Source organism: Rattus rattus, chromosome 1 (assembly GCF_011064425.1).
Source record: "Rattus rattus isolate New Zealand chromosome 1, Rrattus_CSIRO_v1, whole genome shotgun sequence".
In the NCBI taxonomy this organism is placed as follows: Eukaryota; Metazoa; Chordata; class Mammalia; order Rodentia; family Muridae; genus Rattus; species Rattus rattus.
The window spans coordinates 151,962,331-152,106,509 of record NC_046154.1 but is presented as its reverse complement, the minus strand read 5'-3'; the positions used below and the strand labels follow the sequence as shown (position 1 = coordinate 152,106,509).

General features: G+C 37.7%; 1 protein-coding gene and 1 pseudogene across 1 annotated transcript; one reads left to right on the top strand and one right to left on the bottom strand.

The window, feature by feature from the left end:
- Positions 1-21,944, bottom strand: part of LOC116905791 — a 114,123-nt pseudogene extending 92,179 nt beyond the window's left edge.
- Positions 21,945-31,605: 9,661 nt separating this feature from the next.
- Positions 31,606-98,097, top strand: LOC116904129 (protein piccolo-like). The gene is given in 7 exon segments (XM_032907019.1): positions 31,606-32,632; positions 38,327-41,622; positions 41,624-43,392; positions 43,749-45,766; positions 84,912-87,099; positions 91,583-91,719; positions 96,416-98,097. Coding segments are annotated over 7 exon segments (10,242 nt in total). The 5' UTR covers positions 31,606-31,903; the 3' UTR covers positions 96,521-98,097.
- The last annotated feature ends 46,082 nt before the right edge of the window (positions 98,098-144,179 follow it).

The following is a 144,179-nucleotide window of genomic DNA, read 5'->3' as shown; positions in this document are numbered from 1 at the left end:
ACTCTGTATTTTTTCATTTTAATGTTGATGTTAGCATTTTAAACAGCTTGAGTCTCACCTCATGGTTTGGAGTTTTGTTTTGCTGATGAGCACCTTTTCCAGTATCTCTTTGTCACTTGTCTTAATCAGTTAGAATCTGATTTTAAAAAAAAAAGTATCATGAAACCTTTAACATGTGAATTGGAGTAATCATTTCTGCTGAAAGCAGGCCTGGTGAGAAAGAACAGATCATTCTGTGCATTTTAAAATATTTCTTCACCCACCCACCTTCTGATGTGTGGGAGCTGTGTGTTATGTTGCACTGTTTTGTTTCCCCTCAATATAAACTGTGAAAAGCTGATAGAAGTCTTCAGGTGCTTTGATCTCTGGTCTAGTGTGTCAATGATTTTAGAGTTGCCTCTTCAGAGGTTTCTAGAAGCAAATGTAGGCCATGAAAAAGCTCAGCAAGTGACATACACTATCTATACCCCTAAATAGTTTCATGATTCTTTTTTTTAAGAAATAAAAGAGGGTTGGTGGTGTTACTTTAACCAATAAAATAACTTAGGACCTGATTAAAAACCTCAAGTTCCTGCTTCATCTATGACTCCACAGGTTATAAAAATAGATTAACTTAGTATACATAAACTCACCATAGTAAGCCATCTGCTAATCAAAACAGTTCATTGATTTCCTACCATGTGTGTGGTCTGGCTTCAAGCCTCAGTACTCCAAAAAATGACAAACATCAAAAACTATTGTTTGTAAACCCTGGTATGGTGGCACATGCTTGTTAGAGCACCGTGTAGACAGAGCCAGGGTTGTCATGAGCTTGAGACTCCCCTTGTCTACAGAATAATAACTTGTCTCAACAAATAGATGAATAAGTAATAAAATGTGTTTGATATCAATGACGGCTCTTTTATTTTATGTGTGCTGCCCTGTGCTTGTACATGTTTCCTCACTTGAGACAAGGTCTCTCAGTCCTATGGACTAGCTAGACTGGCTTGGTCTGCCTGCCTGCCTGTGCTACAGTCATACATGTACATGTAATCACATCTCTTTCATGTTATTTGGAGCCCGAGCTCTGAACTGAGTCATCTTGACTTCACAGCAAAGCACTTCACCGAATACCCTACCTCCCTAGCACCTCTTTCGTTTTTCAAATATTCAGAGACTAAGTAACAGAGTATGTTCGATTCTAAATCTGCTAGAGAGATAAAAATATACTTTCCTTTTCATTTGGCGTGACTTTCACCTTGGCGCTAATATCAACGGTAATGAGCTGTGACTTTTATTGTGTGACTATTCACTGCAGAGCTGATACTGAGCATATATCCGGACTGCCAGATTGTGACTAGCCCCTAGATGTCTTTAATCCTTTCCATATTTCCCAAACATGCCAGATAACAAGCCAAATGATACATGTTTATTTTTGAAACAATTCTCGGTGCAGATACTCAATTTATAAAACTAGAAGTGGTACAAATATCATCATGTTTTATGAATGTATTAGAGTAAGTCATCGGGTTTTTTGATTTTACAGTGCAACCAGAAGCAGCAGTTCTATGTGACTTCAGCATGATGGACAGATAGGACAGTCTATTATTGTAAGAAAATATACTTGACTCATTTAACATTTGGCTGTTAGCTCATCAAATAATAACTGTTAGCTTGACATTAATTATAGAGAGCAGCAGGCACACAGAGAGCACCCATTTATCTTCTTTCTCCAGACTCACAGTTATGGACCCAGAATGAATTGGCTGGGGGCAGGGAAAAGCAGTTAGGATGACATCTACATCTCTGTAGCCTCTTACAGAACAAAGACTAGAGAGGTCAAGTTACAGTATGGGACTGAGCTAGGAGCTTACCATTCACTCAGGAAAAATAGAAACTGAAAGGGACTTCTTTTTCAGTCACTATTACCATTTGGTTATGTAAAGGAAACTGTGTGTGGATTTTATTAAGGTCAAAGTATGAAAGTGTCTTCCTCAAAATGTTCTCTATTGTAGAAAAAAGATGTGCAAGCACCTGAAAATGCAGTAATGAGTTTCTCTTCAGCTAGTAATAGGATTGATTGCTGTTATTGCTTTATTAAATAAAACAGAGTTTTCAAAATTGTGTGAGATTATCTATAAAGTAGTTGTATCTGACTTAGTTAGGGTCTCCGTAAATGTAAAGAGACACCACGACCACAGCAACTCTAATAAAGGACAACATATAATGGGGGCTGGCTTACAGGTTCTGAGGTGCAGTTGACTATCATCATGATGGGCAACATGGCAGTGTCCAGGTAGACATGGTGCTGGAGGAACTGAGAGTTGTACATCATGTCCCAAAGGCAAACATGAGAAAACTGGCTTCCAAGCAGCTAGGAAGAGGTTCTCAAGGTCCAGTCCCACAATGACACAGTTCCTCTCCAAAGGCTACACCTACTCCAAAAAAGCCATACCTCCTAATAGTGTCACTCCCTAAGCTAAACATATTCAAACAACCACATAACCCAACAATGGGCAGCTGTGAATGGGAAGTCCAAGAATCTAGCAGTTTCTCAGTCCCATAAGGCTAGGTGTCTCTGGTAACCTTCTGTATAAGCTGGAATACTGATAAAGTAGGTTCCAACAGATGTGCTGACAAATGAGTGCAAGCATCCAAAGAAAAGTGAGTCTTCCTTCTTGCATTATCCTTATGAAGGCCTCCAACAGAAGATATGGCCCAGATTAAGGTATGTACCACCATGCCTTAATTTGAAACTCGCTTTGTCCACAGGCTGGCCTGAAGCTCAGAGATCTGTTTGTCTGTCTGCTGGGGTCAAAGGCCCTTGCCTGGGCCTAAGCTTTTCATGACCACAATGCCTCAAGGCCTGGATCAAAAGTATGTGTCATCCCATGTCAAGATTCAAGTCAGAATCTTGTGTCTTCAAGCCTCAAGATCTGGATCAGAGGTGTGCTCTCTATTTCTAAATTGTAGTTCATTCTATGTAGTCAAGTCTATAACCAGGAATAACTTACAGTATCTATTCGAATATGTAGGAGGCCTGCAATCATTGCTCCATAGTATTGATTTAAGACAGTATTAGGAGTAAGAGCACTTCACATTTTCCTTATTGGGGGCAAACCCTGGCTTGTCTTCTTTCTTGTTTGGTTCTCCTTGAGGCAGTGGAGGAAAAAGAGCTTTGGCATGGGTAAGACTTGGTCTTACAATTTGCTTAGGGTTGTTGTATAATAATAAAATGTTTACCTGCCTTAAGTTTAAATCACTTTGTTTTAGTAGCTGACCTGCCTTCTGAGTTCCTCTCAGTTTAGCACCTCCTCCCAAAACAGCACCAAATTAAATAAAGCAGCCTTTGTTTTATCTCTGCAGGAATTGAGCAGTTCTAGTGTACAGCCTGCTAGTTTAAGTCATAGGGAAGAAAAAGGGACACATTGAAAAATGTTCAGTGTGTGATTTGTTGACATTTCATCCTCATAGTGAATTGTATCTGCTCTAATATAAGAATACAGTACAAAGACTTAAAGTAGTTTTATGACCCTATAATATTTGGAATGCATGCATATTTTGTAGTATATGTCTTTCAAATGTTTTTAAAAAATCCCAAAGAAATGTTTTATTTGAAAATATTATTTCAGAAGCATCTTATTGTGAGCATAGCATTTCAAGATCTCTCACTCGATGTGTAATATCTGTCTGTGGGTGTTTGTATTTGTTTTCATCTCATATGGGAGGAACGTCTCTGATGATGGCTGAATGAGGCATTTATTGGTGAGAAGAGCAGAATATCATTAGGAGTCATTTCATCATTGCTCTGCTTGTTCATTTGCATATATATCATTGCTTCCAGTTTAGTGATATTATGGGATTCCTGAGTGTGCGAACTCATGGGTCTCTGATTATTAGGCCTTCTCGTGACCTCTTTTCCTTTGATTGATTTGTCCTGTCCAACTTTAATATGACAGTTTTGGGGGGTTTTAGTATATTTTATTTTATTATATTTTGAATATATATTATTAATATGTTATATAATTGTAATATTACTAATATTAAATGTAATACTAAAATACATTAGACAGAATTCCTTTTTGTACATTTAATGACATTTGTTTAAGCCTATAACATAAAATGAATAGTCTACATGCCGATATTAAATTCTTCAGTTTTATAATAATGAACATACGTACATATATACACACATACATACACAAATGCACATACACACACATACACAATTACTCTATAGATGTTTGATTTATTGCTAGAACTTATGCCTTCCCTTGCTAGGTGTCTTTGACCAAGTTTAGAGCACCAAGAATGCAGGGAATGAATTTTTCTCTATGACTGGACATCAAATACCATCTTTGTGTTGTTGATTACCTCCATAACAACCATACCACTAATGCACCACTAGATACTTTTGACCAGTTAGCACACTATTGTAGCATATAGGTTCCATAGCTGAGAAAGATGATTTATGCCTTTATTTCCCAGCATCCTGCATAGCACTTTCCAGCATTATGAAACTAGCCAACATGGAAGAAGCTCTTAGCTTAATTCTAGCTTGATTTCATTACTATTAGTATAAATTATAAGATATTTTTAATGTCAGAGGCTTTACAAGCTATTTTTGTGATCAAAACAAGTGTAGTGCTCATTACCATTTTTTATGGACATGCTCTTTTCTGTAGGCTCACAAAAACTGGATAGGTTTCATTATTTCCATTTTAGAGTTGATATGAAACTCCATTATTCCACAGATCAAATAACCAATACTTACAAAAAGTAAATGCTTTTATTTATATTTTATTCACCTCAGAAGAGTAGCCATTTTGATATATAAATTTTATATTTATTTGATATATGTATTTTTAAGAGGATGGTAAAATATAAGTATTCTCTGATTTTGATCTATGGAAATGGATTGATGGTGTAAACTGAGCTCTATGTCACTGGCATTTAATATGCTCTGTGCCTATGGTGAATCATTGGGTACTATATAATAGATAGATAGATAGACAGACAGTCAAATATATAGAGGTAGAGAACTAGAGAGATAGATAGCAATAGTGGCACAAATAACATGGGAATAACCAATCACTTCCTGATTGAATTTAAGGCCAGCTTTATCAATTGAAATTCATACTTACCCTCATTCTTAGTGCCAAGAATCTGTGGCTAAATATGTCATAGTTCTTAAAGGAGAATTGACCATCTAAATCACATGCCATTTCCCTAAGGCTCAGGGGTTATTACCAAAGGGGGTCGGGCATATAAGATCCATAGGTAGTGAATGGTTACAGGTAAACAGTGTTTTCTGGATATAGCAGGGAAGCCGCTCTTCCTAATTAACAGTAGTTGAGATAGCATGCACAATGTCTGTGAAGGATCTGGGCAAACCAAATTTGAGCATGAAGAGTAGCTGTTCTACCCTCAGTTATAAAGCTTCGTTAGTTGATAGCAAACCAACTTTGTTAATAGAGGGAAAATCGATTTTTGCTAAGTGTACAACCCCTAGTGGGTTAAGTAGCCTCCACTGAAGAACACAAACCCAAAAGGATATGAATAGCACAAAGTATACTTGATGGGTTAAAAGAAGAAAGAAGGATACAAATTTTGGTGAGTAGGGAAAAGGAGATACAAATGGGAGGAGTAGGCAGAGGGGTAAATATGATGAGACATGTTGTATAAAAATTTCAAAGAATAAAAACATGAGAAAAATGTCAAAACAGAAACTGTGAACAGTTTACCTAAGAACATATGGGCAACAAAAATGAAAAATTATTGTAAGTTACCAGTACTATAAGTTAATTTTAATTCTTTAAAAAGTCAATTGGTATATTTTTTTCAAAGTTTGCCTAAATAATCAGTACTTGTAAACATGAAGGTTTGGATTTGTGTTAATGTATTGTCACACTTGCTGACAATGTTTTTTTAATTGTAATAATTTATACTTGCATACTCAGTTAACATACAATCAAACATATCACATCACATGTAAATATAACCCATGTACAGGATCATATCATATGTTCCACAGCACATTACACTGAACACTTGGAAACATTTTGATGTAGATTCAATTTTGTCTGTGTTTAGTTTTATTTGTAAAAAATTTCCAATTTACTGTAAGCCCAGTGTTCCTTTCTTTTTCTTTTTTTCTTTTTCCCCCCATCTTTATTAAATTGAGTATTTCTAATTTACATTTCAAATGTTATTCCCTTTCGAGGTTTCCAGGCCAACATCCACCTAAACCTTCCCACTCCCCTTCTATATGGGTGTTCCCCTCCCCATCCACCCCCATTACTGCCCTCCCCTCAACAATCATGTTCACTGGGGGTCCAGCCTTGGCAGGACCAAGGCTTTCCCCTTCCACTGATGCCCTTACTAGGCTATTCATTGTTACCTATGCAGTTGGAGCCCAGGGTCAGTCCATGTATAATCTTTGGGCAGTGGCTTAGTCCCTGGAAGCTCTGGTTGGTTGGCATTGTTGTTCATATGGCATCTCAAGCCCCTTCAAGCTCTTCAGTTCTTTCTCTGATTCCTTCAACGGGGGTCCCGTTCTCAGTTCAGTAGTTTGCTGCTGGCATTCACCTTTGTATTTGCCTTATTCTGGCTGTGTCTCTCAGGAGAGATCTACATCCGGTTCCTGTCAGCTTGCACTTCTTTGCTTCATCAATCTTATCTAGTTTGGTGGCTGTATATGTATGGGCCACATGTGGGGCAGCCTCTGAATGGGTGTTCCTTCAGTTTCTGATCCAAATTAAGCCTCCATATACCCTCCTCAGAAAATTTTCTCCAGTGCCCATGTGTTCAAGATTCTTCCCCAACTTTTCTTCTATCAGTTTGAGTGTATCTTGTTTGATATGGAGGTCCTTGATCCACTTGGACTTAGGCTTTGCTATTTGTTATTCCAGATGAATTTAGAAATTGTTCTATCTAACTCTATGAAGAATTGGATTGGAATTTTGATGGGGATTGCATCGAATCTGTAGATCGCTTTTGGTAAAATGGCCATTTTTACTATATTAATCCTGCCAATCCATGATCATGGGAGATCTTTCCATCTTCTGAGATCTTCTTCAATGTCTTTCTTCAGAGGCTTGAAGTTCTTGTCATACAGTTGTTTCATTTGCTTGGTTAAAGTTACACCGAGGTATTTTATATTACTTGAGACTATTATGAAGGGTGTCGTTTCCCTAAGTACTTTCTCGGCTTGTTTCTCTTTTGTGTAGAGGAAGGCTACTGATTTATTTGAGTTAATTTTGTACCCAGCCACTTTGTTGAAGGTGTTTATCAGGTTTAGTATAGTTCTCTGGTGGAACTTTTGGGATCACTTAAATATACTATGATATAATCTGCAAATAGTGATATATTGACTTCTTCCTTTCCAATCTGTATCACTTTGATCTCCTTTTGTTGTCTGATTGCTCTAGCTAGGACTACGAGAAATATATTGAATAAGTAGGGAGTGGGCAGCCTTGTCTAGTCACTGATTTTAGTGGGATTGCTACAATTTCTCTGCATTTAGTTTAATGTTAGCTACTGGTTTGCTGTATATGGCTTTTACTATGTTTAGGTATAGGTCTTGAATTCCTATTATTTCCAGGACTTTTATCAGGAAGGGGTATTGAATTTTGTCAAATGCTTTCTCAGTATCTAATGAAATGATCTTGTACTTTTTATCTTTCAGTTTGTTGAAATAGTGGATTACATTGATGGTTTTCCATATTAAACCACCCCTGCATACCTGGAATGAAGCCTACTTGATCATGATGGATGATTGTTTTTATGTGCAAGATGTTTGGTTTGCAAGAATTTTATTGAGTATTTTTGCATCGATATTCATAAGGGAAATTGGCCTGAAGTTCTCTTTCTTTGTTGGGCCTTTGTGTGGTTTAGGTATAAGCGTAACTGTGGATTCATAGAAGGAATTCGGTAGCGCTCCATCTGTTTCAATTTTGTGGAATAGCTTGGATAGTATTGGTATGAGGTCTTCTATGAAGGTCTGATAGAATTCTGTACTGAACCCATCTGGACCTGGCTCTTTTTGTTTGGGAGACTTTTAATGACTGCTTCTATTTCTTTAGTAGTTATGGGGTTGTTTAAATGGTTTATCTGTTCCTGATTTAACTTCAGTACCTGGTATCTGTCTAGGAAATTGTCCATTTCCTGCAGATTTTCAAGTTTTGTTGAATATAAGCTTTTGTAGTAAGATCTGATGATTTTTTGAATTTCCTCTGAATCTGTTGTTATGACTCCCTTTGCATTTCCGATTTTGTTAATTTGGACACACTCCTTGTGTCCACTGGGTAGTCTGACTAAGGGTTTATCTATCTTGTTGATTTTCTCAAAGAATCAGCTTTTGGTTCTGTTGATTCTTTGTATAGTCCTTTTTGTTTCTACTTGGTTGATTTCAGCTCTGAGTTTGATTATTTCCTGCCTTCTACTCCTCCTTGGTATATTTGCTTCTTTTTGTTTTAGAGCTTTTAGGTGTGCTATTAAGCTGCTAATATATGCTCTCTCTTGTTTCTTTCTGCAGGCACTCAGAGCTATGAGTTTTCCTCTTAGCATAGCTTTCATTGTGTCCCATAAGTTTGGGTATGTTGTACCTTCATTTTCATTAAATTCTAAGAAGTCTTTAATTTCTTTCTTTATTTCTTCCTTGACCATGTTATCACTAAGTAGAATATTGTTCAACTTCCATGTGTATGTGGGCATTCTTTCCTTATTGTTATGGAAGACCAGCTTTAACCCATGGTGGTCTGATAGGACGCATGGGATTATTTCTATCTTTCAGTGTGTGTTGAGGCCTGTTTTGTACCTGATTATATGGTCAATTTTGGAGAAAGTACCATGAGGTGGTGAGAAGAAGGTATATCCTTTTGTTTTAGGATAGAATGTACTATAAATATCTGTTAAGTTCATAACTTCTGTTAGTCTGTCTATGTCTCTGTTTAATTTCTGTTTCCATGATCTGTCCATTGGTGAGAATTGGGTGCTGAAATCTCCTACTATTATTGTGAGAGGTGCAATGTGTGCTTTGAGCTTTAGCAAAGTTTCTTTTATGTACCTAGGTACCCTTGTATTTGGGGAATAGATATTTAAGATTGAGAGTTCATCTTGGTGGATTTTTCCTTTGATGAATATGAAGTGTCCTTCCTTATCTTTTTTGGTGCCTTTTGGTAGAAAATCGACTTTATTCAATATTAGAATGGCTGCTCCAGCTTGCTGCTTTAGACCATTTGCTTGGAAAGTTGTTTTCCCGCCTTTTACTCTGAGGTAGTGTCTGTCTTTGTCTCTGAGGTGTGTTTCCTGTAGGCAACAAAATGCTGGATCCTCATTGCGTATCCAGTTTGTTAATCTGTGTCTTTTTATTGGGGAATTGAGTCCATTGATGTTGAGAGATATTAAGGAATAGTGATTGTTGCTTCCTGTTATCTTCATATTTGGAGGTGAGATTATGTTTGTGTGCTTGTCTTCTCTTTGTTTTGTTGCAAAACGATTAGTTTCTTGCTTTTTCTACACTGTAGCTTGCCTCCTTGTGTTAGGCTTTACCATTTATTATCTTTTGTTGGGCTGGATGTGTAGAAAGATATTATGTAAATTTGGTTTCATCGTGGAATATCTTGCTTTCTCCATCTATATTAATTGAGAGTTTTGCTGGATACAGCAACCTGGGCTGGCATTTGTATTCTCTTAGGGTCTGTATGACATCTGTCCAGGATCTTCTGGCTTTCACAGTCTCTTGTGAGAAGTCCGGTATGATTCTGATAGGTCTGCCTTTATGTGTTACTTGAAATTTTTTCCTTACTGTTTTTAATATTCTTTCTTTGTTTTGAGCATTTGGTGTTTTGACTATTATGTGACAGGAGTTTCTTTTCTGGTCCAATCTATTTGGAGTTCTTTAGGCTTCTTATATGTTTATGGGCATCTCTTTCTTTAGGTTAGGGAAGTTTACTTCTATGATTTCGCTGAGATATTTACTGGTCCTTTGAGTTGGGAGTCTTCATTCTCTTCTATACCAATTATCCTTAGGTTTGATCTTCTCATTGTGTCCTGGATTTCCTGTATGTTTTGGACCAGTAGTTTTTTCCGTTTTACATTATCTTTGACAGTTGTGTCAATAATTTCTATGGAATCTTCTGCTTCTGAGATTCTCTCTGCTATCTCTTGTATTCTGTTGGTGATGCTTGTATCTAAGGCTCCTTGTCTCTTCCTTTGGTTTTCTATATCCAGGGTTGTCTCCCTTTGTGCTTTCTTTATTGCTTCTATTTCCATTTTCAATTCCTTCACCTGTTTGATTGTGTTTTCCTGTAATGTGTTCCCTTTCTAAGAGCTTCTATTTGTTTACTTGTGTTTTCCTGCATTTCTCTAAGGGAGTTCTTTATGTCTTTCTTGAAGTCCTCCATCATCATGATCAAATGTGATTTTAAATCTAGATCTTGCTTTTCTGATGTGTTTGGATATTCAGTGTTCACTTTGGTGAGAGAATTGGGCTCTGATGATGCCATGTAGTCTTGGTTTCTGTTCCTTGGGTTCCTGCGCTTGCCTCTCGCCATCAGATTGTCTCTAGTGTTACTTTGTTCTGCTATTTCTGACAGTGGCTCGACTGTCCTATATGCCTGTGTGTCAGAAGTGCTGTAGACCTGTTTTCCTATTTTCTTTCAGCCAGTTATGGGAACAGAGTGTTCTGCTTTCAAGCGTGTAGTCGTTCCTGTCCACTGGCTTTCAGCTGTTCCTGTGGGCCTGATTCCTGAGTTCACCAGGCAGATCACTTGGCGCAGAAAAGTTGGTCTTACCTCTGGTCTCAGGCCTGAAGTCGCTCCTCGGGGCTCGGTTTCACTTCTCAGTGAGGGCAGCAACCAGAAGGGTCTGCCCCTACTTCTGGGTCCCTGTGCACAGGATACCCTGATGGCGCTTGGTGTTTTCCTCTAGAGTCAGAAATGTGGGCAGAGAGTAGTCTACTCTAGTTTCCCAGGCGTGTCTGCCCCTCTGAAGGTCTAGCTCTCTCTCCCATTGGATTTGGGTGCAGGGAGCTGTTTGACCAGATCCATTCAGATCTGGGCTATGCTGACAATTTTAATCAAGCATTGGCTTTAATTTTAATACCTTATGTATACATGTGAGATATCAGAGCAAACAAATAGAATAGCACTCATCTACTTCTCTTCAGCACAAGTCCTTATTCCACCAAGCATCTCTCTCAAGATGATATCAGGACATGATCCCCAACCCTAGTTTGCCTAAATAGTAAAGCATATGGCTTTTCATAATTGCCTGTGTGGAGTTAACTGTCTTCCAGGTGCTCATGCCAGAAAACATTCAGCAGCATTCTTGGATCAGGTTTCCCTAAACCTTGTCCAAATTAAGTACCCTGGCACTTTGCCTGATGAATGTTTACTCTTTTGAAAATATTGGACCTCTTAAATGACACAAAACACAAGGAGTATGGATATTTTTGTGTGCTCTACCTTTATATTGTTAAATTTGTTTGTTCTGATTTGAACTTTGGTTGTAGAGCACCATCTTTTTATTTTTATTATTTCGAAAAATATAGTTATATGGCATTGGTTTGTGCTATCTATTAGAACTTATTTCTCATCACATATCATATTAGTTGGAGCAGTTTCAGTAATTGTAGGGAGAGTGAAATGTGGAATAATATATGTACTATTCCTTCAACTTTATTCATAAAACATGATCAGCTTCATATTAGTTTTTCTAAAATACTTTAAGAATCTTTGTAACTTGTTTGAATTACAAAAGCGAAGATAATTATCTATTCCAAAAATTGTGTTCCTGGAACAGCCTTAGAAGCTACAAGAAGCAAGCACAGAGGAGAAGCCAGTGTTTCTTCCGTATTATCTCCAGTATAGAGAAAAATCGAGTTATATTTAGTTAAGACAGCACAAGCTTTAGCATCAAGCTGTGAAGAACGCTTAATAGAACAAGCAATTATAAGATCATAGGACAGTGGCCAGTAATTCAGTGTGCTCAGGCTGTTGACTTCACTGACATTATCGCTTCAGTTACATCATGATATCAGTGACCAATCCTTGACCGCAATGCTGAGTTCATACTTCTCTTTTAAAAGAAATTTAATCTGAACTTAGACTTAAATCCAGAACTTTGTACATGTTAAAGAAGTGCTCTGCTAGTGAACTAGACTTAGCTGTTCCTTTATGAGTACATATTCTGCCTTCCAGACAGTAAAAAACACACCCAACATTTGACATTAATTCAGAGGATAGGACAGCTTTGACATTAACATAATAGTTCAAGAATGATTTTTAATATGAGTTCAGAATTAAAAGATTTAAACAAATATGTTTCATCACATCTTAATGTTTGAGAAGGAACACTTCAAGGTTTAAGTAATCTTTATAAACAGAAGTAAAATTTTCACAGCAAAAAAGATCCTTTGAAATGTCCTGATACAGTATCAATATTGAGAATATTTTCCCCACTGAACTTTGTATAAGTTATATAACAATGGCCCTGTACATGTATTGTCGATATAATGAGATAATTGGTTGCAGTCCTGAATTTCAAGGTTAGGACATTATTGCTAAAGACATCAAATGCTTTGGATACCAGACATGTGGGAATCATTCTGGCCCTCACTAAAAGAATCTTTAGTTTGAGCCTGCAAACTACAATAATATCAAGAGGAAAAGATATATTCAAGGGTTTAATAGGGGTAACAGTAGCCACCTAGTTGTACTTAAGGCCCATTCAGTAGGTGGGCCTATAAACTATCTATAGTCATATAAACTAGCAATTGTGTCTGGTGTCTGGTAACTCATAGAACCCAGAGGAAAACTTATTCCTGACCCCTCTAATTCAAATTCATAGGTAAGTGTAGTCTCACTCATCATCAAAGAAGCTTCTTTTTCAACAAATTCTGGCTTATCCATAGTCGCAAGTAGCCAAAATGTGAAGAATAAATGATTGTGGAGACCCATTTGCAATTGGTATATCAACAGCACAATCTGTATTCCTAAAGCTCGTGGAACATCATTGGTAAGGGGTGGCAAGTTTGTAACAGCCAGAGAACTAGGGCACTTGCTGCAAGATAGTTTCTAATAAACATGACAAGGATGCTACACTCATGCAATCTCCACAGTCTGGCTGCCTAAATCAGACCCATATAATGACCACACCAGTTGACATGCCAAAAGGGATAAGGGGAATTTAACAAGACCCTACCCTTACTTGAAGAACTACCTATAATCACTGGCTACTGAGAGAGGGAGAATCAGATTTTTGCAGAGATAAGACTTTTGAATGAATGAACGAATGGCTTCATTCTCAGTACTCCAGTCTTTGACTTATCATTAAGTACTGTTTCAGGGATGATGACCCTGAATCATGTAGTGTGGTCTCCTGAGCTTATATCTCAATGGAAGCCTCTATGACTCAAAAATTCTTGCATTCTGTTTTGTATACTATATTGTATGCCCAATGGTAAGGTCATCCACTGGCAAGATCTATTTGTGTAGTCTCTTTGTGCCTTCTAACTTAAGTAGGAGAAAATGAGCAATTTATAGAATTAATTCTCAAATAAAGTCTTTGAGACAAATTTACACTTTTTTTATCTTGATACATGCAATGCTTAGAGTTTGACTGATTTCTGAGATGTAAGTCTTGCTTCTTTTTTATAGTATTGATACAGATAATTTGCCTTATTTTTATTGATGCTATTTACTACTTCCACCTTGATTTCATTTTTAAAAATGTTCCTTTTCTGGAGGTACTAAACAGTTTTCAAGTATTCTTACTCTGCTCTTCTTTGCTCTGGCCCCCATGTAACTTTGATGGTCACCAGCAACATCTAGGCTGGTGTCTACATTCTATGATTTCTTAAAATCTTCCTGCTAAACAAACAACTCCTTTCCTATTAACTTCATCCTGCAATCATGTACCAGGTCGTAGAGAAAATCCTTCCTGTGGTTTTGGAACAGCCATCTCTAATCCTCCTTCTGAAGCTCATTAACATAGCTTTTTCTGTCCACATTTCTCTTTGAATCCTTCTCTGAGCCCTCAGCAGAGTCCCTCATTAAGCTCTGCTTACATCAGAATTCTCAGTTTTTGTCTCATTCTTGTTTCATGTGCTCTTCCAAGCCTTCCCTGAATCTTTTCATAACTAGCTTCTAAAAGCTTTGTACATCTCCAAATATATTCCAGAAATGACCCACTTTTCAGTATCAATACTCTAAGTTGGATTTCCATTATTCTAACAAATATTTAAGATAATCAACAGCCTTCCCTACCCACTCCAAAATGACAATTTGTATAAATCTTTTGCCTCACCTTTGGAAATTCTAACCCACTAAGAGCTGACTTCAGAATTTGTAGTAGATGGCAAAGTATGGCAACTGCATGTGGTGAGCAAATCCCCTGCAGCATAGATAGGAAGTAACAGTGAGAAAGGAAGGAACTAAGATGTTAAAACATTCTGAATTTATTTGTGGGTTCCCTCTCCCACGTATTTCCATTAAGTCTTCCTATATATTCCTTAATTTCTACCATTCTTTTCTGTTCAACAAATACCCCAGTATTTCTTATACAAATGATCTGATTGAGATATATTCTCTAAGTTTTATCTGCAAATTTCTTCCTTTATCCTTTTATTACCAGCACTGGGGATTGTACTTAAGACCCTTACCATTAACAGAGAGAGAAGGGAGAGGGAGAGGAAAAGAGAGAGGAGGAGGGAAGAAAAAATGTGACATGTGGTACATAGATGATAATAGATTAGATAGATGAGAGAGAGAGAGAGAGAGAGAGAGAGAGAGAGAGAAGATAGAGAGAGAGAGGGGGAGCAGGGGAGAGAGAAAGAGGAGAGAATGTTTTCCAAGTTGTATTTACCAATTCTCAAGCCTCAGTCTACTGTGTAACTGGAATGTACAGGCCTAAGCCATCACACCAAGCTGCTTCATATTTTTAAAGAAGAAAGTTCCTAGGTACAGTATTCTTGGTTGGCAATAGATTTAATATTGTTTTCCTTCAGTACTTTTAACATGTTTATTCTCTTCTGGTTGATAAGGCTTCATTGAGAAGTGTTCCATCAATCCTGTGTGGACATGTGTGTGCATGCTTTGTCCCCCTACAGTGTCCTGTGAAAATTTTTCTTGAACTTTTAAAAGCATGGCACAGACTTAGTTAAGTTTGACTAGCTATTGTAACCTCATGTCCGCTGGATATGTGAACACTACATGCTTGGTCATGAAAATTTTGTCATTCACTCATTGAATACACTTTCCATTTAATAAGTTCAACTTTCTCTCAAGTCAAATAACCTGAATATGACTATCACTGCATAGGTCCCATAGCTTTCTCACTCTTTTCTTCTCCTCTTTTTCTTGCTACTGTGAACTTTCATACATCCTGAGTTTGAAGTCATTAACTGTTACTTCCGGTTTCATTTGCCCTGACAGTGATGCCTTTTGTTGCTTTTATAAACTTCCTTGAAGTTCTTTGCAGCTCACCATCATCTGGTCGGTATTGCTTCAGTTTCTCTGGTAATTGTCTTTGAGAGTATTGATTCTGATTTAACTTGAAGCTTGAAGCTCCTTGAGCTTCCTTGCTAGATGTTTTATATTCTTCATCTCAGAGTTCATTATTCTCTGGTGATTTTCTGTCACCTTAGTTTGAATATTGCAGCAATGTCGTGGTTTTGTAAAAACCATCAAAATGTTTTACTCCCTGAATTTAGGGTTGGTCAGGCTGAAGAGTGATAGGATGATTGACTGGCCCTCAATTATTGCATAACATGTCCCAATCTGGCCTTGAACTTGTTGAGTCCATCAGCACTTTGCCTGCCTTATGGCTTAGTAAAAACGGTGAGGAAGAGGTTGGCCATGTTGAAAATTTGCCATCTTTATTACATAGCCACAGCCCCTCTCCCTATCTGTCTGCTTACCAAGCAGTCTGCCTAACTCCTAGTCTCTCACAACTCTCAACAAATGAGATGGTTAAATGCCATGGTGGCTAAGGTGAGGTAGAGTTGCTGCAGGCAGCCCCATGGTTGTCAAGGCTCAGATTAAGTTTGAACAGAATTCAAACACAGTTTCAAGGATTTTCACATTTTTTTTTTGGATACTCCAAATCCCTTGCTGTTGATGCTGATGATAAAGACCAGAACACACACATGACCCACTGGCTTGCAGTTGGAGGTGTGACTGTGGTATTAAAACCAAGCACGCTGATCACTTCTGTGGATCTCTTATCCCTTGTGAAGGTAGTCTTGAGTATGAGTATTACAGTTAGATATGGCTATATAAAGATGGCTGATGAAGGTTTTATTCAGCTGTCAATTTGATCTACCGATGAACTTTTGTTTTCTAAACCAATACTTTTGATATCATAAAAAATAATCTTGGGGGCTGAAGAGATAGTTTGATTCCCAACCACACAGTCACTGACATGGTGACTCACAGAAACAAGGGAGATGATGCACTCTCTTGGCCTCTATGGGCACTGAGAGATTAAATGTCTATAAATAGAAAAGTATATTTTTACTTAAGATCATGATTTAAAAAATACTTCCAAAATGCCTTAAATTTGTAAATATCTTTATATATTAACAAGTGACTTTTAAATCACTTGTCTATATAATTTGATAGCTTGTTAGAGTGAGCATTAATATTATTATAATAATTTTACAGGTAAGAAAATTAATTGTGGATGAGTTAGCTATTAAAAACTCCATACATAATATAGCTGTACTTAAATTTTTATTACTTCATTAAAACTATTTAGCAGGTCATGTATACTACCATGAATATCAGTCAGAGAACATAAAAATTTATGGTGAGCCCTTAAATTGTAACAGTGAAATCAGTAAACATTCTGAATTCTGTAGATGGTGTCCGTAGCATATTACTTTGTTAAAAAAATGACCAAATTATTAAGCCTCTGAATTCCTTGATAGCTGTGTATTAAAAATTATATATAAGTATATATCGATTGTAATAATTTTCAACATATACTTAAAAATAGTATCAAACATATATATTGTTTTCCTTTCAAAAATCAATGATATTTTAATATTAAAATGTCTAACTATTTTAAGTTGATGTTCAGACTAAAAAGAATACTGTTGGATTTTAAGGAAAGCAAAGGACTACCTTACATTTTTAATTTCATTTTTATTTAATAGAGAAAGTAGAAGCTTTCCTTATGCATTTTAACTGTACTTAGCTTTGGTTAGTTTCCATCCCAGAAGCTCCTTTCCTCCCATATCCTAACTCCCTTGCCCCTTCTTGTACCTCCTCTACCTTCAATATCCTTCCCATCTTCACGCCAAATATATTCTAACATCCTCACTAGGCCCATTCTTTAGGCTCATGTTTCCCCTCTAATGTACCTCATTCTAGTTTCTACCACCAATACTTCCACATAAATACACAAATGTAGAAACCTAGTAGTTCATAAAATATTAATGTATTACATATATACATATAATATATAAGACATGCATATAATATATGTATAATGTATACATATATTAAAGAGAATTGAAGTAAAGTTGTCCTAATGGAGCAACAGTCTCCCTAATAGATAGCATAGGCTTAAAAAATGGACAGCTCAGGTCCAGGAATGGGTTAACTCTTAGCCATTAAGGTCACACCAAACATTACAAGCTTGACAGTGAAACTCTACTTCAGAAGACACCACGTACCTGAGTCATAGAATTCAGGTCATGTAGAAATTAATCAATATCGACCAGAGGTATTATATTGGTACCGGTTAGTTTTCTTAGTGGTAGAAAATCTATGTTTACAATGCAACCAGAGGAGAAAGTAATAATCATCAGTTAACCAAACAGAAATCCCGTGAGCTACAACACCAAATAGCCTGTCAAGAGATGCCCTTTGTGGCAATAATTAACACAAATGTCATGGAGTAGTCAATTTTTGACTGGCTTTAAGGCCCACAGTCACAATATGTAACCTATAAAACAGGACACTATGTTAGGTCGATATCAAATGTGTTAATTTGGAAGAAGTTGGGGAAGAAGTGTGAATATGATTAGAATACATTTTATACAATACTCAAAGAATTAAGATATACAAAGGAAAGAAGATGAGTTAAAAGCTAGAAGCTACAATCCACGTCCAAGAGAAAGTGTGCTTGCTGCCTGCATTTCTGAGTCTAGGTTACCTCATACCACACCATTTTCTAGTTCTGTGTGGTTTCTTATAAATTTCATAATTTCCTTTTCATAGCTTGATAAAATGCCATTATATAGATATACAGCCCTCTCATTATATAACTTACCTGTTGATATATATCTAGGCTGATTCTACTCCCTTGCCCATTGAAGAAGGCAAGAATAAACAAGTGTCTCTACTATGGGATGTGGAGACTTTGAGGGGTGCAGCTGGGTTATAGGGCATATCTAATTATAGTTTTGTGAGAAATGCCCACTGTGGTTTTTACAGTGATCATAGCATTTTACATTCCCACCAGCAGAGGAGAAGAATCCCTTTCCTCACATAATCACCAATGATCCTTGACATTTTTTATGTTTTTGATGGTTGTATGATGACAGGTAAGATAGACTTTAGAAGTAGTTTTGACTAGCATTTCCCAGGTTGCTAAGTATTTTGAATCCTTATCAAAATATTTATTATCATTTCTGTTATTTTCTTTTAAGAACCTTCTTTTTGGTTCATCAGTCCACTTACTGATTGACAGATATTCATGTTTATACTTAATTTTTGTAATTCTATATGTATTCTAGATAATAACCCAATATCTGAAATATAGCTAGCAAAGATTTTTCTCCCATTCTATGGACTTTCTGGGGTCTTTTCCTACTGATGATTTGTTTTCCTGTGCTGAGGCTTTGAATTTATGCAGTCCCTTATATCCTGGGACTATTTCGTAGTCTATTGTGGTTATTCAGAAAGATATTGCCCATGCCTTGTGCTGAACCATTTTTGTAAATCATATATTATCGTGTCTGGTTTTAAAACAAAGACTCATTCCATTTAGAGTGAGAAAAATACAGGTTGCGAGTCCAACTCCAGAAGAGTTGTCTGAGAGAAGAATCGTGCTTTTGAGAATCCTGGTTCAGCCACTGTTCCTCTTTCATGAGTACTTCATGCTAGACAGAAGTCATTCCTTTGTAATTGACCTTCCCACCTAGTCTTTTCCCTGCTGTCTCACTGTACCATCTTGATTGTTAAAGTCTTGGCAAAGTAAACCCTTCTTCTGATACAACTCCATTGTACTTTCTCAGTGTCCTCTACTATTCTTATAAACATTGCTTTAATTTTTCTACTAGACTATGGGGAACATTTACTGAGCAACTCTATCATTAATGTCTATGTTAATATAATTCCATACAGTGTCTGGTGAAGATACATGTAATAATAAGTTAATTCCTCCAATTGTTAAGTGTAGTATTTCAACACCTTCTCCAAGAATACAAATTTCTTTAGTTGTGCCTAGGTCTGCCTTGATATGTACAAAGTATAGAAAACAGTTTTATTTCTTCTTTACAACTTTCTTTGTTTTGCCATTTCGAAAACTAGAAGAAAAGCAAGATGGGGAAGTGTTTCAAGCACACATATTGAATCCCCAAAGTCTATATTACAAGCCCAATGTGATGGCACGTGGTTGTATTCTCAGGACTAATAATGAAGAGATGAGTGGACCGCAGGGGTTCATTGCTCGGCCAGCTTAACCTAGTTGGAGAGTTTCAATCCAATGAAATACTCTAGCTCCAATACCAAACTGGACAGTGTCATAAGAATGAGACCAATGATAGCTGAGCTTTATTCTTAGCATTAACATGCCTTCAAACTTTCATACATATACACACGCACACACACACACACACACACACACACACACACACACACACTCTCTCTCTCTCTCTCTCTCTCTCTCTCATGGAGGGGAAGAGGGAGAGAAAGGGGGGACCTAAGAGAGAGGGGAGGCGAGAGAGAGATTTAATCATGGAACTAGAATTCTGAGAGTGTGCTGGGTACTTCCATTATCATAATAAAGGTGGGGCAATGAATATACATCATAACTACACATTTAATCACAATGAAAACAGTTTTACAGACTGCTTGAGAAAACATAAACATAACTATTACAGGGATAAGGTAAGAAGGAAACTATTAACAAAATACTCAGTTCACACACACACACACACACACACACACACACATGTATGTATATGGCACCAGGACTAAGTTTGGTGGCACTTGACACCAAACTCCAGCCAGCCATCTGGAGGCTGAGACATGTGAATTTCTGAGTTTGAAGGAAGAAAAATCAAAAGAAAGAAGAAAAGGGAAGAAGATAGCTATCAATCCTTTGGAGATCCTCCTTAGCCTCCTGGCAAGCAATATGGCCTTTCCCATCTGTGACATCCACATTTTCCCACGCACACTTATGGTAAAACTGCTGACCCACTGGCTGGTTTTATTAGTGCTCTGCTGGTCTCTTCTGAGGAAAGGGTGGTATTAAGGGTCTGGTATTTACCAAGGAATTGTAGCGATTTCACCTGTAGTTCTCGTTAAAGAATCATCTCTATCCTTCAAAATCTGACTCGAGAGTTCTGCCTGTGTCTCTGCAGCCTGCCTGCTTCTGGATGCTTAACAGAATATTGTTTTTAGTTTAGACATTTCATTCTCTGCATTTGTATAATGAACATAATTATAGAAACTCTTAGGATCGGGTGAGAATTTAATGAGATAAAGGATCTTCACAGGGTCCTTTAACTGAACATATTCTACCCAATCTTCTCTCTCCTGAATCTGTTCCTCTTCTATTTTTAATTTCCCATTTTCCTTGCAAATTGGGACAGGATTTTTCTTCCCTTTTGTCTTAGCAATGTTTAAATCGACCATTCATTTTTGTTGCTGCGGCCCTGGTCATTTACACAAGCTTACAGCTCTACAAAGCAATGACATTCCTTCAGGGGAAACTCATTCTTTTCAGTGTATGCAGCCAAAGGAAGAAGTTACATACAAATGAACCAACTTTGTTCTAAAAGTTCTATTTTATTTCTGTTTTTTGAGCCCAGCCCAATGACTGCGCTCACAGGCACAAATAGCAATGGTGAATTTTTGGCATTCTTTTAAAATGACAACTATCATCATGACACTTTATAACTAACAACATCTACATTTGACTTAGCTGAGCATGGCAGGTAGGGAGAATTCAACTGACCCCCTCTATAAAACAGATTTGCCTCTGTGTAAAGAGACACCATGACCAAGGCAACTCTTATAAAGGACACTTAATTGGGGATGGCTTACAGTATAATTGGGGTTGGTTTACTAGCTCAAAGATTCAGTCCCTTAATATCGTGGCAGAAAACACAGCAGCGTCCAGGCATACATGGTACTGTCGAAAGAGACAAGGCTTTGGCATCTTGATCTGAAAGCAGTCATGAGAGGACTGTCCTAGGAGGAGGGGCCTCAAAGCCCACCCCTACAGTGACACACTTTCTCCAACAAGGCCACACCTCCTAAGAGTGCTATTCCTGGGGCCAAGCATATTCAAACCGCCATTTTCTACTCCCTGGACCTCATAGGCTTGCTCAACCACATGAGTCTATGAAGGCTATAACTAGCCATGGCTAATATATTTAGTGCTACTTCAAAGTTCCCATAGTCTTTAGCAGTCTCAATAATGTTAAAGATCCACAGTTCAAAATCTCTTCCAAGATTCATGCAATCTCTTAACTGTAATCCCCTAAGAAATCAAAGTAAAAAAGCAGATCACATAGGATACACATTACCATGCCAAAGCATCATGATGAGGAAATCCTGGACGAAAGCAAGACAGAAAAGGAGCTGGGCAAACTCCCAACTCTCCATCTCCATGTCTGTGTCAAAGCATTCTTCAGATCTCCAGCTTCTTTCATCGTTGTTGACTTTGTTGACAGTGTGCTGATTCCACTCTCTATTAGCAGCTTTCCGCAGCAGGTATCTCATGACTCTGGTATTGCTAACATCTTAGTGTATCCAAGGCAACTTTAACTTTCAACTTTTTTGTTCCAATGTCAGAGATGCACACATAATCTTCTGGGCTGCTTCAAAGAGCTAGCAGCTTCTCTAGCTCTATCCGTTGTAGCACTCTAGGCTCTGGATGACTCCACTCCTCTGCTGTTGGTGTTCTTGGTGATCATTCCATAGTACTGGCATCTCCAATTTGCTGTAGTTTTACACAGCAACTGGGCTTTACCAATTGCCTCTTGTAGGCTTTCTGCATGGTGACACGCCTCAACTCCCCTGCATAACCCCTTCATGCCTGGGCCTTCAACTGCAACTCAGGCTGAACCTCACCAATGGCCTTCCCTGGCTTCTTCCAGTACCAAGCCTCAGCTGCTCTCCATAACCCCTTCCTCCTGCCAATACCAGCACCACCTAAGTGACTCTTAAGCATTGCCAAGTCCAGCTGCAGCACAAGGTACAACCTTGGCTATCTCTGGAACACAACTTCTTTGTTCTGTCAGAAAACACATCCCAAAAGATTTCACCCCAGCAATGCTGGTCTCTTCTTAATCACTGCTCATTTCTTAGCTCCATTCAACCAATTGTCCCAGTAGTCCCTTCTATTCTTGACTCTAAAGCCAGAGCCACTTAACCGAAGCTGCAGAATTTGGCTACTTGCTGGAGCTTGAATATGGCCCACTTGTTCCATTACATTATCACTGGCTTTCTTTTTTCCAACTCCTTCACTGCCTAAGCTTAGCTGTCTTGAAACTTGCTCTGTAGATTAACCTTGAACCACATGTTCTGTGCAAAGCTGGTATTAAAGGCAACTACCCTGACCACCTGAACTTACTCTGTTCCAGGCTGATTTAACTCAGAGATCTGCTTGCCTCTCTCTCCTGGGATTAAAGGTGTGCATCAGCATGCCTGGACCTAAGCTTTTCATTGTAGGTCTCTTAATCACATTGGAAATCTAAATTAGCCATAACAATCCATCCCTTCTCAATTCCACAGGTAGCCATATCTCCTTATATCCATATAAAAACAATAACAGGTCAATTGGATATAACTTGAAATGTTTAGCTTTTTTGAATACTGAGATCACCACTGTTCCATTTAATATTTTTAAACTCTGGCTTTAGTTTTTCCAATCCTTCAACCATATATTTTATTTCCTTTCTAAGCTTGCATAAGCTTGATCAAACACTGAGCCAAAAAAAAAACTTAGTTCAAAGTCTATGCTCTTTGTCCAGAATTAATATAAAACTACATGGTTCTCAGGCCCACCCTTCAGACAAGGACAAAAAGCAGCAACATTCATCACTAAAACATTATAAGAATCATCTCCAGAGTTCAAATCACCCACACCACCAATGTCTTTGATATTTCTACTAGGATGGCCCATTAAGTCTTACTTAATGCATTCCATGACTTCTTAAATCCAAGTCGCCAAATCCACATTCTTCTAAACAAAACATGTTCAGACTTATTACAGCAATACCCCATTCCAGGTACCAATTTATGTCTTAGTTAGAATTTCCATTTCAGTGAAGAATCACAATAACAAAGGCAACCCCTGTAAAGGACAGCATTCAGTTGGAAATAGCTTACAGGTTCAGAGGTTTAGTCCATTATCATCATGGCAACAGCAGGCAGACATTGCTGCAGAAGGAGACAAGAGTTCTACTTCTTGATCTGAAAGCAGGCAGAAGACTGTTGCCCAGGTAGTTAGGAAGAGAGTCTCAAAGCCCACCCCAACAGTGACACACTTCCTCCAACAAGGCCACATCTTTTCTCAGACTTCAAGGAAACAAGTATTTCTGCCCAACCCTCTCCTGCAGTAGCCTTGACATTACTATGGACCAGTGAAATACAGTTCATGTATTTCTCAAATGCCCTGTTTATGTGTTTCTCCTCTTCCTCTAAACTTATCCAGTGCCTCAAAATGATTCAGTCATATCTTCACTTTCAAGGAAGTACTTATTGGGTCAGCGGCTCAGGGGTATTCATTATGAACATATTCTTTATCCCCAGTGTACATATTATAGATCATTGAAAAACCTATGTGGTGTTTATTGAAAAGTTGTGGAGGGCAGATGGAGTGCTATGCAACAGGTAGGAAGGAGAAGACCGAGCCCAGGATGAACAGGTTCCAGCCTGATTGGGTGTGAATGCTTAGTACCAGAGAGGCTGGAGAAGAGAAAACCTTCTTTGGGAGTCTTAGTCATAACCTCTTTTAAGTGAAGGCCTTCCCTGCAGCAATCTTTAATGAAGCAGCTCTTTGGGACCACCCTTACTTGTTCATATTACTTCATTTGGTGCTGAATATAAATACACACACTTTATTGGGGTGAACCAGGAATTCTATATCTTTTGGGGGAAGAAATACCAAGGAAGGGAAGGTCATTGGCTGAAGGCTTAGGGTATTAAAATGCCTCATTAGCATGTGGAAGCAGTCTAGGTGTTATGCTAGCTGACTGAGTGCCCATGTTCCTCTCAGTGGGGTGTTGTGATTACATGTTCCAGAGAGGCTCAACTTCTGCCATTCTTAGGACTCTGAGATTACTGGGGTCTAAGATCACTCAACCTTACCAGTTCTTATGCCTGTCTCATAGCACAGTCCCACATGCCCTACAGATAATGATTACTATACTGTTCAAATAAACAGAAGGAGAGTTGGTGCTGTATGTTAGGATATAGTATCCATCTTCTAATCCTACATTTTGAGGAGGGCTATGATGGATTCTCTGAGGCAATCTGGCTACTTAAGTTATCCAAATTGGCAAGTGTAATTCATCAAGTGAACAACTGAAGAAAATGCCTCTGACTTCTAGGCACATGCAGAGACAGATGCGTGTACACCCAGATACACATGTGGACACACACTTATATATACATTCCATACAATATGATTAGGTGGGCACACACATATATATATATACATTCCATATAATATGATTAGGTGGGCACACACTTATATATACATTCCATACAATATGATTAGGTGGGCACACACTTATATATACATTCCATACAATATGATTAGGTCACTAGGGTAGAACCTCAGGAATGTGATTAGTCCTCTTATGAAAGATGCTTTAGACGTTGCTTGACTTTTCATCTGCAGTCCATCCCAGCCTGAATACAGGAGAAACAGGAAATGTCTTCCTCTGGATTTCTGGACTTCTCCAGGACTAGGAGAAATTTATTTCTAAAACACACTAGTTTACAATGGCATTTTGTCAGAGCAGCCTCTGTGAACTAATACTCTATTTAATAGTTTATATCAGTTGTCAAATTGATAGAATCTGAGGTCACACTGGAGACAAGTCTCTGGGCTTGTCTGTAAGGCATTTGAGAGATTAGGTTAAATAAAGTGGGTAGACCTACCCTGTTGGCAGCTCCAATCTCTGAGTAGATGAAAGGACGAAAGTTGAGTAGGCACAAGCACCAATCACTCTGGTTCCAGACTGTGAACACAATACAAACAGCTGCCTCCTCAAGCTCCTAAGGCTGTGACTTCCACACCGTGATGGTCTGTATGCTCACACTCTAAGCAAACACAAATCCTCACTCTCATAAGTGTATGTCTTGATAGGGATTTTGTCACAGCGTGACAAATTAACTGCTACTGTGTGTATGTGCATGTGTGTGTGTGTTTGTGTGTGTGTGTGTGTGTGTGTGTGTGTGCATGCATGTCTGTGTGTCTGTGTGTGGTGTTAAAAGAACCTAAACGCATGGTTTTCTTTAGTGAGTTCAGTCAAAATTGTTCCAAGGCCACGATTTACAGATACTTTAATTCAGGCATGAAATTTATGTGCTATGTATATAACTCTTTAAATTACCACTCAGATTATTTTTGTAGTTCAGAAAAAATGTATATGTATTATAACAGGAAATAAAACAGAAAGAGATTCTGGTTTAGGTCATGAAAAAATGAATACCGAAATCAACAAAAAGTATGGAATTAAATTCTCAGTATATTTTAAGTCTCTGATTATAATATACATGTAATATGATTTTTATTTATTATATTATATATGTGATTTTAGTTAGCATGTGGCTATTTATGGAAATATTTTTAATATATTTTGCATATGCAGAAGCATATTTATACTTCTAAAGAAAGAAAGAGAGTGACTCTTTTGGGGTGTATAGGGCTGTGTGGCATTGCAGAAGTGATGAACATACCCATAGGCTCATTTTTATTGTTTTGCATTATATTCATGCCTATTTCATCTTAACTTCTTATGGAATTCATTTTGCACACATGAACAAATGAGAAAGAACACATTATCAAATATTATACTTTGTACTTGAGTCATTCTTCTTTTGGTAATCATAAAAAGACCAGAAGTATGAAAAAATTACATATTCTAATTTAAAAATATGTAGTAATATAATATGTAGCAATAAAAGGACTTCAACCATATAGTGTTATTCTTTTAGGAGAGACAGAGTAAGACTAAAAGTCACACAAATAAACTATTTAGCATATATTTGTTTTTGAAACAGTGTTTAATATAGCTCATTCCATTCTTGAATTCATCCTGTAGCACAAACAGATCTAGAATTCTGTTCCTCTTGCTGTCAGTTCTGGAGTGCTGATTTGACAGACTTTCTCCAGCATGCCTGGTTAATTTGCACACTTGTAAATGGTAATCCCATGATCAGATTTCTAACATCTTAATTTTTTATAGTCTAAAAAAAAACCTGACTGCTTAGTCTAGAAAGGTGTTCCCAACACTCGATTCTATTTCTCTTTTCTTTTACAAATACCAAAACACAACATAGTAGCAAGACATTTCTTGGATGCCATGTTACATTTAAGATCACAGGATCCTAAGATAAATAAATACAGCTAAAATAGTATAATTTACTGATGCACATGACAATGCTGCTCCCATACTTTTGGGTCTGTCAGTAAATGAAAGGTGATTTCAATGGCTATAGAGAATGCTCAGTGCTTAAGAACACTTGCTGCACTTCTACAGAACCCAAGTTTAAGACTTGAGCACCCACATCAAATCGCTTACACCTACTAGTAACTCTGACTCTGAGAATCCAATGTCCTTTTGACCTCTCTGGCCCCCTTAGGCAAATGCACTCACCTGTGCATATGGTGTACACACGAGCGAGCATGCGTACACACACACAAACACACACACACACACACATTTAAATACTTTAAAATCTTTTAAGATGTGACTTATAAATACATTACTATAATTAATTTTGCCTTATAACATTCTAAATATTACACACACCAACAAGCCATTGCAATGTTTCCTTCTCGCTTAAGTATTTTATTGTAAAACCAAAAGGGGCACAAGGCACAAAATTATATTTTGATTGCAATTCTCTCCATTTCAAGACAAGGCGATGGCCTCTGGCTCAACACCTCTGTTGAACGAAAGTGGTAAGTGCATTAGTTTCCCAGTCAGTTCAGTTGTTCCCTTTAATAAAAATTAATGTGGAATGCTATTTGCAAGACGCCTCAGATGCAAATATGAATGCATGTGTATTGTTTTTTTGACCATCATTTCCAAAGCATTTTTAAGTCCATTGGTACAGTTTAAACCTGCTGCAGTCCATATCTGCATGCTTCAAAAAAAGATACTTAGAAAAACAAACCAGCAGCCCTGAATTCTCTGATTTTACTTAATGGTATTGTTGCTATAGTTACAGCTGAAATCTTACATAAAGCAAATTACTTATTGATGGAGGGATGCTGGGTAGCACGGCACAGCTCCTTTGCTGTTTCTTTATTATCGCCTTCATTTCCTGCTCCCTCTTAAAATTAATGGATTCTTACAGTCTTGTTTTGTTTTGAACAAGCTTTGATGATTTAATGTTAGAATAAATGCATTTTACTAACAAGTACACCTGACAATTGAATATGTTGAATATGGTGTGTTCAGCATAGTTATTTTTGATATACTTCTTATTTGTTAGAATTTTCTCTACTTGGATATACATTTTTGTATTCTAATAACTCAGGATAAAGAAGTAAATGAGAGTGTGGATATTTTCATAATATGGAGGCTTCTGATTTTGATATATTTAATAATAACTGGATAAGATTTTTATTGCTTGTTCCACTAGCGCTAATAAGACTATCCTCAAAATAAAACATTATAGTCTATGGAATGCATAAAGGCAAATAAACATATAATTGAGAACCTCGAAATCTATGCCTGTAGTTTGCAAATGTCTCCATAAGCATCTGTACTTGTCAGAGGTGAGATTGATAGTAAAGTCATTATTAGAAATGTCTTTAGAAAATATATTGTCTGTGCTAAATATAAATTTCCTGCCATATGCCAACATTGTTACCCCTCAAATTTATGACTTCTTTAAATTAGTTGACATATATTATAATGCCTAAGACTTAGATATGATATATGTACATAATGCTTCAATGTATAAATAGAACCTATTCAGTTTGTTTAATGCTACCTATATGCATACAGTTTCAGAGCTGACCCCTTCATTTTGAATAATCAAATAGGAGGATCCTCCTTAGGGAGGATTGTTTCTCACACTTCAACAATTAGTGGCCTGTAGCTCTTCGTCTATGGGTGAGGTCCTGCAAGGTTTCCCACTTCCATTTTAGCATGTCTATTGGTATAGTACTTGTTCAAATCTTCTTGAAGTATCGAGGTGAAGCTTCCCTTTTGTTTCTAGGAGACACAATTTTACAGCGGATTCCCTGGTTTTCTTGATTGTAAAACACCATCGATATTATACAATATATTTGAATTTTATTCTTTTCCTTTCCCCAACTCCTTATAAATCCTTCTCAACCTCTCTATCCACCCAATTCCATGTACTTTGTCTCTTTTTAAAACAAGCAAATAATGCAATTTGTACTGACCAACTATTCCTGAAGAAGGGGAGACTGTCTGTCCTACAGTGTGGTTGATAAACCCAGTGTCACTCCACTGAAGAAAACAGAATTTCCTCATCCCAGCGTCTACACATCCTGAACAACTTCTTGGATAAGTGTAGGAACTTATGCCTACTTCCGTTCACCTGTGTTGGGATTTTGTCTGACTTCAGCTTGTGCGGGTCTTGTGAATGTTGATATATTCCATGTGAATCGATAGATGTATCTGCCATGGTGTGTCTGGAAAAAGTTTCCTTGGAATCATCCACCACTGTGGCTCTAACAATCTTTCCTCTCCCTCTTCTGCCTATGTCTCTGAGCCCTGACTTCAGAAGTATGATACAGATACTGTATATAGGGCTGGACATTTAGAAGTTTCATTCTCTGAACATTGCCCATCTGAAGCTTTCAGTGTTAATTACTGTAAAAAGAAGCTTCTCTGATGAGAGTTGAGAAGCGCACATATCTATGGGTATCTATTTGCTATGGTGACTTAATAGAAAAGTCATAGTAGACTCTACCCTGAGAGCTCATGACCTTCCTAGCCTCGGGTTCTTGGCCTCATCGATACTCAGATAGAGAACCTAATTGTGGAGTGTGACATAAATTGAACCAAAGAGTGATGGTTTCCTTACTGTAGCATGTGTTTCACTCTTGTGCCAGTGTATGTGGCGGTCAGGGAGCTGTTGTAGGTTTCAGGTTTCCATTGTCGTAGGTTTGTATCTTGCTGTTGTCTCGTAGAGATGCACAGCCATCTGTCTGTGTGGAACAACAGGCACCACCGCATTTTACCTTTACCCATGTACCTACTATAGATTGGGGGAAAGAATTATTTTATTTGACATAATGGATTAGATGCATTCACTATATGGTGTTAACCCTCTTACCTAAATTTTAAAGTTATGAAAATATTGAGTATGCTGTCTCCCAAATACTAATGTGCTTCATTTTCTCAAGATATTTCCTTTTAAGAAAAGTCATGTGCTCTGTGGTATTCACCATACACCCAGTATACGACAACTAAGTAAGAGTAATTTCTCAAAAAACAATTAGAATTTTACAACAGACGAAACTTCCCAATGGACTGGGAACTATATTATTGCTAGATTAAAAGTCCCCGGCTTATGTATATTGGGAAATGGCCTGATGAAAATGCCTAATGCACACCTGCATGGGATTTTTAGCATCCTTGTGACAACACAGCCCTGAGAAGTTGCTATTTTTGTCTGTTTTTTATTTGAAATGTCAAGCTCAAAATATGAATAATGAAAATATCTCAATCAAGTAATGGTTTTTGAAACCACAGTACAGATCAAGACTGCTGTTCAGTAGGTACTGTTGGTGACTTTGGTGACCATTCAGCATGGAACTGAAGACACTCACTATTGGGCAAGTGATCAAGGTAGTTTCTTTCCCATGTCTTGTGGACCTGGTTGTTATGTAAAACTATAGTTCACACCAGAGATGCTTTCACAAGAACTTAATAGAGATGGACATTAATGTATTGCTAGGACGTGGTGGCATATATCTCTAATCGCAGCACTCAGGAGGCAGATGAAGGTGGATCTCTGAGTCCAAGGTCAACCTAGTCTACATAGAGAGTTCTAGGTCAGCCAGAGCTACATTGAAAGAAACAATGAAGGAATCAAGGAAGGAAAACAAAGGGGAAAAAAGAAAAATTGATAATGAAGAATTATCATCACACACACACCAAAAGCAAAGGAACCCAAATATATCTTAATGCTTTACATACAGGCTTAATTGAACGTGACAGTTGGTGTTCATCTATGTACTTTAGGTAAGAAATAAAGGATCCGTAACCCTATACAGCTTACAAAAATAGTCAAATATATTAAACACCATTTTAAAAATCTCTAAAAGAAATAGAAAACAGGGGATGAATTAAAACTTTTCTCTAATAGTATTCTATAGCTGTGAGTGATTTTTCGGTAAGGTATTTAAACCACGGAGCTGCAGAGGAGAGCCAGTTGAAAAGCAATTTGAAATTGTTATGTGGAGACAATTCAACGTAAGAAAACAGGCAGTCTTATTTATAGGATCCTCCCACCTTCTTTCTTGCATAATAAATACACATTAAATGGTAATAATTAGAAAGAAGTGATATGTACAGCCTTTATCTCTTACATTAAGATAGATATGGAGGACAAAAGATAAACTTTAAAAAGGAGGTCTGCCACTAGCCTAGTACCTGCCTCCCGGGTGAACCGTTTTCATGTGTTCTTTTCCGAGAGTAGTTTTCAGGCCTGAGCTTGCAAAACCGTGAGCCGGCAGATTCTCAAAATGGTGGGTCCTCTTTTCTTCACTCAGGATTCTGCTAAAATCGTCCCGTGGGAAACCGTGTGGCTGAGTGCAGCCTAAAGTGATCTCTGAAGGCAGATACAACCTGTTCTGCTTTGAGCAGCAGCCACACAAGGAAAACTTTTCAATCTGAAAATCAGAATACATTTTGGAAAAACGTGCCTAGCAATTTGAGCTCTGACTCCACCCTACTGAACTGATGAATACAAGTGATTAGTATTAAAAATGGAATTGTTTATTAATTAGAAAGAAAACGAGAGAATCACATGCAAGTGACTCTCGGAAACTGTGCAACTCAGTGGAATTTTATTTGGTTAACACAAAGAAAGTTGGTAAACTGAATTCAAGTAAACTTTGTATAATTTTGCACAAAATACAATTATATTTGAGTAAATTCATGATGGAAATGCTAAGTCTGACGATACGAGGTGAAAATCAAATTTCTTCTAAGTTGCTTTCCACCACAAACCCCTAAATGAGTACTTCTTTGGGTCCTTCTTACGTCCATTATTTTCTCCCTCTCTCTTTTTCTTATCAGTGGCGAACAACGTGTGATTGGCTACCATTGTGCCCTGTTTATATTTTAAGTAGTTCCTTTATATATTTTTGAATGATGCTTTTTTTTTCCCTTAGAAGACAATGACTCACCCTCTCCCTATCAACAATCAGCAGAACCACTAGGCATTTTAAATTTTCATCTTGATTTATGCACTAAAAAAGAAAGTCTGCAGTGTTCTTAATCTATTCGCTGATGTTTGTCTTGCAGATTCAAGAGTGGCTTTGTTTAAACTGCCAGACACAGAGAGCAATTTCAGGACAACTTGGAGATATGGGCAAAATGCCACCTGCACCCTCAGGACCCAAAGCATCCCCTGTGCCTGCTCCTGCAGAACCTTCATCGCAGAAAACACCCACAGGGACCCAAGTGAAAGGTAAAAAGAAAGAAGCAGAAGGAAAAACGGAAGCTGAAAAACCGGTTCCAGAAAAAGAAACACCATCAATTGAGAAAACCCCTCCAACGGTCACCACAGATCAAAAACTAGAAGAAAGTGAAGGAAAGAAAAGCAAGGTTTCAGCCCAGCAGGAGAAGAAACCGTCTGAAGAAGAAAAGGCACTATCTGCAGATAAAAAGGAAAAGAAGCCACCTGCTGAAGAAAAGCCACCGCTTGAAGGAAAGAAGCCAATCCCCGTTGATAAGAAATTACCCGCAGAAGCAAAATCCCTGGCCTCAGAGGGGGAAGAGAAACATGAAATACTTAAAGCTCACGTACAAACTCCTGAAGAAGAAGAACCCACAGGCAAAGTGGCTGCAAAGGCAGGTGGGGAGGAGCAGCAGCCAGACTCCAGGCCGGAAGCTCTGCCAGGCGCCACACCTCTGACATTACCCAAGGCAGGAGAGAAAGAAAGCAGAGCGGTAGCACAGCCACAGGCAGAAGGCAGTTCAAAGGACGGCCAAGGCGAGCCGAGCAAAGAAAAGACAGTAAGTTGTGTTTGCCGCCATTGCAATCTCCCACGTGCTGTCTGCTAGGTTTTCATAGTACCTGAGCCGATCAAGGGTAGAGTGGACGTGAAAACCTATAAAATATGAACTGCGTTTCAGAGAACTCTAACCTCTTTTCACATACATAGTATTTTGATACCTTAATCAAGTTCCACAGAGAGAAAATTCTCTAAGCCATACAGAAAAATGAAAGGTTTCCTATAGTTCCATGTTTTTACTACTACTACTACTACTACTACTACTACTACTACTACTACTACTACTACTACTATTATTATTATTAGACTATAAATTAGTACTTCTCTTTACCTAAGAGTAATGTATCATTAAGCTATTTGACTTTCTCGGAGGACAGGAGTTTGTTTGCTGTTTTTGTCTTGCTTTGCTTTTCCTCTTGATAGACTTCTAAGCTGTGGACAGCACAAAATTATTGGTTAAAAAGAAAGAAGTGTGGTCAAAATCCAGAATGAAAGTAATTTCACATCTTCACAGTTAATTCTAGTTTTACTCATTATTTAATGTCATACACTGAATATGGGAGGATCACTTAGAATCTGCATATAGTCTAGAGTAATAAGTACTTTTCATTTAGTGAGGAGTTTCAAGAATACTCTGTCTTGAGTAATACTTGAATAAGGAATTCTGTCATTTTTAACAGAACTCTAGTATTACTTAAAATCTAGTTATATCACCTTCCCACTTTCTTTTTCCACTCTCCTATATCTACTCCCCCTAATCCTTCTCAGCTCCCCTTAAAACTCTTCCTCCCTCTCAAACTGATGGACTCTTTGTATTTGATTTTTATTGTTGGTGTGTGTGTGTGTGTGTGTGTGTGTGTGTGTGTGTGTGTGTGTGTGTAAGAATCTAAGCTGCTTAGAAATCTACAAAGTATCTTATATCTAATTAAACAACTTTAATTCACAAGACACATCGATCATTTTTCTCTCTACCTTTGTCCTCCATACCATATTGATCATAAGGATATCCTTCTTCTTACTGCTGAGATAAGAACTAATTATAAGAACTTAAATAATATTAATATTATCAATCTATTTCCAAAATCAAGACTAAATCTTTCTGCCTACATTTAAATGACAACATAAAAATATCAGGCCCAAGATATATTGAGTGCATATCTACACTCAGCTGAGGTGGATAGGCTTGCCTAAATAGTTTAGCTTGGATTTCCCCACTATGGTATCTGGCTGCTATATAAGAAGTGAGAAGTCAAAACCCCAAGCACCTCCATGCTATTCTTAGACATAGATTGTCTTCTCCCCTCTGTTCTGCTTTTATTCTTGTGTGCCTGTGCAGACCCTTCATTGTGGGCCCATCACAGAAGCCCCACCAGAGTTGCCGTTCTTCTGGTACCCTTTTCTCACCCCATGACTAGCAGTCAACATCTCCTGCTGTAGAACTCCCTATATTGATTGGTTTCTACATTGCCATTTTAAAATCCAAGTACTATCCCTCAGTTGCATCTTACTAGATCCTAGGCATTTTTTAAAAAATCCTTTTTCCCCTTATCTAACCTACACAACTATTGATGGTATAAATACTATGGTGGCTGTTTTAAAAATAGGGGAATCAGATTTTATATCCCCAAATAAATGTGTGTACTTGGAAGCAAACAGCGGAATGAGAATGTGAGGTCCTGATAACAAAGCCTCCACTCACACCCACTACCTATAATGATCTTCCTCCTGGGACACTTCTGAAGCATGGTCTGTCCTTATTCAACTCTTTTGAAACCTTTGCCACTATCTTTTGGGTAACTTTCACAGCCATGTATATTTTTATTGTCTTATATTCATTTATCAACTTTTTAGTTTTAATAGTGTGTTGTTTATATTTCTTGTTGCTATATCATTTTATTTTATATTAAAATTTCCAAAATGCATTAAGTAAATTTAAAATTATTGTATATTATATTAAAATGAATATATTTGAATATAATATATTTGAAGTATACCACTTTAACCCATTTAATTTCATGTTTTAAAATAATGTTACTATAAAATTCTGTTGTTTTACCTACTTACTCAAGCAGGAAACGTTTGAAATCTTTATTTTACAGATTATACTGAGAAAGTCCAGTCCTCTAAATGGAAACTAAAATTAACACATATTTTAGCGTGGACCTTGTTTTCTGTTTAAAATAACTGAAGGGTAAATGATATTCAAGTTATCTATAGACATTGAACACAATACCTGTATAATCTAAGTGAGGAATAATCCAGTGTTCTGGTGAACTATGTTATCTTTTTCTTGGGCTCAGTTTATGGACTCAATCTGGATTTGGGTGATTTAGATACTCTTATTTGCAGTCGATAAACTTTCTATAGATGATTAAAGATAGCCTCTGTCTTCATTTAGTTCACTTAAAATCAAGTCCAGAAAAATTAACCAAGCACTTACTGTTATCTGGGTTTGCAATTTTTTTATATACTCTAGATATCAGTTCTTAGCTCTACTAGTCATCAGAAACTTCTGTTTTCCTTCAATGTGGAAGGATACTGGATTCAACTCCTGTGGAAAGCACACTGACAAGTGTGACAGAGCATATGTGGTTTTGAGCATTTCCTCCCACTAGGTACCCCACAAAGTACACCACTGTCAGAAGTGTTTCAAATGGTGCCAACTCATCTCTCTCTCTCTCTCTCTCTCTCTCTCTCTCGCCAACTGTCCAATGAAAGGCGATGGGAAGCTCATGGGAAAGGGATTCTTTAATCCTTCCTGTGGATTAGTAATTTATTGACTCAGCTCCTGAAATTTTTAAATAATTGTTTAAATGTATAAAGTAGGAAAACCCAAGTAGCTAAAATTGTATGCATAGAAAACATGCAATATAATATAGGCTAGTGTGGCAGAAAGTAATGATAGGTTATTAAAAACAGAAAATGTTCTCTTTGGGGGGAAATGAAAGATAACACCTCTCTTTTAAAACTGCCTACAGCATCACTATTCTCTCTACCTGACTTCCTCAAAGATTCAAATTTGTAAATGAGAAGAATCCAACTGAAATTTTATTCTTATTTTAGAATTTTGAAGGTTGTTCTAAATGGTGTTGAATATAAAAAGTGAAGCAGATAATAAAAAAAATGTCAATTTCCTGATTATTCAAATGAAAAACTGAATACTTTTTTAAATCAGCAATATTTTTACATCTGCATGTATGCTCTATATATTATACAGTAGTATGTCTGTTACTTTTATACCCTTAAATATTATCTGAACAGATTAATACTTTTCCTTAAAAAAGTGCACTCATAAATTTTTTGAAGCACCTGAGAAAAATTTTCAATCTTTAAGTCTAGTGTAATTAGAAATTGGTCAGAAAAGAGTTCACATTATATGGCCTTCACGTGTACCTTTGACTCTACCCTAGTTTGTAGTACTTCAAATGGCCATTTTGAAGATCAATAATTAGAGAAAATAAGATCCAGCTTATGGACTGTAATTTACTTCCAATTTTCCCTTGTTAATAAGTGTCATTAATAAAGCCGTGTTAAGGACCAATTAGCCACAAGAAAGGTAAATGGGTGCCAAGTTCCAATATGCAGAAATCCTTTCAAAATGATTAATAATAGTAATAAAGATTAGTTTGTAGGTGCCTTAAGTCAGTGAAGCATACGACCTGATTAATGAGTGATCTGATGTTTCACAACTAAACCATGTAGTTAATTAGGCCACTTTACTCTGTGAAGGGATACATACCTAAGCCTAGTTAGTGGGAGAGAAATTAACATTACAAAGTTTTTCGGGGTGTCCTGTTAAATGAGCATGACTGTCTTTGAATCTGCCTGGGAGAGGCATTAAAATCAATTAATTGGTTGGTCATCAGCCACCCCTAAGATACTGTCAGACCACAGGCCTGTAGAATGAATATTCCATACCATTGCTGCCCTTGGATACAGAATAGAGACATCATCACTGCACTAGCACGACTGAAACCCGTGAACCATGCAAGAAAGAGTCAGGACCAGAAGGGATGGTCAGGTAGGGTGCAGCACAGAGGAGTGAAGGAAGCATGGCTGCAGAAAAAAGCCATACACAGGCAAGTGTAGGGAAAGTATTTTAATATTTTATGTTAGCATTTCATGATTCCTTTTTGCTTTTTCTTTGTTACAGCCTGCGTACCCTGTCATAACCTTTCCTGTAAAAATGTCAGGATAGACTTCAAATCCCATATTATGAAACTATAGTGTCTCTTTTAAGATCAGTAATTGTTCCAAACAATAATATTTACTTTACCTTCATCTGTGAGAAGTTTTATTGCATCTTTATGTTTTACTTTATATGTGGGTGCTAAAAAATACAGAAATATTGTTATCAAAATTAAATTATGAAAGATCATATTTTGATTGACTTTTTCCTCCAGTATCATGGTGTTCACTGTGAATGATGTGTAGGTGACATTAATTAAATTACAGACGTTGTATTGTGTTGTCAAAAGCTGCTCAGTGTCATTATGGGGGATGGGGTGACACACGGCTGTCCATTCAGGAAAGTTGTTTGTTGCTCAGTCTGCTTATTTTTTTTATTGGACATTTTTTATTTACATTTCAAGTGTTATTTCCTTTCCCAGCCTACTTTCCTGTACAACCCAGGACCATTCTCTCAAGGATGATACCAGACACCGTGGGCTCACACTCCCTCATCAACCACTAATCAGGGAAAATGCCTTACAGTCAGTTCTTACAGAGGCATTTCCTCAGTTGAGGCCCGCTGCTTTCCACTAACTCCGGTTCATGACGAGTTAACATGAGCACAGATGAGCTGGAGGAGGGAGAACCATAATCAGAATATATTATATGGAAAATAGTTTTTAAATTAAAGAAAAGGATGATATATATATATGTATATATGTGTGTATATATATACATATATGTATATATATATACATATGAAGAAGATAAAGAGAGAGGGGTAAAGGAAGAGATGGGGGTAGGTATCCGTACTCTATGTCCACGAGGACCAGACTTTAGACTCCAGCACCTATACATGACCATGTTCACCTGTAACACGAACCCTGAGGTAGGGAATGGGAACATGGGTACCAGAAACAGAAGATCTCATTGGCTCAGTGGTCACCTGGCCTAGCCAAAAGAAAAACAAACAAACAGATAAACAAAAGCCCCAGCAGGCTGCAGGTCTAACAAGTGGCCATGTGTCAAGGGAATTGGAGGAAGAATGAAGAACAGAATACCTGCTTGTCTCCGAAACATACACACACATATGCAGGAGAGAATGAGAGAAGGAGCGAGAGACAGAGGGAGGGAGAGACTGAGGGAGGGAGAGATTGACCTTTTTCTTTTCTTCTAACAACTTGAACTCCATCTCAAAGTAAATGTACAGATACAAGTAATATATTTGAAGGAAAGTAGAATTAAAATGTAAACAGGGCATCATAGAATTAATGGGGGAAAAGACCAAGGCATACTGACAATTAATGTGTAATTTAAATTGACATTAAAGGAAAAGTAACTTGTGTTAGTGAATATCAACTGTTCTTCATTTTGTTCTCATACTAACATTTTAAAAGCTGTCATCGTATACTTGAATTTCCCCATAATTGTCTCTCACTTATGATGGTTCCTTAATGACAATAAAGATAAACACATGACTCGTTTGACTCTAACACGTTTGTCTTTGTCTTCTCTACTCTGCTAGGAAAAGGAAGAGGACAAATCGGACACTTCCAGTTCTCAGCAACCCAAGAGCCCACAAGGCCTGAGTGACACAGGATATTCTTCTGATGGAATATCAGGTTCCCTCGGGGAAATCCCAAGCCTTATACCCAGTGATGAGAAAGATTTGCTGAAAGGACTCAAAAAAGATTCTTTCTCACAAGAAAGCAGCCCTTCCAGCCCCTCAGACTTAGCTAAGTTGGAAAGTACAGTACTATCCATTTTGGAAGCTCAGGCAAGTACACTTGTTGGCGAAAAAGCAGAAAAGAAAACACAGCCCCAGAAGGTTTCTCCTGAAAAGCCACAGGACCAGCAGAAAACTCAGCCTACATCCGAAACACTGGATATTACTATTTCAGAAGAGGAGATCAAAGAGAGTCAAGAAAAGAAAGTTAGTCCAAAAAAGGATAGCGAGCAAGGTTTTCCTTCCAGAAAGGAGCACAAAGAGAAGCCTGAGCTGGTTGATGACCTAAGTCCGCGAAGGGCATCCTATGATTCGGTTGAAGACAGCAGCGAAAGTGAAAACTCCCCTGTTGTCCGTAGGAAGCGGAGAACTAGTATTGGTTCATCAAGCAGCGATGAGTATAAGCAGGAAGACAGTCAAGGTTCGGGGGAAGAGGAGGACTTCATTCGAAAACAGATTATAGAAATGAGTGCTGATGAGGATGCTTCAGGCTCTGAGGATGAAGAGTTCATCAGGAGTCAGCTCAAAGAGATCAGTGGCGTTAGTGAGAGCCAGAAGAGGGAGGAAGCAAAGGGGAAAGGAAAAGGCGTGGCCGGGAAACACCGACGACTGACTCGAAAGAGCAGTACCAGCTTCGATGACGATGCAGGGAGACGTCATTCCTGGCATGACGAGGATGATGAAACTTTTGATGAAAGTCCTGAACTCAAATTCCGAGAAACTAAAAGCCAGGAGAGTGAAGAACTCGTAGTCGCTGGAGGAGGAGGGTTGCGGCGATTTAAGACAATAGAACTCAACAGTACAATAGCAGACAAGTACTCTTCAGAATCCTCTCAGAAAAAGACAATTTTGTATTTCGATGAAGAGCCAGAATTAGAAATGGAAAGTCTGACAGACTCACCCGAAGACAGATCTAGGGGAGAGGGATCCTCTAGTCTCCATGCATCCAGCTTCACTCCTGGCACATCCCCTACGTCAGTATCGTCCCTTGATGAGGACAGTGACAGTAGCCCAAGTCACAAAAAAGGAGAAAGCAAGCAGCAGCGCAAAGCTCGGCACAGGTCGCATGGCCCTCTGTTACCTACCATTGAAGATTCCTCCGAGGAAGAAGAGCTGAGGGAGGAAGAAGAATTACTAAAAGAACAAGAGAAGCAGCGAGAATTGGAACAGCAACAGAGGAAGAGTTCTAGTAAGAAATCGAAGAAAGACAAAGATGAACTTCGAGCCCAGAGAAGGCGAGAAAGACCAAAGACACCGCCCAGTAATCTCTCTCCCATCGAGGACGCGTCCCCCACAGAAGAACTGCGCCAGGCAGCAGAAATGGAGGAGCTACACAGATCCTCTTGCTCTGAATACTCACCTAGCATAGAATCGGATCCAGAAGGATTCGAAATAAGCCCCGAGAAAATAATAGAAGTTCAAAAAGTTTACAAATTGCCCGCAGCTGTGTCTTTATACTCACCAACAGATGAGCAATCTGTTATGCAGAAAGAAGGTGTTCAGAAGGCCTTAAAAAGTGCTGAGGAGATGTATGAAGAAATGATGCAGAAACCCCACAAGTACAAAGCTTTCCCAGCTGCAAATGAGAGAGACGAAGTGTTTGAGAAAGAGCCATTGTACGGTGGCATGTTAATAGAGGACTACATTTATGAGTCTTTAGTAGAGGACACGTACAATGGGTCAGTAGACGGCAGTCTGCTCACCAGGCAAGAGGAGCAAAACGGGTTTATGCAGCAGAGAGGGAGAGAACAAAAAGTAAGACTGCAGGAACAGATTTACGATGACCCCATGCAGAAAATCTCAGACCTCCAGAAGGAGTTTTATGAGTTAGAAAGCTTACACTCTATTGTGCCTCAAGAAGACATTGTTTCGAGCTCTTACATCATTCCAGAAAGCCATGAGATAGTGGATCTGGGTAGCATGGTGACGTCTACCAGCGAAGGAAAGAAATTGTTAGATGCCGACTCGGCGTATGAAGAACTCATGAGGCGGCAGCAGGTACAGGTAACAGATGGCTCCAGCCCCGTACAGACTACCATTGGGGATGACATGGCCGAGTCCACTTTGGACTTCGACAGGGTGCAAGATGCGTCTTTGACATCAAGTATCCTCTCTGGAGCATCTCTTACAGACTCAACCAGCAGTGCGACTCTCTCTATCCCAGATGTTAAGATAACCCAACATTTTTCAGCAGAAGAACTTGAGGATGAATATGTAACTGATTATACAAGAGAAATTCAAGAAATAATTGCCCACGAGTCACTTATATTGACTTACTCTGAGCCTTCCGAAAGTGCGACGTCTGTCCCGCCTTCTGACACACCTTCTCTCACGTCCTCTATTTCTTCGGTTTGCACCACAGACAGCTCCTCACCTGTCACTACCCTCGACAGCCTAACAACTGTTTATACAGAGCCAGCAGATGTAATGACTAAATTTAAAGACTCTGAGGAAATTTCTTCAACTTATTTTCCAGGCAGCATTATCGACTATCCAGAAGATATAAGTGTCTCTTTAGATCGGACCATCATGCCAGAAAGTCGAACTAATGAGGACCAGATTGTGCTTTCTTTCTCCGGTATGGCACCTTCTGTCACGGAATCTGTAGGAACTAAGCCTGAGAGGCCACAAGCTGACACTATTTCCACTGACTTATCTATATCTGAAAAGGATTTGATAAAAGGCAAGAAAGAGACTGGGGATGGGATTATTTTGGAGGTTTTGGATGCTTACAAAGATAAGAGGGAAGAATCAGAGGCTGAACTAACGAAAATCAGCTTACCCGAGCCTGGGTTAGCCCAAATGCCTTCTTCCGTAACAGCCCCTCAAATTAAGGAACAACCTGTGTCTCCACATTCTGTATCTGGAAAAATCTCTGGTCAGGAAAAGCCCACATACAGGTTACCATCTGGCAGTCTCCCTGTTTCTACCCATCCATCTAAATCTCGTCCGTTTTTCCGAAGTTCTTCTTTGGACATATCAGCCCAGCCACCTCCTCCCCCTCCACCACCTCCTCCTCCCCCTCCACCACCTCCTCCTCCACCACCCCCACCATTGCCACCAGCAACTTCTCCGAAGCCACCCACTTATCCCAAAAAAGTTGGCGGCTGCAGCTGCAATGACTCCAACTACTATTGTTACAACCCATGTTGATGCTATAACTACGGTAGAGGCCGCAGCTGCTCGCAGGAGCAATGGGCTGCCTGCCACCAAAATATGTGCTACTGCACCTCCTCCTGTGCCTCCTAAGCCTTCTCAAATTCCAACTGGACTTGTATTTACACATAGGCCAGAGGCAATCAAACCTCCAATTGCCCCCAAGCCAGCAGTTCCTCAGATTCCAGTTACTACACAGAAACCAACAGATACGTGCCCCAAGCCAACAGGTCTATCTTTAACTTCGACCATGTCCTTAAATTTAGTGACTTCAGCAGACTACAAACTTCCTTCCCCTACCTCTCCACTTTCCCCACACTCTAACAAATCCTCACCAAGATATTCTAAGTCTCTCATGGAGACTTACGTGGTTATTACATTGCCCTCTGAACCTGGGACTCCAACAGATTCTTCTGCTCAACCCATTACAAGTTGGCCCTTGGGATCACCCCCAAAAGATCTGGTTTCCCTCGAAACAGTATTTTCTGTAGTTCCTCCCATGACAGCTACAGAAATTCCAAGTGCTTCACAGCCAACCCTTTATGCATCTGGAGCTTTGGGGACATTTTCTGCTGGCCCTGCTGTAACGCCGTCTCTGTTTCAAACAGTACCAACTTCACTTACACAGTTTCTTCCAACGGAAGTTTCAAAACACGAAGTTTCTGCAGTGAGAAGCACCGTCCCAAGTGTTGCTCCCAGAAGTGTTTCCATACCAATTCCTCCAGAGCCTCTTGCTCTAGACAGGCATCAGTACAAGGAAAATGGAAAGTTGCCCCTTGTAGGCGATGCCATTGATTTGCGTACGATACCAAAAACAGAGGAAAAAACAACTGAAAAATGTATGGATCTTTCTGCTTCTGCAGTGGATGTGAAAAGGCAGACCGCAGCGAATGAAGTTTACAGGCGACAAATTAGTGCTGTCCAACCTTCTATCATAAACCTCAGTGCAGCTTCTTCCTTAGTAACTCCAATCACCATGGACTCTAAGACAGTGGCTGTGGTCACGTGCACAGACACTACAGTGTACACAACAGGCACAGAAAGCCAAGGAGGTATAGAGCATGCAGTAACATCACCACTCCAGCTCACTACATCAAAACATACTGAGTTACCATACAGGAAACCTAGTAGCCAGGCTTTTCCTACAATCCGAGATGAAGCACCCATCAACTTATCATTAGGCCCTTCAGCTCAGGCAGTGACGCTGGCTGTCACGAAGCCCGTCACTGTACCTCCTGTTGGCGTCACAAATGGATGGACTGACAGCACTGTGTCTCAGGGGGTCGCTGATGGAGAAGTAGTAGATCTCAGCACATCAAAATCTCACAGAACTGTCGTGACAATGGATGAATCTACGTCAAACGTGGTGACCAAAATAATAGAAGATGATGAAAAACCAGTTGATCTGACCGCAGGAAGACGAGCGGTGTGCTGTGATATGGTTTACACGTTGCCCTTTGGAAGGAGCTGCACGGCACAGCAGCCTGCAACTACCCTTCCCGAAGACCGTTTTGGTTACAGGGATGACCACTATCAATATGACAGATCAGGGCCGTATGGTTACAGGGGGATTGGCGGAATGAAACCTTCCATGTCAGACACCAATTTAGCAGAAGCTGGACACTTTTTCTATAAAAGTAAGAATGCCTTTGATTATTCTGGAGGAACTGGTACAGCAGTAGACCTGACTTCCGGGAGAGTGTCTACAGGTCAGTATGGTGTAGCCACAGACCCTGCCTTGAAATGTCATTATGGTGTTATGCATCTCGTTTCAGGATGAAAAATATCCCTGCTCCGGGTTTTGTTTACATTTTTGCTTCCGTTGGATGATTTGGCAATACATTTTAAAGTACATGTGCATTTTTGTTTCTCCATGGTTCTTGCTGTTGTCGTTGCCTGCATGTGCCTGCATGTTCAACATTGCTTTTCTTCCGCATCTAATTAGGTTAACCTGTGGATTTGCATGCAGTCCCATTCATTGTGCTCATCAGGATAAAAGGGCTCTCAGACCCAAACAGCATCATTCATTCTGAGAACTGGACTATAACTCTACCCTGTATTTCAGGTGAGGTAATGGATTATTCAAGCAAGACTACAGGTCCATACCCAGAAACACGCCAAGTCATTTCGGGAGTTGGTATTAGTACCCCACAGTATTCCACTGCAAGAATGACTCCACCTCCTGGACCCCAGTATGGTGTGGGAAGTGTTTTGAGGTCATCTAATGGTGTTGTCTATTCTTCAGTAGCAACTCCAATCCCCTCCACATTTGCTATCACCACTCAACCCGGCTCCATTTTCAGCACCACGGTCAGGGATTTATCTGGCATTCATACCACAGACGCAATGACTTCATTATCAGCCCTGCATCAAAGCCAGCCAATGCCTCGATCGTATTTCATAACAACAGGTGCATCAGAAACAGACATCGCAGTAACCGGTATTGACATCAATGCCAGCCTGCAAACTATTACCATGGAAACTCTTCCTGCTGAGACAATGGACTCTGTTCCTACCTTAACCACAGCGTCTGAGGTGTTTTCTGAGGTGGTCGGAGAGGAAAGCACCCTTCTAATTGTCCCTGATGAAGACAAACAACAACAGCAACTTGACTTGGAGCGAGAGCTCCTGGAACTGGAGAAAATAAAGCAACAGCGCTTTGCTGAAGAACTGGAGTGGGAGCGTCAGGAGATTCAGAGGTTCCGAGAACAAGAGAAGATCATGGTTCAAAAGAAGCTGGAGGAGCTGCAGTCTATGAAGCAGCACCTTCTCTATCAACAAGAGGAAGAGCGGCAGGCACAGTTCATGATGAGGCAGGAGACGCTAGCTCAGCAACAGTTACAGCTTGAGCAGATCCAACAGCTGCAACAACAGCTCCACCAGCAGCTCGAGGAACAAAAACTTCGCCAGATCTACCAGTATAATTATGACCCCTCTGGGACCTCTTCTCCTCAAACCACCACTGAACAAGCCATTTTAGAGGGTCAATATGCTGCTACAGAAGGCAGTCAGTTTTGGGCCACTGAAGATGCCACCACTACGGCGTCTACTGTGGTAGCCATTGAAATCCCACAGAGCCAAGGATGGTACACCGTTCAGTCTGATGGTGTGACTCAATACATTGCCCCACCTGGTATCCTGAGCACTGTTTCAGAGATACCTCTGACAGATGTTGTTGTGAAAGAGGAGAAGCAACCCAAAAAGAGAAGTTCTGGAGCTAAAGTTCGGGGGCAGTATGATGAGATGGGGGAAAGCGTGGCAGACGATCCACGAAATTTGAAAAAGATAGTGGACAGTGGCGTGCAAACTGACGACGAAGAAACTGCTGATCGGAGTTACGCAAGTAGGAGAAGAAGAACTAAAAAAAGCGTGGATACCAGTGTCCAAACTGATGACGAAGATCAGGATGAATGGGACATGCCTTCTAGGTCCAGGAGAAAAGCGCGAACAGGGAAATACGGAGATAGCACCGCAGAGGGTGACAAGACCAAGCCCCTTTCCAAAGTCTCCAGTGTAGCGGTTCAGACAGTTGCAGAGATATCTGTGCAAACTGAGCCACTGGGAACCATAAGAACACCTTCCATACGAGCACGGGTGGATGCCAAGGTAGAAATAATTAAACACATTTCAGCGCCTGAAAAGACTTACAAAGGGGGCAGTTTAGGATGCCAAACAGAAACAGATTCAGACACACAGAGCCCTCCATATCTGGGTGCCACATCTCCACCCAAAGACAAGAAACGCCCAACACCTTTAGAAATTGGTTATTCTTCTTCTCACCTTCGGGCAGACCCCACAGTCCAGCTGGCTCCTTCCCCACCCAAATCTCCAAAAGTCCTTTACTCACCCATCTCACCACTTTCCCCAGGCAACGCCTTAGAACCAGCCTTTGTACCTTATGAAAAACCCCTCCCTGATGACATAAGTCCACAGAAAGTACTCCATCCAGATATGGCTAAAGTTCCCCCGGCAAGCCCTAAGACAGCCAAGATGATGCAGCGTTCAATGTCTGACCCAAAGCCTCTGAGTCCAACAGCAGACGAAAGTTCCAGGGCTCCTTTTCAGTATTCCGAGGGCTTCACGGTAAGAGAGATTCTATTCAGTTAGAAGACAATGGATGAGTTGATGTTTATCATGTGTTTGCAGATTTAGAAGGTAACAAAATTAATATATAGAAAGTGAGATATTAAAATTGAGGGAGGACTGTGACGTTATTAATGTAGCAGGGGATGTGGGGGAGCGGTGGGAAGAGGAAAGGCCACATTCAAAAATTTGTTTTATGAAGTTTGAGTCTAAAGTTCCGCTTTAGTATCAAAATGTCTGAATTGTAGACTGTTCGCAATGTATTTTACTAACATTCCTTTTACTCACGTGATGGGATAAACATTGACTTATACAAGGAAAAGGATGAAGCAAGATCAGGGGTATGAAATCTCATTATTGGAATGTTGCTCAAATGCATGTGGCCAGACTCTTCTATCCAGGATATTCATTGCAAAAGCTTAGCATAAACTCATTAACCAAGACGGGGGCAGATGAAAGTACGATGCCTTAGGTCCAGTTCACCTATGCTTATTTTATTTGTGGAAATTTTCTTAAACTGACCTCAAATGAACCTCACTGCTAGGGTTTGTAGAAGTGTAACTAAATTTTGTTGGTTTAATAGTAGAGACTATTCTATGGGGCTTACTTTTGCCTCCAGGGAATAAATAAATATGTTAGGCATGTAAAGATTCTGTAAATGTGAATGAGAAATGTTAATTAATCATAACAGCAGGCATATTGTAATTAATAAAATCAATTATATATGGTTTAAATATGAGTTAAGTTTTGGAAAAGAAACTTTTCAAATTAATGTTTTCCCTAATGAAGTAGCTTTTTTTTTAACTATGAAACTTATAAATTCAAGCTGCTGTTTCCATTGATCTCTATGTGATAAACAGGGTCCATAGTCTAAATTATATAATATAATATAACATAATATAATATAATTTGTAGTTATATAGCTATGATGCTTATAATCATATAATTCAAATTTTATAACTAAATTCTCCATATTTGTGGTAGTTTATTATTTCTGTATTTCCTTCTTTCTTTTTCTGAATTATTTATTTATTCACTTTACAGCCTGGTTGAAGCCCCCCTACCTCCTTTCCTCCCAGTCTCACCCTTAAACCCCCACTCACCATTTCTCCCCCCACCCTCCTCAGAGAAAGGGAAGCCCACCATGGGTACAGCAAGTCAGAGAAGACTAAGCACATCCCCTTCCACTGAGGTCAGACAAGGCAGCATAGCTATGGGAAAGGGATCCAAAGGCTTAAGCCCTCCCCCAATTGTTAGGACATGCACATGAAGGCCAAGCTGCACATCTGCCACATATGGTCTAGTTCCAGCCCATGCCTGCTCTTTGGTTGGTGGTTCAGTTGAAATGAGCCCCCATGGTCCAAGGTTAGTTTACACTGTAGGGTTTTTTGTGGTATCCCTGACTACTCCAGCTCTCTCATTCCTCCCACTTTTCCACCAGTCTCCCCGAGCTCCTCCTATTATTTGTCTGTGGTTCTCTGCATCTGTTTCTATCAGCTGCTGGATGGATGAATCCTATCAGAAGACAGTTATGCTAGGTTCCTTATAATATTAACAATGTCAGGGGTTGGCTCCCTCCCATGGAATGGGTCTCAAGGTGGCCAGTCATTGTTTGGCCCTGACCTTAATCTCTTTTCCAACTTTATCCTTACATTTCTTGTAGGCATAACAAACTGGGTCAAAGGTTTTGTGGATGGGTTGGTGACCTTATCCCTCCACTCACAGTCCTACCTGGCTACAGGCAGTGGTCACTTTAGACTTCTTAACCCACCCCTAATGCTAAGAATCTCAGCTAAAGTTATCCACATAGACTCCCTGGAGCCTCCCCATCACTGCTCTCTGTCACATCCTAGAAATGCCCCCTCCAGTGATTTAGATTCAGTCACCTGGCACTCTCTCCCCAGCTCTCCCTAAACCTGATAGCCCCATTCCTTTCCCTATCCCTTCTCTCACCCAGCTCTCTTCCACCCCTTATGTCCCCTTCTGAATGAGATTTAAGCATCCTCCCTTGAGCACTCCTTGTTACTCAGCTTATTTTGGTCTATAGGGTATAGCATGTGTATCCTGTATTTGTATCCTATATTATGGTTAATATTCACTTACCCGTGAGTACATACCATGCATGTTCTTTGGGACTGGGTTATCTCACTCAGGATGACATTCTCTAGCTTGATTCATTTGCCTGCAAGTTTCATGATGTCTTTCTCTTTAATAGCTAAATAGTCCATTGTGTAAATGAACCACGTTTTCAAAATCCATTCTTCTATTGAGGGACATGTAGGTTGTTTCCATATTCTGGCTATTACGAATAAAGCTGCTATGGACACAGTTGTGCAAGCATCCTTGTGGTATGGTATGTGTCCAGGAATGGTATAACTGGGTCTTGGGATAGAACTATACCCATTTTTTGAGACATCACCAGATTGATGTCCAGAGTGGTTGTACAAATCTGTACTCCCACCAGTGAAGAAGTGTTACCCTTACCCCACATCCTTGTTAGCATGTGCTGTCACTTGAAGTTTTAGGTCTTAACCATTCTTATATGTGTAAATCTCCCAGATTTCTTATAGAATCTCAGAGTCATTTTGATTTGCATTTCCCTTATGATGAATGACAATGAAGATTTTTTTAAATGACTCTAAGCCATTAGAGATCCCTCTGTTGAGAATTCTCTGTTTAACTCTGTACCCAATTTTTAATTAGATTATTTGGTTTGTTGGTGTTTAATTTCTTGAGTTTTTTTTTAATGTTTTAGATATTAGCTCTCTGTCATATGTAGGATTGGTGAAGATCTTTTCCCATTCTTTAGGCTGCCATTCTGCCCCATTGATGTTGTCCTTTGATTTACAGAAGCTTTTCAGTTTCATGAGATCCCATTTATTATTAATTGTTGCCCTTAGTACATGAGCTGTTGGTGTTCTGTTCAGGAAGTTGCTTCCTGTGCCAGTGTGTTCAAGGCTATTTCCTACTTTCTTCTTTATTAGATTTAGTGCATCAAGTGTTATACTGTGGTCACTACCCACTTGAACTTGAGTTTTGTGCAGGGTGACTATTTGTATTCAATTACATGCAGACATATAGTTAGACCAGCACCATTTGTTGAAGATGCCTTCTTTTTTCCATTGTATGCTTTGCCTTCTTCATCAAGAATCAAGTGTCTGTGGGTACATAGGTCTATTTCTAGGTCTTCAATTCTATTCCATTGATAAATCTGTTTTTACACCAATACCATGCCATTTTTATAATTATTGCTCTGTAGTACAGCCTGAAATCAGGAGTGGTAACACCTCCAGAGGTTCTTTAATTATACAGAATTGTTTTTAGTTAGACTGGATTTTTTTTTTTTTCATATAAAGTTGAGAAATGCTCTTCCAAGGTCTGTAAAGAATTGTGTTTGAATTTTATGGGAATTATACTAAAGCTGTAGATTGGTTTTGATGAGGCCATGTTTACTATGTTAATCCTAGTGATCCAAGAACATGGCAAATCTTTCCATCTTCTGATATCTTTTTCAATTTCTTTCTTTAGAGACTTGGAGTTCTTGTCTTATAGGTCTTTCACTTGCTTGCTTAAAGTTACACCAGGATAGTCTATTATTACTTTTGGCTATTGCAAAGGGTGTCATTTCCCTAATTTTGTTCTCAGCCTGTTTATCATTTGCATAAAGGAGGGTTGCTGATTTCTTTGAGTCAATTTTGTATCCAGCCACTTTGCTGAAGGTGTTTATCAGATGTAGGAATTCTCTGGAAGAATATTGGGGATCACTTATGTATACTATGATATCATTTTTGAATAGTGATACTTTGACTTTTTTCTTTTCCAATTTATATCTACTTGTTCTTTTTCTTATTGTCTTATTGATCTAGCTAGAACTTCAAGTCCCACTATTGAAGAGATATGGAGAGGGGAAAGCCTTGTCTTATTCTTGATTTTAGTGGAATTGCTTTAAGTTTCTCTCTATTTAATTTGATATTGACTATTGGTTTGTTGTATATTGGTTTTATTGTTTTTATGTATGTGCCTTATATTCTTAACTACTCCAAGATTTTAACATGAAGGGGCTTTGTATTTTGTCAAAGAATTATTCAGCATATAATGAGAGGACCATGCTTTTTTTCTTTCAGTTTGTTTATATGTTGAATTACATTGATGTATTTTTGTATATTGAAACTTCTGCATCCATAGGATGAAACCTACTTGGTTTTGGTGGATGATGTTTTTTATGTGTTCTTGGAATGACTTTGTTAGTTTTCTATTGAGTATTTTTGCATCAGTGTTCATAAAGAAAATTGGCCTGAATTTTTTTTCTCTTGAGTCTTTGTGTGGTTTGGTTACCAGGGTGAATCTAGCCTCATAGAATGATTTTAATAATGTTCCTTAATACCTAGTTTACGGAATAGTTTGAAGAAGATTGGTATTAGCTCTTCTTTGAAAATCTGGTAGAATTTTAATGACTGCTTCTGTATCTTTAGAAGTTATAGAACCCTTTAAGTTGCTTACCTGATCTTGATTTAACTTTGGTAAGTGATATCTATCAAGAAAATCATCTATTTCTTCAAGTTTTTCCAGTTTTGTAGAGATCAGGCTTTTGAAATAAGGCCTAATGATTCTTTAAATGCACTTATAGTATGTTATTATACCTCTCTTTTCATTTCTGAGTTTGTTTATTTTGATACTGTCTCTCTGTCTTTTGGTTAGGTTGACTAAGGCTTTGTCTATCTTGTTAATTTTCTCAAAGAACTAGCTTTTGGTTTCCTTGACTCTCATATTGTTTTCTGTTTCTAATTGATTGATTTCAGCCCATATTTTGATTTTTTTCCCTCATTCCACTCCTCTTTGGTGTATTTGCTTCTACCTTAAAGTATGGTTTGTATACTCAATGATGCTCCATTGGAGAACACTAATTGTCCCTTTGCAAGTAGTTGTCAATTGGAGGTAGTTTCTTGGTTAGAGATTAGAGAGGCTCACTTCTACTCTCAGCATTGTGATCGCATCTGGTTTAGACTTCTGCAGTCGCAGTGTCTTTTGCCACAGTCTCTGCAAGTTCATATGTGCATCAATCCTGTTATGCTTTTTTATGTCTTTGCTTGGTGTCTTCCATCCCTTCTAGATCTTACAATATTTCTAGCCTCTTTTCTACAGAGGTTCCTGTCCCCTGAGAGAAGACATTTGTTAGACAAATCTCACATAGGGATAAGTTTCCCAAGGTCTCTCACTATCTACACATTGTCTCCATTCTCTAGTTTTGTGTCTCTGTATTAGTTCCTACGTATTGCAGGAGGAAATTTTTTCTGATTACTGATTGAGACACTGATCTAGATTTAGGAAAATGTTAGAGGATTTGCTGTATTGCTATGTTATTTTAGTAAAACAGTGGTATTTGGCTTGCCCCTAGGTCCATGGCCTATCTGGTCTTAGGTTCTTGGCCATCTGAGCAATGTTAGACATGAGTTCTGTCTCACGGAGTGGATCTTAAATTCAATATTTATGTATCATGCAGTGTATAATACAGGCATGTCAGCATTGTAGACCTCAGAGTTTGTAGTTACCTTTTTCATCTGGAAGTTGTTTAACATTGGACTTCAGAGTTTGTATTTTTTTTTCAAGTTTATGTGTGGGGTATACATAGCATCAGGTTGAGGAGGTTTTTGTAATTCAGAGCAAACAAACCATGTTCCCTGTATTCTTTCTCTTCTACAATGACAGATTTGCATCACTAACCCAGGTAGTCTATAACTGCAGGAAGGAATGTTAATTCAGCATATCAAGAGATGAAGTGACATTAGCCACTGCAAGAAAGCAATGTAAATTCTAATAATTTTCCTCTGGCTAGAAAGATCTGAGTTCATGCAAAGATTCATATGTCTTGAAGAATAGCAAATCTTTCATGATTTCTTCATTAAAAAGATAACATGATTTAGGAAAAAAACAACTAAACATTTCTTAATAATGCATAATACTTTTTGACCCCTCCCCCAGAAAAAGAAAGAATAGAAAAGAAAAGAAGAGAGGAGTTTTTCGAAAAAAGAAAAGAAAAAAAGGCTATTGTTGAACCTCTCTCCATGGCCATAGATCCACACAGTGTTAAAATTGTTCCTAACTCCAGTCATAACAGAAAAATCTTTGTTAATTTTTTTTTTTAGAAATTAAGCCAGGATCCTTTATAAAAGCATGTGCAATTCATGACCTGAATGTTACAAAAATACATTTTGCTTCACTGATTGCTGTTTTGCAGGTTTTTTTATTTTTTACTTGTAACCCTTCAGTGTTTATTCTAAGAGTAATTTCCACAGCCAAAAGTTGAGAAAGCTTTTTTATTAAAATTTTCTTTTTGCATTCTACCAATGTATAAAGATTAAGTAGTAATGGTTAAGTGGGACTTGAAAAAGAATTTTTAATAAGAATTACTCTCCAGTACCTTTTAAGAAAAGGCAAGACAAAAATGAGTCTATTAAAATTGATTTTGATGAAATCATATCTTACAGTGATATTATGTAAAAATATTTACTCACATTTAAACACATGATCTTAGAATACTAGAATCATCATCTTTTCTAGGTCTGATCTTTTATTCGTTCTTTTTTATTGGATATTTTTTATTTATATTTCAAATATTATTCCCTATTCCAATTTCCTGCCCATTAGCCCCTACTCCCTATACCCCTCACCCTTCTTCTTTAAGGGTATTCTCCCTCCAGAACCACCCCACCTTCAATCACCCCAACCTAACAATGCCCTACACTGGGGGTTACAGCCTTGGCAGGACCAAAGGCTGCTCCTCCCATTGGTGCCCCACAAGGCTATCCTTTGCTACATATGCAGCTGGAGCAATGGGTCAGTCCATGTGTACACTTTGGGTAGTGGTTTAGTCCCTGGGAGTTCTGGTTGGTTCTTATGGCGTTGTAAGCCCCTTCAGCTCCTTCAATTCTTACTAACTCCTCCAACAGAGATCCCGTTCTCAGTTCAATGGTTTGCTACTAGTATTCACCTCTCTCTTTATCACATTGTGGCTGAGTCTTTCAGAAGAGAGCGATATCAGGCTCCTGTCACCATGCAATTATTGGCTTCATCAATATTGTCTAGATTTGGTGGCTGTATATATATGGGCTGGAGCACCAGGTGAGGCAGGCTCTGAATGGCCACTCCTACAGTCTCTGCTCCAAATTTTGTCTCCATATCTCTTCCTATAAATATTTTTGTTCCCCCTATTAAGAAGGACTGAAGCATCAGCACTTTGGTCATCCTCCTTCTTTGAGCTTCATGTGGTCTATGGATTGTACCTTGAGTAATCCGAGCTTTTGGGCTAATATCCACTAATCAGTGAGTGTATACCATGTGAGTTCTTTTGTGATTGGGTTTCCTCACTCAGGATGATATTTTCTAGTTCTATCCATTTGCCTATGAATTTCATGAAGTCATTGTTTTTCATAGCTGAGTAGTATTCCATTGTATAGATATACCACATTTTCTGTATCCATTCCTCTGTTGAAGGGCACTGGAGTTCTTTCCAGCTTCTAACTATTATAAATAAGGCTGCTATGAACAGAGTGGATCATGTGTCTTTTTTTTATGTGGGAGCATCATTTGGGTATATGGTCAGGAGTGGTATAACTGGGTCCTCAGGTAGAACAATATCCATTTTCTGAGGAACCTCCAGACTGATTTCTAGAGTGGTTGTACCAGTTTGCAATCCCATGAACAATGGAGGAGAGTTCCTCTTTCTCCACATCCTTGCCAGCATCTGTTGTTACCTGAATTTTTTATATTAGCCATTCTGACTGGTGTGAGGTGGAATCTCACGGTTGTTTCAATTAGCATTTCCCCGGATGACTAAGGATGTTGAACATTTCTTTAGGTACTTCACAGCTATTCGATATTCCTCAGCTGAGAATTCTTTGTTTATCTCAGTACCCCATTGTTAACAGGGTTATTTGACTTTTTAGAGTCTAATTCTTGATTTCTTTGTATAAATTGGATATTAGCCCTCAAATGGATGAAGGATTGGTAAAGATCTTTTCCCAATCATTTGGTTGCTGTTTTTTCCTAAGGACAGTGTCCTTTGCCTTATGGAAGCTTTGCAGTTTTATGAGGTCCCATTTGTTGATTCTTCATCTTAGAGCATAAAACATTGGTGGTTTGTTCAGGAAATTTTACCAAGTGGCCATGTGTTTGAGGCTCTTCCTCACTATTTCTTCTACTAGCGTGAGTGTATCTGATTTGATGTGGAGGTTCTTGATCCACTTGGATTTAAGCTTTGTACAGGGTGATAAGAATGTATCAATTTGCATTCTTCTACATGCTGACCTCCAGTTGAAGCAGCACCATTTATTAAAAAGGCTGTCTTTTTTTCCACTGGATGGTTTTAGCTTCTTTGTCAAAGATCAAGTGACCATAGGTGTGTGGGTTCACTTTTGGGTCTTCAATTCTATTCCACTGATCTACTTCCTGTCTTTGTACCAATACCATACAGTTTTTTATCATTATTGCTCAGTAATACTGCTTGAGTTCAGGGATAGTGATTCCCCCAGAAGTTCTTTTATTGTTGAGAGTAGTTTTCTCTATCCCTGATTTTTTGTTATACCAATTTAATTTTCAAATTGCTCTTTCTGAATCTATGAAGATTTGAGTTGGAATTTTGATGGAAATTGCATTGAATCTGTAGATTGCTTTTGGCAAAATGGTCATTTTTACAATATTAATCCTGCCAATCCATGAGCATGAGAGAACTTTCCATCTTCTGAAATCTTCTTCAACTTCTTTCTTCAGAGTTATGTTCTCGGATTCGGTTTGTGAGAATTTTATTGAGTATTTTTGAGTTGATATTCATAAAGGAAATTGGTCTGAAGTTCTCTTTCTTTGTTGGGTCTTTGTATAGTTTAGGTATAAGCATATGTATACATATGTGGCTTCATAAAAGGAATTGGGTAGTACTCCTTCTGTTTCTATTTCGGGAATAGCTTATACAGTATTGGTATGAGGTCTTTTATGAAGCTCTGATAGAATTCTTCATTAAAACCATCTGGTCCTGGACTTTTTTTGGTTGGGAGACTTTTAATAACTGCTTTTATTTCTTTAGGGGTTAGGAGAGTGTTTAGATGGTTTAACTTTGGTACCTGGTATCTGTCTAGAAAACTGTCCATTTCATCCATATTTTCCTGTTTTGGTGATTATAGGCTTTTTTAGTAGGGTCTGGTGATTTTTTTTAATTTACTTATATTCTATTGTTATATCTCCCTTTTCATTTCTGATTTAGTTAGTTTGAATAGACTCTCTGCGCTCTGTGGTTAGTCTGGCTAAGGGTTTATCTATCTTGTTAATTTTCTCAAAGAACCATCTCCTTGTTTTGTTAATTCTTTGTATAGTTCTTTTTGTTTCTACTTGTTTGATTTCAGCCCTGACTTTGATTATTTCCTGCCATCTATTCCTCTTGAATGTATTTGCTTCTTTTTGTTCTACAGCATTTAGGTGTGCTGTCAAGCTGCTGATATATGTGCTATCCAGTTTCTTTTTGGAGGGATCCAGAGCTATGAGTTTTCCTCTTAGCACTGCTTTCATTGTTTTCCATAAGTTTGGGTATGGTGTGCCTTCATTTTCATTAAATTCTAAAAAGTCTTTAATTTCTTTATTTCTTCCTTGACTGAGTTATCATTGAGTAGAGCATTGTTCAGCTTCCATGTGTATGTGGGCTTCTGTTGTTTTTGTTGTTATTGAAGACCAGCCTTAGTCCGTGGTCATCTGATAGGATGCATGGGATTATTTCAATCTTCTTGTATCTGTTGAGGTCTGTTACTATGAGATGCTGAGAAGAAGGTAGATTCTTTTAGGATGAAATGTTCTATAAATTTCTGATAAATCCATTTGGTTCATAACTTTTGTTAGTTTCTCTGTGTCTCTGTTTAATTTCTGTTCCCATGATCTGTCCATTGCTGAGAGTGGGGTGTTAGAGTCTCCTATTATTATTGTGTGAGGTGCAATGTGTGCTTTGAGCTTTAGTAAGGTTTCTTTTATGAATGTAGGTGCCTTTGAATTTGGAGTATATAGATTCAGGATTGAGAGTTCTTCTTGGTGGATTTTTCCTTTGATGAATATGAAGTGTCCTTCTTTATCTTTTTTGATAACTTTTCATTTAAAATCAATTTTATTCAGTATTAGTATGGCTACTCCCACTTGTTTCTTGGGACCATTTTCTTGGAAAATTGTTATTCAGCCTTTTATTCTTAGGTACTGTCTGTCTTTGTCTCTGAGGTCTGTTTCCTGTATGCAGCAAAAAGTTGGGTCCTCTTTCCATATCCAGTCTGTTAGTCTATGTCTTTATATTGTTGTTAAGATATATTAAGGAATAGAGATGGTTGTTTCTTGTTATTTTTGTTGTTAGAGGCAAATTATGTTTGTATGTCTCTCTTCTTTTGGTTTTGTTGCAAGAAGATTACTTTCTTGCTTTGTCTAGGATGTACTTTCCCCCTTGTGTTGCAGTTTTCCATCTACTATGCTTTGTAGGGCTGGATTTGTGGAAATATATTGTGTAAATTTGGTTTTATCATGGAATATCTTGGTTTCTCCATTTATGTTAATTGAGAGTTTTGCCAGATACCATTTCCTGGGCTGGCATTTGTGTTGTCTTAGTATCTGTATGACATTTGCCCAGTTTCTTCTGGCTTTCTGGTGAGAAGTCTGGTGTAATTCTGATAGGTCTGCCTTCATATGTTACTTGGCCTTTTTCCCTTACTGCTCTTAATATTCTTTCTTTGTTTTGTGCATTTCGTATTTTGACTATTATGTGATGGGAGGAATTTTTTTCTGGCCTGATCTATTTGGAGTTTTGTAGGTTTCCTATATGTTTATGGGCTTTTCTTTCTTTAGGTTATGAAAATTTTCTTCTATAATTTTGTTGAAGGTAATTCCTGTCCCTTTAAGTTGAGAGTCTTCTCTCCTCTATACCTTTGATCCTTTCGTTTGATCTTCTCATTGTGTTATGGATTTTCTATATTTTTTGAGTTAGGAACTTTTTGCCTTTTATATTATCTTTGAAGGTTGTGTCAATGTTTTCTATGGTATCTTCTTCCTTGAGATGCTCTCTTCTATCTCTTGTATTCTGTTGGTGATGCTTACATCTATGACTCCTGATCTCTTTCCTAAGTTTTCTATCTCAAGGGTTATCTCCCTTTGTGCCTTCTTTATTGTTTCTATTTCCATTTTTAAATCCTGGATGATTTTGTTCAGTTCCTTCACCTGTTTGGTTGTGTCTTCCTGTAATACTTTAAGGGATTTTGTGTTTCCTCTTTAAGGGCTTTACTATTTTACCCGTGTTGTCCTGTACTTCTGTAAGCAAATTACTTATATCCTTCTTAAAGTCCTCTATCATCATCATGAGATGGATTTTAAATCCAAATCTTGCTTTTCTGATGTGTTTGGATATCCAGTATTTGCTTTGGTGTGAGAACTGGGCTCTGATGATGCCAAATAGTCTTGGTTTCTGTTGCTTAGGTTCCTGTGCTTGCCTCTGGCCATCAGGTTGTCTCTGGTGTTACCTTCTCTGGCTGTCTCTGACAGTGGCTTAACCATCCTGTAAGCCTGTGTGTCAGCATTTCTGTATCCCTGTTTTCTTTCAGCTGGATCTGGGAACAGAGAGCTGCTCCTGGGTTTGTGTGACCTGAAGCCTTCAGGTGGGTCACTTGGAGCAGAAGAGTTGGTCTTACCTCTGCTCTCAGATGTGTAGGTACTCCTGAAGACTGGCTTCAGCTCTGGGCTCAGGCAGAAACTGGAAGGTTCCTGCCCCTGACTGCTCCTAGGTTCCTCTGCCTAGAGAGCACAGAAGGCACAGAGGGCACAGAGGGCACAGAGGGCATTAGGCGGGTTCCTCTTGGGCCAGGAATATGAGCAGAAGTAGTTGTCTCCTCTGAGCTCTTAGGATTGTCTGTACTTCTGAGAGTCCAGCTCTCTCCTTCATGGGATTTGGATACAGAGAGCTGTGGGACCGGTTCAGTTCCGGGCTCAGACAGAAACTGGAAGCCTTTCATTATTTTTTATGTTGTTCACATAGTTGCCTGGATTGAATCTTATTTTATGAAATCTAACTATATTAAAATTAAAAATAGGCAATAATATATTAGTGTTTTTCAATATATAACAGTAAAATAATAGTCATTAATAATTGGCAAAGTATCAAGTCTTATGATAAAACTAAGAGAAATCAATACAACTCAGTTTTAGTGTCTACTCAAGAATAATGCAATTTATTATAATGAATATTTAAGAGTTAATTTAAAGTAAATCTCATAATACTGAAGGAAAGTCCATTTTTGATCTACTCCAGAAAACCATATTTCAAAATATAAATATTAGCATGATTCTAAGAACAGATGCAGACTCTTGTTAATCAGTGAAAGACCTCTGCCAAAATTTCAGTCAGTATTTGACATGCCAGTTTAACAACTATGAAGGACTCTATCTCAACTGAGATCTGAATCTGATTCATGTACAGCATTATTTGACATTAATTAGCTTCCTCAGTATTATGTAACATGATTTTCTTAACAACTCGTGATATTTTCTATTTAAATAGTTATGAGGCTGTAACCATCTACAATAAGGACACACACACACACACACACACACACACACACACACACACACATCCGAATATTTCCCCCAAAACTCACTCACACATACTCAAAACATTTGTGTATCAATGTTTCTAAAATTATTCCTTCTTATTAGGACTTAATGATATACAGTATTAGCTATTAAGAAAAGTGAAATAGCAACTAAAATATAAAACATAACTTTGGGGAAAACTGGGATTATATTTTAAGGAGTAAGTTATAGTTAAACAATGTTTCCCACTAATGATATTTTCTTGCCATAATCTATATCATATATATATACATATATACATACATATATATATAATATGCCATTGCACATTTATTATTTGTGGCCAGTCTTAAGACTGATAGTGGGACCTTATTTCTTATCCTTTACTCCCCTCCATTTTACCCCCTATAGATAGGAGCAAAGAAAGGATAGAGGGGAGAGAGAGAGAGGTCTGAATCTAATTTCTTTCTTTTTGTTTCTTCTTTAAGCAACCAGCCTCCACGCCCATACCTCAAACGACCACCAACCACCAACCACCAACCACCCACCACCCCTCTCAGGGTCCATGCATTAATATACCCTCTTGAAAAGTTCATAGAATTCCAAATGTCACTTGCTCACAAACCTATGTGCAGCTGGCCAAACCACGCCTCAGCAGAAGGCAAATCATAGTCCGCTGCTGAGCACAGTTCTGACGCATCCTCACATCCCCACACCTGGGAGGGAAACAAAATACACACTCTTCTAATATTTCTGGGTTTTTAATGAAACAAAAATTCTAGAATTCTTACCACAGCAGGTATATATTACTTTAGTATACATACATATAGAGAATATTTATACACAGACCTTATATGACTTCGTTTAATGATTTACCTGCTGTTATGTATTTCAAATATGCAAATCAGTTAATTCCTGTAGATGCTAAATCTGTTTTATTTAGTCCTTTCCAGGAGAATAATCTGAAATCTGGTGGATGTCCTTTGAATCCCATAATAAATCTTACTCGTGGATGATGTTGTTAAAGTTTCTGCGTGACAAGGATAGGTGTATCCCACTGTTAGTTTAGTTAGACACTTTGACTAGACTCAGTCCTAATTGTAGGGTTTATGTGCTCTGCAGGGAGGTTGCTTTGGTAGTTATTCACTCTTTGGAGCCTTGACCTGAAAACCCTGCTTAATGTGCTAGTTAAGAGGGTAGGGTTGTTAACATTTCCTAAATAACTCAGTGTGACAACTGACTTTTCCTTTGCATCTGAATAAGTATGCATAAACTCCTTCAGTGTGACATAGATATCAGGGCCCAATGTTCTTATAAAAATCATCCTTAGATTATACTCAGAAAAGTCATCTTTATTGAAAATTCTACCAGTTTTTCATTTATGGAAGGAATCATTTGTCTATAAATGCTCAGAAAAATGCACAATGGGGTTATATGTAATGCATTATCTATTAAAAAACCATTGGCATGCTCATTTCTACTTCTGTATAGAATTGGGTATTGAGAGCAAACTTAAGAAATTAAAATAACAGGAAGCAATATGTTTTTGCAAGCCTGTGCTCTTTATCTTCTAGAGAAATCTATAAAATGCTTTCATGACACTAACTGAATTAAATCCCTAATCAATTGCAAATTGTATTGTCTTATAAAGAACAAAACAATCAAGAACATATGAAATATGTTCTATCTACAAGAACTTTACAGCAGGGTTTAAATAGGCATTTAATATAATAGACATTATTTTAGAGGCATATTTCAAATTTATGAAAAAGAATTACTTCATTGATTACAAACTTATGTAGATAAAAACATCTCTTGGAGCTAGTGAGATGGCTCATGGAAAAAGGTGCAGACACACATAATAGAAGAAAAAGGTCAGTTCCCACTCATTGCCATTTGGCCCCCACATGTCCATGGTGGCATGCAAGTGTCCATACCAAAAAAACAATTAACAAGTGCACAAGCATACAAAAGAAATCCCATCTCACATTTATTTTAATGTGTTTCAAGGTTATGTTCTAGGAAAAGGAATAATCAGAGTAAGATAAAAACACTCAGTGATAGAGATCCCTGTGGCTTTCATGTTAGCTACAGTTACAATTTAAACACAGAATGTCTTTCTCACCCCTGTGTAATTCAGGGTCACTTTTAACATTCTCATCACAGTGCTCAAAGCTTTCGATATTCAGTGACTCCATAGATCTTCATATTGCTAATGATCTGATGCTTGAGGGATATTATACACCAGCCACACAGATCCGATACTTCATGTTCAGACAGAACATCGGCAAAGAATTGCAGTTTATTGTCTATAAAATAGAGGTGATTGTATTCAGAGGAAACTGACGGTGAGCACATAGCTCAGGAAAATATTAGATTCGCTGCAGCTGCTCTCTATGGAGAAATGATTTGTTCTCCAGCTCACTAAAAAACCAGTATGCTAGGCAGCAGCTAAACCCCCAACTGTAGACGAATACCCTCTGAAAAAGTAGGAGATGTTCTTCAACTTTAATTTTTAGAAGTTTTTAATAGTTTTATATTCTCTTCCAGTTTTCCACACTGATGATTTAGCCCATTTTCCAATAAATGAATGTAAGTCAGGAGGCACATAGTATCTTTTTACCGCAAAGAAAGTAATGCTATATACCAGTAAATCATACTCAGTATCTCTAGGTGTGTAGTGCCCTGTAAATGCTAAATTAGTTAGAAATGAGAAAAGAATAACTGTCTGCAAATTAAAGAGGGAAGGGTTTAATTTGACTCTCATTTCCAGCATATAGTCAGTCCATCTGCTTGGTCTGGACCTCATTATCTAGGCTACACTGATCTCACACTCCTGGTAGTCTTTCCACTCAGCCCCTCCATGTGCTGGGATCCCAGGCTAATTGTAATGTGGAAAGGAAATTAATCATTTCTCTATTGTTCCTTTATGTGCTGTCCAAAAGCTTTAAAACTCCATATTCTGAAAACAACCATATCCTGAATGTGAGCATCTAAGGAGAAAAAAATAATGAGCTTGGGTGGACTCCTCCATCGAGTAAGATCCTGTAGTCATGTGATTAAAATGGGAGAGAGTGCTTCCTCCTTTTTAAACTCATAGAACAAAGCCCTTTCATTCCAGTAAATTCCCATTCATACTGTGGTATTTTTCAATGAAAAATGCTGGACCATAAAACAAAAGTAAATTTTGAGTGACTTTGTTTCGTTACATGCAGATGAGACAATGTGGGCCCTAAATAGAACTGAACTAGAACCTGCTGGTGGCTATATTTGGAAAACTTACTTTAAAAAAATTGTGGGATTTGTACTCATTCGCCATTGATTATATAAAATATGCCATGAAATACTATGGCTAGACCTAGATTAACTTTCCTAAGGCATAGCAAGCATAGTCACTCATAGGAGAAACATTTATTACACGTAGCATTGTGAGTACCTTGAATAGTTAAGAGAGTGGATTCAACCTAGATATATGGTTTTATAATCTGTCTACAAATATTTAAGCACATTTTAAGTGCTGATAAAGATGATTATTTTTACACACAAAAATAGATTCATAGGTGGCATGCCTTTTTTAAATTTTAGTGCTGGGAATCAAGTCCAGAGCCTAGACAGATAATATACATATTGCAAATGACATTTTGTTTTTAGTTTTCTGATACAGAAATATGCAAATCAGTGTCTTTGACTGAGGACATAGTCCATGATACCTTAAACATGTAGTTACTGACTAGTATAATGCCAAAAAAAAAAGGCTTTATTGAGGATTGTTTCATAAAATTCTGACTAGCTCTTTTTTTTTTTCAGATTTTTTTAATTTACATTTTAAATTTTATCCCCTTTCTGGGTTTCCCCTTCAGAAACCCACTTCCCATCCCCTCTCCCCCTCTTTCTATGAGGGTGCTCCCTCACCCACCCACACACTCTCTCCCAGCCCTGACATTCTCCTACACTGGAACATCAAGCCTTGACAAGAGCAAGCACCTCTCCTCCCACTGATGCCCAACAAGACCATCCTCTGCTACATATGCGGCTGGAATCGTAGGTCCATCCCTGGATTTCATGGGATGATGGTTTAGTCACTAGGAGCTCTGGTGGGTTTAGTTGGTTGATATTGTGTTCTTCTTATGGTGTTGCAAAGCCCTTCAGCTCCTTCAGTTCTTTCTCTAGCTCCTCTATTGGGGACTCTGTTCTCAGTTCAATGGTTGCCTGCAAGTATCTGCCTCTGTATTTGTAAGGCTATGGCAGTACCTCTCAAGAGACAGCTATGTCAGGATCATGTAAGCATGCACTTCTTGGCATCCGCAATATTCTTTGGGTGTGGTGGCTGTATGTAGGATGCATCCCCAGGTGGGGCAGTCTCAGGATGGCCTTTCAGTCTCTGCTCCACACGCTGTTTCCATATTTCCTCCTATGAGTATTTTTTGTTCCCCCTTCTAAGAAGGTCTGAGGCATCCACACTCTTGTCTTCCTTCTTCTTGAGCTTCATGTGGTTTATGAGTTGTGGCTTGGGTATTCTGAGATTTGGGGGTAATATTCACTAATCAGTGAGTGCATACCATGTGTGTTCTTTCTGACTAGGTTACCTCACTCAGGATATTTTTTAGTTTCATCCATTTGCCTATGAATTTCATAAAGTTTCTAATAGCTGAGTAGTATTCCATTGTTAAATGTACCACATTTTCTGTATCCATTCCTCTGCTGAACGACATCTGGGTTCTTTCCAGCTTCTGGTTATTATAAATAAGGCTGCTATGAACATAGTGGAGAATGTGACCTTGTAATACATTGGAGCATCTTTTGGGTATATGCTCAGAAGTGGTATAACTGGGTCCTCAGATGGTACTATTTCAATTTTCTGAGGAACCTCCAGACTGATTTCCAGAGTGCTTGTACCAGCTTGTAATCCTAGCAACATTGGAGGGGTGTTCCTCTTTTTCCACATCCTTGCCAACATCTGTTGTCACCTGAGTTTTTTATCTAAGCCATTCTGACTAGTGTTAGGTGGAATCTCAGAGTTGTTTTGATTTGCATTCCCTGATGACTAACAATGTTAAACATTTGTTTTTTTTAATTAATTAGTTTATTTATTTTTACACTCCAGATTTTATTCCCCTCCCAGTCTATGCCCCCTGGGGTTCTACATCCCATACATCCTTCCCCCCAAAATCCCCCTCTGTCACCTGATGTTTTGATCTTAACCATTCTGACTGCTATAATGTAGAATCTCAAGGCTGTTTTCATTTGCATTTCTCTGATAACTACAGACTTGAACATTTCTTTAGGTGCTTCTCAGCCATATGAGATTACTCTATTATGACTTCTCCATTTAGTTGTATACCCTATTTTTTGATTGGGTTGTTTGGGTTTTTTAGTGGTAAGCTCCTTGAGTTTTTTTCCTTGAGTTCTTTATATATTTTTTGATATTAGACCTGTATCAGATGTGGAGTTAGTGAAGTGTTTTTTTTTTTTTTTTTTTTTTTTTTTGCCAATCTGATTTGTCTTATTGACTCTGTCCTTTGCCTTACAGAAGCTTTCCAGTTTCATGAGGTCTCATTTATCAATTCTTGATCTTAGAGCAATGAGCCATTGTAGTTCTGTTTAGGAAATTTCTGCCTGTGTCAATGAGTTCAAGGCTGTTTCCCACTTTCTCTTCTATTAGATTCAGAATATCTGGTTTTGTGTTGATGCTTCTTGGCCACTCACTATCCCTCAGTTGAAATTCTTTGTTTAGCCCTGTAGCCCATTTTTAATAGAGATATTTGATTGTCTGGAGTCTAACTTCTTGAGTTCTTTGTATATATTGGCTATTAACCCACTATTGGATGTAGGGTTGGTAAAGATTATTTCCCAATCTGTTGGTTGCCTTTTTGTCCTAATAACAGTGTACTTTGCCTAACAGAAGTTTTGCAGTTTTATGAGGGTCCAAAATGTTCCCTAGTGCCCATGTTTTTGAGAGTCTTCCCCAATTTTTCTTCTATTAGTTTGAGTGTATCTGGTTTTATGTTCCTTGTTCCACTTGGACTTGAGCTTTGTATGAGGTGATAAGAATAGATTAATTTGCATTATTCTGCTGACCTCCAGATAAACCAGCACCATTTGTTGAAAATGCTCTCTTTTTTCCACTGGATGGTTTTAGCTGCTTTGTCAGAGATCAAGCGACCATAGAGGGTTCCTTTCTGGGTCTTCAATTCTATTCCATTGATCTACCTGCTTGTCTCTGAACCAATATTTTACAATTTTTATCACTATTTCTCTGTAATACAGTTGAAGGTTAAGGACGGTGATTCTCCCAGAAGAATTACTTTTATTGGTGAGAATAGTTTTCACTACCCTGGGGTGGTGGTTGTTGTTGTTGTTGTTGTTGTTGTTTCAAATGAATTTGAATTTGTAAATTGCTCTTTCTAACTCTGAAAAATCGAGTTGGAATTTTGATGGGGATTGCATTGAATCTTTAGATTGCTTTTGGCAAGATGGCCATTTTTACTATATTAATCCTGCCAATCCATGAGCATGGGAGATCTTTCCATCTTCTGAGATCATCTTCGATTTCTTTCTTCAGAGACTTGAAATTTTTGTAATCTTTTACTTGCTTAGTTAGAATGACACAAAGGTATTTTATATTATTTGTGACTATTGTTAAGGGTGTCGTTTCCCTAGTTTTTCTCAACCTGTTTATCCTTTGAGTAGAGGAAGGCTACTGATTTTGGTTGAGTTAATTTTATATCCAGCCACTTTGCTGAAGTTGTTTATCAGCTGTAGGAGTTCTTTAGTATAATTTTTGGGGTCACTTAAATATCCTATCATATCATCTGCAAATCATGATATTTTGATTTCTTCTTTTCTAATTTATATTCCTTTGACCTCTTTTTCTCATCTAATTGATCTGGATAGGACTTAAAGTACTATATTGAATAGGTAGGGAGAAAGTGGGCAGCCTTGTCTAGTCCCTGATTTTAGTGGGATTGCTTTACGTTTCTCTTCATTTAATTTGATGTTGACTATTGGTTTGCTGTATATTGGTTTTATTGTGTTTAGGTTTGTGCCTTATATTCCTAATTGCTCCAAGACTTTTATTATGAATTCTGTCAAATGCTTTCTCAGCATCTAAGGAGATGACCATGTGGTTTTTTTTTCTTTGAGTTGTTTTATATAGTGGATTATGTTGATGGATTTCCATATACTGAACCATCCCTGCATACCTGGCATGAAGCCTACTTACTCATGATGGATTATCATTTTGAGGTGTTTTTGGATTCTGTAGACTAGTTCAATAAATAGAATAATAAATGTCCTTGTTAGGTGAATGTGACAATCATAAGAAATCTTGCTGATAGGAATCTTACATTAAAATGAACATTTGTGTTAATATCTATGAAACTATAAAACAATATGCAGTGTTGAAAAGGATATACACATAAATTTATAAACTACTGTAAAGGGAACAGCCATACAAGTACCAAAGGCCAAGACAGGGAACATGGCCTCACATACTTTATGACCTATTTAGATCAGTCTCTTCTTCAAGAATTATAGACATATTGATTGTTGTGACAATAATGTTTTTCTTTATATGTTTTCTAATGGATTTTTACATAAAAGAAAACACACGCCTTAAATACATAGCTTTCCAAAGTTTAATTACATGAATTTTAATGTTCATGATTTTGTATTGATATTTATCTTCAAATACTGTTTTCCTCTTTAACACAAGAACAGCTTTTTATAATGTGCAATTCATATCAAATTAACGAAGTAAAAGTAAAGAATTGGGTTGTTTTAGTATATTTATAATACTGCATAGTCACTAGCTCCTCTACAGAGTTCTAAAACATTTTGTCATATCAAAATAAATCCTGCATCTATTCAGATGTGACATTGTATTCCTGTCTCCCCTTCCCCATCTGTCAGCCACCAGTGTTTTATGTCTATAATGTTTCAGTTTCTCAAGATATATACATAAATGGGATCATATAAGATGTGACCTTATAGCTACTTTCACTTTGAGTAATATTTCCTACATTCATGCACATTTTTAAAATTTTTGGTAGTGTGTTCCTTTGTACTCTTGAAATCCATTATACCATACACTCTCCAATTTGTTATTTTCTCCATCTGTTAGATGACATATTTGCAGTTAAGAATCACATGGGTATGCAAATGAATTTGTATGTATTCATTAAAATCCTGGTTTTTATTTTTTGGATATGTACTTAGGAGCACAAGTGATAAACATTGTACTGATTCTACATTTAACTTTTTGAGAACTTATCAAACTCTCCCATAGCACTTAAAACTTCTGCATTCCTATCAGCAATGTGCAATCATTACCATATGTCTGCCTGCTCTCCAATACTTCTTCTCTTTAAATGAAAAAACATAGCCATCCTGCTGAGTGTAAACTAGTATACAATTGTGGTTTGACTTGATTTTCCCAGTAACTAATGTTGTTGAACGTTAGTTCAAATGATTCTTGACTTTTGTATTCTTAGTTTTATTTGGAGAAATTATTTGAGACTTTTGACCAGTCTTCAATTTGGATCATGTAATGATAATAGTTTATAAAAGCCATATTTTCATATTAATGGGTTAAGGCAACTAATGTAATAGATAGCTTGTAAAATTATCAGTTACTTGGGAGTTAAGGTGAATGTGTTTAGGTATTTTAAGTGGGTACTGGGACAAAACTCCCAAATAATGATTTTATTTCTTTATGTAGGATAAGCCGCCTCTACACAAAATGCATGCTACTAAAGTTCCTAAGTCTGAGACAGACCTGGTTCTCACGTTTATAAGATGAGTTCACTCATTTAAAAAAAAGAACATGGGCTGGAGAGATGGCTCAGCGGTTAAGAGCACTGACAGCTCCTCCAGAGGCCATGAGTTCAAATCCCAACAACCTCATGGTGGCTCACAACCATCTGTAACGAGATCCGATGAACTCTTCTGGTGTGTCTGAAGACAGTGACAGTGTACTCGTCATACATATATAAAATGAATAAATAAAATCTTTAAAAAAAAAGAGCATACAGAAATCAAAGACCATTTAACATCTAGCTCAATTTGACAAAAAATCCTGAAAAACATATGCATTTGACAGGCCCTTCTTGTACAAAACATTCTGTGTTTGTGCTTGTACATTTGTGGAAGCATTATGAAAAAATGTCAACTTTTAAAATATGCCAGGGTTTCGGGTCATGTAGGAGTGTTTACTTGTATATCAGGGCTATCATTAGAATTGGAGATAATGTTAGCGTTTACCAAAGGTCAGGAAGCTGCGAACACAGCCCTGCTCCCAAAGAGAGCTGCGATGAAGACAGGAACCTGGCTAAGAAATGAGAAAATGACCTAAGACTTGTCTTGTTCCCAGAGCAAGCTGTTTCTCTGATAACTCTAACTTTAAAAAAAGAATTCCAGGGCAATGTTAACAGAGAAACATTCTAAGGTTTCAACTAAAATCTTGACATACAGTAAGAATAACAATATGTGGGATGCAGGGACAAAACATGTGGTTTTAGGCATGTGTTTTTACCTGCTGATCCATTTCCTTAACCCCTAGAGAGTGGATATCACATCTAGTTTTTTTTTTTCAGAATATTCATTTACTAGTAATGGATAAGGTAGATTTAACATAATATCAGGCAACAGTAAAACAAATGAAGATGTACAGACAAATGCTACAGCACGGATGAACCTTAAAAATGGTGCTAGTACAAAAAAAAATGTCCACCTACAAATGACCATGTTACTTGACACCATTAGTGTTTTCAGACTAGACAAATCTACAGAGACAGCACATTAGCAGCTGCCTAGATACTCAGAAAGGAAAGCTGGGCAGTACAGAGTGATGACTGATCAGTATAGGGTTACTTCGGGGGGGGGGAGCAGGGACTACAAAATGTTCTACAATTGATTTGGTGACAGTTGAAAATTCTTGAGTTTGAAAAAAACTGATCATACACTTCCAATAGATGAGGTGTATCAGATATGAATTATATTTCAATAAGTTGGTTTTTTAATTAGTCAAGACAATCCACTGGCTCACTCTGTTATCAGGATTTAATCATTGATGTGATCTTGGTCACCCATACAGTATCAGGTATGGGTTCCATCTTACAGAGTAGTCCTTCAGTCAAAATCAGATATTGGTTGGTTACTTCCACAAAGCTTGTGCCAATATTGCCCTGGTATATCTTGCAGGCAGGACAACATTTGTAGTTGAGTTGGTGTTTCTCTTTGGAACTGTGCAGAGTACCTCCTGTTCATATTAAGGATGTGCTCACTGGCTTTTATTTACATGTTTTGCTATCATGTTTTCTTCTAAACTCAAACAACCTTCCTCAGATCAGGATTTCTTTGTTTCATTTGTATATAAAAGCACACCAAAAACAAAACAAAATTGCCTATGGCATTATACCTATGCTTTCAGGTCTTCAGATCTCAGGTCCAGCAGACAAGATCTGCGTTGACGCTAGAATGTAGGAAAGAAGGCTCTATGTAAGCAAGCACCAGCTAGATTTCTCTGTGTTCAATGAGTTGTATGCCTGCCTGTGCTCTTCAGCAATGGAACATGACTGTCAGTTTGTAGAGAGCAACTTATATTCTAGGCAACAAACTAATTTGATTGTGGAATTCCATGGGCCTCCTTTGGCCAAAAATCAATTAGATATAACTCAACCCGATAATCAGAGGCTTCATTTGGTGATAAGAGATGTCTGGTTGGGGCTTTGTCATCTTCATTATTTGGCAGTTTCATATAGATCACTTTCATATATGTATTTGAATGTATTTATTTATTGTATTTCATATATTTAGGGAGATTTGGGCTTCCATACTACTTCTCAAGTGGCCTTGAACTCTAATCACTCCTCATATTCCCCTCTTACCCTGCTCTTCTTTCCTTTTCCCCACTTGATCTTTATGTTTCAGTCCCAAATTCATCCATAATGTTCTGTTCTATTTCCCTTTCCTAATGAGATTTACCTGCCCAAACCCCATAGTACCTTACTCTATACCTTTCTTTTGTGATTCTAGAGGGTCTAGGTTGGTTTTCATTGACTTAACAGCAAATATCCACCTAAAAGCAAATTCATATCAAATTTGTCATTCTGAGTCTGGGATACTTTACTCAGGATGATTCCTTTTTTCTAGTTCCATACATCTACCCACAAATTTCATGATGTTATTTTTTAAAGCTGAATAATACTCTACTGTGTAAATTTGTCATATGCCCTCTATCACTTGTTCTGTTGAGGGACATCTAGGCTGGTTCCAATTTCTAGCTACTATAAATAGAGCATCAGTGAACGTGGTTGAGCAAGTGTCTCTCTATTAGGTTAAAATGAATTTTCAGTATATGCTGAAAAGTGATACAGCTAGATCTTGAGGTAAATCAATACTGATCTTTCTGAGGAAAAGGCAGACAGATTTCCATAGTGGCTATACAAGTTTCAAACTCCACGAGCAATGAATTAATGTTTCCCTTGCTCCACATCCTCACCAGTATGGAGCTCAGCCATTTTGATGATATAAGATGAAATTTCAAAATAGTTTTGGTTTGCATTTCCATTAAGAGTAAGAATGTTAACCATATCCTTAAATGTTTCTCAGCTATTTGAGAATTCTTTTTAGATTTGAATCCCATTTTTAATTGGGTTATTATTTTTGATATCTAGTTTTTAGAATTCTTTATATATTTTATATATTATCCCTCTATCCATGAAGATGGAAGATCTTTCCATCTTCTTCTCTCTTCTTCAATGTCTTTCTTCAAGGATGTAAATTTTTTTATAATATGTTTTTAACCTGCTTCATTACAGCTACCACAAGATAGTTTATGTTAGCTGAGACTATTGGGAAAAGGTGCTTTTTCCCTGATTTCATTTTCAGTTCATTTGTTGTTTATATTAGAGAAGGGTTACTGGCTTTTATAAGATAATTTTCTATCCAGCTACATTGCTGAAAATGTTTACCAGCTGTAGGAGTTTCCTGATGGAGGTTTTTGTTTGTTTGTTTATTTTGTTTTTGATAACTACTTTACACATCATATCATCTGAAAATAAAGATACTTTTTGATCTCTTCCTTTACAATTTGTATCCCCTTGGTCTCCTTCTATTGTCTAATTGTTCTACCTAAGACTCCAAGTACTATATTGAATAGGCTTGGAAGGGGTGGGTGATCTTGTCTTATTCCTGATTTTAGTGGAATTAAGTTGATGTTAGATATGTGCTTGCTGCAAACTGCTCTTATTATATGGAACTATGTCCACTGTATCCCTAATCACTCCAGAACTTTTATTATGAAGGCATATTAGATTTTATCAAAAGCCTTTTCTAAATATAATGAGACAGCCCTGTATTCTGCTTGAAATAGTTCTCAGCTTGAGATCATTATTAGTTATTTGCTTAAGATAAATAAAGGCCAGTCTTTTATTTTGGGTAAGGTACTTCCTTAGGAATTGCATATCAATTCAATCATTTACCTCAGGTTCCCTTTTGATTATCCCTTTTGATTATGGCTGGGCCTAAGCCTTACGCAGCCACTATTCCTCAAGATCCATATCAAAAGCCTGTGTCTTCCAGCCTTAAGATCTGAATCACAAATGTGCCCTCCATTTCTGTATTGTACTTCCTTCCAGATTAAAAATCCATACTATTCCTCGTTTGACTGCAAACACAAACACTAAGTTTAACTGGTGTTATCTTGCCCTGAGATTGCCATTCCCTAAATCTCTTTTTATCCTTCCTTAGTATCTTTCTGACAAAGCTGGCTCATTAACCCAGTTGTCTCTGTTATTTCAGGTCTGTGAAGCCCCTCAAGCAATTTATATTGCACACTTATATTTTGCATAGTTGAGAAATCCCATTAAGAAAAGTTCTCATACTGACTTCTGAATTCTTGAACTCATGTTTTCAGAGTTCTTACCCACAACCTTAAGGGCTCTCCTGAATGTCACAGCCACCATTTTGCTAAGAAACACCAGACATATTCTTGATTCCTGGAATCATGCTGTTTATGATTATCATGGAATCATTAACTTTGGCAGGGAGAACATTCCCCAAAGAAAGAATATAAAGTAAAATACATATATTATCATACAAACAAGCCTTATACCCACCACAACCTTCAGCACTCAAGAAAACGCACAAGGTGCTGGCTCTGCTTCAAGGACAGGAACCTTGTCATACCATCCCTTTTGCAGCCAGGTAGACATGGCAAAATTCTTAATATCACATATATGTGCTATATCTAACTACCTACTACCACCCTTTTAAAGGCATAACATTTTTGGTCCTTGGTTATTTGGTGATCATGGCATGTTTTCCTATCTTACCTACATTCCATCCCATCCATTCTGTACTTCAAGCAAAATACTTTCATGTGTAAATGATATCATTCCAGTCAGTCCTCCTCAGTACTTTCTACTGTGGTTATATTGAACTTATATTTAAGCAATATGAATAACTAACAGGACATTCCCTGACATTCCAGACCTATCACATACCATCACAATTTCTTGCTTTGTACCCTTCAACTGGAGTTATCCCTCTAAACCACATTCTCACCTGTCTCTAGTCCTGTATGTGTATAGCAGTAATAAATGTTAGTATAACCAAATGCTTGGTAATATAATGTATAGAAATGTCAGAAATATTGTGAAAAATAGAATCATTAAAAGTAACTAATATTTGAGGAAGTAAGAAAAAAGATTGCCCAAAGCCTGCAATCCAAAACTGTTGGATTGGGCTCATTTTATATATCATTTCAACAACTTAAGCAGTGCTATTTCTTGATTTTTTAAAATATAGAATGCTTTAAATTCCATCCCTTGGTTTTTTGTCAGATCTCATTTTATTCTTACTGTGTCATAACTAGAAGTTCCATATGGTTTTTGGTTTTGACATCTGTTCTACCATAAGAACCTAGTATAATGTCTGTCTTCTCAGAGAACACACTCTAAGTATTATGCAAGTGAAAGCATTTAAAAGACCATTATGTTGAAATTTCATCAATGGCATGGTAAAAGGAAACAAAATATTTGTGAAATATTCTTAAAATTTTAGGTGAGATAGTACATAATCTAACAACTAGTTTTAGGAAAGGTATTCTCTAGGACAAAGATCAACATCAGAAATTTTAGGTAAAACTATTTATCACCAAAGTCAAAGTATTTACAATAAACTTTGGTTATTTGAGCATTAGTTTCTACTTTTGTGGTAAATTGAATGCTTTGTTTTGTTGGTTTTGGTAGTGTTGTTGTTGTTGTTCGTGATGATGATGATGATGATGATGTTTCCATTATAACAGTATGTTGAAACTTCAGTTTCAATAAATATTTTTGTTGAATTTAATAGTTAGCATACTGTTTGCAATGACAATTTTCCAAAGATTTTCTCTGATAAGTATGTATTGCTATATGTGTACATAGAATCTTCAGTGACTCCACTTGCTTACATGATTCAATCTAAACTTTGACCTATTACCTTCTTATTTTCTATGCATGCTTGAATGTTCTGTGGTCAGTATTGTAGGTCCCAGGACACTTGTGTATCTAATGCTCATGCCTTTGTCTATGGATTTTGTTGCCAAGAACTCTTTTTTATAGACCTTGAATTTCTTCTGAGTGTTTGGGAATACAGCACAAATTGCATCTCAACTGCAATGTGTATATCAATCTTTCTGAAATATAAATTCCTTATTTTACACCCTGAGAACAAAACATGAGCTTTCTTTCGAAAATGGGTTGCATTAAATTATAGTCTATAGTGAAACATTTCTATTTTCTTAAGCTGCATAATCTTTAAGGAACAAGAGCTATTCATTTATATAACCATAGAAGAGGGAAAGAAGTAAATATTTAGCAAATACCAGCCAAGTGGACAGGCTGATAATTATAATTCCTCTATCCCAAGTATTTATTCACTTAGTAGACTCTTATGACTCCAGTTCATTCATTAAGAATTATTTCTTTGAACCTACCTTTTGAAATTTAGGAGATACTCATTATGTTCTCAGAATAAAATGGAAAGCAAAAATGATATAAGTCAGTGTACAAAGAAAATTGAGATTAAAAGACATTAATGATCACTCTCAGTAGTTTCCTCTCATAATCAGGATTGACTTCTTCTAAATATTGCCTTTGTTTTATGTTATTTTATATTATTGTATGTGAATATAGTCTTAATGCATGAATATTATTTTTCATATATCCTGGTGTTTACATTTGTGTTCTATATTACTTTTTTCTTTTAAAATGTGAACTTTACATAAATCACATTGTACTTGAACAACAGTGTTAAACAAACATGGACTGAGGGCCGTCTCTGTCATTTATTATTGTTATAATCTTGACAAAGTTGTATAATTCACTCAATTGACAAGAACCTGACACATACATTTGAAAGTACGTTTTCTCTAATAATGTTCCTTTGGATATTTAATTAGATATTATATATTGAGCTCTTAGAAACACTCGATACATAGTAAGTTTTTATATAGTTTGTATATTAATTTTTGGTTATTATTATTGAAACAATTCATTCTTCCTAGTTAACTAATATCATTATATAAAACTTATGTCAGCTTGCTCTTGTCAGTCTTATATCTTTGATAATTTCCTGTTCTCTGCTTTCAAAACACAGAATTTTATCTGCTGTGTGCATCTTTGAAGAGAACTCTTTCTCAAAACAATAACCTTCAAAACACAAGCCATGCTCGCTTAATTACAAGCTGACGTATCACTGTATTTTTGGGTTTTTTTCTCCCTTTTGATTATGAATCTAGCATAACTGCCCTGGGAAAAGAGAACTTTCTGAGAATATTGGTGCCTCTAAATCTGCCTCCTTCTGATACTGACACAATATGTAGCATGCATAATGGGTGTCACTGGCTTCTCCTATTGTGCTTCTGAAGGCCTCTGATTGCTGTACTCCAGAACTGTGTCATGTTATATTCAATTGTTTAATCTATAAAAATTATCTCTGTTTGGTATGGCAATTAATTCTGTTGTATCATTTTAACTATTTTAATTTATACATTTGATTTTTCTTTTTTTAAAACAGTCTCTTTAGTGATTTACATAATTTTCTAATTTTCCATTAAGACTTTACAAATTAGCCTAGCTCACACTCGACTTGGTAATGTGTGTACTTGGGAGAAAGAATAAGGGCAACCTAGAGTTCCAACCTATCCCTGGTTAAATAGAAAATTGGAAGGTAGCTTGTGCTACATACGGCATTATCTAAATAAAACAAAACAAAAGCAAGCAAGCAAAGAAACAAAACATGGACACACACAAAGCTTAAGTCACTAACAAAAATATAATAAATTTTACTGATTGAATTAACATTTACAAACATGTTTTCTCATTGGCAGTAACTTAATTCTCAAAGATATTATTTTTATCAGATATTTAGAGTCAATATAATTAGTATACTGAGCTTGTAGTTTTTATTGATAATACTGTAATTTAACATCATTTAAATGAGAAATAAAGCATGTATATATTATACAATATAATATTCTTGATTATAAATTTTTAACTGAAATCAACATACATTTATCCTGCCCATCTTTAAAGTCATGATCGAATATTGGTTAAAATAAATAGCCTTTTCACATGAGGTCTGTTTTTACAAATATAACAAACAAATTTTAGTTAAAAAGACTCAACATTAATTAACTTTTTTAAAAAGCTTGAAATGAAAATGTAAATTGGCCTCAATTTTCTTAAATATTCATATCACATAAATTAAGATTTTGTATTTTCGTATAGACATTATCCTTACTTTTTAAACCTGAGCCAGAATGAAAGTACTCATTACAAATATGGTATCTTACTCAATTTTCTCTGCACTCCTATTCATGACAAAAATCCATGAGAGTTTATTTTATGAAAAAAGTTGTTCGTGGAGATTCAACGGCATGGCATTGACCTCAGGCAATTTGGTGAGGAACACATGCATAAGATAAAGACTATAAGGATAGAGAAGAAGTCAAACTAAAGTTCCATAGTTACTTCTAGTAAAATGTCCCCAATTGACCTAAGGGCTTCCCACTGACCCCACATCATTAAGTTCCACACTGTTTCTTCATTGTCACACTAAGAAGCAAGCCTCTCAGTGGGAACTATCATGACACAAGTCATAGTATATGGTATGCACTTTAACATAGAAATAAGATGTTTAAATCCCAAAATGATAGATGCATGTAGGAAAGTGACAGTATAAGTTCTAGTCATTGATATCTATAAACAGGACATTGCAAACCAGGTAGTAAAATGGAAAGTGTTTTTACTAAGTACGATTTGAGGGACTATGTTGAGGAGAAAATTATAAAAGAAGGTGACTGTGATAGTTAATGTTAATTATCAGCTTGACAGTCGGTCTAGAATCACTCGAAGACACCCTCAAAGCAAGCTTATAGGGATGCTTCAAGTACCTGCTGGTTTGATTGCTACATAATACTAGAATATACCCTTGACCTGTGAGCCATTAGAGACCATTTCTCCCTTAGCTTGCTTTTGCCCAAATATTTTACCACAGTAAATAGAAAGACACTAAAACAGTGAGTACGTGTCAGATCCTTGAGTTCCATGCAGAATAATTTTGTTGCCATGGAATACCAGTAGAGAAATTGGGAGAAATAGGAAAAGTGTGCTCTCACAGATGGCCTGACACAAGGAAGCCTTCTAGAAAGCCAGCCTTGTCTAGTTATGAAATTATAAGACACTAAATGAGCAAACTTTGCTTCAATTTAAAGGTCAGGAGCTTATGTAAAGATTGCTCTAGAAAGTGTAGATGATCTTATCAGTGAACAGGTAATCAATATGCTGAGGCAAGACAATTAGTTATTTTATGTAAAGACTTGGTCTTGAGGATTGTGTATGAGATTACAACTTTATATCATCCCATTGCTTTTAGTTCAGTGATAGTTTAAAAACAGGTAGCATGTACTATGCCCTTTTCTTAAAGGTGTTGTTGTTGACCATTCTGGTTTCAGAAGGATTTTTGCCTTTTTCTGAAACATTCTAAATACCTGTTAACAATCTAATACCTGTTATGAAATATCAGAGTTTTTATTGAACCCTGCTTTAGGGGGCGATAAGAGAATACAGCAGTCAAAAGGAAAAGAAAAAAAGAAACTTAATGTGGCCATCGAACTTCACAAAAAGCCTTAGAAACCATATGTATTGTTTACATCAATGTAATAAAACTATCTGAATCAAAAGAAAGGAACTGAGGGAGGGAGACAGGGAAGGGAGATAGAAATATAAACAAACATAAATATATCACCTTAACAAAACTTCTAAGCTCTTTCCAGAATACATTATACCGATTTGGAAAAAGAAGAAATTAATCTCTTTTGGACTTTCCCATAAAATATAAGGCAATAAATGTCACGCAGACTGGCATCTCTAATACTCTGTGCAGTGAGGTAGAAACTCGTTTTCTCCTTCACTGCTCAGCCTAAGAGCACTGACTTTCAGCAAGAAAACAAAGCAAACTGGGACACTAGGTACATTAAGGGAAAGCACAAAGATGCTGAGTGAAATACTGAGTGCATTATAAGTTTATTAAAAACATAAAGGGCTCATAATGAGACTTTTAAGTATGCTTTGTTACTTTGTTTTTAATCTTTTATTACCCGGATGTTGGAATTTAGCTTTTACACGTTATTATATTATTATTATTATTATTATTATTATTATTATTATTATATTTTTTAACATCATCATTATTAATTTTATTTTTATTCTTGCTGAATAATTGCTTAACTATCCTATGGACAATTCCAATTCTGTCCACAAAGGATAAATTCTTCCTGACCGTAATTTTCTTACTTATTTATTTTGATGATGGAAGCAGTTACTCATATGGTCTTTAGCACTGTAGTCCAAAAGATTTGCTTCATCCTTGCTTCATATGTACAAGACACTGTACTCTGTTCTAATGTATAATAGTGCAACAGTATTTAAAGCAATTACCTATGAGTAGAATCATCATTTCTTTTCCATTAAACTTGTGGGGATGGAGAATAGAGAGGAGGCTGAACACTTACCTAATGGTGTACTAGGGAGGACATGCTCTGGACTGTTTCTATACTCCACTGCTACTTTGTCTCAAAACCCTAGGGTTGGTCTGGAGGGACTTGCTACAGATGGTGTGGAAACAGAATCTGTTTTCATTGGCTTTCAGAGTTAATTCTACTTGCACTGACTTTAACTGGAAAGAAGTAGGGTATGAATTTCTTTCTGTATATTCCCTTATGCTTACCTATAACTCCATCATCATTCCGTAATTTACCTTCTCAAAATGAAATGACCACGATGAGGCATATTTGTGTTTTCTAAAATTTTCTTATTTGGAGGATGTAAAATCCCTACACATTTCCATTTACTTTCTGACACGATTGAAGTCATAAGGGTTTATATACTTTGGGGGGGCTGTTTTTTGTTTTGTTCTGTTGTTTTTGTTTTTTATATAGACCTGAATAAAAAGTAATCAAGAGAGGTGAACTTATTTTAGTATCATGGGGCAAGCTTATAATGAGGCAAAACAATCTAGTACACTCTTATTTTTATTTACTTTGTCAGACCATTACTGTCCTATCAGAACATAAATGCTACTTGTTGTTATGTAGTTTATCCAAGTCATCATTCTCTGAATAATTTTGGTTTGTTTTGTTTTACAAAATATGTGTTTTTCTACTCAGAGTAAATCACTGTGAGAGATACAAAGAGTAGACTTCTTCACAGCAGGAGACAGATTTAATCATAAGAGAACAATAATCTCTCCAGGTAAACATTTACTAACTTCTGTATCAGCTAAAGACCTCTTAGACTTCAAGAGATGGTTGGCAATACATGACAACATTACTTTCACATAATATGTGGTAGATGAAGGCCCTAAGTGTAGATACACATCTTCCATAGCACAAAACGGTCACTCAGTGCTGACAAAAATCTGACTCTAAAAGATTAGGAACAAGGGTAAAAGTTATATTGACTAAATAAATATATAAGTGTATGTGGTATGTGTGTGTGAGTGTGTGTGTGTGTGAGAGAGAGAGAAAGAGAGAGAGAGTGTGTGTGTGTGTGTGTCCATGTGGTGTGGGGGGGGGGTGTTTGTGGGGTGTGTGCATGTGGTGTGTGTGTATGTGGTGTGTGTGTGTGTGTGTGTGGTGTGTTTGTGAGTGTATGTGTGTGTGTGTGTCATGCACGTGCATGCGCACACGTGCACGTGGTCACGTGCCTGACCATGAATAGCCATAAGCTGTGTATGTGCCCAATAGATCATACTGCTCTTCTCCATTCCAACATCCAAAACTATTTTGGTGACCATTGCAGGAAGACATTAAATGTCTTGCTGATGCACTGCTAGATGATATTTATTCCCTCTGGATTATCGGCTCTGAAAGCTGCATTATCGCAGGAGGAAATTAAATTGAGCTGTCACAATTTTCCCTTAGACAAAGCCACACTGATTACTAACCAGTGAACTGTATTACCAGCAGAGTCAGTGACTGAATACTGACACTTAGATGGTTTGCCCTGTATTTCACGCACTTCTGGATAATTTGACCCTGACATAATAACCAGGGTTGCCTTCACTATCTGGAAGAGAATGGCATGGATGGATTGAAATTTTAATATAGACACAGTTTGGACATTTTGTTTTACAGGTTCCCATACATTCATTTATTTTTTCCAGAGTTTCTCTCCGTGCTTACATCAGGAATCACTGAATCAGATTCTACTCCTGGATGCTAATACATTAAACCTGATAATGAAGCCAGATGATCTCTGTTATGTCCCTGAAAACTTAGATTTGATTCATGTCCCTCCATGGGAAATATTTACCTGCTTAAAGTCACCCATTTGTTCAGATCCCACATTTATTATACTTATTGTCTTTTCCTTTCCCAAACTGAAAATAAAACTTCATTTTGGGTTCAATATGCCATATGGTCTTCTAACTCATGCCCTGTCAAACTGCATGGTCTAACATAAAAGAGACAGCTTTTCTATAGGAAATTCTACCTTTATGCTATCAAAATGTCTTATTTATTAGCAATTTTGGCTGACTTGTACTATTTAGTTTGAAACTGCTCTGTCTTGAAAAAGCACTTCATATAAACCTTTCCTCTTTAACAGAAAAAAAAATCTTCAAAGGCAAGATACAATATAAGTACACAAGTAGTATTTATTTCTATCTTTATAAAATGAGAGACACATTACCATGTCTTTCAAGCGATATTATAGTTTATTACTATCTGTCAGATCTTGACATTAAGAGCTAGCTATAAAATTGGTAGTGTAATAGTTTCGTGTCTGTGTGTGCATGAGTTCAAGTCTCTCTCGGTCTCTGTCTCTCTGTCTCTGTCTCCGTCTCTCTCTGTCTGACTCTGTCTCTGTCTCTGCCGCTCTCTGCCTCTCTCCCTCTCTCTCTCTCTCTCTCTCTCTCTCTCTCTCTCTCTCTCTGTGTGTGTGTGTGTGTGTGTGTGTGTGTGTGTGTGTGTGTGTGTGTGTGTGTGTGTAGAGGTCAATGCTTAGTATAGTCCCTAGTTGCTATTGACTTTATTTTTTAAGACACACTCCCTTGCAGAATCTGGAGCTCTCTGACCCAGCTAACAGTGGTTTGCCAAAAGGCCCAGGGGCCACTGCTTTCACAGCACTGAAGGTTACAAGCACTTGTAATTATGCCTGACTTTTTTATGTGGTTTCTTGGAGATCAGATTCAGATGTTCATGCCTCCATGGCAAGTACTTCACACAGCAGTCCTTCTCCTCTACCGTGTAGTTTTTCCTGAGTATATTTGTAACTGGAGCAGAACCATGAAAACTGCACATGTAACTATCTTCTGTCATGTATAGTGATCCAGTCATGCTAAGCATCTGAAGTGTTTTCTTCACACAATTTTCTAAAAGCATTCCAATGTTTGATATTTATTTTTATACATAGAGGATTTTTTCTTTTTGTTGATGTCAGTTAGGATTGTGTTATCCCAAACACTAGACTTTTTGTGTTTCAGCCTCCAAGATGCTGGGGCTACAGGCAAATGTGCTTTGAGCAAGATGAAACATTTCTATCTTATCTCTTTTAGTATAACAACCTTCATTATTCAAATTAAAAAATTAACAACTCTTTGAAGAATTTTTTTTCAAAAACCAAAACAATTTGGAGGTAGGCAACATTTAAGAAAAACAATCACACCGTTTTTATCTAGAAATCAAAAACAGATGGATATAAATACAATCTCCAAATCTTGTCTCTTTCTTTTAATTGGGTATTTCTTTTATTTACATTTCAAAGGTTATCCCCTTTCTCAGTTTCTAGTCCAGAAACCTCCTATCCTATCCCCTCTTACCCTGCTTCTATGAGGGAGCTCCCCAACCCACTCACCCACTCCTGCCTCTTCACCCTGGCATTCCCCTACAGTGGGGTATCCAGCCTTCACAGGACCAAGGGTGTCTTCTCCCATTGATGCCCAACAAGGCCATCCTCTGCTACATATGCAGCTGGAGCCATGGTTGTTCCATGTGTACTCTTTGGTTGGTGGTTTAGTCCCAGAGAGCTCTTTTAAAGTGATTTTTTTCATGTGTATAATTACTGAGTAATTTTTGTCTGGCAGCTATGACATTAAACAATAGTTGCTGCATACACTTAGTTTTTCAACTTTTTGGGGAAAAAGAGATGTTTATTTCTTCTCTCATAAAATACCTGTCAGTGCCAAAATAAACTCGCATTCAACCATGCACACTTAAATTTAAATCTACATATTTAGTGATTTTTACAGTTTAGATGCACCACACATAAATGTATCTACCAGAAATCGGTGAACCGATGAGTAATTTAAATAATCTATCTCATCAAATTGACAAAAATGCAAGGGGAGATTGTGCAATGTACAGGGAAAAAAATCTCAAAAGATCATATTTCAGAGTTAACCAATAAAGAGGAAGAAAACTAGAAAATCCAAGAAAGATGTGGAGCTTATCATGAAGGCCATTTTATTCTCTTGCGTGCCTTCCTTTGTTTATTTTTAAAAATGTATGACCTTCTGGTCCCTTTACAATCAGTCATTGTTATGTTTTCCCTAGAACTGTGTCCCAGTGGGTGTCTCTTAAAAGCTAGATCAGTCCTCTTTAGAACCATGACTTAGAACTGGCATGCACCCCCAAACCTTGGTTTCTCAGATATTGACAATGTTTTGAACCCATTTTAAAATAAAGGTTTTTTTTTTTAAAGTGCTAAAAAACAAAACAGAGGTCTTAACACTCAGCCTCAATAAGTTATGAAAGAAACTTAAAGACAGCTTAGCACATAGGACCTACCCACTTAGCACAATGCTAATTTCCCCCACATACTAAGCTGACCCGCCCACGCGAATATGTCACCCTGAGTGTTTTGACATTATTAACTTTGTTTCCCTTTTCTCTTTGTTTCTTTCTTTCTTCCTTTCTTTTGTTTTACTTTTCTCTCACATTAGACCCCTATCTTAATTTCTCCTCCCTCCTACCTTCCCAGTACTTAGCCCCATCCACTTCAATGTTTTCTGTCAAAAAAGTACAATTAGGGATGGATACCAACCAAGATCAAGTTGCAATAAGACTAGGCACCGCCCCTTGTTACAGTTAGACAAGGTGACCCGGTAAAAGAGAAAGGGTCCCAAAAGGAGAAAAAAGAGTCAGAGACAGCGCACTCTTAGGAGTCGCACAAGAAGATCAAGCTACACAACCATGACGTATTTGTGGAGGGCCCAGATGAGACCCAGGCAGCTTCCTAATCTCTATGAGTTTAGTTTCTGTGAGCCCCTGTAAGCCAGATTCGTTGATTCTGTGGATTTTTTGTGGTGTCCTCGACCCTCCTGGATCCTACAATCCTTCCTCCCCTCTCCTTTAACACTCCCTGAGCTCCCTCTATCTAATGTTTTAATAAGCGTTTCTACATCTGCTTCCATCAGTTTCTGGATGATGCCTCTCTGATGATGATTATGCTAGGCTCCTGTTTACAAGTATAGCAGAATGTCATTAGGAATCGTTACATTGGCTTTTATTTTTTTAAGTTTCTGTTTGGTTCTATCCTAGATCTCTGGGCTATTCAGTCTCTGGTGTTCAGCAATGGGCTCCCTCTTGAGGCAGTTCTTAAGCAAAACCAGATACTGGTTTGCAATCCTACCATTCCTGTGTCACCTTTACCCCAGTTTATCTTGAAGACAGGACAAATTCTAGGTCTAAAGACTTATGGCTGGATTGGTATCCCAGTCCCTCCACTGGAAGTCTTGCCTAGTTACAGGAGATGACCATTTCAGGCTCTGTATCCCCCATTACTAGGAGTCTTAGCTAGGACTATCCTCAAAGATTCCTGGGAGCTTCCATTGCACTACGTTTCTAGATTATCCCTAGGATGCTCCCCCATGCCAGTTGTCTTACTCTCCCACCTCTTCCTCCATCTTCCTGTGACCTGCTGCCTCCTGTGCCAGGCTCCACTCACCCACAGTTCACCTGCTATATCTGTTCTATTTCCCCCTCCCAGAGAGATATGTGTACACATCCCACTGAGCACGTTTGTTACATAATCTCTCTGGGTCTGCGGATTGTAGCATAACTATCTTTTACTTCACAGCTAATATCCATTTATCAGTGAGCACATACCAGGGTTTATCTTTCTGGGTCTGGGTTATCTCACTCAGGATGGTTTTCATTTTTATAGCTCCATCCATTTGTCTGTAAATTTCATGATTTTCTTTTTGACACCTGAGCAATACTCCATTGTGTAAATTTACCATATTTCTTTATACAAGTGTTCTTAGGTTGAGGGATAGCTCGGTTGTTTCTAGCTATTATGAGTAAAGCTGCTATCTTAGGGTTTCATTTGCTTCTTACCCTTTTACCTTTTTTTAAACCCATAGTTGATGGGTACCTACAGAATTAAAACATATTCAATATATACTTTCAAGTATAGTTTGTTTCATTGTCTTCATTGTCAGTATGATTTTATCACAGAATGTTTTGAGTACCTAACTGGAAGATCATGACTAAATCCTGTCCTGTAAAAGTACACACTTAAGGAAATAGCTTATCATTTAGTAAAGGATTAGAATATCTTTACAATTGACAAAACTTAACCATTTCTAGGAACTCTGGAAATTATTTCTGTCCCCTATGGTTACTAGGCATACACATCCTATACACAAATACACATGCATGCGCACACGTATATTCATGCACTCAAACATACATAAAATGAACTACATCTTTCCAAAAATTTCCTAACTTACTATCATACTTAGTCATGAGAGACTACATTTTCACTCATTGCCCTCTGCTGCACTCTGGGTAACACCTTATCAAGTCTCCACATTTAAAACCAGTTGTGTAATAAAAGTTAATGACAGTGAAATGGAAGCATTCATTAATGACTTAAAAGTAATGCATATTGAATATAAATTTATCTGGAAGTTACATAGTCCTGCAGAAATAATATTCTTGAAGAAATAGTTGATGAGTACCTATAGTATTAAAAGAGCTGTCTCATTTGACCTTCATAACAACTCCTTGACATACTTGTGCATAGTATATAAAGTAGACTTAATGGTAAGAATTAGGAATGTGTGTAACAATGCTTAGGAAATGTGCAAGTCCATACTTCATAAAGTCTATAAGAAAGCAGATTAGAACATGAAGGAATGGGTTAGGAAATGATGTTTGAGAACAACAGAAGGACAGGGACTCTACGAATGTGACCTAATTAATAGCTACCCATTTAAAATTATTATAATAACATAATCATAAATAATAAGGAAATAAAATTTTATTTCCAAAACTCATAGAGGCATGTATCATTCATTTTTGATCATAAATGTGTGATGGTTGAAGGGTAGGGAGGAATTGCCCCTTCGAATTGCTAAAGAGAGAGGGAGAAAAGGAGCGTCTTCTGTACAACATGGCTGAGAATGGGGGAGACTAAGCTCCAACTTGAGCATGCCTCGTGCACAGCGGCTTTGAGAACATCAATGTGTTATAACTGTACAGTGATTGCACATCTTTATGGCTTTATGGATCTCTAGACTTGTGCCCCTTAAAAGGCAAGTTTATGACAAATAGTAAAGTAAACAAAAAATATCTCATGAGCTCCCAGCTGTTACTTTACCTGATTGAAATCAGCTCCAATAAACTTTTATTCCAGTAAATTATTTTGGCTCTTATGATGTTGTCGAAACAATCAGAAGAACATAAAGTTATTAAGGAATACCAAAATCCAAATGATCATGTAAATACTGGAAACGGCAAGATATGTGCAATGTGAAATCAGGTTTAGACATAAATCTTCAAAATAGGACTATTGCATTTCAAATGAAAAACAGTTGCAAACCATAACTAAGTAAATAATCTTATGTTCATTAACTTGGATTGAAAATGGGCAGTTTTTTTATTTTATTGTGCTAAACTCTGTTAATCAAGTGTAAATTATGTGGGGTTATTTTTTCTTTTTAGTTTCCGTTTTCTTATTTGATAACAAAGCACTATATTTTGTTTACTTGATTGTAGACTAAAGGTTCCCAAACCATGACAGCCTCTGGTACTCAGAAAAAAGTGAAGAGAACACTTCCAAATCCCCCTCCTGAGGAGGCGTCCACGGGAACACAGTCAACTTACAGCACCATGGGCACTGCTTCTAGGAGACGAATGTGCAGAACCAATACCATGGCTCGAGCCAAGATTCTCCAAGACATAGACCGAGAGCTCGACCTCGTGGAAAGGGAGTCTGCCAAGCTTAGAAAGAAGCAAGCAGAACTTGATGAAGAAGAAAAGGAGATTGATGCCAAGCTGCGGTATCTGGAAATGGGAATTAACAGGAGAAAAGAAGCGTTATTGAAGGAGAGAGAAAAGAGAGAGCGTGCCTACCTGCAGGGGGTAGCTGAGGACCGAGATTACATGTCTGACAGTGAGGTCAGCAGTACCAGACCGAGCCGAGTAGAAAGTCAGCATGGCGTTGAGCGGCCAAGAACAGCTCCTCAAACTGAATTCAGTCAGTTCATACCACCACAGACCCAAACAGAAGCTCAACTAGTTCCTCCTACAAGTCCTTACACACAATACCAGTACTCATCACCGGCTCTTCCCACCCAAGCCCCGACCCCATACACACAGCAATCTCATTTTCAACAACAGACACTATACCATCAGCAAGTTTCACCTTATCAGACTCAGCCAACCTTCCAAGCTGTGGCCACAATGTCCTTCACACCCCAGGCTCAACCCACTCCAACTCCACAGCCATCCTATCAACTACCATCACAGATGATGGTGATACAACAGAAGCCTCGACAAACCACATTGTATTTGGAGCCTAAGATAACTTCTAACTATGAAGTGATTCGCAACCAACCCCTGATGATCGCCCCGGTTTCTACTGATAATACATACGCTGTTTCCCATCTTGGGAGTAAGTACAATAGTTTAGACTTGAGAATCGGTTTGGAGGAAAGAAGCAGCATGGCAAGCAGTCCAATATCAAGCATATCTGCAGACTCCTTCTATGCAGACATTGACCACCACACTTCAAGGAATTATGTCCTAATAGATGACATTGGAGACATTACCAAAGGGACAGCAGCACTGAGCACTGCATTTAGTCTTCATGAAAAGGATCTGTCCAAAACAGATCGTCTCCTTAGAACCACTGAGACACGGAGGTCTCAGGAAGTGACAGACTTCCTAGCGCCTTTGCAGACTTCCTCCAGATTGCATAGCTATGTGAAAGCAGAGGAGGATCCGATGGAGGATCCTTATGAGTTAAAGCTTCTGAAACATCAGATTAAGCAAGAATTCCGTAGAGGCACAGAGAGCTTGGATCACCTTGCTGGTCTATCTCATTATTACCATGCTGATACTAGCTATAGGCACTTTCCCAAGTCTGAAAAGTATAGCATCAGTAGACTTACCCTTGAGAAGCAAGCTGCCAAACAGTTACCTGCAGCCATACTTTACCAAAAGCAATCAAAGCATAAGAAATCATTAATTGACCCTAAAATGTCAAAGTTTTCACCTATTCAAGAAAGTAGAGACCTTGAACCTGACTATCCCACTTACATGAGTTCTGGCACTTCATCCATTGGTGGCATTTCTTCTAGGGCAAGGCTTCTTCAAGATGATATCACATTTGGCCTCAGAAAAAATATTACAGATCAACAAAAATTTATGGGCTCATCGCTTGGGTCAGGACTGGGCACACTAGGAAATACTATCCGGTCAGCTCTACAGGATGAAGCAGATAAACCATACAGCAGTGGGAGCAGGTCCAGGCCTTCCTCCAGGCCTTCTTCTGTCTATGGCCTTGATTTATCAATTAAGAGGGATTCTTCTAGCTCATCACTAAGATTGAAAGCTCAAGAGGCTGAAGCTCTGGATGTCTCCTTTGGCCATTCTTCATCTTCTGCCAGAACTAAGCCCACCAGCTTACCAATCAGCCAGAGCAGAGGAAGAATACCAATTGTGGCCCAGAACTCAGAAGAAGAAAGTCCGCTAAGTCCTGTTGGCCAACCAATGGGAATGGCCAGGGCTGCGGCTGGACCTTTGCCGCCCATATCTGCAGACACAAGGGATCAGTTTGGATCAAGCCACTCATTGCCTGAAGTTCAGCAACACATGAGAGAAGAGTCACGGACAAGGGGTTATGACCGTGACATAGCATTCATCATGGATGACTTCCAACATGCTATGTCAGACAGTGAAGGTAAATGGGGCCTCACACTATCCTGTTACTCTCAAAACTCAAACTCTTACCTTTCTGCATGCTTGATTTTCTTTGTCCAAAGGTATATTCCATCTTTCTTGGTACAATTTATGCATGTTTATTTCAGTTTTATTTCTTGTTGTGTACTTCTCGTGTGTAGACATGGCAGCATGGTTTTCTTTGATTGTTTTCATTTTATTATTTCACACAGTTTCTGGATTGTTGACCTGATTTGTTTTGTGTCTGATTCTTTTAAACAACTATTACACAATTCTATCAATAAAATATGGTCATCCGTAAAATGCATAACTGGGAAGAATTTTACTGTATGGCTCCTTGCACTTTAAAATATATTTTAATATATTTAACTAATTTTAATGAAATCATTAAGAGTTAGAACTATTGAGTAATATTTTGTAATAGATATGGAGGTTTCCTAGATCAGAGGTTATACTTTTTATAGGACCTTTTGCAATAGCTTAATATTAATTTAAGAGAATTTTATCATTGTTGCTGAATGAACATCTTTGTTTCATCTCCCTTTATTATGAAGATCATTACTGACAAATTTGTACATTTAGTGTTATGTATTAGAAATATTAATTCTAATCATGGTGTGGAAAATAATTTTTCAGTATATATAAAATATTGTTTCCACTTAAAAATGAAAAAAAAGAGACTACTTTTGTGAGTACAGCTGTCCTGCTGTGCCTCTCGGACATTTCAACGCCTTTCCTTTTGTCATACTGTCTATTTTTTGCCCAAAAGCGTTTTGCTTCTTTTTTAGTTGAGCAAACACATACTACACTAAAATTGCTTTAAATTGAAAATTCTTAGACAAATATAAAGGTCTTAAGAGTTATTTTGTACAAGTCTATATGATACACACATGATATATATGTGTGTGTATATATATATATATGTATATATATATACATATACATATAAAATTTACTTCATTAAATTTTTGAAGTAGAGCCTATTCTGTAGTCCATGAAGCCTATAGTTCATGCTAGTTTCATATTTATGGTGATCCTACTACATTAAGCACATAAATGCTTGTATAAAAACATGAGCTTCCATACCCAGCCTGTTTATTGGTTTGTGTTTGGTATGTGTGGGGTTAAAGTTCTGGAAATAAAACATTTCTAAATGAATAAAAAGTTATTATTTCCTTCATTTGTATATTCAAAAATGCTACTGAAGTGTGACTGTCCTCCCATCTTAATCTAACTTTTTCAGTAAAAACTCACATGAAAATGATTTTATGAAGAGCATTTTCAGTATTATTCTATCTGTACACACAGATATGATTTAATTAGATAAGATATTGGATGTTTGCCAAACTGACTAGGTCTGTAAGCAAACCAATTCCGTTGCTTATGAAGTTCTAACAAAGTTTCTTTTTAACCTGTTTTTTTTCTTGTTGCAAGCTGATTGGTTGACCATTTTTATTGATAGTTTGTTATTTAAGTAACACTTTCAGTTGTGTATATTTGTACTAGGTCATGTGTGAATGAATCCATTTGTTTATCAGGAATTATTACATGTAAAAAGTTGCTCTTTTAGTCTAGCTTATATTTTGCCCTCATTTCAGATATATAGAATTGCTGTGAAAAAGAATAAGCCACTATTCAGTGGCCATATCTATAAAAATAAAACAAAAACTCTTGTGATTTTTGGAACAACTCAATTTCTAAAGGATTTGTGCACATAGATAATAAATACCTGGAAAGAATTTGACAATCAGTCTTTAGCTTCGTATTAAACACGTAATGTTTGTAACTAGCCCAAATGTGGCATTTATATTATTCCATGCCTATAAAACTAACTGAGTGTTTTTTATTTTTAAGATTGGTATTTAGCAGTAGTCATAAATGGCTGAAGTTTTGTTTTGAATGTATATGTGTATGTGTCTATGATAAGGTAACCTATACCCTACATAGTATTAAGGCAAATAGAAAGAGCCCAAAGCATGAAACAATTGAAGTGGAAGTGGAGAACCTAAATGTTTTTTTAAAATAAAGCAGACAAAAAGTAATTCATAAAAATTATCAATGCAATTAGATAAAATGCTATAACAAACTGGATTACATTAGCAACTTTGTAATTGAATTGTAATGGACGTCTTTATAACATGTGCACAGTTAGAATGTTATATATTTTCAATGTTAGTATGTCATATAAATATGTAAAGCTTTTATAGTCTAGTTTATAGTTTATAAACAAAGAAAATATCAACCAGCATGGAACATAAGTGTTGCATTTACTAAAAAGTGTGTGTAATATCGTTCCACTACTACAGATCAAATATGAGCTGTTAGGCATAGCTAACCAAAATGTGTGGCAACCCCGAGGAAGACAGAGTGTGATACAGGAACAATCGCTCACTCTGGTTGCTTTAAGTCGATTCTGTATCCCCATAAAAGATGGCGAATATCTTTTTCATTCAGTTACATATGGGAAAACGGGTTCTCAGAATTGGAAATAAGCTGATTAAAGTTGGATTGGGTTAAGGTTCTATCATAATTATAACATCCAGAGCCCCCTAAACTACATTTTAAGCAGCTGTATTTAAAATTCAATTAGAAAAGTTATATATTCCAATGAAATAAACTATATTATTCAGCATAGCAACATATTGAAAACATAATAATTCATTACTTTCTTTTAATTTTTTAAAAAGATGTAATACTATGTGAAATTATTTCTCCTAATGGGAGGTTAAGTATAGTCTAGAAAATTTACAGATATGACTATGTTTACTATTTTATTTATAAAGTATTTGTTCTAGTGAATAATTTTATCAATTCATTCACTCAGCTTCAAATTAGCACTGTATTTTATCACAATAATTATCAACTAAATCATGAAAAGAATATTGTATATCTAAAAATCAGGTGTAAGGACAAGGTATTTTTTTAAACTATAATAATTATATTTACCTTTTTTCTTTAGATGATGACAGTAACTCCATCTTTAATTCATTCCACAAAAATTTATTAAACACTGTGCTTCATATAAGAGAGAGGAGAAAGTTGAAGAGGAGAAAGTAATAAAAGACATAAATTTCCTCTTCAAATAGCTGCTAGTCTAATAGGCAAATCAATTAATGTGACTGTATGTACAGCCACAATCCGGGCATTGAAGCTAAAGTTGATGAATCTATGTTATACCTTTTGTTCCATGTTTAGTTGGAACAGGTAAGTGTGATTCATGAGCAGTAGTGTACAAGGCTACAGGTATGCAGCTGAGTCATGCGGCATACACTGATTGTCTAACCCTGCCAGCCAATATTTGACAGAAATAGCAGTCTCTGGGAAATTTGAACAAGATAAGGTAGACACAAAAATGTAACCTTAACAAGATAGAGAGGAGAGCTCAGCTGATGACAGTCTAGGAGCTGTCATTTCGAGAAAATAATATTAAAAGCATCATGTATCAGGATAAGCAAGAGGACAAGTCCTTCCTTCTGACAAATGAAAAACAGCAATATATTAATTCTAAAGCCTGTTAATTGGGGACCAACAATATAAGCAAGGAATACCAAGAATAAGCAATGAATGTATACTAAGTCAGTTTTAGCAATTCAGTAAAATAAAAGTTTTAGTTCCTTTGAAATATTCTTTAAAACCTGAAATGCACGGATGGAGTTATGTGAAAATTTTAAATTAGTGTTCGAATGCGTGATTAAAATTTCAAAATACTATCGAGTTGTAGCATACAGGCATGTTATAAAAAGAAATTTCAAATTTCTAACTCAATGCTAAAGTTCAGATAATAATTTTATTTATATTAAAATATCCTCATATATCTATTATATATATATATATATTATTAAGCTATAAAGTACTTGTAGTACATGCATTTCTAGCAGTGACACATAGGGTATCTTAGAAATAAATGCTCCTGTTCACTTATAATTGCCAAATAAATATCACATTTTCAAAACATATCTTCACTGTGTTAAAACCAGCAGCCATATGCTGCTGCTTGACATGTGAAAAAGTTGAAAATTAGCCATATACTGCTGTTTGTTTTATGCAAAAGTGGAAAGTTAAGAGAAACTTGCATATGGGCATAGAGCAATTACTGTTGCCTTTTGACCATACGTGGTAGATTATAGGGTAAGGTTTCTATATGGGAACCAAGGGACTTAAGTTGCACAAAATTATTCTTAATGTACTTTTGTTAATTGATTTATTGTCAAAATTTCATTTATATTGATTTAAAATGTTAAGTTCATGTTGTCTTACTTTACTATGCGATGTTGTGCATTTGTGTGCCTCTTCTCTAGATTATTCTGCTGTATGAAAATTTGTACATACTATTAGAAATGTTTCTAGTTCTGGTGGAACTTATGTCTGAAATGCATGCTATGGTTAAGAAGCCCAGTGCATGCTAATCCTGCAGACTATTTGCTTCCCTCTATCACCTGTATTAGTTGCGGTTGCAATGTATGATGTTTCCTTGGTCCCCAAAGCCTATCACTTGCGTCGGGAGGAAACGGATTGGTTTGATAAACCCAGGGAGTCTCGGTTGGAAAATGGCCATGGTCTGGATCGGAAACTGCCAGAAAGACTGGTTCATTCTAGACCCCTCAGTCAACACCAGGAGCAAGTAAGTATGAAATTTTATGGATGCTTGGATTTGTTAGAAACAAGAGTCAGTTCTAACGTAGACTAGTTTGTAACCCAAAATGTTGGCCAGGCAAGTTCCAGACTGTTTACTTTCAGTCATTTAATGAACAAAGTGCTTTATTCAGTTTGGTGGGCACTGTGATGCTTCTACCAAACAATTCACATGATTCATTCAAAAAAGTAGATGGTTATTAAATGAATAGAGCATCTCCAGTACTGAATTTACAAGGAAAAGACATCAAGCTCGTGAGGAGGTTGCAAGGCCATTGAGTAATATAAATGTTTGCTGTTTTCTGTGCTTTCCTATTAAAGTATTTTAGAGACAAAAAAGGCAAATTAGGTAGAAGAGAAGGGAAATTTCACATGAAGGAAAGGGAGAAACCAATACGCTAAAGGTCTACTTTATAGAAATATTAACTGCTTTATAGTCACTTTTTTAGATTTTATTTTTTTAACAATTCATAAAATAGCTCTTTTCATAACGTAATTGAACTTAGAAGTAGATTTTCCAATCAGATGAAGATGTTACCAACATTCATACCGCTAATTTGTTCGCTCATCCTGGAGGAGATGAAGTGATGTTGAACCTTGAAAAGAGTGTAGTTTGGAAAAAGGGAAGATACTGTGAGTGGATTTAAATCGATATTCCCAGTATATCCGATGCTTCCAGGAAGAGTGCACATTATGATCACTCCAGTAGACACAGAAAACACAGCTGACACATTCCACTTGCATTTGCTCCTCAACTGTTCTCGGAGACATCTCGATTTAAATGACAACCATATTTTAAACAGCTAAGATGATCTGCTTGGGCTTAGCAAAATTTAGCTCACTACGTTTTAGTTTAGAAAGTATTTATTATATTGAGGAGTAAAGCAAAACGCTTTCATATGTGTAACTACTGTCAGTACAGAAATTTCATTTCTTCTGAAGCAACTTTAGTTTGTATGGTTAATTTATCAAATATAATTCTACAAATAGATCATGTGTTCCATTTTTTTATATACTGTTTTCTTCAGAGAAAATATTGATATTTTTCTCCATGTATTCTCTTTTCATGTCTTTAGGGAATTCTTACTTAGGGTTGTATTGGCTAAATGTTTGCATACTATTGTTTCTTCCTATTGCAGTCATCAGATTATATTGAATTTTGCTGTCTTGTTATTCATAAAATTATGTTTATAATTATATTTCAACTCTCTTCATAAAGATCTGGCTAGGAATGTCTACACTAATGAAACCAATATAATTATTACTTATTACTTTTCTGGACCTCTGTGGTTTAGTGCTTTCCGCAAGCCTAGACAAAGTCCTAGGAACCAGAATATGTTAACAAAATCATAGTAGCAGCTGCTATGGAAACCACAAGTCTAATTCCTCTCACTATCAGACAATGCTCCATCGAGACTCAAGAGTTCTTCAATTAAATTTTACATAATGTTATTTGAAAATACGTTGAAGTAATTTGTATCTATTCCAATACATTTCTAAAATTCTGTTCTGTTCTATTTAGATAGATAACATATATATTGCAGATCATATTTTGTTTTTAGTTTTCTGGTCATAAAATATTCAGATGTCTTTGACTGAGAACATAACCCATATCTTAAATATGTAGTTACAGTTTAGTATTAATGCCAAGGTAAGGCAGGTAGGGTTTATTGAGGACTGTTTCATAAGATTCCGTCTAGTTCAATAAACAGAATGAAGAGCCTTGTTAGGTGAATGTAACACTCATAAGGTCTTGTCTTGCCAATAGAAATCTTACATTAAAATGAGCATTTGCATTAATATCCACTAAACTATAAAACAATATGCAGCGATCAAAAGGACACATGCATAAAATTATAAACTACTGTAAAGGGAATAGCCATATAAGTACTGAAGAGCCAAGACAGGGAACATGGCCTGCCCCAGAAACCTGTGTACCCCTTTCAGATCGCAGCCTCCTCTTCCACCAGTAACAGACATATTGATGGTTATGACAATAATCTGTTTTTCTTTGTATGTTTTCTAAATGGATTTTATATAGAAGATGCCTTAAATACATAGCTTCCCAAAGTTTAATTACATGAATTTTAATGTTCATGCATTTCTGCATTGACATTTATCTTCAAGTACTGTTTTCCTCTTCAACTCAAGAACTTTATTTAGGTCTAGAGGAGAACAAAATGACATTTTCATTTTATTCACTTCTTTGTGCATCTGGGGATCAAAGATAATACTGAGCTCTTGGTGACAATAAACAAGGATGCTGTTACTTGAATACATGAACATGAATGCCTTCTCATGAATTATCCTAGGGGAAAGGAGTATAAAATTGAATTGAGTAATTCGTACTTGAGTTTATCTTCTCTATAAATATTGAACACAAAACACCATTTGGATACAGGATTATTTCTGAAAAATTATTAGATTTACAATCGTATTAACTTCAAACTTACCAAATCTGTATTTATTTCTTTTCAAATATGTACGTTGTAATGTTTGCACTCTTCAAGAGAAATCTAAATGCTCATCATTAAATATATAGACCCTCTAACCTATTTATTTTTAAGTTTTTATTCATGAAGAGGATTGATGTCTTTTACATGGGTGTTGTAAAAGTCTACCATGTTAGCTATAATGATATTTTCCCATTCACAGTAAAGCCTCTGTTATCTGAAAACCCTATGGATCTCCTGCCTTGGGGTATATTAGTTTCCTCTGGAGAGGCCATGCTTTTCTTACGATTGCATCTGAACACTTTGTTTTCTTTCTCTAGACTGGTCACTTTGCTAAGCACACTGGCCACTCAGGTTGTCATGAATACATTATGCACTAAGACATCTTTGATATTAGCAATTGCACCTTGCTACAAAATGGACAAAAGTCTCCTTTAGGCTTTGGGATAATCCATGTCCTATGTTCTTGACATAATCATACATAATATAGCAGTTCTCTTTCCTTCACACACAGACATGTAAGTGTGTGGTGTCTAACACAGTCTTGGGAGACAGTGGGGTGTCTGTTCCCTACAGCAAGCATTTCTGCTAATGAAAGTGGATGAATGTGTAAAAAAATATATGCTAAGGAAAATTTAATTACATCATAAACATGTCCAGTCAACTTAGGAAAATACTTATGGTTAGGAAAGAAGAATGATGCCTTTCGTGGGATACAAGTAGGTGAAAAATCTTGATGTCAAAAGACCATGCCAACAAAGACTAGCACCTTGCATATCATTTAACCTCCCTGTGTCTCTTGCTAATACTGGTAAAAAGAGCTGCCCCGTAAGCCCATTTTCTAGAAGACCCTGTCAGTATTTACCTGCAATTGGAGTTCTGCTTTATAATGGCCCATCCATATCACTCATAACTATGGAAGCTTAATGTTTTAGTAAGTGAACTTAGGTTGTAAAGTCTCAAAAACTGGGAATTGTATGGAGATACTCTAAGCAAACAACCAAGAAAATATACTAAGTATCCAAACATTAGAGATACTGATTAAAATGTATTATCCAGTTATAAAAGTCTTAAAATGTTTTATAAGTGACAATGATTCACTTATTAAATACTAAAAAAACCCTACCTACTCTTGCAAACTGCAGTCTATGCACTGAAACTACATCTATCGTAACAAATCTGTAAAATGGAAGGAAGTTCCAAATGCAAAATAGTGTTGCCTTAGTTTATTTTTGACCAATTGGGTAAGAGACTTTAAAATTATCACTAAACCTCAGTGAGATTTTGAAATAATTGAAATAAGAGTGAAGTAGTATACAATAACTTTAAGGAATAATCTATAGTGTTAAATCAGAGTTAGGTAATAGGGTGGGAACCACAAACACGACAGTAGCATTAGTGTTTCTCCTTCTGCTTTGGGAATTCCTGTAGGAAAAAGAAATAGCTCAGTCAGTATCATAAACTTTGAATATAAAGCCAGAATTGAGAAAGACTTGTGAACCAAGTCTTTATTATCCAGACAGAATTAGTATCTGAATCTAGTTTAATTATCATTAAGTATCTGCTCACTGTTTGCAGTATGTTTGCCTTACTTTAACATTTTTTCCATTGCTGTGCTAAGTGTGGGCACACTTAATTAAATTTCCCTATGTATACACGATTATATTTTTCTTTTGTGACTTAGGGATTTAAAAAAAAATCTGAATCTAGTAGATGTCCTCAGGAAAATTTCACAATAAGATTCAAGTACCTTAAATATATTGCAGACCAAGTTAGGGTGAAGAGATGTGACAAGTCAGCCTCTTCCCTTGGTTTTCTCTGCGAGTTTCACTTAATTATTGAACGTTAAGAATGCCTTTTCACTTCCTGGATTTTTCAAGAAGTGCAAAATCAGGAACGGGTTTTGACACTATAAATTATTCGTGGCCATCAAGTGAACACATACCACTGCAGTCAGAAACATCCTTGAAAAACAGATGCTCATTGATTCTCTCAGCAAAACAAGCTAATCTGCAAGAGTGATTGATTATATATCAAATACCAATGAACTCAGAAAGGAATCATTATGCAGGGTGTTTGTAAATTCTTCCGCTGACATCATCCAAGAACCTCCTGGTATATTTTCATTGGCTTATTTGGCGTGTTTTGAACTGAACGAGTGTAAGTCTGCACTGTGTATGTCAAGGGTTTTTATTACTGGTATTTGTTTATCTAATCCCTTGTATGTCCTAGATTCTGCAGATGAATGGGAAGACAATACACTACATCTTTCCTCATGCAAGGATAAAAATCACCAGAGACTCCAAGGATCACACTGTTTCTGGTAAGGCAAACTGAACTATATGCTAATTTCTAATTCTAATGTCATATTGACATTCGTGTTTGTATTTCAGTTTAAATGACTCCTTAAATTCTAGAAAGCAACCCTTTATATCTTTTTTAGAGCATGTCCAGAAAGAGCAGGCTATTTGTTTCAACATGCACACACACAAACATTAATGGCATGACTTTTGCATGAGGAGTCACTAAGTGGCACAGAATCTCTCTTCCTTAGCTGTGTCTCTAAGAGTGCATGAGTTGGCAGTGTTCACAATTACTGCTTCAGGAAGCATCATGGTCACGGCATTAGTGTGTATTTTGCACCGCTAAATAATATGGTGACTGAGTTTAGTGAAAGCAGAAGCCTGGAGATCTTAGGATCAGATTCCTCTCTTTTTATCCACACTGAACACTGTCAATCACGCTGAGCTTTCAGATTACTTGTGTTTATTTATAGATCAAAGCTGATAATAGTCTTTCTAAGCTTCTTACTTTGGAATGATTTTGGACTTACAATAAATAATGCAGATTGCCTGTTCCTTGCCCAAGTTCTCCTATGTTTGCACAAACCTAACCTGAATTGATCAACCAAAGGAAATCAATATAGATATGATATTAGAAGAGGCCTAAGTCCTATTCAGATTTTGACTCTCTCTACTAACTGATTATTTTATTTACTGCCTCGAGACACAACCTAGGATCTCACATTGTATTTCATTGTCATGGTTCCTGAATCTCTGCCAGCATAACCATCTCTATTTCTTTGTATTTCCTGAGCCTGAAATTCTTGGGAAATTATGAAACTTTCACATTACTACCAGGATTTTCATTATTTTGAAGTGTAAGATGAAGTAAAATTTTCAAATTGATAAAATATATCCTGGATAATTTTCTCAATTACAGTGCATTATCTGTTTTTTATGTCCAATCGGTAAAAATGGAAAAGTTTGTTAAATTTCAAAGACATTGTTGTGCTCTCTATACTAGAGGTGGATGTCACATGATGCATATACTTCATTTGTTTGTTTTCATGATAACTTGGAAACCATTTATCTTCTTAGATGCAATTGCAATTTGATTTCCATAGAAAACTAGTCATTTAGAAATCTAACGTTGTTTCTCTGTTAAAATGCATATTTTTTCTTTTACCACAGAAAGATAATTCAACTATATACAAAGGAAAACATTTAACACCCTAGTGCTCTTTTCTTTCGTCATTTCAATGTTATAAAATCCCTTCTAAAGCTTTAGTATCCATTTAGATTTGGTTTTTATTTTTTAGTCTATTTTTACATATTGAGTCCAATTAGTGCTTTTAGAAGTCATTTTTTAGAGGGTATTATTTGCTGAAAATAATTTCAGTTCTTCCAGAACATAAACCAAAATAGCATAATATTTTCTGGTAATGCCAAAATTACTTTTGCAGGATATATAACAAAAATCTTAAACCATTTCATCTAAATCAACAGGCCCAATGTCAATATATCTATCTACCTATGTCATTATTTTTGCCTTTATATTAAAAGATTTGTCTCTGTCTTACCTTCCGTAACTCATTATTCTTTTACTTGAACTAGGAAGTCTGAACTACAAAAATAATTATAATAAATGCTCCTAATTTCATGTTATAAATGTTCTACTCTCAAAACTAAATTAATTTCCCTTCACTTTTCACAATGAAGACAAATACTATTTTGAAAACCAATTTTTATAGCAAATTCACGTATCTCTCCAAGTTTCCTTTTCTTTTATTATCTTCCTAAAATAATAAAATATTTTCCACTTTTGTGTACACTTCAATGGTTACTACTAAATTTATAGATAGCTTCCAGTTTCCACCTGTGCCCAGAGCTAACATGGTGCCACAGTTTTCTGTACCCAAAACCCCCACTGGAGAGAGAGCTAGACTCTAAGAAGTGCAAACAATTCTGAGAGCTCAGGAGAGACCACCACTTCTGCTCACATTCCTGGCCTAAGAGGAACCTGCCTGTAGCTCTCTGGACACAGGATCCTAGGAGCAGTCACGGACAGGATTCTTCCGGTGCCCTCTGCACATAGGAACCTAGGAGCAGTCAGGGACAGGATCCTTCTGGTATCTGCACCCAGAGATGAAAGTCAGTCTCCAGGAACTCTGACATACTTGAGACCAGAGGTAAGACCACTTCATCTGCTCCGAGGGACCTAACTGGAGCCCTCAGGACACAGGATCCTTCATGATTCTACCTACACCCAGAACTGACTATGACACAGCTCTCTGTACTCAGATACCACTGAAATAAAGCTGGTCTCCAGAAGTGCTGGCACAGGAGCTTATAGGAGGGTCAAGCCACAGAAAAACCAGGTAACACGAGAGACAACCAGAGGGTGAGAGGCAAGCACAGAAAACTAAGCAACAAAAACCAAGACTGCTTGGCAACATCAGAGCCCAGTTCTCCCACCAAAGCAAATACTGGATATCCCAACCTACTGGGAAAAAAGCAAGATTTAGATTTAAAATTACATCTCATGATGATGATAGAGGAATTTAAGAAGGACATAAATAACTCCCTTAAATAAATACAGGACAACACGGGTAAAGAAGTAGAAGCCCTTAAGGAGGATACACAAAAATCCCTGAAAGAATTACAGGAAAATACAACCAAACACGTTTAGGAATTCAACAAAACCATCCAGGATTTAAAAACAGAAATAGAAACAATTAAAAAAGCACAAAGGGAGACAATTCTAGAGATGGAAAACCTAGGAAAGAGATCATGAATCATAGACATAAGCATCACAAACAGAATGCAAGAGATGGAAGAGAGAATCTAAGGAGCAGAAGGTACCATAGAAAACATTGACATAATCATCAAAGAAATTATAAAACGCAAAAAGATCCTAACCCAAAGTATCCAGGATATCCAGAACACAATGAGAAGAGTAAATCTAAGGATAATAGGTATAGAAGAGAGCAAAGATTCCCAACTAAAAGGGCCAGAAAACATCTTCAACAAAATTATAGAAGAAAACTTCCCTAACCTAAAGAAACAAGAAAGATGTCCATAAACATACAAGAAACCTACAGAACTCTAAATAGATTGGACCAGAAAAGAAACTCTTCCTGTCACATAATAGTCAAAACAACAAATGAACAAAACAGAGAAAGAATATTAAAAGCAGTAAGGGCAAAAGGTCAAGTAACATATAAAGGCAGACCTATAAGTATTACATCAGACTTCTCATAAGAGAATATGAAAACCAGAAGATCCTGGACAGTTCCTAAGAGAACACAAATGCCAGCCCAGGTTACTGTATCCAACAAAGCTCTCAATTAACATAGATGGAGATACCAAGATATTCCATGACAAAACCAAATTTAGACAGTATCATTCTACAAATACAGCCCTACAAAGGATAATAAATGTTAAAGCCCAACAAAAGAAGGCAAGCTACACCCTAGAAAAAGCAAGAAAATAATCATTTTGTGAAAAAAAAAAAACAAAACAAAGAGAAGACAAGCACACAAACATACTCTCACCTCCACATACGAAGATAACAGGAAGCAACAATCAAATTCCTTAATATCTCTAAATATCAGCGGACTCAATTCCCCAATAAAAAGACAGAGATTAACACACTAGATATGTAATGAGGACCCTGGACCTTGCTGCCTAAAGGAAACACACTTCAAAGACAAAGACAGACACTACCTCAGAGTAAAAGACTGGAAAACAATTTTCCAAGCAAATGGTCTGAAGAAGCAAGCTGGACTAGCCATTCTAATATCAAACAAAATTGATTTTCAACCAAAAGTCATCAAAAATGATAGGGAACGACACTTCATATTGATCAAAGGAAAAATCCACCAAGATGAACTCTCAATCCTAAATATCTATGCTCCAAATACAAGGGTACCTACATACATGAAAGAAACCTTACTAAAGCACACATTGCATCTCACACAATAATAGTAGGAGATTTCAACACCCCACTCTCATCAATGGACATATCATAGAAACAGAAATTAAACAGAGACATAAACAGACTAACCGAAATTATGAACCAAAGTGACTTAACAGATATTTAGAGAAAATTATATACTAAAACAAAAAGATATACCTTATTTTCACCACCTCATGATACTCTATCCAAAATTGACCATATAATCAGGCACAAAACAGGCCTCAACAGATACAGAAAGATAAAAATAATCCCATGCATCCTATCAGATCACCACGGGCTAAAGCTGGCCTTCAATAACAATAAGGAAAGAATGCCCACATGTACATGGAAGTTGAACAATGCTCTACTCAGTGATAACCTGGTCAAGGAAGAAATAAAGAAAGAAATTAAAGACTTCTTAGAATTTAATGAAAATGAAGGTACAACATACCCAAACTTATGGGACACAATGAAAGCTGTGCTAAGAGGAAAACTCATAGCGCTGAGTGCCTGCAGAAAGAAACAGGAAAGGGCATATGTCAGCAGCTTGACAGCACACCTAAAAAGCTCTAGAACAAAAAAAGAAGCAAATACACCCAGGAGGAAGTAGAAGGCAGGGGAAATAATCAAACTCAGGCTGAAATCAACCAAGTACAAACAAAAAGGACCATACAAAGAATCAACAGAACCAAAGACTGGTTCTTTGAGAAAATCAACAAGATAGATAAACCCTTAGCCAGACTAATGAGAGGACACAGAGAGTGTGCCCAAATTAACAAAACCAGAATTGAAAAGGGAGACGTGACAACAGAATGAGAGGAAATTCAAAAAATCACCAGATCCTACTACAAAAGCTTATATTCAACAAAACCTGAAAATCTGGAAGAAATGGAAAATTTCCTAGATAGATACCAGATACCAAAGTTAAATCAGGAACAGATAAACCATTTAAACAACCCCATGACTCCTAAAGAAATAGAAGCAGTCATTCAAAGTCTCACAACCAAAAAGAGCCCAGGTCCAGATGAGTTCAGTGCAGAGTTCTATCAGACCTTCATAGAAGACCTCATATCAATACGATCCAAACTATTCCACAAAATTGAAACAGAGGGAGCTCTATTGTATTCCTTCTATGAAGCCACAATTACACTTATACCTAAACCAAGCAGAGACCTAACAAAGAAAGAGAACTTTAGACCACTTTCCCTTATGAATATAGATGCAAAGATCCTCAATAAAATTCTGGCAAACCGAATCCAAGAGCACATCAAAACAATCATCCATCATGATCAAATAGGATTCATCCCAGGTATGCAGCGATGGTTTGTTATACAGAAAATCGCAACAGAATCCACTATATAAACAAACTGAAAGATAAAAAGCACTTGATCATTTTGTTAGATACTGAGAAAGCATTTGACAAAATTCAATACCTCTTCATAATAATAGTCCTGGAAAAACAGGAATTCAAGGACCATACCTAAATATAGTAAACCATAAACAGCAAACCAGTAGCTAATATTAAACTAAATGGAGAGAAACTCGAAACAATCCCATTAAAATCAGGGACTGGACAAGTCTGCCCACTCTCTCCCTATTTATTCAATATAGTTCTCGAAGTCCTAGCCAGAGAAATCGGACAATAAAAAGAGATCAAAGGATACAGATTGGAAAGGAAGAAGTCAAAATATCTCTATTTGCAGATGATATGATAGTATATTTTAGTGATTCCAAAAGTTCCACCAGAGAACTAATAAACCTGATAAACACCTATAGCAAAGTGGCTGGGTATAAAATTAACTCAAATAAATATGTAGCCTTCCTCTATACAAAAGAGAAACAAGCTGAGAAAGAAATTAGGGAAGCGACACCCTTCATTATATTCACAAATAATATAAAATACCTCAGTGTGACTTTAACCAAGCTAGTGAAAGATATGTATGATAAGAATTTCAAGCCTCTGAAGAAAGAAATTGAAGAAAATCTCAGAAGATGGAAAGATCTCCCATGCTCATGGATTGGCAGGATTAATATTGTAAAAATGGCCATTTTACCAAAAGCGATCTACAGATTCCATGCAATCCCCATTAAAATTCCAATCCAATTCTTCAGAGAGTTAGACAGATCAATTTGCAAATTCATCTGGAATAACAAAAAACCCTGGATAGCTAAAAATATCCTCAACAATAAAAGGACTTCCGGTAGAAATTTCTATCGCTGAACTCAAGTAGTGTTACAGAGCAATAGTGATAAAAACTGTATGGTATTGGTACAGTGACAGGCAGATTGAACGGTGGAATAGAATTGAAGACCCAGAAATTGACCCACACACCTATGATTTTTGAAAAACGAGCCAAAACCATCCAATGGAAAAAAGATAGCATTTTCAGCAAATGGTGCTGGTTCAACTGGAGGTTAGCATAGAGAAGATTGCAGATCGATCCATGCTTATCACCCTGTACAAAGCTTAAGTCCAAGTGGATCAAGAACCTCAAATCAGATACACCCCAACTAATAGAAGAGAAAATGGGGAAGAATTTCAAACACATGGGCAATGGAGAAAATTTCCTGAACAAAACACTAATAGTTTATGCTCTAAGATCAAGAATCGACCAATGTGATCTCATAAAGCTCCAAAGCTTCTGTAAGGCAAAGGACACTGTTGTTAGGACACAATTTCAACCAGCAGATTGGGAAAAGATCTTTACCAATCCTTCAACTGATACAGGGCTTATGTCAAAAGTATACAAAGAACTCATGAAGTTAGACTGCAGGGAGACAAATAACCTTATTAAAAATGGGGTTCAGAGCTAAACAAAGAACTCAGAGCTTAGGAATATCGAATGGCTGAGCAGCACCTAAAGAAATGTTCAACATCTTTAGTCATAAGGAAAATGCAAATCAAAACAACTGTGTGATTCCACCTCACGCCAGACAGAAGGGCAAAAACCAAAAACTCTGGTGACAGCAGATGCTGACGAGCATTTGGAGAAAGAGGAACACTCCTCCATTGTTGGTGGGATGGCAGACTGGTACAACCATTCTGGAAATCATTCTGGATGTTCGTCAGAAAATTGGACATTGCCCTACCTGAGGACCGAGCTACACCTCTCTTTGGCATATTCCCAAAAGATCCTCCAACATATAACAAAGTCACATGCTCCACTATGTTCATAGTAGCCTTATTTATAGTATCCAGAAGCTGGAAAGAACCCAGATGCCCTTCAACAGAGAAATAGTTGCGGTAAATGTGGTACATCTACACAATGGAATACTTCTCAGCTATCAAAAATAATGACTTTATGAAATTCATAGGCAAATGGATTAAACTGGAAAATATCCTCCTGAGTGAGGTAACCCAATCACAGAAAAACACACATGGTATGCACTCATTGATAAGTGACTATTAGCCCAAATGCTCAAAGTACCCAACATGCACAGACCGCATGAAACTCAAGAGGGATGATGAAAATGTGGATGCTTCACTCCTTTTTTAAAGGGAAACAAGAATATGCTTAGGAGGGGACAGGGAGGCAAAGTTTAGAACAGAGGCTGAAGGAACGCCCATTCAGAGCCTGCCCCACATATGGCCCCATACATATACAGCCACCAAACTAGATAAGGTGAATGAAGCAAAGAAGTGCAAGCTGACAGGAACCGGATGTAGATTTCTCCTGAGAGACACAGCTGGAATATGGCAAATACATAGGCGAATGCCAGCAGCAAACCACTGAACTGAGAATGGGACCTCCGTTGAAGGAATCAGAGAAAGGACCGAAAGAGCTTGAAGGGGCTTGAGACCTCACATGAACAACAATGCCAACTAACCAGAGCTTCCAGGGACTAAGCCACTACCCAAAGGCTATACATGGATTGACCCTGGGCTCCAATTCATTGTTAGCAATGAATAGCCTAGTAGGGTCACCAGTGGAAGGGGAAGTCCTTGGCCCTGGGAAGGCTGGACCTCCAGTGAATGGGATTGTTGGGGGAGAGTGGAAATGGGGAGAGGATGGAGAGGGGAACACCCACATAGAAGTGGAGGGGGAGTTGTTAGGGGGATGTTGGCCTGGAAACCAGGAAAAGGAACAACATTTGAAATGTAAATAAATATCCAATTTAATAAAGATGGGAGAAAAAAAAGAACACAGATCTAAGTGGAATTCATTTAGCTCCATTTAAACATGCTTTTGTTTTCCCCTCACAGACAGTCTTCCAAATTGGAAGCAAGAGAGCAAAAAATTTTACCAAATTTCAAGCTTCTGAGCACAGTCTACTTAACTTAAATGTTATCCTTTCTTTGAACCAAGAACTTCAACTTTATTTAATTCTTTTATTGTTTAAGAATTTCATATACATATATGATGTGATTTGATCAAATCCAACCCCTCTATCTTAGTTAGGTTTTTCCATTGCTAGGAAGAATCACCATGACCAAAGCATCTTTTATAAAGAAAATTATTTAACTGGTGCTACCTCATAGTTTCAGTCTTTTATCATCATGGCAGGAAGAATAGCAGCATGCAAACAGGTGTCCTGGAGAAATTCTATATCTTGATTCGAAGGCGTCAGAAAGAAATTCTTATTCTACATTGGATGGAGCCTCAAAGTCCACCACCTCAGTGACACACTTCCTTGAGCAAGACGATACCTACTCCAACAATGCCACAGGCTCCTACCCAATTCTTCCCATACCCCGCCACTACTTTTTCCTCATAACTTCATGGAATTCCTCTTTTTTGCTTGTTTGTTGTAATGTACTGAATCTATTTAGTGTTCCTGTACATGAATTGGTATAGGACAGTCTACTGAAGTACAGGTAACCTCTCTGAAAATGCATTGTGTGCCAGCAACTTGTTAAAGGTACCCTGATTCCTGACAAAGGCAGGTCAAATCCCCAGGGACCCTAAAAGTGATGGCAGATGCATTCCCAGCCTCCCAGATCAGAGTGTCACTAGCTGCAGCCTGCCACAAACCCCTATAGAGAGGTTTGAGACAGACCAAGGCAAGTAGAGCCATGTCCCAAGCCCCTCCTCCACAGGTGAGGAAGTAACCACAGGTTACATAGGCTTAAAACAGATCAGTCACAGAAGACAATGCCCCAAACCCCTCATCCACAGGTGAGGACATGACCACTGGTCACATAGGCTCAAGGCAGATCAGTCATGGAGACAGGACCACAACCCCAAATATGTAGATGAGGTCTGACCCACCTAAAAAACTGTATTTAAGGAGCGTGTTCAGAATTAAAGGTGTGCAAGAATCACTCCATCATCTGAGAGCTTCTGACATAAGAGCTATAACATTACCACTTGGGGGAGATATCTGCTTTCCCAAAATCGTCACCTTCCTGCACCCCTCTCTGGCTAGTCCATCTCCTGCTGGCTAAGCCTGAACTCAAACCAATTCTGCCCGAGTTCTCCTCCTTTCTTCTAGCCAGACCAAAGATCTTCGTGGAAAAGCTCCAGGCACAGAGGCCCACAATGCCTCACTGAAGAAAAATGATTTTCCCTTCCACAACAGCCATCAGTTGCTAATAACTCACCAACTAGGTGTGGGACTTCATGAGTCTTCCCTGATCCTGGGTGAGATTTTGGCTGACCTAATCTTGTGTAGATCTTGTCCGTTTAGTTATTGCTCCCCTGAGTTCATGTGTTATAGGGTCCTGTCATACTCTCAAATATTGTTTTCATGCAAACATCCATTACCTCTCATTCTTACAGTATTTCTCTCTCCTCATCCTGGATGATCCTGAGTCTCGCGGCACTGGGTGTAATATAGATATACACGTTAGAGCTAAACATTCCATAACATCTTATTTTCTGCACACTGATCAGTTTTGGGTCTCTGTGCTAATACAGCTTCTGTAAAAAGAAGCATCCTTGATAAATGTTGTGGGATGTCTTAATCTATATGTTTAAGTATGAGAATTAAGGAGCTATCTACTACTATGTTCATAGTAGAAGTATTATGCTCTTCACTGGTGCCTCTGACCTTACCATCCATGAGTTTTAAGTCTAGTTACTGGTCCCAGAGTTCCTTGTTTCACAGAAGGCTTTGAATCCAACCAAGAAGCAGTTAGTCTTGTAACATCCATACTACTATTACAAAGGGGAAATATAGGATCAACAACTTCAAAAGAAGTAATCCATACCTATCACTCACCTTTTTTTTTTTTTTCTCGATAGCTTATGATATTGGGTACAAACAGTTCCCTCCCACTAGTATAACTTCATTTAAACTATTTTATATTCTGTCTGCATATCTTTATGTACATATGTATATATGTATTTATGTGTGCTTAATAAGTTAATATAGTAAATTTCCATATGACTTTTTCAAAGTTCTACAGTGTTAGTTAGTATTCCCCACATTTCCTTCTCTACCTTGCCCTGCCATCCCACTCCATTTAATCTTTTCTATTCCATCATTCCCCTTTCCTGTTTTTGCACTGCTCACATACTAACATTTTCTTAAGCCCAGACTAGTGTCCAGCTTTTTATGTGTACTGCAATTTAGGCCAAAATATCTAAAGATTCAAAGATAATTTTCAAATATCAGAAACAATATGCTCCATTTTTATCTCTGAATCTTGGTTACTTTTCTCACAATAATTATTTCCAGCTCTATCCATGTACCTTCCAATTTATAATTCCATATTTCTTTATAGTTGAAGAGTAATCTACTTTTATAAACACCATATGTTCATTGTTCATTGTTTGTTGGATATTTTGAAAAAAATAAGAATGCATATGAATGAACAATTTTTTTGTGTGTTAGGATAGAGAAACATGTTTGGAAACATGTCCAGGAGTGTTGTACTATTTCTGTCTTTTTGAGGAAGCTCCACACTGTTTTACATAGTGGCTATTTCAATTTCTACTTTACCAATGGTGAATAATTGCTCTCCACTTTCCCAGCACGCATGTCAGTATTTGTTACCATTTGTTTTTATATTAACAACCTAAACGTAGTTTTAGTTTGCATTTCCCAAAAGCTAAGACTATTGAACACTGTCTTAAAAAATATTTCCCAGCCATCTGTATATACCCTTTTGAGAACTCTCTGTTTATTTCCATGCCTCAGGTTTTTAAATGTGTGTATCTTTGTTATTTGTGCTGTTATTTTCTTTGTTGTTAAATGTTTTGGAGTCCCTTGTGTATTCTAGACACATAACCTTGGCCACAGAATCTGGCCAATTATCCTTTGTGCCAACTTCTTTATTCTGATTCTACTATCATTCGATTAACTAAAGACAAAACAGAAGTCAAGGAAACAACCTAAGGAATTAAGCAATCTGTTATTATGTTAAGAACGAGGAGATTGTCAATACAAGAGAATTTGTATCTGATGTGATAACAATTATGTCTGATAATAGTGATGTGTCTGATGCTGTCACAGTTGCTGTTTAAATTTGCTGTTCTGTTTTGCCTTGTTTTAAACCAAAATAATTTTACTTCTACTGAAGTTATTAGTTAAAAATGTCAAAGAATCCAGCATCGAAAGAGCTTCTATACAGCTAAGGAGACTTTGATTGAGGGAAGAAGATACCCACAAAATACAAGACTATCTTTGTCAGCTGTACATTTGACAGTAGCTTAATATCCAAAATATACAAAGAATTTTAAAAAAACAGTAAAGAAAACAACTTAATTTTTAAAATGGGATAAGGATCTAAACAGAGTTCTTCATAAAAGAATAAAATGGTCAAAAATACTTCAAAATCTTCATCTGTATCAAATAAAAATGCAAACATTCTCTCTGTCTTTCTGCCTCTCTCTGTCTCTCTCTCTCTTTGAGTGTGTGTGTGTGTGTGTGTGTGTGTGTGTGTGTGTGTGTGCATGCGTTTGTATGCTTTAGTAGTTACTATTATGATTTCCACCAGTTTTCTCCTAGGACTTTAATTTTTTTATTTTCCTAACACATCACCTCTAACCAGAGTTTGAAATAAAAACTAGGCTTTTAAAAAATGATCCTGAGTGAGGTAACTCAATCACAGAAAAACACATTTGGTATGCATTCACTGATAGCTGGACATTAGCCAAAAAGCTCAAATTACCAAGATGCAATCCACAGACCACAGAAAGTTGAAGAAGAAGAATGACCAAAATGTGGATGCTCACACTCCTTCTTAAAAGGGGGAAAATATCCATATGAAGGGATATGGAAGCAAAGTTTAGAGCAGTGACTCAAGGAATGGCCATTCAGAGCCTGCCCCACATGTGGCCCATATATATACAGCCACTAAAACTAGATAAGATTGATGAAGCTAAAAAGTGCATGCTGAAAGGGACCAGATATAGAGCTCTCCTGAGAGACACATGCAGAGCATGTCCAATATAGGGGTCAATGCTAGCAACAAACCACACAACTGAGAACAGGACCCCCTTGGGAGGAATTAGAGGAAGTATTGAAAGAGTTGAAGGAGATTGCAACCCTGTGGAAACAACAATGCCAACTCACCAGAGCTTCCAGGGACTAAACCAGTGCTGAAAGACTATACAGGGACTGACCAAGGGCTCCAACTGCATATGTAGCAGAGAATAGCCTTGTTGGGACACCAGTGGAAGGGGAAGCCCTTGGTCCTGCCAAGGTTGAGCCCCCAGTGCAGGGGAATATGGGAGGCAATAAGGGAGATGTATGGGGGAATACCTGTATGGGGGAGGGTGAAGGGAGGGAATGGGGGCTTAAGGACAGGAAACCAGGAAGGGAATTAACATTTGAATTGTAAGTAAAGAAATATATCTAATAAAAATTTTTTTTAAAAAAAGGAAAACTAAAATTGGCTAGGTTTAGCTTCCACTCCCCAATATGCAAATTAAAGAGATAAGTCATAGTGAAAAGCAGAGAGAAGAGATTTATCCTATTTGGTCATACTGGGCAGAATAAATAAAGTATTCAATAACCTTCTGTCTATCCTCAGCTTGCTGGCATGAGCTTTACGTTTAAAATGGAGAAGAACTGGGGCAAAGAGAATGAAATAAACATAATTAAAATGGTCAAGATGTGGTCTCAGTAATTACTGTCTCAGATCTGGTTCTGTAAGGTCATTTAAAAAACTCTCCTTGTGGCTATCATCTCTTGTCATTTCTATGATAAACCTATTTCCTACAAGAGGATCATTTCTACTCCAGAGTAAAACCTCACCCTCATGGGTAATCTTTGTCACTGGGAATAGAAGTGGTGTCTGTGCAGGAGAGTAGGCTTTTGGGGGTAATTCCAGTTGACTACAGATTTAGATCAGTGACTTATCTGTTTTCTTCAGCCAAAATGAAGGAGAGTGATAGGTATAAAATGAAGGCAACAATGTCAAGCTTTCATCCTGCTTTTAGTTGACTTGTGAGTCAAAATGAGGAGTCAACACTTTAGCAAAGCATTTTTTTCGAAGAGCCTTTTTCAAATTTCTTTTGGAGTGATTTGCTTGTGTAAAGGTTTATTCCAGTGAAGTATATATGTCTTGAAATCTAGGATAGGACTACATGTCATTCTACATCTCTTGTCTAGGGTCATGTGTTTTTGATAGACCCAAACTAACTGAATGAAACTTATTTCATGTTTGGAAGATGTGTCAAGTTGACAACTAAGATTAGCCATCATACTTTTTATCCATTTATGTCTACTCTCTTTTTAAGAGATAGATAATGATGTTCATGTATGAGCAAATGTCAGGGCAGCCAGTCTTCCTCATTGTGCTTTTGATTCACCTAACTGAAGGAAGCCTTTCCCCCAATCCTTACAATGATAATGAAATGTTTTATTTTCTGCATCACCTAATTCTGCATTTCTATTTTAACATTTCATTTTTAGTACATAAAGGCTGTTATAGAGCTTTATGGAAAAACACATTACTGTCGACTCACTGGACCTAATATTCAAATGCCTTTTGTGTCTGTAAATCAAGAGGCATATATGTGATGATGAAATAAAATGGATGCAGAGCACTGTCAGGAAGCATGACTTTAATGATGCCACATTTGGCATACCAATGCTTATATGAAATGTGTCATGAAAGCACAATCTTCAGTATAACAACAGTTTCTTCTTTCCATCTCTAGGTTTGTTTTTATACAATAGTCAAATTATTGGACTTTCATGAAGAAAGCATTTCCCACATTTTAAATTTCCAAAATATTTCTATCAGAGCCAGATAGCAACCTACAGTCCTCTTTCTCAGTTCATTTTTGCTTGTTTGAACATTTTCTAATTTTCATTTCATTCCCTGACTAGATTGCTTTGCTTTCCTGGTGAAGTAAGATTTTCATTATAGTATTTGGGCACATGCTCTCAACATAAAACAAAATTCAGAAGGTTCATCATATATGCAAACAAATGTTTTGTTTTTCAACTTTCACTCATCTTCTTCATAAGAGTAAGCTTTAGTGCCCACAATTGCAAACATTCAGTAGACATTGGCTGTGATTGAAACATTAGTGCATGTGGACTATCCAAAATATGTATGGCTTTATTGTTCAAAGTTATTTATTTAAAAATGTTCATCATATGATTCCAGAGTGAGCTCTGTTTTGAGTTCAATGGCCTCAGTTTACCTATTTATTCATCTACTGAGTTGCATCCATAACATCAGTTTATCTGTTTACCGTATCTACTGACTGTCATGACGATCTTCTCATAAAGTTTGTAACTTATTAGTGTGGGCTTGGTTTCATCTTGGTTTTTAAAATCCTATTGGACTCCAAAATGCCCTAGGTTATGAAATGAAAGTTGGGCCATGCCTTAACTGAGTATCTAAGAGATTTCAGTGATTTTTGGACTGAATTTTAAGGTTGTTTTCTCAGATCATGTTGCCTATACCACCCATGTAGTACAAATTTAGACCCTACACCAACAAATGATTCAGCTCTAATGTTCTAATTTTCAGAAAGATTGCTTTTCCCATCACTAGTCTCAGATAAAAAATAACTTGCTGTTGTTTGGGTTTTTTTAATGTAGGAGGCTTTGAAGTCCTTAGGGATTGATTTATCCAAGACTTAAGATTTTGTTCCTATTATTTCTCAGTGTAAGAACAACTAACTTGTTATGGCTCTTTATGGGTTCTAATTTCATCTAAAAGGAAAAATGTATAACACTGCATTTTAGGTGGGATACAATATACATTTAGATGAGAACAGCATTGTTTGACAACTCTTAGGTGAAATATTACAGAAACACCACTAACATACAAACTTGTTTTCTTTTCATTTATCTATTAAGAAAATATGATTTCTAACTAAAAAGATATTTGCATTTTTAACAAAACAATAACTATGACACAAGAGGACCTTGAGCCACAGTACTGAAGCTATTCTTTTGTGCTCCTGTGGAGAGGAGGCTAGAAAAGGAAGTGCTTTTGAATTATGCATTCTGCATTATTGGACCTTCTGCATTTGCAGTTCATTTCTTTAAAATTCATTTGTAAGCTTCAAATCCATGTTCATTCATAGATAAGCACAGGGAATGTATAATTCCCTCAATTACTTTCCTATTGAGTACATTGCTGACCAAAGTGTGCCTTCTTGCTTGAATGCTAAGAGAAAATGCACTTTGGGGAATATATTTCACCCTCCTTTTTTCCTTTCTTTTTGTTTTTGAATCTGAGTATCTTGTTGGTGATTTCACTGTTAGAAATGGCTCTAAATTTGCATTAAGTGGTTAGCATTTCAAGAGTTTCTAAGGGCAGAGGCTCTGATAAATCTTGATAAAATGGATGCAGCTATTAAGGCAGACAGACAGGACCCAAATTAAGAAAGTCAGAAATGAAATGAGAGACATAACAGACAATGAAGAAATTCAAAGAATCATTAGGCTGCAGTCCACAAAATTGGAACAGCTAAATGAAGTGAATGTTTTTCTATACAGATATCATTTACCAAAGTTAAATCAAGATCAGGTAAACTAAGTCATCTTATATAAGCCCTAAGGAAATACAAGCAATCTATAAAAGTCTAAAAACCAAGAAGAAAAAAAAAGTCCAGGGCCAGGTGGTCTTAGTGCAAAATTCTACCACTTCTTCAAAGAAGAGATAATGCCAATACTCCTTAAACTATTCCACAAAATAGAAACAAAAGGAACATTGTCAAACTCATTCTATTAGGCCACAGTCACCCTAACACCTAAACCACATAAGACTCAACAAAGAAAGAGAATTTCAGACCAATTTCCCTATGACCATTGATGAAAATAAGATACTTAGAAATCAAATCTAAGAACACATCAAATACATTATCCACCATAATCAAGTAGGCTTCATCCCGGTAGTACAGGAGTGGTTCAATATACAAAAGTTCATCGACATAATCCACCATGTGAACAAACTAAAAGAAAAAGTGAGAAAAGAAAGGAGAAAAGAGGTAAGTATGTGGGTAGGTGAATAGGTGGGTGGCTGGGTAGGTAGGTATGTAGGTGTGTAGGTAGGTAGGTAGGTGTGTAGGTGGGTGACTGGGTAGGTAGGTGGGTGAATAGGTAGGTGGGTGGGTGGGTAGATGGGTATGTGTGTAGGTGGGTAGGTGGGTAGATAGGTAGGTAGGTTCATAGGTGAGTAGTTGGGTAGGTGGGTGGATAGGTAGGTAGGTAGGTAGGTAGGTAGCTGAGTAGATGAGTGGGCAGGTAGGTGGGTAGATGGGTAAGTATGTGGATAGGTAGGAAGGTGGGTGGGTAGGTAGATAATAAAGGAAATAGAAATAAAGAAAAATAAGAAAAAAATTGAAGAATTGTAAAAGGACTACCAATAAGTAGGTAGTATTGTCAAGCAAAAAGCTGAAAGAATTAACAGAAATATTTTCTGAGGTAAGGAAACTGAACGTTTTAGCGAGTGCTGCTGGGAATGCATTTTCAGTGGGGGATAACACATGAAAAATATTTAAAACACGAGGTTGGTAGGTTGTACAGACCAGGCAGCTACAGAGGAATGTACAAAATACGTGTTATTTTATAGAAGGTTCACTTGGAAAAGCTGATTTTTAATACTGTAAAACTGATATGCATTGTAAAAATGTTGGCAAGCAAGTCTATTTATAATGCAAATAGATTCAGATGCCTCTGGCGTTAAATCACTCACAGACTTTGAAATTAATTGTTAATTAGATATGTATTTTTTAATTGGTACCCACAAATGCACAATAAGCAAGTCTATGTTTCACCAGCTAACCAGTCTGTAATCAATAGCTTACTGAACCCTATTTCTACTAGGTACATAGACCCCTTATATGATGGTTCAATGTTTTCAGATTCTTTCTGAAATAAAACTGAGAATGCTAGTACATATCTATAACCTGAATTGTAATAACTGTGAAATATAAGACACATTCTTCCCTTCTAAATATAAATACATATAATATATTTGAATGTAAAAATCAAACCTCAAATTTAGGAAGGTGGCACCAACAACTACCAAAAATCTGGAGACAACACCACCCATTAGCTAGAATGAGTATTTTCTGAAAGTAACTAGTCATCTCTAGCATATGGTATCTAGTACCACGTTTCCTAGTGAATCTTAGTCATACATTATTATTTATTTCATGAACAACAGAAGCAATTACATATTAGTGCTTTATTCAGTTGGCAATCACAGCAACTGCATCATTCATCATATGTCCATCTGCTTTTCATACCTTCTGAAAAGAGGAGGACCCATGGGCGCCATTTCAGTATCATTGAGACCCAAGGTAGTATGCAGTACATAGTGAATGCTTTTTTGTGTAAAAAAAAAAAGTCTGTTAAGCAAAATAAAGTACAAAAATAAAATTCATAATCACAGAAATTTTAACAATAGATTTTTTTCAAAGACAGTCATAGCTACATTCAATTAAATTTTCCAGAAGTATGATTTAGTATTAAGCTTCTATTACTCTTTTTCAGAATGTTATTACTGAAGGTGTTTGCAATCCCATAGGAAGAACAACAATATCAACCAACCAGACCCCACCAAAGCTCCCAGGGACTAAATCACCAACCAATGAGTACACATGAAGGGACCCATGACTCCAACCACATATGTAGCAGAGGATGGCATTGTCCAGCATCGATAGGAGGAAAAGCCTTTGGTCCTGTGAAGGCTTCTTTCCCCAATGTAGGTAATATGTTTGGGAGGAAAGTTTGTCAGAATAATAATTGGATGCACACTTTTCCTGGTCATATAATTCTAACAGGGTGTCGGGGTTGGAGTGGGTAAGTAGGAGTGGGAGAGTCCTCATAGAAACAGGAAATGGGGGAGGGGTATGGGAGGGAAAGGGGATAACATTTGAAATGTAAATACTTAAAATATCCAAGAAGAATAAAACTTAAAAAAGAATGTTATGACTGTATAAATAAATACTGAATACTTAATTATAGGAACAAAAGTACTAAATGTTAGAATTATATGACCAGGAAAAGTGTGCATCCAATTACTACCCTGACAAACTCTCCTCCCAAATACATTTTTATGAATTGACAACAAAGATAAATATAGCTACTAGAGCAGCATACCAGCAACATTCATGCACACATACAAACACACAGTTTGTTTTGCTCTTTTGGTATTCATGACTTGACCCAAATACTAATTCAGGAATCATTGGATATCCAGTGATAAGGATATTTGTTTTGAACCACATCCCCCATCCCCACCCCTACAAGTAATCCATGAATGTATTCCTCTTAGGCTGTTCACCTTTCAACCTAAAATGTGTTTGATATTAAGTTTTTCCAATCAGTGAGGCCATTGTTGTGACTATATTTACATGACCTTTGCATTTCTTCATTTCCTGTGAAAGGCCTGGAGGACTTCATGAGCCTGCCATCTCAGTGCACTCAAAAATATTTGCTCCAAAGAAAAGATAATTTTATAGTTCAAGAAATCTCCAAATTGAAATAAAAGGTAGAAACATATCACAGTTCAGAAGCATTCAGTTGTGGCAGAGTGCATCTAGCGGTTAAAAAGGCTTAGGAGGTCCTGAGGTTTACATGTCAAGAACTCTACATCCTAGTAGGCTGAATGCAGCAGCTTATAGTTCATTTCACAACTTGTATGCCAACCAGTGAAAAGACCATTTATCAAAAGATTGATGTCAATGAAAGATGTCACTGTAGTCTTAATAAAATTATATATACACACACACACACACACACACACACACACACACACACACACACACACACACATACAAATAAAACTTAGAAACAAGAAAACTACTCATTGTATATTACCAGTTGTTTACTCTTAAGAGCATCACAAACACACCAGGCTTTCTGTTTAAGGACTGGGTTAAGAAAGGATGTCCCCTTTATTCACAGACCCCTTCCTTCAAACAATGCTGAAAATCTGTAAGCTCAACATTTTTCTGTTACACTCACTATAAAGGAGGAAAGTGAAAAATGCACAAGTAGGTCAGTTGGCATCACTCATTCTTTCCTTCAAGATCAAAACAGTTTCATCTTGTGGTGGACAATATTTTCTTATATACTTTAAGCTTAATGCATGCAAGTCACAACACAATATTCTTTATCTAAGGTGCTCCCACTATCTACATTCATTCAGTAACCCCATATCCTGTGAGCCTACAGTAGGGATTATCTTGGAAGTTGGTGATTTGGGGGAATAGTCACTATTTTCATGACAGTAATTTATTCATATAGACATCAAAGTTTTAAAACTATTACTTTCATAAACACAACTTATTGAATGTCACCTGTGCTATGAATTTTAGTACACATAAATGTCATAAACATGAGGACAGTACAGACTGTTCTCTCTACCAAAAGGGCTTCCAACATGAAGCAGCTTATGGATTTGGTGGTTTACCTGAATTCGGTAATAACTACCACTGAGCAACGAGGACACAGATAGTGCAGGGATTGTATCTTCAGGGTGCCTGTATTAAAAAGAAGAGACTACATTTCTCCTTCAATCAATATGAAGAATTTGGTTTACGGAGAACAGATGTCAATTGGACATTGAGTACCAAGTAAGCATGAAAATCATTAGGTAGATAGGTAGCTTTGAGGTGGCTAGATGGCAGATAGGGAATGAAAAGGCTCACTTTGCCATTTATTCTTCATGAACAATAAAGTGTCTCACATATTTAGAAGATTATCTCTGTGAAAATAGATATGTCTCATAAGGGTTAGGATGACAGCTGAACAGAAAGGCAATGAGAGCAATAAAAAAAGTGAAGACTTCATCATTTACAGCCTAAATTTTAGGGTTTTCAACAAGAATATTTACTAGTTATAAAACTGTTAAGTTCAAACTTTGGGCAAGATGGTGGCATGTGGCTTCATGACTCACACTAGAAAGCATGTCAGAAGGCCAAGTGTTATGAACATTAAACACACACACACACACACACACACACACACACACACACGCACACGCACACACACACACACACACACAGAGACATAGAGACAGAGAGACAGAGACATAGACATACACACACACACAAAAGCAAGCACATCCATCCACCGATGAACACATATTTCAAGATGGCACAAGACAGCCTCTGACTAGTTCCAGATTGAGCTTCCCCAAGCATACAAAAGAAGAATATTTTTCTGGGCAGGGACCTCAGCAGAAAGCAAGGTGGTTACCAACACTCTAAATGATCAGAAACCATTGTTGTCTGTGCAAATACACACAGGAACTCAGGGCTAATTATTCTTGAAACCTATGAGCAATTCTTTATTTTTTCAACATGTGTTTATTAATTATTTAATAAATTTACAGGTTGTACCCCAATTATATTCACTTCCCAGGTCAATCATCCCTTTGTAATCTCTCCAAAACCCCCAAAAAAGAAAAGGAATACCGAGCTAAATTGGGATTACCTATAAATTTCAGTGGAGATCCCCTTAAAGAAACTGAGTCCTACCCCACCGCTATCCATTTCTCTCACCTCACGGTAACTCCTAGGAAAGTATTCCTAATATAATGGACGAGTTTTTTCACAACTTTTTCAAATTTGTGAGCTAGAACACCTTTCAGAGGTATTTTCCGAAATTTTTTACCAAGTAGAGAGAGGAGTGTGTACAAACATGTCTGTTTTAAATAAATGTAATAGTGCAGTGGAAAAGGGACTGTCAGGAGCAACTTGGAGAGGATAGGATTATTTGGCCTACATATCTCAAGTTGCAGCCAAGGAAACTAAGGCAGGAACTCTCACACAGGGAAGGAACCTAGAGGCAGGAGTGGATGCACAGAGGAGTGCTGCTTATTGGTTTCTCTTCATGGCCTATTCAACCTAATTTTTTGTAACGGTCAAGACTATCAGCCTAAGAGTCCTGCATAATGCACTGGGCTCTTCCACACTGCTAATTAAGATATGCCCTACAAGTTGCCAAAAGCTAGATCTTGTAGAGTCATTTCCTCAGCTGGTGTTTCCCCCATCTCTGATGACTCTAGCTTATGTCAAGTGTATATAAAACTATCCAACACAATCAACCTTAAAATTGAACATGATCCCCAATAGTTAGTCAAATAAGGTCGCAGAAGGAAAAATATAAACATTTATCAAATATTGTCCATTCCAGTGGCCAAGAACCAAGTATCTATCTTTTTGCATTTTTAATAAGTAATACATAGTGTTTCATCAGTACAAGCAGCTGCATTTATAGTATTGGTTGAGGATAAGAGCATATGTTGAATTAATGGTTGAATTAATATCAGTTAATTAACTGAGTTTATACAGTAAAAGAAAAATGTGATTCAAATAAATATGCAGATGGCTCCATGATCATCTTTGATGTCCTATCACCTGACCATAATATTCAGCTTAATATTTTTACCCCAAAGCAATTTATTTGAGAAATGAACCAAGGCACATAGGAAGGAAGAAATTAAAATTAAAATGAGCTGGGGAAATAAACATGGTTTCATTCAGAATTCCTTCTGTCAAAAGGAAATGCAGGGACAAAATGTGGAGCAGAGACTGAAGGAAAGGCCATCCAGAGACTGTCCCACCTAGGGATCCATCCCATCTACAGGCACCAACCCCAGACACTATTGATGATGCCAAGAAGTGCTTGCTGACAGGAGCCTTGTATAGATGTCCTCTGAGACTCTCTGCCAGAGCCTGACAAATACAAATGCAGATGTATGCAGCCAGATATTGTACTGAACATGGGGACCCTAATAGAGAAATTAGGGCAAGGACTGAATGAGCCAAAGGGTTTTGCAACCCATAGAAAGAACAGCATATCAATCAACTAGACCCCCTAAAGCTCCCAGGGACTAAACCACCAACCAAAGAGTACACATGAGGGGGCGCTAGGTGGGACACATAGCTCCAGCTGGATATGTAGGAGAGGATTGCCTTATCAGGCATCACTGAGAGGGGAACCTCTTTGTTCTGTGGAGGCTCCCAGCATAGGAGAATGCTAGGGTACTGAGGCAGGAGTGGATGGGCAGGTAGGGGAGTGTTGCATGTAATATTAAAAAACAATCCACATTATCATTGGCTAGGCACCGGCAAGTGGTCTTGGTCTGTTCCCAGCTCGGTACTGAGCCCAAAACCACACGTTTTCCCTTGGCAAGGCCTCTCCAGATCTCCTAGGTAGCTCTCTCCTCACCATGGCCAAACCCACTCAGCACTCCCAAATTTCCACAGCTAGCTGGGGTGCACTCTCGAAAAGCCATGCTCTGCCATGGTTACTTTTAGAAATAACTTTTTTCTTTGTCAGTTGTTATCAGTTGGAGATAGTGTCTGGTTTAGAGATAGGGTCTTCATTTGTTTCCTTTCTTTGTATTATGACTCCAGTGCTCAAACACCTGTAAAGGCCCTGTGTATGCTGTCATGGTCTCTGTGAGTTCATGAGCATCAATCCTGTTGTATCTAGAAGGCCTTGATTCCTTGGTGTACTATGTCCTTTCTGGCTCTTATACTTTTCTGCCTCCTCTTCCAGAGTTCCTTGAGCCCTGAAGATTTGACAGAGACACTCCATTTAGAATGTTTTGTGCCAAGGTCTCTCACTCTGCATTTTTTTCAGTTGTAGGTCTCTGTGTTTGGTCCTATTTATTTAAACTTCCAATTAAACTTTGTTTGTGGAATCATAGCTAATTGTTTTCAGGTAAATGACATGGATCATGTATCCTGGAAAAAAATTTCCGGGAGTATATGGTCACACACAAAACTACTCATTTATAATATCCTACTTTTACAGTTATTATTCCTCTCTTTTTGGTTCATGAGCTTCTGAAAGGTCATTGTTATATATGCCCATAATTACATTTAATTGGCATCCATCTTAGAAAATTAATATAGTGTCTGACCCTGCATAAAGATGCTCAAAATTAGAAAAAGAGGATGGATCCTAAGTCACTTATCACTTACAATTGAAAGTCACTCTTGCACGACCATTGAATTTCTAAACCACTTTTTAGGGGGACATAACATCATATAGTTGTCTCCTCTCTCTTGATGCATACGTGTACTATGTAGAACAGACTCTCTTCTCCAGTGTTCCATCCAGACTAGTCTTTCAGTGGTGATTCTCCAGTATCTTTCAGGTATTCTTTATGGGTGGCCTCTTCCTGGAAGCACAGCACCTGTCTGGATAAGAAGAGTCCCTCCACACATCTTTCAGAATAGTTGTAATTTCCTCAACATCTCTTTCAATATACAGAGGGTAGCTCACTAAAGGTGATGCTATGTGGGTCTCCCTACCTTTACATCAGTTTTACCTAAATTCACCAATAGCCATTGTGGATGAGTCTTTGCTAGAAAAAGAGGCCAGGAATCTGGGGAGTCCTAGAGCCAAAGTTGGCATTAAAGTAGCTTCTAATCTTCCAGGGATAGATTTGCCTTTGCAGCTTGTCTATACTTAGCAACTAATCCAGAATATCCAGAGGGACTATCCTTGGAAGGGAACAATTTCAAGTGCAGAAAATGGGCTCTGGGTCAGTTTTGATCCTTGAAGCCAGAGATCTTCATTTTAAACTCCTAGCCATCACATAGGATAAGTATTCTGATAATACAAAGAATAAAAAAACCTGTGAAATACCAATTTGACATAATATATAGTGATGGAAATTAGTTATTGCTATGCATAATACTGTGGATTAATATCCATTCCAATCCACATCTTGGTGATGAATATTACTAATCATTTTTGTTAATCTTGTAAGCAAAAGTTGGAATCTTGGTGCATATAGGTGCATAATATATCTTGATCTCTAATAACACATTTATTATGAATCTTATTTCTTGAGACTAGGAAGAGGTACAATGCTTGGTAGCATGAGGACCCATGTTCAAATTTCTCGTACCCAAGAAGCCCAGCCACAGGCATAATATTTTGTACGCTGCATAAAGTTTACACATGGGTTATTTAAATGCTGATTTCTCTGCCCTCACATCTTGTTTTAATTGGGGTACAGCATTGTAATACTAAAACCAAGAATCTCCTCTCTCAAGTTTGTGTAAATAATTCTTAACATTTATTCTCTGCCTTGTCACTAAGTGCTGACCACCCAGTGGCTGGGTAGAATAGAGAGTAGGGTAGGACATCCACCAGATAGAAAAGAGAGAGGGAGAGGGAAAGACTCAAACCAGGGCAGCATAGAAGAATTGGAGCCCTGAAGAAGGGGTCTGAAAAACCAGATCAATAATACTGTGCAAGTACCATGGCATGGGGCTGGAAGGTAGCTAGATTAGCATATGTGGTAAAAGTAGATCACTTAACTGCTCAGCTCTTGAGGTGCAGTTTTGAACAAATCTTATTTCTTCTGTGTGATTATTGGGGAATAGCATAGGGTAAAGAAATATAGCCACTGGATTGATTCACTGCTACATTTATATTAAGATTAATTCATTTACACCCAGCAACCCTGTCTCTCCCCCACAGCAGGGTTACAAGCATGAGCATAGCCAAGTCCAGCTTTCTAAATGGGAGCTGGAATATGAACTCAGGACCTCATGCTTACAAGGTGGACAGTTTCATCTGTTGAACCATTTCCATGGGCTGTTTCTTCCTGAGTGACAGATGAATCATTCTTGCTTTTCATCTTTGGGCTATTTCCATCTTCTAAGTTTCTCTTATTTTTCCTCCAGTAACTCTCCCTAAGCCATTACTTTTATACTTATATATTAACAGTCCTTCAGAAACATCTTTCAGTCACATGAAAAGAAAGAGGTAATTTAATAGCACTGGCTGATCCTACTTGAAAGGATAAGTAACTGCCAATATCTGTATCACATGTCTCTAACCACAGCACTCTTCATGAAACCAATGTGTGGGAAATTGCCCTTAAGAAAATGTGGGGCATGTGGATCATGCCACCACCGGAACTGGAATAGAACTGGTGAGAACTTGTGTGGTGGAGCATGCTCAAATTCCAGAAATCTCAAATTTGAGTCCAGCATGGTTGGGGTTAACTTGCTCTCTATTTTCCTGTCAGTCTTGAAGCACCTAACTCAGAGAACCTCAATCAGATTGTCACAGACATTTAGTCATTTAACCCAGCATATGGAATGCCTTTCCATGCTAATGAGGCATCCCTGTAGCCTTAGGCTTTAGCCTTTCCCTTCCTGGTTACTCTCATGCCCTCACCCCCATAACTGGTATAACCCTTGGTTCACCTTGAATAAAGTATATGCACTCAAACCCATCCCCAACTAAGAAATATGAACAAGCTAAGATCATCTCAGGGAGCTGGTTCATTAAAGATCATTGGACTTCACTCCCTGACTTCCCTCCCTTCTTGTAAGGGACTATACTTCACCCCCTCCTGGCCTGGGTCCCCATAAGGAAGAAACAGCCACAGACCTTGCCCATTCTGGAACCACCCTGTCCTCTCCAAACCAGTGTACCCAAGACACCCAGACACCCTGAGAGGTGAGGTGGAAACCAGTCCTACGAGCAATGACTGACTGCTTTACATGGTCAACAAACTAGAAAGTCCATTACAAGACCCAACTTTACTTAATATTATAAACCTTCCAATGTTTACATTCCAGAACACAAATGTTTTAAATTTCTAAACTAATTTTCTATTAAGATCTTTCTTCCTGATTCTCCTCAACATAGAGAAAACTAAAAGCATCGAATGTATTGCATCAGTATTTCTCATTATTACTGAACATAACTCACAATTTCTAAGACACCTAGAATTATATTAGTCAGCATTATGTTACTGGATACAATACTTGGTACATGCTGTTTGTAAGGTAGAAGAGGGTTATTCAGTTCAAAGTTTGGGGATAAAAATGTCCAAGCTGCTTATCACAGCCACTCTAGTAAAACCCAGCTCTTGGCTGCATTATTTCAAGGGCTGGCATCAGTGGCAGGTGTGTGGATCAGAGCATGTAAGCAAGTACATTTTGAACAAGGGCAGGAGGAAGAAGCCAGGTTTGCCTTCATTTGCCTTGACTCTGTAAGAATTCAAGAAATCACGTAGGTGCTACTTCATGCTTCCAGTGACCTAAGAACTTCCTATAAGACTCTGACTCCTAAAGGTTCTACCTCCTCCCAGTAGGACAACCTTGAGAACCAAATTATTTTTTTATTTTTTTTTTTTTTTATTTTTTTTTTTTTTAACTTTTCGAATTTTTTTCCCTTTCCCGGTTTCCGGGCAAACATTCCCCTCCCCCCCCCCCTTCCTTTTTGGGTGTTCCCTCCCCCCCCTCCCCCATTGCCGCCCTCCCCCGACAGTCTAGTTCACTGGGGTTCAGTCTTAGGGACCCAGGGCTTCCCTTCCACTGGTGCTCTTACTAGGATATTCAATGCTACCTATGAGGTCAGAGTCCAGGGTCAGTCCATGTATAGTCTTTAGGTAGTGGCTTAGTCCCTGGAAGCTCTGGTTGCTTGGCATTGTTGTACATATGGGATCTCAAGCCCCTTCAAGCTCTTCCAGTTCTTTCTCTGATTCCTTCAACGGGGGTCCCGGAGAACCAAATTATTAATACATGACACCTTAAGTGACAAAATTAGGTTTTGTTCAAACCATAGCACATATTGATTCACATTTTAATTTCTCTAAAATTGAGAAGTATCTCACAACTGATACAATACTATAAATAAATGATAGGCTTCTTATTCCTCTACTTATTCATGTGGAGTAAAATATTCATGCATGTTATAACTAATGATTCACATTCATGAGATTAAACCATTTTCCATAAAGCCATTGAACTTTTGTTCAAGTTCAGCCTCCCTATCTAACTATTGTTCAAATGATTTAATATTTGGCCCTAAAATAAAAACTGAATTTCTCCAGCAGTCATATCAAGGGAGCTTAGCTATTGAAGGTTCTTTTTGGAGTTGATAAAATGTCTGCATGAAATGTGTGAACAATTACAATGATGTGATTGTTGGAGCTAAATATTCCTTTGCTAGCTGGGAAAATATTATTAACCTAATGATAATATTTCCCTTTAAAACCAAGAGATTTTTTAATACAAATAATTCCTTGAATTTTGCAGACTCTTTAGATTAGAATTGCATCTGTGTCTAATAAACTCTATTTGTCTTTAGGGGAAAGTTTGGTGGTTATTTATAGTATCCAAAGGCAATGTTAAGTAAAAATAAATATATATATTAAGGGTTCCTGCTGAACAATGTAAAAATTAAAACTAAGAAAAGAAAGTGTTTGTCATTGGAGCATGGCCAGTAGATTGTAAATCTTTACTGTCTTCAGGTTTTTGCAAAGACTGTTATCTGACTGCCGCCCCCCCTTTTATTTTTTATTTTGCTATGACTGCTTGCTATTCACTACTGATTATTTTCATGTGGTTTTCTTCTGGGTAGCCTCCTTCTATATCCTCTAACAGGTCAATAAACCTCAGCTATACAAACTATCATAGTTGTGTGAAATAATGTGTAACTTCCTCAAGACTTTGTGCTTCTAAAAGGTGATGCAGCATTACACATCAAGGGTCTATTGAATAGATATTGTGGTTTGAATGAGAAATGTCTTCTATAGGCTAGGTACATGAATACTTGGTCCCCTGTAGATGGTATCATCTGTATGGTGGATTATGGAACCTTTGAGACATACATAATTGCTGGAGGGATTAGCACATTGGGGACAGACTGAGCTTATAGTCTCACCTCACTTCCAGCTCACTTTCTCTGCTTGCTTTGAGTGAGTGAAATTGTGATCATCCAGCTTCCTGTTCCTATTACCATGTCAGCTGTTTCCTGCTATACCTCCCACCACGATGAGCTCTCATCTCTTTGGAACTGTAAACCAGTATAAATGCTTTCATCTATGAATTAATTTTAGTCACAGTATTTTATCACAGCATTAAAGAGCAAGTGATACAGACAGGTTTCTGAACATCTGGTCTAGGATGAAACAAATCCACAGCTAACTCCTTTGGTACTCTCAGCTTTCTGAAGTTATTTATATCCATGTTGGCCAAATCTGGGAGGTAGATCCCTCCATTTATTTCTCAAGATTTGGTTTCATTTTTTGCCTATATCTTTACTGGCACATTCTTCTATTTTCACAAGGTCTTATTGTAACACAAGCAAAACACTATAAACTGTGCATCACAGAAATATAAAAGAGTTCCTAGATTAAAACCAATGGCAGAAGCCAGTATCACCATACCCGAGAATCAAAGCAATACCCACTAAAATAATCCACTCCAGCTTTAGAGATCAATTTATCATCTGTTGGATTTTTTAAGATCGATTTATTCATTTTATGTGAATATACTCCCACTGTCTTCAGACACACCAGAACGGGACATGAAATTCCATTATAGATGATTATGAGTCACCATGTAGATGCTGGGAGTTAAACTTAGGATTTCTGGAAGAGCATTCAGTGCTCTTAACCTTTGAGCTATCTCTCCAGCCCTATCATTTGTTTTTAATATTTTTTCCTTAAGTACTCATAATTTCAATAGAAAACCAATTCAGTAATGTGTATTAATAATACTAATAAACTAAAGAAACACATACAGGTCTGTCTTTGATACTGGGAAACTAATATATTACTATCCTTGTTGTGATGCTGTGTCTCAGACCAAAACTGCCATGTTATGGAAAAACACTATCATTTGGCTCTCTAGAATGTGACCTTTCTAGTGGTGGCTTTGTTCTCTATTAGTTTCTATTCCTATTAAAGGATAGTCTCTTCGTGCTTTATTGAGGCAAGTACCTGATATGCAATCAGTGTTTGTGCAATGATGGAAATCACTGTAACAAAGGCTAAATACAGATCCACATTTTGGACACTATATAGAGTTTTCTTCTTGAGATTTCCTCACCACTACACTCATAACTAATTGGCTGATAGTCACAAGATAATTCCATCTTGCCAAATATGCAGTTTATGCCATACTTTCAACAATCTTCACTTGTCCCCATACTCATCAAATTTTGAGTTAAATTTTAAATCTGTATGTGTAGGTATATACCCAAAGTGGAGCAAGAAGAACATATTTAGTATCCTGAACTAAATATATAAATTTGATACCAACTTTTTAACAGACATCATTCATTTTTTTCCTTGGCCTGCAGGTTGAACTTGTCCATGAAGGCTGGATTTTTTTCCCAAGAACCAAGAAACAAGCTGATGTAATGTTCATTTTCAATTCAAACTTGGCATTGAAAAGATAACAAAGTAAATTCTAGTTTCTGCCAAAGCTAATAAAAACATGAGTTATGCCAGATGCCCCTAAAATATATTGGGCAGCTCATGAACACACTCATTTAGTACTGTGTTAAAAACATAGGGCAGATTTCTGCTCCTAATGCTCAAGAAAATTGTCAACATGAAGTCCAGAAGGCCCTGCTATGTGTAGTACACCCCGACCAAGCTGGACAGTACAGCACACACTTGTTTTAGTCCTGGTTTGTAGATGAAACTGTAACTATCTTCAGTTCAGTCTAATTGACCCAACAGAGAGATGTTTTCAAAACCAGCCCTATTCTTACTTTTTTCCAACAAGTCAATAGTGTGTCTTGAGGTAATTTTAACTAGTTCCTTTGTGTAACTTCCCTTCTGTCATAAAAAAAAAAGTTTTCAATAAAACTCATAAAAAGAAAATCATGAAATTATTCCTTTTAACTTTTTCTGGCTTAGAAAAAAGAGATGTATAAGAATCTAGAGGGAAGAAAAAGGTGATCTTTGGGGAAATCCTTTTAATTGCTAGAACCCAACTGTGATTTTAGAAACAGTGTTTAGGATCTCCTAGCCAACTAAATAAAAAGATGGCAGATACACCAGCAAATCCATTTGGAAATAGGTTCTAGATACTTGGAAGGAAAGGACACATTTGCTAAGAGAGAGGGAGGAGGGGAGGGGAGGGAGGGAGGGGAGGGAGGGAAGGAAGGAAGGAAGGGAAGGAAGGAAGGGAAGGAAGGGAAGGAAGGGAAGGAAGAGAAGAAGAAGAGAGAAGAGAAGAGAAGAAGAAAGAGAAGAGAAGAGAAGAGAAGAGAAGAAAAGAAGGGAAGGGAAGGGAAGGGAAGGGAAGGGAAGGGAAGGGAAGGGAAGGGAAGGGAAGGGAAGCTAATGTCACAAACATGGTTTGAAAGTCAAGCCATCACAGAGGCAACTACAACAAGGGTTTGAACATTGATTACAATCTCTAGAGTTCAGCCTCTGTTTGAAAGTGGTTACAATGATTAAGTTTCTATCTGTGTGTGGAGTTAGTATGCTGTGGTCTTTGCTTTTTGTTGTTGTTCTTTCTTTCCTTCTCTCTCTCTCTCTCTCTCTCTCTCTCTCTCTCTCTCTCTCTCTCTTTCTTTCTTTCTTTCATTTGTAACAGTTTCAAGAGTCTTTCATGCTTAAAAGTAGCAATTACCCTGAGGTTACTTACATTCCTGATGAGTTAGGAGACAAAGGCAGGTACACATCCTAGACAACAGCAATTAACATATACTTTGCTCAGTTTGATACTTTGAGCTACAGACTGAGGAGGGAAAAGCACACTAATTAGTTATCAAACACCAAATGATCAGTCAGTCTTTAAAACATCCATACAACTAACGATCAAGCAGTTTATATTTAGGAAATTCTTTGAATATAGATACCAGTAAGAACAGTTAATGAAAACAGAGACTATGAATTTGAGAATGAGCAAGGGGAAGTATATGGGAGTGTTTGGAGAGAGGAAAGGGAAGTGGCAAAGAAATGATGTAATTATATTATAATTTCAAAAAAAGAAAAAAGAAAAAGTCTGGGACTGTAGCTTAGTGGTTGAGTGCCTGCCAAGGAAACATGAGGCCTTGGTTTCAATCTCCAGTACTGCCAGAAAAAAAATTAAAATTAAATATTTTCCAGATTAATAAATTTGAGTGTGCCATCACTGGATGAGAGGAATAAACTCAAGAGACTAAAGGGAAATTTGAGAAACAAAGAAGAGCCCAACATCCATTAGGCCAAGAGGGTATGAGGCTTCTACAATTCCCATCCTCACTTTCTTTGATAGGTGCTTGGATTGAGGTGGTTAGAGTTCTACCCAATATTCCTCTGTTGTCATTGTTCTTTCCAAATCATTATGCTAAGGAAAGAGCAAGAATTCAATCTCAATCTCTTATTGAGGACTAATGATATGACAATAATCACAGTCTGCAGGGCTCATAAAAGAGGAACAACCTTAGCATTCCTAGGCCTGAGCACTGAGTCCATGCTTCATCCTTCTTTCCATCATGAGCCAGTTATAAACACATGGTAGAAGCTTTGTAACTATGACATAAATGAAAGAGGACAGCTCACAGAAAGTTACCATCATCGGGTTCAGACACTATCAGAATTGGGTGCTTTCTTCATTTAGTTGTTTTATATTTTAAGTAATAGTTTTATTTATTCTTTAAAAACTTTTGATAATATTTGATCCCCTCCTCTGACCCTGTTTTAAAGACTTTTTTACCCTAGTCTTCACAGCATGTGAAAGCTTTAACACACCACAAATTTTTGTTCTTATACTGGGGATTTAGCATAGATTCACCGTAAAACCCATTATCATGGAGACTTTGGAAATGGCCTGAGTATTTTCATGAGGATGCATACATTCCTCAAGAAAGTAAAGATTTTCTGATCTGGGGATATGGTTTTAGTGTCTCTCAAGAGAGAAAAAAAAAAAAGACAAGGAAATCCAAAACAAGGCAACCACCATCAAAGAGGAAAATAAATCCACAGTGTAGTTATACAATGAGGAGAAAGGCATAATGCTAGAACTCTGAATTCCTTTGAAAGTTATAAATCAACCTCAACAATTTGCATAACCAAAGTAAAGGAAGAAGGCAAGAGAGACTGTTTTAAAAAGTGGCCTGTTTACCAAAGCCAGAAGCTAGGATTCAGCCTGATAGAACAAGAACTATCAGCATCGGAAATATTTGAGTGTCACATCTGTCCACAAATTAAATTCCATGATATGTTTGGAGTAATCTGGGGAACCCCTCTTAACAGTGTTATTCCTTTCTTAACCTGTTGGTTTAAGGGCATTAGAATCCCAAAATGACCAGGGAAAAATTTGCATTTCTAGTCCATTGGAATGTTCATTATGGCTCCAGGTAGGAGCACTCCCCCATCTGGAACCAAAACTTCTAGGCCAGCAGAACCTAGAGTTGCAAGGACAGTAAGCAAAAATTTTCCTAGAGGGTCACTACGAGTGATAGTAAGTGTAACTATTCCCTTTTCCACTTCTTGAATCCTAGACCCATGGACCCTGATTATCAGAGAAACTATACCATATGCTGGACACTGATTCAAAGCATATACTGCCTTCTGAAGAACTCTGCCGTAGCCCTCCATGCTGCTGCCCCCTAATTAACTCTGTAACTGCGTCTTTAAAAGGCCATTCCATCTTTCTATCAGACCTGAATAGATAAATGATGATGGGGACATGGTAAGACCAGTGGATTCCATAATTGTGGGCCCACTGTCACACTTCTCTGGCTATGAAATGAGTTCCTTGGTCAGAAGCAATACTGTGTGGAATACCATGACTATGATGATGATGGATGGGGCATTCTATAAGTTTATGGATGGTAGTTTTGGCAGAAGCATTATGTGCAGGAAAGGCAAATCCATAACCAGAATAAGTGTCTACTCCAGTAAGAACAAAACGTTGTCCTTTCCATGGAGGAAGTAGTCCAATGCAGTCAACCTGCCACCAGGTTGCTGGTTGGTCAACTCGAGGAACGGTGCCATTTCTGTGGCCCAGTGTTGGTCTCTGCTGTTGGCAGATCTGGCATTCAGCAGCATCTGTAGCCTTGGAGAGTAAAAATCCATGTTGTTGAGCAAACGCATAACCTCCATCTCAGTCACCATGGCCACTTTGTTTATGTGACCATTGAGCAATGGAGCATTGAGCAATTGAGCTGAGGAAAGAGGCCGACTGTCCACAAAATAGTTCTTCTTATCCATTTGATTATTGAACTCCTCCTCAGTGGAAGTCACCTTTTGGTAAGCATTTATATGGGACAGAAATATATTCACATCCTTTGCTCGTTTGGAGAGATCTATCCATATACTTCTTTCCCAAATGTCTTTCTCACCAATTTTCCAATTATGATCTTTCCAAGTCCCTAATTAGCCAGCCAATCCATTGGCTACAGCCCAAGAGTAAGTGAGCAATCATATATCTGACCATTCTTTTTTTTTTTTTTTTTTATTAACTTGAGTATTTCTTATTTACATTTTGAATGTTATTCCCTTTCGGTTTCGGGCAAACATCCCCAATCCCCCCCTCCCTTCTATATGGGTGTTTCCCTCCCAATCCTCCCTGAATTACTGCCCTCCCCCAACAATCACATTCACTGGGGGTTCAGTCTTAGCAGGACCAAGAGCTTCCCATTCCACTGGTGATCTTACTGGATATTCATTGCTACATATGAGGTCAGAGTCCAGGGTCAGTCCATGTATAGTCTTTAGTTAGTGGCTTAGTCCCTGGAAGATCTGGTTGCTTGGCATTGTTGTTCATAAGGGGTCTCGAGCCCCTTCAATTTCTTCCAGTTCTTTCTCTGATTCCTTCAACGGGGGTCCTATTCTCAGTTCAGTGGTTTGCTCCTGGCATTCGCCACTGTATTTGCTGTATTCTGGCTGTATCTCTCAGGAGAGATCTACATCCTGCTCATGTCGGCCTGCACTTATTTGCTTCATCCATCTTCTCTAATTGGGTGGCTGTATATGTATGGGCCACATGTGGGGCAGGCTCTAAATGGGTGTTCCTTCTGTGTCTGTTTTAATCTGTGCCTCTCTATTCCCTGCTAAGGGTATTCTTGTTCTCCCTTTTAAAGAAGGAGTGAAGCATTCACATTTTGATCATCCGTCTTGAGTTTCATGTGTTCTATGCATCTAGGGTAATTCAAGCATTTGGGCTAATAGCCACTTATCAATGAGTCCAAACCATGTGTGTTTTTCTGTGATTGGGTTACCTCACTCAAGATGATATTTTCCAGTTCCAACCATTTGTCTATGAATTTCATAAAGGCATTGTTTTTGATAGCTGAGTAATATTCCATTGTGTAGATGTACCACATTTTCTGTATCCATTCTTCTGTTGAAGGGCATCTGGGTTCTTTCCAGCTTCTGGCTATTATAAATAAGGCTGCGATGAACATAGTGGAGCACGTGTCTTTTTATCTGTTGGGGCATCTTGTGGGTATATGCCCAAGAGAGGTATAGCTGGATCCTCAGGCAGTTCAATGTCCAAATTTCTGAGGAACCTCCAGACTGATTTCCAGAATGGTTTTACCAGTCTGCAATCCCACCAACAATGGAGGAGTGTTCCTCTTTCTCCAGATCCTCGCCAGCATTTGTTGTCACCTGAGTTTTTGATCTTAGCCATTCTCACTGGTGTGAGGTGAAATCTCAGGGTTGTTTTGATTTGCATTTCCCTTATGACTAAAGATGTTGAACATTTCTTTAGGTGTTTCTCAGCCATTCGGCATTCTTCAGCTGTGAATTCTTTGTTTAGTTCTGAACCCCATTTTTTAATAGGGTTATTTGACTCACTGCGGTCTAACTTCTGGAGTTATTTGTATATTTTGGATATAAGGCCTCTATCTGATGTAGGATTGGTAAAGATCTTTTAACAATCTGTTGATTGTCATTTTGTCCTAACCACAGTGTCCTTTGCCTTACAGAAGCTTTGCAGTTTTATGAGATCCCATTTGTCAATTCTTGATCTTAGAGCATAAGCCATTGGTGTTTTGTTCAGGAAATTTTTTTCCAGTGCCCATGTGTTTGAGATGCTGCCCTAGTTTTTCTTCTATTAGTTTGAGTGTATATGGTTTGATGTGGAGGTCCTTGATCCACTTGGACTTAATCTTTGTACAGGGTGATAAGCGTGGATCGATTTGCATTCTTCTACACGTTGACCTCCAGGTGAACCAGCACCATATGCTGAAAATGCTATCTTTTTTCCATTGAATGGTTTTGGCTCCTTTGTCAAAAATCAGGTGCCCATAGGTGTGTGGGTTCATTTCCGGGTCTTCAATTCTGTTCCATTGGTCTATCTGTCTCTATACCAATACCATGCAGTTTTTATCACTATTGCTCTGGAATATTGCTTGAGTTCAGGAATAGTGATTCCCCCTGAAGTCCTTTTATTGTTGAGGATAGTTTTAGCTATCCTGGGTTTTTGTTATTCCAGATGAATTTGCAAATTGTTCTGTCTAACTCTTTGAAGAATTGGATTGGGATTTTGATGGGGATTGCATTGAATCTGTAGATCGCTTTTGGTAAAATGGCCATTTTTAGTATATTAATCCTGCCAATCGATGAGCATGGGAGATCTTTCCATCTTCTGAGGTCTTCTTCAATTTCTTTCTTCAGAGTCTTGAAGTTCTTATTGTACAGATCTTTTACTTGCTTGGTTAAAGTCACACTGAGGTACTTCATATTGTTTGGGTCTATTATGAAGGGTGTCGTTTCCCTAATTTCATTCTGGGCTTGTTTCTTTTTTGTGTACAGGAAGGCTACTGATTTATTCGAGTTAATTTTATATCCAGCCACTTTGCTGAAGTTGTTTATCAGCTTTAGTAGTTCTCTGGTGGAACTTTTGGGATCACTTAAATATACTATCATATCATCTGCAAATACTGATATTTTGACTTCTTCTTTACCAATCTGTATCCCCTTGATTTCCTTTTGTTGTCTGATTGCTCTGGCTAGAACTTCAAGAACAATATTGAATAAGTAGGGAGAGAGTGGGCAGCCTTGTCTAGTCCCTGATTTTAGTGGGATTGCTTCAAGTTTCTCTCCATTTAGTTTAATGTTAGCAACTGGTTTGCTGTATATGGCTTTTACTATGTTTAGGTATGGACCTTGAATTCCTATTCTTTCCAGGACTTTTATCATGAAGGGGTGTTGAATTTGGTCAAATGCTTTCTCAGCATCTAATGAAATGATCATGTGGTTTTGTTCTTTCAGTTTGTTTATAAAATGGATCATGTTGATGGTTTTCCGTATATTAAACCATCTCTGCATGCCTGGGATGAAGCCTACTTGATCATGGTGGATGATTGTTTTGATGTGCTCTTGGATTTGGTTTGCCAGAATTTTATTGAGTATTTTTGTGTCGATATTCATAAGCAAAATTGGTCTGATGTTCTCTTTCTTTGTTGGGTCTTTGTGTGGTTTAGGTATAAGAGTAATTGTGGCTTCATAGAAGGAATTCGGTAGTGCTCCATCTGTTTCAATTTTGTCGAATAATTTGGATAGTATTGGTATGAGGTCTTCTATGAAGGTCTGATAGAATTCTGCACTAAACCCTTCTGGACCTGGGCTCATTTTGTTTGGGAGGCCTTTAATGACTGCTTCTATTTCTTTAGGAGTTATGGGGTTGTTTAACTGGTTTATCTGTTCCTGATTTAACTTCGGTATCTGGTATCTATCTAGGAAATTGTCCATTTCCTCCAGATTTTCAAATTTTGTTGAATATAGGCTTTTATAGTAAGATCTGATGATTTTTTGAATTTCCTCTGAATCTGTATTTATGTCTCCCTTTTCATTTCTGATTTTGTTAATTTGGACACACTCTCTGTGTCCTCTAGTTAGTCTGGCTAAGGATTTATCTATCTTGTTGATTTTCTCAAAGAACCAACTTTTGGTTCTGTTGATTCTTTCTATTGTCCTTTTTGTTTCTACTTGGCTGATTTCAGCTCTGAGTTTGATTATTTCCTGTCTTCTACTCCTCCTGGGTGTATTTGCTTCTTTTAGTTCTAGAGCTTTTAGGTGTGCTGTCAAGCTGCTGACATATGCTCTCTCCTGTTTTTTTCTGCAGCCACTCAGAGCTATGAGTTTTCCTCTTAGCATAGCTTTCATTGTGTCCCATAAGTTTGGGTATGTTGTACCTTCATTTTCATTAAATTCTAAAAAGTCTTTAATTTCTTTCTTTATTTCTTCCTTGACCAGGTTATCATTGAGTAGAGCATTGTTCAACTTCCACGTATATGTGGGCATTCTTCCCTTATTGTTATTGAAGACCAGCTTTAGGCCGTGGTGGTCTGACAGCATGCATGGGATTATTTCTATCTTTCTGTACCTGTTAAGGCCCGTTTTTTGACCAATTATATGGTCAATTTTGGAGAAAGTACCATGAAGAGCTGAGAAGAATGTATATCATTTTGCTTTAGGATAGAATGTTCTATAAATATCTGTTAAGTCCATTTGGTTCATGACTTCTCTTAATCTGTCTACGTCTCTGTTTAATTTCTGTTTCCATGATCTGTCTTTGGATGAGAGTGGGTTGTTGAAATCTCCTACCATTATTGTGTGAGGTTCAATGTGTGTTTTGAGCTTTAGTAAGGTTTCTTTTACGTATGTAGGTGCCCTTGTATTTGGGGCATAGATATTTAGGATTGAGAGTTCATCTTGGTGGATTTTTCCTTTGATGAATATGAAGTGTCCTTTCTTATCTTTTCTGATGACTTTTAGTTGAAAATTGATTTTATTTGATATTAGAATGGCTACTCCAGCTTGCTTCTTCAGACCATTTGCTTGGAAAGTTGTTTTCCAGCCTTTCACTCTGAGGTAGTGTCTGTCTTTGTCTCTGAGGTGTGTTTCCTGTAGGCAGCAGAATGCAGGGTCCTCATTGCGTATCCAGTTTGTTAATCTATGCCTTTTTATTAGGGAGTTGAGACCATTGATGTTGAGAGATATTAAGGAATAGTGATTATTGCTTCCTGTTATATTCATATTTGGATGTGAGGTTATGTTTGTGTGCTTTTTTTCTCTTTGTTTTGTTGCCAAGAAGATTAGTTTCTTGCTTCTTCTAGGGTGTAGCTTGCCTCCTTATGTTGGGCTTTACCATTTATTATCCTTCGTAGTGCTGGATTTGTAGAAAGATATTGTGTAAATTTGGTTTTGTCATGGAATATCTTGGTTTCTCCATCTATGTTAATTGAGAGTTTTGCAGGATACAGTAACCTGGTCTGGCATTTGTGTTCTCTGAAGGTCTGTATGACATCTGTCCAGGATCTTCTGGCTTTCATAGTCTCTGGCGAAAAGTCTGGTGTGATTCTGATAGGTCTGCCTTTATATGTTCCTTGACCTTTTTCCCTTACTGCTTTTAATATTCTTTCTTTATTTTGTGCATTTGGTGTTTTGACTATTATGTGTTGGGAGGTGTTTCTTTTCTTGTCCAGTCTATTTGGAGTTCTGTAGGATTCTTGTATGCCTATGGGTATTTCTTTTTTTAGGTTAGGGAAGTTTTCTTCTATGATTTTGTTGAAGATATTTACTGGTCCTTTGAGCTGGGAGTCTTCACTCTCTTCTATACCTATTATCCTTAGGTTTGATCTTCTCATTGAGTCCTGGATTTCCTGTATGTTTTGGACCAGTAGCTTTTTCCGCTTTACATTATCTTTGACTGTTGAGTCGATGATTTCTATGGAATCTTCTGCTCCTGAGATTCTCTCTTCCATCTCTTGTATTCTGTTGGTGAAGCTTGTATCTACAGCTCCTTGTCTCTTCTTTTGGTTTTCTATATCCAGGGTTATTTCTATGTGTTCTTTCTTGATTGCTTCTATTTCCATTTTTAATTCCTTCAATTGTTTGATTATGTTTTCCTGGAATTCTTTCAGGGATTTTTATGATTCCTCTCTGTAGGCTTCTACTTGTTTATTTATGTTTTCCTGGAATTCTTTCAGGGATTTTTGTGATTCCTCTCTGTAGGCTTCTACTTGTTTATTTATGTTTTCCTGTGTTTCTCTAAGGGAGTTCTTCATGTCTTTCTTGAAGTCCTCCAGCATCATGATCAAATATGATTTTGAAACTAGATCTTGCCTTTCTGGTGTGTTTGGATATTCTGTGTTTGCTTTGGTGGGAGAATTGGGCTCCAATGTTGCCATGTAGTCTTGGTTTCTGTTGTATGGGTTCCTGTGCTTGCCTCTCGCCATCAGATTATCTCTAGTGTTACTTTGTCTGCTATTTCTGATAGTGGCTAGACTGTCCTATAAGCCTGTGTGTCAGGAGTGCTGTAGACCTGTTTTCCTGTTTTCTTTCAGCCAGTTATGGGGACAGAGTGTTCTGCTTTTGGGAGTGTAGTTTTTCCTATCTACAGATCTTCAGCTGTTCCTGTGGGCCTGTGTCTTGAGGTCACCAGGCAGGTCGCTTGCAGCAGAAAAGTTGGCCTTACCTGTGGTCCCGAGGCTCAAGTTTGCTCGTGGGGTGTTGCTTATGAGCTCTCTCCGGCGGCAGCAACCAGGAAGATCTGCGCTGCCCTTTCCGGGAGCTTCCGTGCAACAGGGTTCCAGATGGCATTTGGTGTTTTCCTCTGGAGTCAGAGATGTGGGCCACGTGTAGACTCTTCTGGTTTCCCAGGCGTGTCTGCCTCTCTGAAGGTTTAGCTCTCCCTCCCACGGGATTTGGGTGCAGAGAATTCACCATTTCTTATTCCAAACAAACTATAATACCATTTGTGCTGACTGAAGTTCTGCCCACTGCGAAGATTTTCCTTCACCTATATCTTTCAGGGTTGTCTGAGAAAGGAGTTGTAATGCTGCAGCTGTGCATTTCTAGGTGGTGCCTGCATAATGTTCAGAGCAGTCAGTAAACCAGATCCTAGTCTTCTCTTCTTCAGTCAGCCAATCATAAGGAACAAACCATGAGGCTATAGGTGCATGCTTGGCAGCAGATGGAAGGAGTAGAAACCATAGGCATTTGAACAACTTCATGTAACTTGCTTGTGCCTTCAGGACCTGCTCAGACCCAATAACTTATATACCACTTCCACTTGATGATAGACTGCTGATATGCATGCCTTACTTTATGACTTAGAGGGTTTGGTAACACCCAGCTCATTTCAGGTTGCATCCTGAAATAGGTTGGTATCCTATTGTCCAACGTTCAGTTTCCACTTAGGCCCAATAGCAGGCCAAAAGCTATTTTTCTTCCTTCCTTCCTTCATTCCTTCCTTCCTTCCTTCCTTCCTTTCTTTATTTCTTTTTTTATTGGTTATTCACTTTACTCAGATTTCAAATTTTATCCGTTTCCCAATTTCCCCTCTGGAGTCCCTCTATCCCTTCCCCCATTTCCATGCCTCTATGAGAGTGTTCCCCCACCTACCCACCCACTCACCCACACACCTACTCCCTCCCATCTCCCTGCCCTGGCTTTCCCCTACACAGGGTCATTCAGCCTTCACAAGGCCAAGGGTCTCTCCTCTCATTGCTGCCAAATAAGGTGATCCTCTGCTACATATGTGGCTGGAGCCATGGGTCCTACCAGGCATACTCTTTGGTTGATGGTTTAGTCTCTGGGAGCTCTGGGGAGTCTGGTTGGTTGATACTGTTGTTCTTCCTATGGGGTTGAAAACCCCTTCAGCTCCTTCAGTCTTTTCTCTAACTCCCCATTAGGGACCCTGTTCTCAGTTCAATGGTTGTCTGTGAGCACCTGTCTTTGTATTTGTCAGGCTCTGGCAGAGCCTCTCAGAAGACAGCTATATCAGGCTCCTGTCAGCATTCATTTCTTGGCATCCACAATATTGTCTGGGTTTGGTGACAGTATATGGGATGGATCCCCAGATGGGGCCTTCTCTAGATAACCTTACCCTCAGTCTCTGCTCCACACTTTGTCTCTGTATTTTCTCCTGTGAATATTTTGTTCTTCATTCTAAGAAGGACTGAAGTATTCAGTCTTTGATCTTCCAACTTCTTGAGTTTCAAGTTGTCTGTGGATTGTATCTTGGGTATTCCAAGCTTTTGGGCTAATATCTTCTTATCAGAGTATATGTGTGTTTTTTGTGATTGGGTTATCTCACTCAGGATATTTTCAAGTTCCATCCATTTGCATAAGAATTTCATGAAGTCATTGTTTTTAATAGCTGAATAGTGCTCCATTGTGTACCACATTTTCTATATCCATTCCTCTGTTGAAGAAAATCTGGGTTCTTTCCAGCTTCTTGCTATTATAAATAAGGCTGCTATAAGCATAGTGCAGCATGTATTCTTGATATATTTTGGAGCATATTTTGTGTATATGCCCAGGAGTGGAAAAGCTGGGTCCTCAGGTAGTATCATGTCCAATTTTCTGAGGAACCACCAGACTGGTTTCCGGAGTGTTTTTCATAGGGAGAAGAGTTGTTTGCTGATGATGATAGACCTTTGCTTCAAAATCCCAAAGTTCTCTTCTGTGATTCACCTAGAGGCCTGCCAGAGGCTTCAAATAGCATCTCTATCTGCCACCAACACCTCAAGTACCACGCAGTCTGCTGGATCATTTTATCCAAGTGGTAGAGCAGCCTGCACAGTAGATTGGACTTGTTGAAGAGCCTTCTACTATTCCAGACCATACACAAAGCTAGAAACTTTCTGGGACACTTGGTAAATGAACCTGAGTAACACACCCAAGTGAAGAATGTGCTGTCTCCAGAATCTAGAGACCTACTAAACTTTATGCTTCTTTATTGGTGGTGGGAGGGGCCAGGTACAATAACTTACCTTTCACCTCTGTATACCACACCACTGGACTTCTAAGAATTCCACTGATATGGATGATCCTTGAATTTTGGTTGGATTTATTTCTGATCCTATGATAGGCATATGTGTTACCAATGAGTCCAAAGTGATTACTACTTTCTGCTCACTTGGACCAATCAGAGTAATGTCATCAATACAGTGCATCAATGTGATATTTTGTGGAAGAGCCAAACAGTCAATATCTTTTCTTACTAAGTTATGACAAAGGGCAGGAGAGTTAATATGTCCTTGAGGCAAAACTGTAAAGGCATACTGCTGGCCTAGCCAACTATAAGCAAATTGCTTCTGGTGGTCTTTACAGACAGGTACTGATCAGTGGCTGCATGCCAGGCACCAGGAGATATGCTAATTTCCTATAGTAACAAAACTACATCTGGTACATCAGCTGCAATCAGACTTACTACCTGATTTAGTTTTCGATAGTTAACTGTCATTCTCCATGATCCATCTTTCTTCTGCACTAGAAAGGAGAGTTAAAGGGAAATGCGGTGGGAACCACCATTACTGCATCTTTCAAGCCCTTGATAGGTGGCAGTAATTTCTGCAATTCCTCCAGAAATGTGATACTGCTTTTGATTCACTATTTTCTTTGGCAAAGGCAACTCTAAAGGCTTTCATTTAGCCTTTCCAACCATAATAGCCCTCACTCCACAGGTCAGGGAACCAATGTGGGGATTTTGCCAATTTCTAAGTATACCTATCCCAATTATATATTCTGGAACTGGGGAAATGACCACAAGATGTGTTCGGGAACCTACTGGTCATACTATGAATTAGACATTAGTCAAAACTCCATTAATCAACTGTCATCCATAGCCTCTACTCTAACTGAAGGACTGCAATGTTTCTTGGAATCTCCTAAGATCAGTGTCAATTCAGAGACAGTATCCAATATACCCCAGAAAGTCTGATTATTTCCTTTTCCCCAGTTACAGTTACCCTTGTAAAAGGCCATAGATCCCTCTGGAGAAGAACTGGAGAAAGGGTGACAGCAAAAATTTTAGGTGTCTTATCAAGATCCTTCCTCAGGGGAAACTGACTACCCCTTCATTCACGGAGTTCAGGGTCTACAAACTGGCTCAAGTCTGAAAACTGATTCACAGGGCAAGACTGCCTTTGACATGATCCATCATACAGTAGGCTTTCTATCTGTTTGATACCTGGAAATACCATGACTGATTAGCTAATACCAAAGGTCTGAACAAGTTATACCATTATAAATTTTACCTCTCCTGTAGTGACCATTATGGGATAAACATTGTTTTGTCTACACTGTCCATTGCCTTGTCTCTGGTAATTCAATGCTGCCACCTACCTGGTTGTTGTTGCCTTTGGGCCCAATTAAACCCATTGCATTTAATTCATGTAATTGAACAGCTGCATCTCAAGCCCTAAGGTCCAGCACAGGAAAAGGGCAAAAACAAAACTCTTCAAATATGCTGGTGCCCCTCTCACCAGTTTGCATCTTATAGGATTCGTGAGGGATATGTATTCTGGGCCTTCCCATTGTGGAGGATTAGATTTTATACAACATATCCACTCTAGCATTGCAACTTTCCTGAGCCTTAAAATCCCTTCATCAACACTAAACCAAGGTATATCAGTCATCTCCAAATCCCTTTCAGTAGACCATCTTTTGATTAATGCTTCAGCCAACCATTCAAACAAACTTCTGACACCTTTTATAGGTGCCTAATATGTGCAAGTGTCCATATTAAACCTAGAATCTCCACTCAGAGAGCCCAAGTCAATAAACTCAGCCTGATCTAGGTTTATGTTCCTTCCATCATTATTCCACACCCTTAAAAAAAAAATCCCTTCCCATACATATTCCCCAAATTTCTTCTTAAATTAATTAGAAAATTCATTAAGCTTCTTAGTAGTATAGTACATTCCCTCATGGACTACACCTTTTACCTACCCTCTAGGGGCCTATTTTGCCTTGTGTCTGGTTATTAGTCTAAAAGAAACTATTGGTGAACTTGGAGAAGCATCAATATTATCTTGTCTGGTTTTTCTTCAGTGAAAGTCACTGCTGGTTTATCAGACACTGAGGGGTTAATATCCTGATGTGAAAACATTATTTCAAGGGGTGGGGTTGAGGATCCCACTTCCTCAGGTGGGGTAAACCCTTGACAAACTGAAGATTCAAAATTCTCAGCTTCATCAGGGTCCTCCCATATATCCCCATCCCAAGTTCTAGGATTCCATTCTTTGCTACTTAATGCACTTACTTTAACAGCTGATACCCTCTGAGACTGAGACTTGAATTTTCACTGTAATTCAGCCAACCTTATAATGAGGGTCCCACTTTGATTTTGTGCAACTCGAGCTCTGTGACTGTTAGAAGATTCTCTTCAAAGGCAAACTTAGAAATCTTTAGATTCTTTACTTACATCTGGAGCCATTTGATTTTATCATACAGCTCATTCTTTTCCTTCATCAATTGTTCCAGAGATACTAAGAGCAACAAGCCAGCAAAATCATTCTCCAATTTTTCCCCCAACTTGTTGAAAGTTTTGTACAGCAAATGACCTAATTCATGAAGGTTCTTTAAGTTTAAAATATAGTTTGAACCACAGATCCTCAATAGTCTCTGAGCTCCCAGGAGACAGAGTACCTAGAAAGGTTTCAGTCATTGACAGTGCCTGTGAATTATTAAACCAACTCCAGATTCTTAAAAGATTCAGCCTTATACTTCTGCTCCTCTAGAACCACTCAAGGTACCAACTTCTGTATTAGTTGGGGTTCTCTAGAGCCACGGGACTTGTAAGGGAATTTGTTGATGACTTATAGTCTGTAGTCCAACTCCCCAACAATGGTCAGCAGCAGCTGTGAATGGAAGTATCTAGCAGTGGCTCAATTCCACAAGGCAAGCAAGTGAAGAAGAGAGAGCATCTTCCTTCTTCCAATGTCTTTATGTAGGTCTCCAGCAGAAGGTGTGTTCCAGATAAAAGATGTGCACCACCATGCCTGGATCTGGGACTTGGTTTGTTCCAGATGACCTTGAACTCAGCAAACTCCTTGCCTTAGTCTCCTGGGATTCATAGCCCCTAGGCCTCAAGATCTCCATGCTAAGATCCAGGTCAGAAACTTGTATCTCCCAGCCTCAAGATCAGGATCAAAGGTGCGCTTTCCAAGTCTGGATTATAGTTCATTCCAGATACAGTCAAATTGACAACTAGGAATAGCCACTTCAGGACTGTAAAGAAAAGATTAATAATTTTTAAAAAAAGATTTTAGTTCATAAAAGTACAAGTTGGTAGACAGTTTTTACTTTATTATGGGAAATCTTACAGACATGTGTTGGCATGGAAAAGGTTAGGGAAATACACAATAAAATTACTTTCTGTAGATTCCATCACTATACTACACAGGGTTGATAGACACATAGCAAAGTCACAAGGTAAAGTTGAACTAAGCACTGCAACATGCAAGGTCCTGCCTCCCACAGCCTCTGGGATGGAGTTCAGAATGTTTGACAAGCCACCTAGACCATCCCTTCCTGAAGGTATGAACAAATACTTTGAAGACAGCAAAGAAAATGGTGCTACAGCCTCAAAGACTACATCCTGTTCTTCCCTAATGTCTTAGTCAGGGTTTCTATTCCTGCACAAATATCATGACCAAGAAGCAAGCTGGGGAGGAAAGGATTTATTCAGTTTACACTTCCATGTTGCTGTTCATCACCAAAGGAAGTCAGGACTGGAACTCAAGCAGGTCAGGAAGCAGGAGCTGATGCAGAGGCCATGGAGAGATGTTACATACTGGCTTGCTTCCCCTGGCTTGCTCAGCTTGCTCTCTTATAGAACCCAAGACCACCAGTCCAGGGATGATACCATCCACAATGAGCTGGGCTCTTCCCCCTTGATCACTATTTGAGAAAATGCCTTACAACTGGGTCTCATGGAGTCATTTCCTCAAGGGAGGCCTTTCCTTTCTCTGTGATAGCTTCAGCTTATGTCAAGTTGACACACAAAACCAACCAGGACACCTAATATATCATCATTAATTTTATTGACTTTACTTCAGCCAACCCAAAGTGTAACTAATATAAATTTTGAAGTCTATGCCTGAAATGAAGACTTTCCTTAAAAAATAATTTTGCAATCAGGTAGAGAATGATACTGTCCAAATATATATTCTGGAAAATTATAGACAATTGTTTGTCCATGGCTAAATACTTTTCTCTTAGAAAAGTTTTCTCTTGGAATTTTATAATATGTACTATATGTTAATAAAGTTATAATCTCAGATGGTTCAGAGGTTAAGAGAGATGGCTGTTCTTACAGAAGGCCCAGGTTTTTTTTCCCAGCACCCATGTCAGGTGGCTCATAACTACCTGTTACCACAGTTCCAAGAACACAAATAACTTTTAAAAATAGATGAGATGTTATAATTTTAAAGACAATAAATGGTTCAAGTTTTAATTTTGCTACATTGTACAAGAAATTGGACTGTACCCAATTAATTACTATTACTAAGCTATTACTAAGCTGCTATTACTAAGAGCACAAATGGGCTAAGCTTCATACTGCTGTGGTCTGAACCAGAAATCTAAGTTGACTGAGAGTTCAGTGAACTTGAATCTTCACAAGGTTAAGTAAATTTAATTTCTACACTCACAAGTGTAAAAAAGATATTAAGAAGACACACAGAAGAAGCTGCCTTTTTGGAAATTTTGACTATGCTATGTCTTTCTCAAGTGCCGTCTATAGGTTCTTCAGTCCAGAGTATAAAATGAGGTGAAGAATTTTGCCTTCACACCCAAGCCTGTATTTTCCTGATGACCTAAAAGTAGCCACAAATAAGATGGGGGGTGGGGGGAGGGAGGAAGGGAGAAGAGAGAGAGACTAGAAAGAGCAATGGGATAAATGAAAAACAAAACAGTGAGTTCAGCTTACAACTGATATCCAGAAGCCACGATTGGCTCTGCTTGCTTGCACAGGATACAGAGAAGTAGCAGAAGGCTGGAAGTCAGTTTATTTTGATAGGAATCACAATGCCTTAAGTGATACCCTGACCTCTAAATGCCCTAGCATGATGGAAACGAGGAGATCTGGACAGCTCTGATGACAGAACCTTTTCTGTAACCACTACTATGGCCAGGGATCAGAAAAAGCAACAAAGAACTCCCAGGCATAAAGGTGGAAAAGAGAAAGAATAGCTGAAAAAAAATTCATCATGGGATCAGAAGCAAAGAAAATAGTTCCTTCCCTGAACCCTTTTATTAGAGCACTAACCCCATTTATGAGGACTTTATTCCCATGACCACATTACATACTACCTTTCAGTGCCAGGATATTGATTGGGAATTAGAATTCTGCCATATAAATTTGCAGTGGAGTATACTACTGAAGTATTTAACTTATTTCAAAAATGTATTTTTTTTCTTAATTCTAGGACTTTGACTTAAAAATTCTGGATTATATTGATGTGAGAAAATTGACAACCATCAAATTCTGTCAGTATATTCTTCATGGTTAAGAGATATATTTTCTTTTTGTATACATAGAACACATGTTTCACAAGCATGGGAGAGGCCATTGGTTTGTTGTATCTAGTTCATGATCCTGTTTTTATTTGTATGATATTTGCTTTACTACTTAGAATGTGTGTATGTCTCTGTGTGTATGTGTATGTTTGCATGTGCATGGGTATACATGTGTATGTATGCACACACAAGTAGATGCCTGCATGTTTGTGGAAGTAAGAGAAAAACTCATGAGAATCAGTTCTTTCCATCCATCATTTGTGTTCTAGGGATGGAATTCAGGTTGCCATTTCAGGAGTTATCCTCCTGAAAACACTAGCACTTGAAATTGAATAACTGATAAACAAATTTACGAATGTTTTGTCTCTTATCTCATAGAGCTTTAGTGGAAGACATGAAATACATACA